Below are 139,173 nucleotides of genomic sequence, written 5' to 3' on the forward strand. Positions count from 1 at the left end.
CTGAAAGTTGTTCATGCCTCATAAACAGCAGTACCTAATGTCTCATTGCTCACAGTAGTGATTATATACTGTTACACCATTGACCATTATCACCAACCATGGAACTGACTCAACATGTCAATACAGACACTCTCATTGCAAGATGTTCAAGATGATGCCATGTAATCTTTGCAAAAAATGATCTAAATTTGTACGTGAAATCTAGGCTGCTTGTTATATAATGCGGCACAGATATGCCTTAAACATCCAACTGAATCACACTAAATGTAACATGGTACGGCATCTGCTTATCTAATGAAGGGTTGAGTCATACATCTATTTAAATCTAATACATTTCAATTAGAGTCCAGAGTGAGTGCTGGTTGATCAAGACAAGTTAGCGCAGAGTGTTTTGGCAAGCTCTCCATCAGTTTGAAGTTGCTGTCTAGTCAGTCAGACTGCGGCGTGCTAAGTAGGTCACATTATCCATGAGAAAAAAGAGAGTGTACAGGGCAGGCAAAGAGAAGGAAAACATGGTGGGATGGATGGACAAATGGACAAACACACAGATAAATGGCTCCACTGAAACGCATGCAGGGTTGAGTTTCCTAATTCTGGATCATGTTGAAGATTATGCATACAAGAAAGTTTCAAAAAGCATGTCATTAGGATCAACAATTAAACTTCAAAAGCTCCATTTAAAGAATTTTCAATGTATAGTTCATAAACGTTTCATTGTAAATGTCCATAGGGAGCAAACGCTCTAAGCTTATTCTTTGCTACTTTGTACCCTACTTCAGGATTCACAACTTAATTTGTTCCTTTTATTTGCAACATGGTATCGTCTGGCCATCAGGAGTACCAGGAGACGTCCCGGTGGGCCAGTCGCCCCGTGGGCTGCTTGAGCATCCCATTATACAAAAACAAGAGCCAGAGAGATGCGTCATTGGCCTACTTTGAACCACCGTGCACCCGCTCCCCCGCCAATCCCAGTAGTCAGAAAGTGGTGGTATTAGTGGCTGGTGTGTCTGTATGTGCGTCGATGGGGTGGGGGCGGTGGAGTACCTGTGGGCCGGTCTGGGTAAAAAAAAAAGTCCTGGGCCAATTGTCAATATGGAGTACATGAACATCACTGAAATTCATTGCATTCCACTCTCGGATGAAATACAACAGGAAGAGAAATAATTTTATCAGAAAACGAGAGCGCGTGCCAATAACCAAAAGAAAGGTAGGAAGAAAGACATTGCCAAACAAATGATGGCATTTAGAGAGTACTCCAGGGATGGGAGGTTAAGCGAGGAGGAGGAAACATGGGGAGAAGATGGAGGAGGAATTACACGAGTAGCCTGATAATCAGCCTAATATGCCCTATTGTTTCAAATGCTTGACTAAGTTTGACGTGGCATCGTGTGTTTTGGGAAGATCATCGTGACTCATTTTCAGTCAACTCTGGCAATGTTACATCGGGCAAGTTTACAGAGAGGAGGACTGTTTGTTAAGAGATATAGAACTCACTGGTTCAGCTGTGATAACACACAACAAGGCATCACTTCACCACAGTGGCCTTTGTTTTCTTGTATGAGAAGAGAAAATAACTGGCTTAATGAGGCTGTCAAAGGGAATTATCATAGCTATGACAAAGACACTTGCCAAAGGAAAAATAAGGCTGTTTAATTAACGAGACGAGGGTGCAAAAGGAAACTATGGGGACTTTTTCTTTAATGTAGTCAGTTTGTTATCCTTTTTACATGATCAGCTGGATGGCTAATATTTGAAAGGCAGCAGCTGAAGTTAGCATAACACATTGAGTGGGCTCCTGGTCACAGGTACTGTTTTCTTACAAGACCAAGGATAGACAATAGAGAAAAGGGATCAATTTGGCCAGGAGCGGGGTTGTAACAGTGTTCAATTAGCTAATACATCTTGCTAATAAATGTCAGCATGTGAGCACAATCAGGATGTCTTTAGATATCGTCTCATAATGTACAAACCATGGATCTATTGAGGAAAACTGGCTTATGCCAGTTGACTGGGGTGAAATAATCGACTGATCTGGCTCTTCCAGACATTTCACGTGTTATTGGACGTAATTAACACACTTCTGAACATACAAAGAGTCCGTTCAGGGTGACATGATGCTCAGAAAAGTTCATTTGTTGCTTAAGAGCCACTTCTTTTGTAATAATCATGTGCGTCACATGATCTTGCATTAATGAGCCTCTGTGCCTCTGTGCCAAACATGCCTCACAGCCCAGAGCTGTTCCTGGGGGCTTGGCGAAACTGGCCTTGCGAACTAAATAGAATGAACTTGTGGTGATTTTCAATTTGTATTTGAATGCCTCCCCATTTCACACTTGTTGCTGTGGACATTTCATTGCTCACAGTAGCTCAGTGTCTAAATAAGAACCTGCACTTTCTCCAACAGTTGACATGAATCTGTGCCAAGCAGCACTTTGTTTTGTGGTTGGATCTGTTCTCCTGGAGACAATGGTCAGAGGAATGCTTTTGACTACAGTAGTACTCCTTTGCAAATATTAATCAAACCTGGAAATGACTAAACTTCCTGTTGTACAAACTACAGAGAGTCTGACAGGGCTAAAATATCTGTTGTTATAAACATGCCATATTTCATTTAGTGTAGCCTCTACTGAAACTTTAGCCTGGACTGCTGATGTGAGTGACCTTCCAGAGCCTCATGGGTGATGCTGCTATCAGTGTTCCCATCGCTTTATCCCCAGTTGCCCAAACATGGTCAGTCCCTTCGACGGTCGCTTTAACCAGACAACAAATCTCTCCTGGTTGCCTGCAGGCTGTTGTGTTGGCTGTGTGTGTGTGTGGGTGTGTGGGAGGATGTCTGCGAGCTCATTTGGTGTCACAATTGGATGTTCAGAAGAGGATATTTTCCTTCATATTCGGATGAATTTATTCCCATTTTGTCAACGTGTTCTAAAAAGCATGAGTAATTTCATAGCTTGCCTTCGCCAACTCAGAGCTGCAGTATTCTGCTTTCAACAACAAAATGAACACACACACACACACACACACACACACACACACACACACACACACACACACACACACACACACATCTTTCTCAGCCAAACTCAACTCTTTCCCTTTTTTCTTTTCTTGACTCCTCTCCTCCACTTGTCCTCGTTTCTCCCTCTTCAGTCCTTTCTTCCCTTCTTTTCCTCCCTTTGTCACTTCTCTCCCCTTCTCACTTCTCGGGCTGTGATCTTCAGTGTGCTGCATCACTGGTGAAGCCACGTGCTCTCTGTTTATCATCAGGAAGGGGAGGGAGATAGAGAAAGAGACTTAGAGAGAGGACGACTGCATCTCTCTCTCTCTCTCTCTCTCTCTCTCTCTCTCTCTCTCTCTCTCTCTCTCTCTCTCTCATTTCGCCTGGTGCATCCACAGACACAAACACTCGGCGACGTACACTACTCCAGTCCTTAGTAGCCTGAGGGACGGACACAGGGACACAGAGACCAAAAACAACAGCTAAACCAGACTGTACCAACCGGAGACGCTCTGAACTACACCACAGGTACAGTAAAGCTTTATCTGTCGGGAGCATGATTTTTAACAGTTTCTGTCGGAGAATGTGTGTGAAACGGTCACCCTGAAGTGCTGTTTTTGTGCTAAAATTAAGGCGAAAACAATTTGTGAAGCTGACAGGAGCAGAATGTTTTCACTTTGTCCTTAATCTGTCCGCGAAAGTAAGATTTAAGCCCCCATATGCTGCAGGAGGAGGAGGTGGATGTTAAAATGAGGACAGGATTTTTGGCACAATGTGTGTGAATACTGCTGCTGAGGCTTTGTACTCTATACTTTACTTCCCCCGCCCCTTCACACACACACACACACACACACACACACACACACACACACACACCTCCCATCTCCAGCTTCTGCATTGGCGTGAATATCACGTCGACAGGTTGAATTTATTGACCCTGCATGAAACAAAATGCGCCCTTTACACAACAGTGGTGCCTATCAATGCAACTAGAAATATTAGTATGTGTTTGATCTGAGATTCGATGTCTTTACATTCTATTATACTTGTATTTGCAGTGAAATAATAAAGTTGTGTTGAAGTTGCTGCTTCAAGAAAAAGTCTTTGCACTTTCGGTAAACGCCGCAAATCTCAGTCATTAATTGCAGAGAGGAGCGAGCAGTGTGTGCTAAAGACAGTAATGTTTGGTTTGCAGCAGACTGAGGTGAGTGAATGCTGAGTCTACAGTAGGCGGAGGTCATAAAAGTTGATTGAATTTGGTGCAGACAAGTGTTAGGGGTGCCCCAAATCTCTCTGCATTGGCTGAATGCTGCTGGCAACAACTGGAAGACTGAGGCTGGAATGCATGATGGCTTGGTTCGCTGCTTTTTCAGACAAGGCCCGATGAGGCACTTAGATGTTTTAAAGTGCCTGCATTCTGTCTGGTTATAACTTAATTGTAACTGATATTAATAAAGCTCAAAATTTTATTTTCAGAGGGTTGGTTTGGGTCAGATCATAACTAGACTGTCTGCAGAAAGATGAACCGATTTTTTGTATTCCATTCAAAACCTTTGTAATTGCGACAATGTCAACAATGTCAATGTCCCATTTTTGTTTGGTCCTCTTACATAATTTCACCGTAGGATTCAGAAGTCCGCTCCCCTTACAGCTTACGTGCAGGGAGGGTTTTCATTGTGTTTTAAAGCTGGAAAACTTGTTGGCTTTTTTCATTACCGTACTGCTCCTTCACTACATGGAACAACCACTGAAGCCGAGCCCGTCTTCCCTTTGGGAGTGGGCCTGTTTCTCAGCTCAGGGTTTATAAATAGATTTACAAAGAGCAATAGACTCCTGCTTTTGTTCCAACATGAGCTACACGGAGCCACACAGCAACGCTAGCCTTATCACCCACCTTGTCACTGCTCCAGTTAATCCATACTGGGAGAAAGGAGCTGTTTACCAAAATCTTCAAGGAAGAATATGTGGAAAACAAAATTTAGTCCAACTGAAATCAAAATTAATTATTTATATGGTGTGCTCATTTTAAAGGACCAGTATGTAGGATTTAGGGGATCTATTGGCAGAATATTAAATATAATATTCATAGGTATGTTTTCACCCACTGTATAATCACCTGAAAATGAAAATCACTGTTTTTATTACCTTAGAATGAGCGTCTTCTTCTTTTCGTGAGTTTTGCTGCCACCTTAGTTTCCACTATTAGGGAGGGTGAGGCGAGAGGTATTCAGTTTGCAACCTACATCCTCACCACTAGATGGCACTGAAACCTACACACTAGTCCTTTAATGTGTGTAAATATTTGGTCACATTGGTTTAAGTCTCACCTTTTTTCCACCGGTTACAGCTCCAGTGATGCTGTTAGCTGTTGCTTACTTCCATCTGCAATTTGTGCACTTCCTCTGACTTCCTATGTTACTTGCTTCCTGTCTTGATTTGAATCACCGGTTAACAAACAGAGTGCTGTCAGTTTGGACAGTCTGGACATTTGCCATAACTGGATCCATGATAGAGAAACAGCTGAAGCTAGCTAGACCCCCCTAGAAACCCAGCAAGTGACTCAGCAGGCGCTGGAATAGCAATGACTGCAAATAACTACCAAATAGCACAAAAACTAATATCTGGTAGGACTGACGGCTAAATTTATTTATGCAGGCTAGCTAGCTCGATAGCAAGTTGTCACTGTCTGAGTGGAACAACAACAACACGACTGGTTTTCCTAAATGTTGAAAGTTGTTGAAGGACAGACAGTTTAAGTCATCAACAGTTGTTAACAAACACTATCTGGGCTATCTTGTTGAGAAGGAGAAGGAGGGAAAAATGTTATGGACGGTAGGATGTACGATTATGACATGTTCTGGTCAGTACAGGTGCCTCCTGACCACACCAACTCTGAGGATACAAGTCAACTGCAGTGTGCTGCCAAATCAGTCTACATTTCCTCACAGTGAGGAGAATTCATCTGTCCTTTAGAGGAAAAGAGTATTTATTATGATTTGTACAGTTGCTGATCTATACTCATGAGTCTTTGATTTTTGTTTTGGTTCTTTCGGTTCTGGAGTGACTCCTCTTCCTCCTTGAAGTCTCCAAACCCCACTCTCAGCCCTCACCCCACCACCCCCTCACCCCCCTCCCTCCCACTGACATTTTCAACAGCTAAACAATGACTGGCACGGCCAGTGGACCACTGGAAAAGCAGTGTTGTTATAACCATGTTTTGCATGCTGATATACTTCCTCTTCGTTAGATGTTTCTGTTGGATTTGTGCTCTACTTAGCGTTTGTTGAAATGGGACAACAGCACTATTTATATAAATTACAGTCTGTGTCGTTGCTTTCTCATTTCTTTCTGGCCACTATTAGAGGCTGATAAAAGTCAGTTAATGCAGATTTTAAGACCTCAAACTGGATTTTCCAAGGGCAGCAAAAGTTACTTATCTTTTTTATTGATTATAAGAACTAGAAGAGCGTCACTTACTCAATCATAAAAGAATCTTTTCCTACTAATTGTTAACCTTTCCATTTCTCTCCCTTGTCTTTCATGGCCACTTCCACAGAATCCAATTGATACCTTCTGCTTGCTCTGTGTAGTTTTATTGCATGAAGTCTCCTCTTAAATTCTGTGAATCTTATTACTGCCTTTGCACCTGCAATGCACCAACACCAGTACAGTAGATCTTGTCTCTTGTATTTTTATACCTGCTGCTAGATGGGGCCTGGATTGTTTTGGAACTTCCCTCCCAAGGCTGGCTGCACGGTTCCACAGAGCCTCCTGCAGACCATGTACGTAGGATCGTGAAGCCACTGTATACCTACATAACGTACCATACCGTGCCACACAGGCCTCTCCTTTATCCAGCCTGTGTGGATTTCCTTATGGCATTTCCGTCCATCCGTTCCATTTTGTCAATCAGTCAGTCCAGTGTTTCACACATTCATTCCGCAATAATGGGCAAAAGCCCACAAATCCAATGACAATCCATCATCTAGTTAAACGTGCAATTAAACAAACATGCATAGGACAGCAACAGAATGAGTAGTCCATCTGTCATCTCACAAATATCTATTTAGAAAACATTTGTAAATCACAACAGATACTGGAACAGATACTGGGAGTTAGGCTGGGAGCAAATCCAGAACGTGAAACTGAAAATTCCCTCAACAACATTTGGCGGCAACCAATTCCAGAAAGACACGCTGTGTCAGTGAGACTAGTCCAGCTCTAGCCTTTTGCTCATTCTTCAGACCCCTGAATGTTTTTGCACACATCAGTACCCAGCGCCACACATAATATCTTAAATCAGTTTTGCCAAACATCTTGAACTCATTTACTCAGTTCAGACTTTAAATTCAGTGTATACCGGTAAAAAATAATCGGAAACACTTGTGCTAATACCACTGTTCCAAATTCCAAGTTATAACATGCTTATTCCTTTCAAAAGTAAAAGCTTTCAACCACTAACTAACGCTCTCAGTGGTTACATTAAGAACCAGTTCCAGTCAGTCACAATTCTTTCATGCTATTAGATAACACAACTTCACCAGCTATATTATGTAAAATGCAAATTTCACACAATCACATAATATATTGGCTTGTTTAATAACTTATTAAGGCGGGACAGTTGAACCTCGAACCTTGAAAAAAGGTCTACTCACTCGCTTTTTCCTTTCAAACACGACCACGTTATCACATTATCTAAGTCCCATACATCTCCATGACCACTGAGTGAACTTCATCCACTGATGAAGACTGTGAAATGCTGTTGAAAGCTTGGAAAAAAGCAAGTAAGTGGACCTTCAAAATCTTCCCATCATAAAAGCGCTCTTGTGACCTTACATAATGTCTACCAATATGTCATTATGGAAGTATGCACAGGAATACGTTACACATGCCACAGAGAACACCCTTTAGCCAACAGCTAAATGCTAAATTATCTTCGGAATTAAATGTGGAGTTCAACCATGCTGTTTTTTTTTAATTAGTTTGAGAGCTAAGACGTTGGAAATTAGCTCGCTATGTGTAGTTACATTTCATATGTAGATGCTAGCTTGAGGTCAGAGGTCATTTTTTTCATTTTCTAGGTTCAAAAAGAGGGCTGAACTGATTCGGTTTCTTGTATGGAATTCATTAAATAGATGATAACATTCAAGCATCCCACATTGGTCTTTTGGAGAAATTTACCTTGTAGCGACCCCATCTGACCCGAAGCCCAGGTGACAATTCAATGTCCAGTTGGTAGCAAGTTTTCTGATCCATTTCTCATCAGCAAAAACACTTTATATGGCTTAGTTGGATGAATTTACATAAATCTCACCCTCATTGGTTTATATTAGTAGTCAAAAAGAAATGGAGCATACCAGCATGTTCTGTCATCACACATATGCACGCACATTATTTTTTCTCAATGTGTTCAATCTATTATTGTCGTTCACCCACTTTCAAATGCCAGCCCAGGTGCTTGCTGTCCTGTGTGGTTGTCTGAGTCAGTCCGGAAGGAACTGCATGTTCCACACATCTCTGCATGTGTATTATTACATTTTTGCAATGGAGCTTTGGTGTTTACACAATATAGTTCATCTTAGCTTAGCAACTGCTATAAAGACTAGCATATCAGTGGTATTGATGATTATGTTGAGACATCTTCCTGTATCCAAAAGCTAGTGACGTTCAGCATATTCATCATGTCAAAAAAGACTTTTTACATTTTGTGTTATGTGATCACTGCAGAAAAAAACATCATGCTCAGAATGTGCCCAGTGCAGATGTCATGATGTGTTAGTCAAGAGGATCCATTCATTCAGTGAATGCTGCTGCTGACATATTGGTTATTGAATGTCTGCACTGTGCCACCTATGGTCACTAATGGAGGGGATCTATAAAAATGGAGGATGGCACACCAGGGGCAGCAGCTTCATTTAATGTGGAAACATGGGTTTTGTGTTTTGCCCTCAAGACGAGTTGTTATTCATTGGAAAACTGAATGCGCCTTGCTGTCAACAAAAATGCAGAAAGAGGTTTGAAATGTTGCTGGATAGAGATTGGTACTGAAATATAATATGATGTTACTTGTTTTGTTATTTGTACAGAATAAAAATAGTAGCCTGCCATGTCAGGATCACAATCCATCAAGCTAAAAATAATATGTGGTGTGTTTCCATATCACCTCCTCAAATACCCCTCGGCTTTGTCTGAGTGTCTGTGAGCCAGCAACAACCAGAGGAAAACTGAATATGATGTGAGCCATAGCTGATAGATCTACCAGTCAAATGAAGGTAGCGCATTCATATAGATTGGGTTTTAGGTGTGGAGGATTTGAGATATCTGCCTCTTCCCCAACACAGTGGGGGTTAAGACTTACATTTAGGACATCAGGGTCAGCAATTTGTCTTCCCAGAAAGAGTGTCCCCGTTTCTCTGGATAATCCACAGACCATATTTTTTAGGTCTGCAATTTATCCAAAAGTAACAGTGACACAGTTTCTCCAAACATATGTGGTTGATTGATTTTTTTTTTAAATTGTCATTCCTCTACTGTGTTGGTTGGAGGCAGACATCTGAGAGATGACTATCTTAAAGCTGGCACTTTTTCAAAAAAATAAAAATAAAAATCTATTTTGCGTTAGCATGTCGTGTCATACCCCCATCTCTTCCACACCTTGTTTCTTCTCTCTCTCTACACTGTGACTATCAAATAATGACAAGAACGCAAAAAAATACAAAAAGGGACAACGGTTCTAGGCACATAGAATCTAAATCATCTCCTAAGGTTAGATACCACTGTAGAGTTAAGTAAAAAAAAAAACAAAAAAAAAAAACAGAATGGCTCTCTGTAATTTCAGTTGAAATACAGGGCAATCACTGCTGTTGAGGTTCGGGGTTATGGCCTGTTTTCGGTGGACACTGTAATAAAACCATGTGTCTCTGAAGGAAGTGATTGCAGTTTGCTCAGCAAACCATTCATCCCCTCTGTGTGCTCCACTGAGCTTTGCTCCTTGACATCTGGTTCTCCGTTTGGTTCAGGAAGGAGTCCGGTAAACACTCCCCTCTTCCCTCAATGTACTGCTGGTAGCCACACTGTCTGCCCGTCTGCGCTGCTGGCATCCGCTCTGCGGCCCTGTGAGCGGACCATAGAAACGCAATCACTAGAGTGGACATTTGGTTGCATTTTTCAGTGTGGCTGCCTGGACGATCCAACTGTGCCATTCAGCTTGAGCCAAATAAATCCAAGTCATGGTGTGTGGATGTTGGTGAGCACTGTAGTGAACTAAGACGTAAGCTTTGGCTGTGGCTGCTGACTTTAGCATGATGATAGATGACAGGTTAATTTCTCAATACCTCAGCAGGCAACAGTGATGCATGTTCATAAAAAAATGGGCTAACCACTGAGAGGTGGATTTGACCTTTTCAGCTTGAAGCTCATGCTTTTAGAACCATTAGGTGAGTTAAAAAGGCAGAGCTGTAACTCAGCGAATGTCATCAATCACTGATGATATACTGACAGAAGCTGAGTTCCAATGTATTGTATAACTAATGTACACTCCAAAAGTGTATGGACACCACAACATTGCTCCCATGTGTGACTGCTGAATATTTCATTCTAATACAATTGGCACTGCCACTTCAACACCCTCGACTCTTCTGGGAAATCTTTTCACCAGATTTTGAAACCTGGCTGCAGAGGTTAGTTCCCATTCAACCACACAAGCATTAGTGAGGTCCAGCACTGATGTTGGCAGTAAGGTCGCAGTTCATCCACAAGGTGTTGAATATAGATGAGGTCAGGGATCTGATCATGCCAGTATAGGTCTCCAAAAACATACCAGGACACAAATTTTCTTATGGACCTGGTTGGAAGCATGTTATTTTCTAAAATACTGCATTTAGGTTTCCCTTAATTGGAACCAAACAGCCTCAGAACATTATTCCTCCTTCACCAGCAACGTTTGGCGGCACTGTGCATTCAGGCAGGTAATGTTCTCCTGGAGTCCACCAAACTAGATGTATCCATCTGTGTTTTCCAGATACTGAAGCTTGATGCATCACCCCAGACAACACATTTCCATTGTCCCAGTCTGATGTGCAGTCTATAAAATTTCCAGTGACTGTTTACATTCTGAAAAAAGGGATGTATGGTAACAAACATGGACATTAACATGTTGTGAGACAATCCAATAAGTGATTTAAGTTTTGGAAAAAAAAAAAAAAAAAAAAAAAAGGATACCAAACAACCTTTTCCTTAGACAGTAGAACTATGCCACATTACTAAAGAGAAAATATATATCAAAGCAACAAAGGGTCAATTAATGTGTTAACTCCAAAAAGTGTGGCTGTAACTGTCCTACAAAAGAAACCCACTGGAACCATAACTTAAGTAAATCTGTTCATTTGTAGGCAATTCTTTTCATTGCATATGCTTCATTAACTATTTATCTATTCTTCTGCTGTGGGGGAGTCAGGAAGCAGCCACTGCCAAGTGATTTTTTTTTTTTTTTTTTCCAAGCAGATATCAGAACAACAAATAGACATTATTTGAAATGCCTTGAATAAAAGTCACCTTTCCCTAAAATAAAAGTGCTAAACTGGAAAGCTGTTTTCATATTAAATATACCCTCCAGTGTATTGCGCATGTCTGGCTGGAAATGTCTTATTGCTGGACTTTCCCCAAAATATATTCCAGTGAATCCTGCCTCCCACATTGACTGCAGCACTTTGAACCCTCTAAAGCATGCTCTCTGCTGCTGGATAATAAAAAAATCTGATCAGATACTTCCATCCAAATTCTCTGTATGTTTGTGAGTCAGTGCACTTCAATTGAAAGTCACAGTAACACTATCAAAATGACCCTTATTGTCACATACTCTGTGTTTTTGTCATGAACATCTTATACAATCTGGATGTAGCACGTAAAACTTTATAAACTTTATATCTATATCTAGTCAACAGCTTGGTCAAAATAGGAATTGTAGAGACCGATAAATCCCTTTCAAAGTTTGTAAATCTTTTAATTGTTCTTCATCGATTATTATCTCATTTTTCAAACTATGATCCAGTTGATTAGGCATTAAATTGGGATCATAGGCACACCATTTAATTTTTAGGTTTTAATGCAGTTTATAATCCAGATATGAAGCTGAAATTTTATCGCATGTAGTTTTTAATTTTTTCTAAATCCTTATTACCTAATAGTGCCTGAATGAGAGGGAGAGAGTGAGAATTCAGTATCTTTCCACCTGGCATGGTAATCTTGGCTGCACAGATTCATCAGTGGTCTAATCCGAGTCCAGTAGAAGTAATCTTTCAAATGTGGTACAGCCAGACTTTCTTGTTGTAATGTTTTACAACTCCAAAAGAAGGCTTTTTCACCTCCCAAATGAACCTGGAATTAATTTTAGCCCACTCAGGCAATTGTTTTGTAGAGATTTCTGTGGCTGAAACAGAAAATGTGGTATTGGTAGATTGTTCATTTTCATAGATTCAGTTCTTTGGGTGAGACTCATGAAATGCTCGCAGTTCCATCTCTGTATATCTGATTTTATTTTGGGGTAAACTTCCTTGGGTCTCAGCACACCTAAATATTTCAGTGTTGTCCGGTCCCATTTCAGCTGAAAGATATCTTTTTGTGGGGGAATATAGTTTAATGTCAAAATCAGACTTTTTCGAACATTTATTTTTCTAACATTTATGCTGCACGTTTACCAAAAATGTCTAAAAGCTTCAACAGTTCAGAAATTCAATTGGAAGGGTCATTTAAATATATCAAAATATCGTCTGCATACAGTGCAATCTTGTGTTGTTCCCCATGGTTTTAATGGTGTCAGTCTGTCTTATCTGCTTGGCCTTGGTCTTGTGCCTCGTTCAAATTTAATAGTGTCCAGCAAGTACCCATTTATTTTTTTCCGGGCAGCTAGATTATTGTACATTGTACTAATTATGTTAATAAACTCTTTGTGGAACTCATGTCTCTCTAAAACCTTGTACAAAAACCTCAAACTCATGGAATTGAAGGCCTTCTCCATATCCAGACAGGCCAATTTGCCTCGTTCAAATTTAATAGTGTCCAGCAAGTACCCATTTATTTTTTTCCGGACAGCTAGATTATTGTACATTGTACTAATTATGTTAATAAACTCTTTGTGGAACTCACGTCTCTCTAAAACCTTGTACAAAAACCTCAAACTCATGGAATTGAAGGCCTTCTCCATATCCAGACAGGCCAATTTGCCTCGTTCAAATTTAATAGTGTCCAGCAAGTACCCATTTATTTTTTTCCGGGCAGCTAGATTATTGTACATTGTACCAATTATGTTAATAAACTCTTTGCGGAACTCACGTCTCTCTAAAACCTTGCACAAAAACCTCAAACTCATGGAATTGAAGGCCTTCTCCGTATCCAGACAGGCCAATGAGGCTTGTAATTCATTTTCTCAGATATGTCTCAATATGTGCAGGAGAATGTCTGATACTATCATGGGTTTGTCTCTGTGGGACAAAACCTGTCTGGTCAGTGTGGATAAGACGGGGAAAGAACTTTTCAACTTTCTCAGCAAGTCCCACAGTCCAATCTGTCTTTCTCCTCCCTGGGGATAACAGAGACAGCAGCTTCTCTTCATGATGGTGGGATTTTCGCATCTTTTACAGCTGAGTTAAATGTCTGGAGAAAACTTGGTGCCTACTCAGACTGGAAGGTCTACCATTGTCTACCAAGGAAGAGAAACTATCCAGGCCAGGACACTTATTTGCTTTTAGCCTAGAGATTGCACTGTCCTACACTTCCTCTGTTATTTCAGCTATTAATTTCTATTTTGGTCTTCCAACAATACAGGTAAATTGAGGTATTCTAAGAACTCTTTGTTCATCTGAGCCCTGATGTTTTTTAACTGAGCAGTTGTTGCTCCTAGATTTCCCACTTTACAATTAGATGGAGGGTGAGGCTGCTGAGGCAATAGAAGAGGTTGCCACATACTTTTGAAGATGAGAGCTGTGTCCAAAATCACTCCCTGTTAGGAATTTAAAAGTATTATATGAGAGTATAAATATAAGTATAATGTATATGAAAATTCCCAGAATGTAACCGAAAGCAGTGTTCAAAGTATGAACACTACTTCTTGCTAAACATTCCACAATGTAATGTTTCACATTTGATGTGTAAATCATAGTTACTATGCATCCGTCAGTGATACACGAAATGAGTCTGACAGTGTCTGAAATGTCACCTTGCTGCTCATTGTACACTACTAAGTTACTACTAAAAACTGGGAAAGAGAGAGACTTTTCTCCAAGAACTTTAGTTAACAAGGTGAATTTATATGTAAAACAAGGGTTCCGTCCTGCTTGATCTGCCTCCAGGTGTCTTCAGTTGCTGACTCGATAAAGAAATGAGAACAGATAGAAAACAACTAGATGAGCAGATTTGCCAGGGAGCTGTCTGCAAGGCTTTACTATTAAACACTGACATGTTTTGGTTTGGTAGGAATAACTTTTTTCCTTTTCCTGAGGTAAAAAATGGTGGAAATGACCACCTGAGTACCACTGGCCTCTTGACTGTTAATATATACATGCAAACCCAGATACGAGTGGCCTTCACTTTAATCACTGCTCTCACCTCAGGCAGTGGCAGCTCCTCATCCAACCAACACACTCCTTCAAAGCTGGGAACATATTTTAGATTATACATCACAGCAGGATTTAGTTGTGTTGGCATGCAGGTTAGAGTTACCGCTGGTGCTTATAAATCCAAAACTTGTTTTTACATTTTCACTCTCAGATTAACATAAAACCATCAGATACATAGTTAAAATTAATATCACAATATTCTTCCAATATCAGAATATATCACACAAAACAACTCATCTACGTTATGTTCAGTGCAATGAACTGTAATATTTGCTGTAGTCGCTGTTACAAACCTGGCTCAGGATTTGCAACAAATGTGACTCTATGCACAAATGAAAGGTGAAAATGATATTTATTAAACTAAGCATAACAGCTCCTAAAGAAGTATGGGAGTGTTATTCATCAGTGGTGTGAAGCAAGTGAGTGAAGTGTAGGTGGTAGAATTACAGGAAAACAACCAAAAGCAGACTAATCTGCAGTGAAAGCCATGAGGAAGGTGTCCTGGCTCCTCAGGAACAAAAGACATGAAACTCCAAGGATAGCAGGCTGTTTGTATCCTTTGGCCACTCCCTCTCCAGGTGCAGCCAGCCAGCTCAGACAGACCTGTCATTGCAGATAGACACCTGGAACGAGTTAAAGAGCAGCCATCACATCGGTCTGGTATGACCAGTGGCTTACAGTGACTAAAGCTGGCTAATGTTGAACAACTTTAGGTAGATTTTACTGAGTCAGTTCACTGAGTGGATGGCTCTTCTTAGCTTCACCATGAAACCACAGTGTCAGTATCAAAAGTTACACAGGTTCACTTTCAAACAAAAAGTTCATTTGTGGTTTCACCTGCATTGAGAACGAGCCAAACAGCACATTACAGACTTTCTCCATGTTGTCATGACCAATTCAGGATAATTTAGATCTTACTGGTACAGTATACCTGATAATCAGCTTCCATATAATAATTGCATGGAAATCTGTACGACAGCCCAGCAATGACTACCCTTAGGAAGCTTGGCTGGTTTGAAGTGTGTGAAAGTCCACAGTGGAGTCGGTCATTACTTGCTTTGGTAATAGCTCTTATCTGCAGGAGAGGAATTTGAAAGGCTTGACTCATTTAATAGTGCCCTCCATATGGAGTGAATGGACAGATAATTTGCAATTATTAACTGGAAAAAAGGCCTTGAAAATAGATTTTCACTCAGGGTCCCTATAAGATGTCGCCTAATGATTAGGTAATAATACAGGTGCAGCATTAAGGCTGTTAATGTGCTTTAGCAGGAATACAGTTTTAACAAACAGATTAGCAGTTAATCATGGGTCCCAGGGCAGCTGCCCACTTTCAACAGCTCTTGAATTGCTACTAAATTGTGTTGAGATGTTTCCTAAGTGCTGTCTACAAGACCAAGCATGAACTGTGAACCTCAGTACAGAACATTAGAATCTTTGTCTCTTTGCTATCAAATGTTTTGCCAGCTTATAGTTAGTCCTTCAGGTTTCACAATTTATATTCAGTCAGAGAGAAGCAGCATCTGACAGCCTTGTCTCTTATTATGGGATTTAAAATCGCTCCCAAATTGAATTCCAGGAAGCATTAAAGGGCTCTTAAATTTGTCCTTTAGAAACCTGCCAATACTCCAAGAAAATGAGTGCATAAGAGTGGAGATAATGGAGGCTCAGTGCTCTGTCCTCTGCACACATCTTACCTGCTGGAGGCTAACACGAGTCTTGCCTCTGCTCAGCGGCTGCTGTAGAAAGTCCAACTCTCAGCAGGAACTCAGACCCTTAAGGGGGCGCTGCCCTCTCACAGCTCTGAGAGCTGAGGCAAAAATAGAGCTGTGAGCACACCGCTGTGTGACCGGACACTCCCTGAGCCCGCTTTACTTTCTCTTGTTTGACCGAATCAGCTGGCTGTCTGTTATGAGCACTGTGTATAAATGCACACCCTTCAATCCAAAAACAAGGCTGCTTTTCTTACTGCCGGTAAAGCTTTTTGGATGCTGTGTGTAACAGTTTTTAGAGACACAAAGCTTTCATCTGACAGCGCTGATGAGGAGGCTTTTTATGCCAGAAGAAAAAGTGCTGCTGAAGGTTTCAGTCTGGAGCTGATAGCTGATATTTAATATTTAATCCTCCACTCAGACATTGATATCTCTGCTCTGGGTAGCTTCTCCGCCACAGAAGACTCCTCGAGACATTCAGCAGCTATAAATAATTAAAAGTTTCATTTCAAATGGGAGAGAGCTGCGCTCCTAACTGTGATTTAAAGACACTTATCAGCAGTGTCATGATTACAGCACGTCTTTTTTGCTTCAAGGTGTGGAAGAACATGCATGTCAGCGAATGTATCTATTCATTTTAAAGGTGTGTGCACACAGACCAGCATGCTGGATGATGGTGATGGGAGGAATGATGTGTCAATGCCAGAGCATGTCAGTCAGGTGTGTGTGTGTGTGTGTGTGTGTGTGTGTGTGTGTGTGTGTGTGTGTATATATATATATATATATATATATATATATATATATATATATAGAGAGAGAGAGAGAGAGAGAGAGAGAGAGAGGTGCCAATATTCTCTCTGTTATATTTCTTTCAGTGTGCACATTTTTTGTACATAGTAATAGTGAGCAGCCTCTAATAGCAATGATATGATACACACCTGTATAATTATAATAGGCTGTCACTCGTCAACTGGTAGCCAAACAGCCATGTCAATCTGTAACAAATGCTGTAAAGTATCTCAAACAGTATCTCCACAAATGTGCTGATAATTGTAAGGGAAATTCTTCTTGTTACTTGTTGAGAGTTGCTAATTCTTTGAAGAATTACAGACTTGGTGTGATGAATCCGGTCTCTTTAATACATGCAGCACACACACACACACACACACACACACACACACACACACACACACACACACACACACACACACGTACCTTAACCTTCCCCCTCTATCCAGTGTCCCTCACTGAATGTCCTTTGATCCTCTTTCTCCCCTCAGTGACAAAGGGCCATAAAGAGTTTTACAATTCATAGACTGATTCCCAGGATTAGTAAGTCATCTAATTCCTACACGATCAGAATTGTTTTCTACTTACTTTATTTTTTAATTGAAACCACAGCCGTGCCAGCAGCACTGTGAAGCTGTACTCAGGCAAAGAGCTTCCAGACTATTCTCATCCCCAGGGCGACATTTTGTCAAACCCCTCAGCATCTCATACAAACGCACAGGGTACCCTTTAGGTATCCCTCTCTGTTTGACACACAGTGGCCTTTTCATTGTAAACCCCTCCCGGTAAGATAGATGCTCCTTGTCTGTACAAACTTTGGTGCCAATCCATCCAGTAGCTGTTGAGATATTTCACTGAATAAGTGAAACTTTTGACCCTCTCACCAAAGTCACTAAAATTCATCCTGTGGGCGCCATGGATGGCTGTGCATCATGATAATCCACCCAATAGTTCGCTCGTGTAAGCACATATTGTATGCTATTAATATAGAAAGTGCTTCTTCACTCAACTACTGTTAAGTATGTGCATATGTTATCTTGCAAAAAAGCTGTAAGCTGTTGAAGTGAAATTTTAAAGCTGCAGTTTATTTTTTGGCTGAAGTAAAGATCAATCTGTGTTTGTGTCCTTGCTGCTTGTCCTTTACGAGTCACTCCGCGAGAAGCAGGCAGGTAGTGGTGTGTGATCTCAGTGAAGGGGAGGAGGAGTGAGAGTGACACAGAGAGAGAGGATCCACATCCTTCAGAGTGCGGTTATCCTCTTTGAAGTGTGGCAGCCATATGTCTCATTAATACACTTGAGCAGAGTCAACCTTGCAGCCTGACAGAGCCGGAGGAGAGAGGAGAGGTGTTTGAATTGTTGGCCGAGCGGCTTTTCTGGTATGCCGAACTGAAAAAATAAAAGAAGTTCAATTCGATGTGACACTTCACCAGAGTTGAGTTCCACACCAGAGTTTCAGCTTCAGTGCTTTTATTAAGGTGTTTTATTCTGGCGGACAAACCACTCAGAACATGTCACGTCAGTGAAATTCTCTCTCCTAACCCTGTCCTTTTTTCTGTCAGGTTTCTTTTCTTCGTCTTATTTGTCCCCCCTGCTGTCCTGCTACCTCTCTTTCTGTCTGCCGCTGTCCCAGTTTCCAGCTATCGATGCGGTGATTGTACATTAGATCAGATGCTTCCCCTTCACACGGCGGGGCGATTGATTTCTTGTGTGACAGGAAGCTTCTGTCTGAGCCTCTTTACTGTCTCTGCATCCTCCAGGGACAGCGCTCCACTGTCACTGGAAGACTGCAGCTGAGCACCGGCTCCAAACCTTCCATCACCCAAATGTTTGTACTTTACAAATGTGTCACTTATTTATAGAGACATACAGTGTACATCGTGTAGATACTGGGGCTTCTAGCCTGACTTGTGGGTGTGTAAAAAACTGAATGCTGATAATTATTAATTAGAATTATTATGCTATGCTGTAGCTCCACTGGGGGTTTTAGCCTATTTTAGCTCATTGTTTTGGTTCCTTTGTTTTGGCTCTCATCAGCTTCATCAGCAGCAGGCAAAGTTTTATAAACCTGGACTACCATAGAAGGAGAGTGAATACTGGACATACCACTGTTGGACAATGAAAAGCAGGACTCCAAATGAAAGCTAACTTCGCTCTGTGTTTGCTGGATGTGTAAACAGGCCACTGTTTGCTGACACATTAGCTATGTGACACATTAGCTATGTGGTCATATATCCATGTTGTGTTTCCAACTTTCTGCTGCTCCTCAAGTGAGATCCATTACTGCAGCTATAAAAATTCCCCGAACATCTTTTAGCTGAATTGTAAATGACTTTGCGAAAGAATTTATTTACAGTTGTATTACAGCAGAAATGAAAACATGAACACCAGATCTTTGGAAGTGTTTCGTCATTTCTACATGAGTTTTTCTATTGTTGTAATCCACAAATACAATAACTTTATTCCCTTGACCTACGGCTATATTTTTATTCACCATGGTCCTTTTGAAATTCATTCCTTAATACTTATTAAAGTCCCTCTTTTTACATTTATACACCAGTATTGTATAATGATTTGCTGCTATATTTAGCTTTGCGTTACTGTGAATAAGTGAAATTTTAATTTGTTTATAATGTGAGGTTGTTTATGTGATGTTATGGCAGCTTGAGGAGCCAGCTTGGTGATGCTTTGTCTGAAGGGTGTTGTTCACTCTTATTCTTATGCAAACATAGCGAATAACTATTTCTGGTGCGCGGTGAGATTTAAACATCTGCTTTGATAATGGCTTGGAACACAGGGTGAGGTGGGTATCACTGCATCTGTCACCGTGCTGATCAATGTAAAGCTCTGTATGTGTGTGTACCTTCAGTCTGTCCTGCCTTTGTGTGAACAGCACAGAATCACAGTAATAATCAAAGACAATTCACATGGAGTCACATAACCCTTTGTGAACTGGAGGAGGAGGATGAGAAAGACAAAGAGAAAAGGTTACTACAGTGCGACTGTGAGAGGTGTAATTTGGCAAGATGTGCTTGTGAATGGAGAACAAAAGAGGACATTGTGTAATTTCAAGCAGGAGAGGAGATGGCAATAATAGCACTTTTATGAGTAAATACAATGACAGTGCAAATATAGTGCTCTTATGGTGGTGTTTATGCTGCTTTGTGAATAACCCAGAGTGAAGAACAAAGAAACAAACGTGACAATATGAAAGAGGTGAAAGCGCACATGTAAACAAAGAAGATTAAACATGGAAGTTGGTCTCATAAGATGGTGGGAAAATTATGTGTCATGTTTAAAAAAAAAAAAAAAAAAAAAGCAGCGAGAAGGTGAGCCAGACCCAGTGTGACGAGACGAGGTTGTCATAGAAACGCTGTCTGGGCTTAAGAAAAAAAAAAAGAAGACGAAGGAGGGAGAGGAAGACGATGGATCCATTTTGTTCTCTTAAAAAAAAAAAAAAACTGCAGTAAAAGCAGACTGTTTTCTCCCTAAAGTAGAAAAAAAAAACACATGTTCTGAGAGAAAAAGCCTTTTTTTTGTTTTGGCAGTGTTCCTCCGTGAAAGCGAGGACACAGAAAGCAGGCCTGTAAATAACTTCTCACCCACTGACACTCGGGCTGCCTGACCACAGTTGGTTGAGGGATGAAGAGAGGCTTTGAAGTTAGGCCCTCCACTGCGGACTGTGATGACCACATACCTCGCTGTTCAACTCATTGGCTTTACAACGCTGTTCATCAAATACCGAACACGACAGAGCATGGAGGAGGTGAAATGAAACATAGAGAGGCCGTGATGTGGGTATGTTAAAGTGACATGAGCCACAAGAGCGGAAGAATCCAGTTGTATCAAAATAAAGTCTGTGAAAGTAGAAAAAATACAAGACTGTGGACGGTTCTGGAAATATGTAAACTATCTATATGATAATGTGAAGAATATATATAATGAATGATAGCTGCAGGCCGACAGAAAGCTATACAGACACAATGAACATTGTGAAATCTTGTCAAATGTTTTTTCTGCATGTAAAAACACAACAACCTGAATTTGTGTAAACAAATCTAAAAGTTCAAAGCTCCACTAGAGGCTGCAGTGTTCATTTGGAGCATACCTCGGCCTTGAAGCTAAAACATGGCATGGCTTTCAGCGTGCTCACAGCCTCAACTTGGCCGTGTGGGTTGAAAGTTTAAAGGGATCTTTCCTTTGTGAGTGCCCTCTAGCCTGAGGGGAACATTCACCTGTAGCCTGAGGACTGGACTCTGTAACGTGGATGTGAAGCAATGTCCTCAAACAAAGCTAATGGTGGTATCATCTGTCTTTTCTGCCAGCCAGTACACTCTTTTCTAGATGTAAACAGTTCAGATTTTATTTTGGTAGTGGATGGTCTATGGCAAACTTTTAAAATTGTTAAAAACTAACTACTAAACTAATCAAACAATTAGCACTTACCAGTAACAAGATAAAAATGTACAGTTTGTCCTCAAGGTGGTGCTAGAGAGAAGCTGAGAAGTCTGTGTAGTCTGTCCATTTTATGGGGACCATGACTACAGCAAATTCTGTACAAATCTGGCCAGTTTCCATTATATCTTATTGGGCATGAAAGATTTTGCCAAGTGGAAATTTTTACTTGATAGAGGTGCAAGACAAAAGGTCACAGATTCCCCCAAATTATATGGAATCATCCTCGTGGGATCATAAAGTCTCTCCAATTTAATGACACACTCACATCTTCATACACCATTAACACACACTGTAGATACACTAACAGCAGACACACAATCACATAGGATTTCTAAACTACGTGTATGAACATCTCTTATCAAGAACACGCTGTAAGCATTAAATCAGAGGAGGACAACACCAGTATCTTTCCACCGGCAGCAGTGGCGTCATGAGGCCAAATATAGCCGGTGTAATGCAATGATAATTGATTTCACAAGCAGCTGTCTTACATAAGCATGTCAGAGCGAATAGAGATGGTGAGAAAGTGAGGGATAAGATGGGCTGGAATGAGGAAATAGAAAAGAGAGATGGAGGGATGAAATGGAGTGAAATAGAAAGTGAGAGTGAAAGAACTGAAGTGACAGAGAGGGGGTTAAGGGGAATTAAGCTTTGGACCCAAAAGCAGGACTCTGACAGGGAGAGCTTGCAAAGCTTCAATCTAGTTTCGCTGAAATGATGATGAGAGGGGGATGTAGAGTGCTGATCCACAGTTCATGGTGGAGCAGGGCAGATGGAGAGCTGGGTTGTCGGCTGGAGGACAGACTGGCAGGACGCCGGGCGAGGCAGGCATGGATGAAGGAAGGACATGAACCACATTTGGCAGACTACACGGTGAAGAGTGGTGTGTAGAGACAGGGTGTATATATTATACTGATTGGTGGATGGTGGCAGGTGTGCAGGTTGATTGGCAGCAGGAGGCAGTGAGAGTCACACCCAGACACACTCACACACCGAGACCAAACATGAAACACAAGGAAGGGGTAAACAGCAGGAGCAGAAGGAATGAGAGGCACAGCCAGACCATGACAGAGGGCTAGAAAAGAGACATATGCTGGAATGGCAATGAGAAAAAGAAGAAGTCAAACGATGGTGAAAAGAATCGATGAGACGGAGATGGAGGGTGTAGAGAAACAAGATTTTTGAAAAACTGGCAAATAGTGCTGACAAAATTGAAAAAGAGGTAGACAGAGAGAGCTATACAGAGATTCAACAACAACAAATGCCAAGGCAAGAGCCGCAAACATAATGCCTGAGTAGAAATAATACATTTAATATCTGAGCAACACCAAGTGGGTATTCGGTGCTTTTCTGTATAATTTGTAAAGTTAGTAATGTGTTAACTCTTAATCCTGGGATAGGCGGTACTTTTTCTGGTGTCACTTGGCAGGAAGTCCAAAATAAACTTTATTTAATTGGTAATTCAAGTGATCTGAGAGAAAACTACACGTCTGCACCACTTCTGGGCTCTGGTTTCAGGCTTTTGAAAATCTAGTTCCTGAGGGGAGACTTTGCTGACCACAGGTCATTTCAGAGAGAGGATGTTCCTGTTGGCTGGCTCTACAAATGCAGATGTGTGTACAGGTCCCTTCAGATGCTGAAAGCCTGAGTCTTCGGTGGAAAATCCTGCAGAAAACCCTGCAACTTCTGATAAATGTCTAATACCTCCTTTAGCTACAAGAGCGTATAGTACAACACACGTGCATGAACCACATGCAGCTTCGAGCTCGTTATATTCAATGCCGTGGCGCTTGCATCAACAAGCAGCAAAGAGGCATGATGAGAAACAGCGGAGAATAAGTTCTGAAGGGGGGCAGTGGTGTGTGCGTGGTGCGCTAGCCTCTCATCCCGCTGTTAGACGGCATTGCAGCTGCCTTTGGAAGCTGAAGCTCTCTGTCCTGGGGCCTTGAAATGTTGAAGGGGTGTCTTTGATAAGAGTTGTGGCGAGAGGGACTCGGGTCCTGGCGGGGCTCACGCAAAGGAGAGCGGGCCCTACAAGACAACAAATAAAGCTGAAGAGTGAATATTGGACCTACCTTCATCAGGTGATCAGAAGCATTACACCAAATGAATGCTAACATTGCTCTGTTTCAGCTGCATGGATTACTTTTGGTACTATGTGCGTGTCTATATAATACATGTTGTTTCGGTGGACTTGATGTCTGCTTTTTGTAGAAAGTTTTGTGCTGGAGGATCCATAAACACACAAGATTCAGGGGAGAAAATGTTTTTCAAAGTAATGCAAATTGTGGGACAATCCAGTACGATGTACACAGATGGTCCGGAAGGCAAAATTATAAAGCAATGGAAGCAGTTATGTAAGAAATCCAAGGAGGGGAGAAACAAGGATTTATCGAGGTGAAATAAGGATAAAGACGTAATCCTTTAGAATTGTTTTTACAGCGCAGCGCTTACTGCTGTACTGTCTTCGATCTGAAGAACGTGGGTGGTATTGTGTTCATTTTCTTTGGATTATCTGTCGCTGAAGTTTGTGTCTGTAGGTGGAGCTCTTTTCTTCATCTCTTCAGCCAGTTTGGAGGAAATCGCTGGTGTTAATCATTCCTTTCAATGGCATTCACTAAACTATGTATGAGCTGAAGCCACCGGGGATGAGGGGGGACTTCTCAAAATCCTATTTTCCTATCTTTTCCCCTTGCTTTCATAATTTCAAGCAAAAATATAGCATATAACACATTTAATTCCAGGTGGAAGCGCAGCATGCTGTCATAAGCTCTTTCATAAATTGACAGTTTTGCATCCCGGTTGGTTTACCGATATGATTTAACAAGGTGAAAGATCTTAGTCACAGCACGTTTGGATCTTAAGTTATAAGTGACTAAGTCAGAACTAAGCTACTGGACTGCTGCGAGCTTAGCTGGGGCTGTTTTTAGCCTGATGGCTGGGCTAGCTGGTCACTTTTATTGAAGATTTTAAGCTTTTAGCTCTTTTTTGGATTTCAGTACCAATTTTATTGCTGGGTGGCTTTTCCTCTCACCATCCCTGGACCTCCTCACCTTGTCAACAAACAAAATCTTTAGACATGTGAGTGGAGTCCATCAGGGTCTATCTGTCTGAAATCAAGGACCTATTGTTTCTAAAAGTTCATGAGGATTTCCAGTGGTAGGCTAATTCTGATTAGAAAGATTGACAAGTGTAGCTACCTTGGGAGTTTCTTAGCGAACAGCCCAATTAGGTTAATTTGTAAACTTCTGAAAGGACACAGTGGCCCAGACTTCACTCTTGCTAAGCTATTTATTTTAGACCAACAAATTGGGAAAGTAAAAGGAAGATTGCTTGTAAGAGAAGAGCCTCCAGATATCAGGTGTCTAGTACAGCAGCTGTAAAAGCCATTACCTACAGTGTGATGCCCATCAGAAATACAGAATAGTAAGAAATGTGACTAATATAAAAATTATTATATTTGTGAAGATAAAGGCTCAGTCAAGTGGTGATAAACAAGGAAAGTGATGACAGAGGAAAACAGCAGACAGGCAGCCACAGAGTGAGGCAGCAGCAGCAGCAGGAGGAGGAGAGGTGGTGTTGTTTGCTCTCTTTTCTCATATTAATACTCCTCATGGCTTCTTTCCAGTGCCCTCAAAAAGGTCACACTCACCCATTTAATAAACTGGCCACAGTTGGAGGGAGAAAGCGAGGGAGGGGTACAGGGGAAGGAGGAAAAGAGGACGGAGGGAAAGAGAAACAAAATCATTAAGTCTATTCTGAGGTTTGAATAGCACGAATGTGTCTTTAAGGCTGACACATTAACTGCTGACGGCATGTCTGTGATGTTTTTAACCGTGTCAGTTCTGATGTGAAGAAAAAAGAAAAACCCAAGCAGTCAATCATCCTTTCAGAGCTGTCCTCCTGCAGGAGAGCACTGCCTCTGAAACAACACGGACAACATGTATGAAGCTAAAACCGTTCGTTGAGCAGCAAATAACACCTACACCAGCACGGCATGTCATGTACTGGTTGGTGATCTGGATGAGATGTCACATTACAGTGTGCAATGTGCAATGTTGGTTTACAGCCTGACTGACTGTTCCGCTTTTTTGCACCATTGGACTTCAAGGTTGCCAGATCTCAGCATGTTACCATGTTATCATACCAAAACTGATGATTGTCAAACTACAAACAACACAAAGACCATCTGAGTGAGAATAATTCCTACTAATCCTTTGAAGAACAGGTTTGTGAGACTCGACTTGACTTGAGATACTTGACGGCAAAAAGCTGAGGAATATGAATATGGAAAAAAAATGCGATATAATGCACAGTTGTGGAGTTTTGGAGCTCTGCCAAACAGTTGTGAGTAATTAATAACATGACCATGATGCATATGTCTCCATAACTTAATGCGCACTTTCAGCTGCAGCTGCTGGCAACAGTATAAAATGAACAACAACTCTAAATTCAGATGAGAGAAATTAGTACCTCAGTAGTTTCCCCTCATCTCAACATATTCCCTGTATTCCTCCCTGCAGCTGTCTGATGCACAAATCACTTATTTATGTGTTAGTTTCTGCTTCTAGTTATTTTTCTTTTGTGAAATATTTAAGACTATTATTATAATATTATCGTTTGTCTGTTGCACGGGCAGGATCTCCTGTCAGACATTGGTGACCAGTGGAAGGAGGAGGGGATTTGGGGGTAGCGTTTACGCTCCAAAAAGAGAGTAAGAACGCAACCCTGACACTCCATAACGAAGCTCTCACATACAGAGGCACTCTCGAGAGGAGCCTCTCAGCCAGCTGGCTTTGGGAGTCTTCACAAACACAAGCAGAGCCCCCAGACAGAAACCATGTTAGACTAAACCAATTTCAAAGAAAACAAAAGGAAAACTAAAACTGGAATGCTGTTTGGCCCAAAACGGAGAATCTTTAGTGGCAGATTACCTGACCGCCATGACCGATCCTCGACCATGTACTGACCCAGTGAGTGCAGCCTCGCCGTGGAGAGAGGCCGCCGCAGGCAGACCTGCCTCTCCAGAGAATAAGACCGCGCACCGACTGCACACAGCAGGAGGCAGAAACTGCACAGAGACATCAGAGGCAAATACTACTCACAGATTACAATCACCAAATCCCTCCGTATCTGCGGGGCGAAATACTGCAACGTATAAACACAGCAGCAAGACTCGTGAGATGTTGTGACCAGAAAAGGGCATCCAATGGAATTCAGGAGGCCTTTGAGAGGGGAAAAAAAAAAAAAAAATCATTCGATGATGAAGAGTGCTTCTGCCTTGGCTGTGTGGAGCCCCAAACAGCCGCCCCAAAGAAAAATGGGTGAAGTGCATCCAGTACAACAAAGGGCACATGAGGCTTTTACTTCAGGGCTCACAGTTTCTTTGTGGTAGAACTGTGACTGGAGCAGAGTCTAAAGCATTTATCCTCTTGCAGGATTGTTCACACCTTGGGAGTCATTGAGGTCACATGCGAGTTGTAGACCCACCTGGCCATCATTTGAGTCATTAGGGTCACATGAGTCATGGTGTCAATGGGTATTAAGCCACCTGGGGAGGGATCACAGGAGAGAACTCTCTAAATAAATCAGACTTTTACTGCACAAATGAGTATGGAAATCCTCTACTTTTATATATGTTCGTAAAGTAAAAACCCTGACCTCACAGCTCTTTCTGATTTTTTAGGACCTTTACATTAAACAGCAATTTTCCAGTCTTATCCTAACAACTGTAACTATGTGTGATGGCACGTGAAGCTGTGGATTTCTCTGCATGCCTGCAGGAAGTGAAGTGCACAGTCAGAGTGAAATCAGTGTCCAAAGACGTTGGAAGGTAGTGTTTTTTTTTTTTTCACCTTTACAAAACCAAAAACACTAGCGTTCTTCAAAGCCTGATGAGCATATCATTAGCTTACTGCATCATTTGATGAGGTTAGATGTGGCATTACAAAACGCCCTGTTAACGACCAGTGCAGTTTGGAGATGTTTACGCTCCAGCAGGCCCAGCCATACTCACTCATTTACCTGAATAGCATTACTTTTGCCAAAGTCATCAGTTCATCTTCATTCTCAAAGGCTTTTCTCATTGTTTGAAAATATAATAGTATAAGTCGAACCTTTGTGTTGTTTGTCCAGGTATGTTTTTCTGCTGTATGGCATCCAAACAGGCTTATATTAAAATTATATCATAGCATACTTATACTACAATGCTAACACTAACCAGCTCTCCGCAGTTCAAGAACAACTGCAAGGACCCCTGCTTTCAAAATGACAAAAGAATTTGGAGTGGCGAATCTGTTTTGTTTTCACTGTAAACTTCGTATGTGCTGAATGAGAATGGAAAGCTTGAGAGGTGCAGCAACAGTACCAACGTCGGGCTGGTCTTAGCGAAGGGTTAACAGGGGGCACTTCAGAGGAAATAACCATCATTTGCAATGATCTGTTGTGAAATGATTCTTATCTGAACACACTTTCCCATTATCCATCGCTCCGACTTCACAGACTGACTTCCCCTGATGCAGGATCAATCGAAACTAAATTCGAAATGTCTGTGTGTGCGTTAGTGTGTGTGTGCGTGTGTAGTGATGTTTGTGTTGTGTGCTTGGATGTTCCAGCATTGGTGGCCGGCTCATCATCATCCAGCAGTGTTATTGTACTGACACAGTCTGACCCCACTATTTGTCTGCGTTGATGCAGCGAATAACTGTGTGTTATGGCGGTGTGTGTGTGTGTGTGTGTGTGTGTGTGTGTGTGTGTGTGTGTGTGTGTGTGTGTGAGAGAGTGTGATCTCAAACAAAAAAGGCCAGTTTAATTAGACCTTACTTCAGCCTCACTCCTCTTGTTATCTTTGGGGCAGCACTCTGTACACCTCCAAGCTCCACTTTTTCCAGAGCGATGTCGGTCAGTAAGCATCTATGTCAACTTCAATTTCGAGTTTTTGACCTCCATTAGCGCTACAGACCTATGTATTTATGGGTCCCCATTTTGTTTGTCTCATGCACTTGCACAAGGACTCACAATCACGCGAGTGACTGCTTTGGCATTATTCCAGTGATCCACAGGTGACGGTAAGAACAACAGCAATGCATCAGCAAAGGCAGAAAGAAGAAGCCTGCACGCTAGCATGTAATCAGGGATATAAACAAGGCAGGTTTCAAAATGCTCAAATATGATGTTTGTAAATGTTTTTCTGAGGAGGGAAATACATTCAACATGTTTATTAGACACACTTTCCAATCTTTTCCAACAGTAGAGATTTAGAACCTCTAATACTGAAAAGGATTTACGTCTATCTTGAATCTAAAGCATCACTGCTTCTGTGTCATGTTTTATAGTAACTTTTCATTAAATTTCACACTTTTAAAGACACACTTGAATGCATACTGGGGCTCCGTATTATTATAATTCTTATAATCTTCAGCCAATTAGTTTTCCAATAAATGGAAAGCGAGACTAATTCTCATCTTGATTCCATTTCCTTCGTTTCGAATCAGTTTCTCATCTCTCAGATGCTCAGATTAGATGCTTCAGTCCGACATTCAATCAGCGATCTGAATCCTCCCACAATTTCACAATGTGGACTTGTGAAATTGCTCCATGTAGGACTTTTTCATTCCATGTAACTGAATCTGAACTGCCATCATCATGTAAGACACTCGTAGCAATGCAAATGCAGATGAATTTAGTTTTCAGGTCAAACACAAACACCACTGCATGACGAAATAATAGTGTAACCTTAGACGTGTGTTTGTGTGTTTTTGTGCTTGTTGCCATGGTGATTGCAGGTTGCTGTCCAGGATGGCGGGGATGAAGGAGCAGCAGTTCACGGAGGAGAAGCCCCTGCTGCCAGAGCAGCGAGGAGTGGACTCAGACATGGTCAGTCCACCTGCTTTATGTACCGCATGTGTCCTCTGTGCCGTTAACCGTCCTCTGAGTGTTCCCAGGCTGATCAGCGTGTGCAGGATGAAAGACTCTGAAACTCTTGGTGCATTAAGACAGAGATGTTTGTGCTCATTAGCTGTGATGGCTTATAATTAGACAGTGTGCTTGTTTACCAGCGGAGGAGGAAATTAATGAACTCCATCCAACCGTGACTCTTTGATAACACTATGAAAAGATGAAAGCTTGTTTAAGCTGAGAGAGAGTGGTGGAGGACAAAGAGGGAAAACAGAGCAGGGAAGAGGCAGTGGGTGGTTACATAAAGGCCACTTATTCCAGTCCACTTATCCATAAGCAACAGGTTGGGGCTGAATTCAGGGCTGTTGAATGTTTGAGAGCCACTTGTTGCAGGAATGTTGGAAATGGAGACATGCCAGATCCAGCTGACAGAAAAGCAACTTGGAGAGGCCTGTTTTGATTTCTCAAACAACCATTTCTTAGTGAGGTGAAGTGGTTATAATTCTTACATTTCTTCGTGAATGGAGGATAACAAGGTAGATAAAGGGCGCTTGATTAAAGATTGATGAACAAAGATCCGAGGGGCCAATTACGAGACGCATTTCATTACTGTGGGAAGCAAACAGGAAGCCAAATCATTACTGCCCAGGATAGCACGAAACAACATATTGAGCGAACCATAAATAAGAGTAAGTAAACGTAAGTAAACATGTTAGCTATGACTCATTTGGCCAGTGTGTCAGGAATGACACTGTGCATCCAGGAGATTCAGTGGGTCATGTTTCTTTTTTATCCTTTTTTGACTCACTAGCTTATTAGAAGTAGCCTCAATGCTGCACATCAATATTAATGACTAATTCTGCTATCGATCAGCTCATCTAACAAAAGGTCATTATGTCTGCTCATTATGACTCGGTGCTTGTAAATTATCGAGGCCATCGACTGCTGCGATCGATCCAGTGAAATGTTTGCGTGACTCAACGGGACGCTTGTTTCATTGTTGTGTTGAATGCAACATCAGCTGCGAAATGCTTGCGGTTTTGTCTCCTCTCTTCTCTCCCAGCTCATTTAAAGTCTGTAGCTCTGGTTTTGTGCAAGTGTGTGTCAGTGACCTTTGAGAGCAGTTGCTGAGTGATTACCTTCTGGCACAAAATGCTGGTAAAACTCTGGCCTGACTCGCTGGAAGTCATGTTGGAATAATGCTGCATCCAGCGCAGACGGGTGTGACAGAGAGAGCCCGACGGTTGATAACAGTTTGGAAGTATTAGTTTGTTGAAACTGATTTGAAGCTTCAAGATGTCAGGAGTTAAAGTGGATTTTTCTCCAGATCAGCTTTGCCATGCTCAAATATTCCAGTCAATAGTAATAATCACATGGTAATCATTCATTTTGGTCATTTCGTTTTAAAAAATATGCAGCATTCCTGGCACAGTTTCAGGTACTTCTGTAAAAAAAGGAAAATATTAAGAGAATTTAAAGGCATTATAAGTATTCCAAGTATAGCACGAAGGAGCAACGTTCTTCCAAGCGTGCCACAGTTCTGTCTGCATCCGGCATGAACAGAAGGATGCACATACCCTGCAGCTGCTCGTGGTGATGCACCAACAAATGTGCCAGAGGACACTGAGGTCTTGTCCTGTATTTACTCGAGTAATTTGGGTGTTAAGCATCCTGATTTAACATTCTGCAATTAAAAACTAACACATAGTTGGTATTTTATACAACCTGGTATCACACCAAAGTGTGTAATAGACCCACCAGTCTTGGAAAGCTGCAGTTTGGTTTGGTTTAGGCAACAAAAAAACGCTGGTTTGGTTTAAAATAACCACTTCCTTAAAGCAATAAACACTGGCTGTTTGTTTGACACAGGAATGAAACCCTGGTCTTTTGTGTCGAAGTCATGCATGTAACCACCACGATACCCTGACCTGCACCCCTGCATAGACTGTTGCACTTTGCTCTGGTCATTATCGCCCTCTGCTGGTACTGCACCATCATACATGTGTACTTTTGATGCATAGGCAAGGCAAAACATCCCACTGACATGCAATCCTGCAGTGACCAATTATGACCAATATTTATGTTTATTGTTAGGTTGTGAGCTTTAGTGGCACTAATGATGGGAGCAAAGGAGAAGTCAGATGACATAGGACTAAAAACAAGAAAGTCCACACACTAGATGAGTCAGAGTCTGACCTAAACCTAAGCAAACTGTAACCCTTTCAGTACGTTAAACGCACACTGTCTAAAGGCCGGTGTGCCTATTGATGGTAGGCGATGCCGATGGTAAAGGTCAGATATGCCATTTTGGGAGTCATTGGTAATCGATCTGTTGTTTAAGTCAGAGGACATGTTGAAATGAAGCAAGGTGAGGCCAGAAGTATCACTGAGCACATTCTGAGACTTCCATAAAATTACATCAGAAAATGAATCATGAATGATGTGCGTCACATTTTTATGTTTACTGTATGTTGCTGCTCTCTCTTCCCGACACAGCAGGATAAAGGAGAGGAGGCATCGGGGGGGTTACCGCGCCCCGCCAGCCCCGCGCCCCCTAACAACCCCCCTCCCCCCAGCCGCCCCACTCACCGCTGGCATGTCATCGCACGGCACTGGCTCCGCCAGACCCGCCGTCGGGCCAGCGGGGTCCTCCCGGTAACTACCAGAACCACCAGAACAAGCAGAAATATCTGAGTGCCAGTACAATGAATCAAACACACACAGCCGACATGGAGCACAGCTGTGGGCAGCTGATCAGAAAGCCAGAAATCCGAACACAGTAGAGAATGAAATCATGAAGGAAAAATCACAAGAAACTGATTCATCAGTTTGTAAAATCACATCAAAATGCATTCAGTTCTGTCATTTCCTCGAAGCTCTACAGAGGACTGAACCAACATGTAACTGATGGTTACCAATACCAGACAACACCCAGTGTCTGCACAGCTTTAGAGCAGTAAAACTACTGGAAAAACATGCCATTACATTAATATCACAGCTGTGATTTGCAACAGTGGAAGTAGTAGTTAAGAAAAATTAATACTTAAGTAAAAATAACAATACACTGTAGAAAATACTTACATTGAAAATCGTATTATCAGTAAAGTATACCTATGTACCCCTTATGCAACATGATGATATTATTCTTAATGATTATGACTTACTGGTTAACGTTAAAGCAACATTTTATTGCTCATCATATTAAAGCTGCTAATTAACTTTTTAAACTGCTCAACCTATAACAATGCATACATGTACTGTATATAAAATGATTACATGTACTCTTTTTTGTAAAATCTTCATCTACATAATAAGCACAGTTGTACATCTTCTACCTCCTTTGGTAAGCTTTGTATTATTTCATAGCAGCCTTTGACATGATGCACACACGCTGCATTCAGTCACTTTCCTGGAAAACAACTTTTTCCCCCCACTGGACATCTCCATTTATAGCATCTCTGGTCTCAGACTTAATCAAGTCAGTCCACTGATCCTCCTGATAAATTAAATTTAGTGCCAGAGTAATTGTGCTTTTTTCAACAGAAAGATCCTTTTGAAAAGCCTTAAATCTGGGCCAAAATCTACATTCACAAAACACAGAGACTCTGGGATTGGCACATTACAGCAGCAGCAAATACAATGCTGCTAGGTCCAACACATCTCCGCAGCACCCTATCTCTGTGCAGCCTTACATAACACACAGCCCGTAGGATCACCTGGGCAGACTCTTGGCAGGAGGAGGACTCACACCATCTGTAAACATTTTTTCCACTCGTCCACTGGTCAATGAACAATGTCTCTCAGACACCTCCACCAAAACAAAATGGGATGCATTTTTCCAAAACGACACAAGCCAAACATTTCATGTAGATGTCATGACCTACGGTACACGCTCCAGGTCCTCAGTGCTCTCCCCTCTGACTGAGCTCAGCGCTGCACATCCTTCCCATGCACTATCAGGGGGTGGGAGGTATAAGAAAGAGAAGAGTGACACCTGCTGGTCCGACCACCGTACTGTCATCACTAACATGTTCCCTCTGAAAACAATGATCCATTTGCATGAAATTCACAGGGACTGAAGTTGCCCTTTCAGTTGAGATGAGAAATCAGTTGAATGGATTTCTTCCAGCTCACATCCTCAGGTGATGATAGCACATTGGAAAGGTCAATACTACTCTCAGGCAGCTTCAGGTCCTGTTGTTTTTAGCCTTTCTCTCTCTTTAGGTGTGTCCCTGTTCTGACTTTGTTCACTCAATGGAGTGCCAGTCCTGTCCTTTCTTTTCCAGTTTTCACTGCTAATAACAGAAAATGTGACTTTCTTTCTTTCTTGCCCCCTCCCTTAATCCACCACTATTCCTTTTGACTTTGTATACCGTGTGTACATTATCCATCTTTAATCCTGTCATATTTTCTTTCAGAAATATCTCCAAAAACTCCCACATGAACTCACAAACTAAGAGCTTACTTGTGCATGTTTAACAAGGAAGCAGTGTGGAAACCATCTGACAGTTCTGACTAACCTGTGTAATCATGTGCACGTCCTTGATTTTTCTGTCCAGATTTCCAGATGTTCCTGCTCTGCCCTAAGCTTTGCAAAGGCAGCAGAGCAGGAATGAGCTCTTAAATGACATGTGCTGAAATAACACAGGTTAAGGTCAGTGAACTTCAACTGTTGTGCTGAAAACTGATAAAAACTATGACAGAAATTCATTAAATGTTGCTCTTGAGCATCATTTTCCAGCACATCAGTGCACGTTTAGTTATGGATAAGAAACCTGTTTTCTGTCAGCGCATCTCCTCTTTAAATGCAGAAACCAGATTCCTTAAAAAGTGAGCGCTGCATGATAAAATAAATCTTCTCCGCAACTTGTATCCAAAAACATTTTGCCTCACATCCAGTGTGCTCAAATAGTGGAAAGCTTCGACTGGCGCTGGCACAGCTGTCACTTCCACTGAAGCCAGCCTGTCATCAATCAGTGTCTCTGAATTTTTAATTCTATTTTGGCAATCAAGGAGTGAGACAGACTGGCGGGGATTCTGTCCACGCTGCTGTGTCCAGATGCTAAAAATGTTATTTTTATGCCCTGACTGTGTGCCCCGACTCATCTTTGTTTACGGCTGTAGATGGCTGCTGAGGTGGCTTTCTGTGGAGAGAATCTGGTTGCTGTGCTCTCTCTCTCATCCTCTATTAAAAAACACCATCTTCCCTCACTTTTTACTGCTGATTTGTACTCAGTCTCCCACATGCACTTAAGTAAATTATCTTTACTGTCTCTCTAGACTGAGGTATGCTGGATTAACAGATGTAGCTGGCACTCCAGAATGCTTTCAAAGGGGCACTGAATATTAGTTTACTAGTCATAGGGAGTACTGCCCGGCCTTTGAGAACAGCTGTGTCATGTCTAGTGTGGCTCTGGAGGATGACAAAATAAGGGTTAGCTTATCTTGGGCTTGGAAATTATGAAAGACACAGGTGTCTACCAGCATTAAAAGAGAGACACTATCTGCTACTACGTTATGAGAAACATAGCATCCGGTGTTTTTGGAGCTAAAAGTCAGACAATCCTGACCTCTGTTGCATCGATTTTCACAATTCTTTTAAAAATATGCCTCTTGTGAATATCCCACTCTAATGCAATCACTACTAAATAGACTGGAGTGCTCCTTCAAATGAGTTCAAATGCATCCAGTACAATGTCTTGAGCAAAAGCAATTAATGGTAAATTTAATATTTAACATACATTTCTGTGTGTGTGAAGAGACAGCTGAACATGATATACTGTACTTGCTGAGGTGCTTCTGGGAAACTGTGTTTCTGTGTCTGTGGTTTGGACCTACAGTGCACAGCCTGTGCTCCTCTTCTGCTATTGTGGCCTACAGGCGCAACAGTGGATGCACCTTTTACTGTGTGATGAATATGTGTGCGTGTGTGACTTCACGATACTTATGTCCCTCCGATTTTAACTTCTGTCTGTCTGTCCTCTATCTCTGCTTGTCTCTGTCTGCAGGAGAGCTGCGAACAGCTGATGCCGGCAGGGGATTGGAAGGTACGAACTGTGTGTGTGCAGCTGTTATGTTGATCCTGAGCCTGCCTGTCTCTCTCCTCATACCTTTTGTTGCCGGCGTGACTCGTCTTTTCTGTTCTTGCTGTCTATCGTCCGTCTCTCTTTGTTTGTCATCTCTTTATGCCTGCTCACTTGGGTAAACAGTGGTCTTTGTCTGAGTCAACAGAGAATAGAAAAAGAGGAAGGTGGAAGATCGATGTCTATAATTTCACAAGGCTAAATATAACAAGGATAATAATAAATACTTAAGATTATCCAGCAAAAAGACAATGGCCTGAATGATGGAGCCATTAGTGCAACAAAAAGGCCCTGAGTTTGAAGCTATTATCCAGTTGAGGTCTTTGTGTGTGGAGTGTGTATGTTGAACAGGTGACTCTAACATGCCCGTAGGAGTGATTGATGATGATAGACTGGCGACCTGTCCAGGGTGTACCTGCCTGTCACCCAGGAAGTGCCAGCGTGCGACCCCACACAGGATAAGTCAAGATAATGAGCAGATGGATGGAAAATGACAGCTTGTCTGATTAATAGTAGTGACTCAGTGATTAGCCCACTTGGCTGAGATTTACAGCTTCATTTGTTCATTTGTACCATTTGGAACCAGTTTTCCCACATGTGGAGTGTCACGGTGTGCCACATTTCAGCTTTGAAAGCTAAAATAACCTCTGTCCCAAAACAAAGCAACACATTGTACTGCAGTGACAGTGCTGAGATGTTTCACATTAGCTTCATTAGCATCATCTTCCCTTTGTTTTTAAATTGCCATGTTGTGTCAAAAAGACCACCACATACTGTGTCCATGGTCATGACGCTCAGTACTTTGCTTACTTTGTGCTAGCTCGCCGTTCCACTAAGACACTCATATGCAATGCACCTGTAATTTATTACAGCTGTGCTTGCTATGCAAAGTCAAATTATCTGGTGTAACAAAGGTCTATGTGACGCCTTTGCTGCTCTCTTTTGGATCTGTAAGTGGACTATTTTTTACTGATGTAACAACCTAAGATAAATATCATCACAGTTAGCGTATTTATACTTTCTTCCCTGGTTCAGTACTGTAACTAACCCTAACCCTGGGACCCTGTGTTATGTTCTAAAGACATGATGAGCAACACGGTTTAGATTTCAGTTTTGTTGTATGAGAAATCAGACTGTAGCTCTGGTGATTGCAAACAATACATTTGGGTCTATTTGAAGTTTTTGGGGCATTTAAATTGTTGGTCTACTTCTAGCTTACTTACAGCAAAATAATTCAGTGTTTTTAATGACAGTTGTCTTTATGAACCTGTGATAGCGCTGAGAGGTCAATAAACAGTGAATAATGGTTTAATTAGATGCGTAAGATGAAAGGTGTCTGCTTTCCGTTTTTTAACCGCAGTTTTATGTTTTTATGAATACTTTACTAATCTGATTAATTAATACAATTAAAATTAAATAGTGAGTAGTGTTGCACCATGAGCACGCATTAATTGGATCTTTTACTCCAGCTTATAAACTTTACAGTTCTCAAACTCATCAGTTTGAGAAGTCCTCTGTTTTTTTATTTGTTCTTTTTTATTGAGCTTCACACAAGAAACAAGTCTGCCGTCTTATTTTTGTCAGACGTGTGCTAATTATCAGACACGAGTCATGGGACCTTTCTCATGAAACACCTCTGTTTAACACTTTATCCTGACATTTCAAGTTCCCAGAAAACAACAGCATGTGAAGAGCAGTGTTATCTCTGCTCGCTGGCTGCCTGTGAGATAAAGGACGCTGCCTCCATCTCATAGAATTAATTCTTCAAGTAATCAATACCTTTTTAAAGGCATCCATGTGGGTTTCGCTAAACTGCAAAACTGCAAGTTGTTGCAATATATCGTATATATGTATACACTGTCCTCCTTTCTGTTTTTTGCTATTCTCCCCCTCAGAGTGCTCAGACAACTTCAGTCATGTCATCATTTATAATACCTTTACAGAGAAATCCAGGAAATTTGTACTTGATTTTCTTGAAACAATTATGATTTTTGAGCACTCAATCAAATCGTTTTCATACCACAGATGGTTATATGAAGATGACTGCTACATTTAAGATGTGGTAATTACTGCAATTATTGCAATAAATTGTTTAATTATGCTCCTCATTAAAGTAATGGAGGCACATAATGGCAGCTGATGCGTCTGCTTTTGCAGACACAGCTTTTGCAACGTGCTCACATGCCTCACTCTCAGAAACATTGAACAATGTCAACACACTTGTGCATGTTGGTTAGTAACTATATTTACATGTAAATATCCAGTTCATACCTGAAGGATGTCTAAACAGTAAAGAGGAAGTCACTGTTCCCAACTGCTGTTCTCCAAGAAGTAGCTATGACACAAAGCTCAGTCATTTCTATATTTCTTGTTGTGCAAAAATTAATGTGTGATATGTTAATTAGTGAGCTGTAAAGGTGCTGCTCAATGTATGTATGTTTGAATTTTAGATGGTCAAACTGTCTGTTTCCCCTCTGCTTTCAGTCTTTATGCTATGCTATGCTATGCTAAGCTAAGATAATTTCCTGCTGGCTCCAGCTCCATATTTTGTGTACAGACATAGTGGTACTGAATACTTTCTAACTCTTTGCAAAAAAGTGCATAATTAAATTAAAATTTAAAGAGGGTAATATAGTTTATGGAAATTTGCTTAAGGACCAATTTTTACATAAAAAAGTCTGGTGTGGAGTTGTGTCTCTGTTTCTGCAGCATCGATTTTGATGCTTGAAAAAACAAAAACAATTGTTCATCGGTGGAGCTCTCCTGTAAGTGATGATGGGGCAGCAGACACATAAAAGTTAACAATGGTTTTACAGCTTAGAAACACAAGCAGACCTATTACATAGAAATAAAGCATTTATAAGAATCAGAGTGAATTTTGGTACAATTTGAGTTTTAATCACAGGATACCAGCAGCACAGGTAGATAATACTGAATCTTATCTGTATTTAAACAAAGCTCATGCCAGTATGAGCTCATACACTATAAGAGAATCAACAATACAAGACAATGATCTGAAGAGGAGGGTGTGAATGTGTGTGCGTGTGTATGTGTGTGTGTGCGCGTGTGTGTGTCTGTTATGTGTTATTGCACTGCATATGTAATAGTTAATGAGACAGAAAATAGCTGCATTTCTGGAGAAAGTAAAAACTGTAGACATAAATGCCTATAATTCAATCTTAAAAGTTCTGCAAATGTAATGAGATTAAATTCATGTTGTCATTCTCACTTCCACCTACTCTGTTTTCTTAAATCTGGGTGTAAATATTTTTTCTGATATCAGATATTCAAAATCCCTCCTGCCCATCACTGGCCGTCAAACGCCTGCTGGCAGAGATTGTATGTTCAAAGTAGATGGAGTGATGCAGAGTCAGCAGGGAGAGAGAGTTAATCTCTGCTGTGGAGGAAAAGGGGACAAAGTCAGAGGGAGAGAGAGAGAGAGAGAGAGAGAGAGAGAGAGAGAGAGAGAGAGAGAGAGAAAGCAAAGAGTGGCGTTTCAAGTTGAGTCAGCATGCTGAGTGTTCTGTCAACAGGAAAGGGGGGATAGATGAAGAGAGAAAAGAGGGGATAGATGGAGAGAAAAGGGGGAGAGATGGGGTTGAAGAGGCAGGACAAAGAGCTGGGAGACTGGCGTGTGTGTGTGTGTGTGTGTGTGTGTGTGTGTGTGTGTGTGTGTGTTGCAGTCAGCATGATGTTGAAACTGTGACACCATTGCAGTCATGTGAATACGCACGTACACTTCTCAGCCTTCAGCAACCATCAATATTGTATTTCAGTTCAAGTGGAGACATTCGTCTAAATGTTAAAGGGTGAAAGCATTAGTGTGCAACAAAGATGACTTTTATTTTGCTTCCAGACCATTTTGATCTGAGTTGAGGGTTTAGCAGTACTTTCCTCCTCAGCTGCTTTATCTTGGAATTGTGGAATAAAAGCATACAACACTGTTTTATTCTACCAAAATAAACTAGTTTTTATTCAATGGACTTTTACCTTAACTTGAAAAATCATCTTCACCATTATATTGTTAATAATATTCTTAATTTAAACAATACTTGCCAAAACCCTGGCTGTGCTTCACAGAAGGCAGCGAATTAAAATCAAGTGGAAAATCAAATCAAATAATAAATCCAATGACATATAAAAATAACAGCTTCCTCGGACCAATGTGGCAGCCACACTGACGCATCACTCCGTGAGCAGCAGCGGACAATGTGGCTTAAACTTCTAATATCTGCGGCAGAGCAGGAGGAGGTGCATGTTTGGCTGTTAGCTCACAAAACTTTCTTTGCATCTAAAAAATAGCATGATTATGCTCTAATTTATTCTGCGCTATATAATTATTTCTGTGTTCCTTCTGACCTGACAAAGAAAGTGAGGGAGGTGTGGGTGGAGGCAAAGTGTAACCTACAACTGTAAAACTCATTAGAGCTAACCGTACTGAACTATACAACTCTAACGCCCGCCTTTGAGCAGTTTTTTTAAGGATTTGATTTAAAATCCCTCTTGTAACGTTTTCTTTTTACCTTTATCTAACAAGATAAAAACCCGAGATTAAACAATAACAGTGTCAATGAGAGGAAGAGAATCTGTTGAGTAGCTGAAAGGAAATGGAGGAAAACGCGACTCACAGTTCACTGTGAAATCTTCAAAGAAGCCATGACTGTCTCTAACTGAGCAATACGCCAATGCTAAAGAAACCCAACCCAGATAGTAATGAGCTACCAACTGTAGGCTGATGTCTAACCTTCTATTCATCAGAAAAATACTGGAAAATATAGTTTCAGTGCAAATGAACTTAACAGAAATAACATTCGGGGAGACTTTAGAAAAAAACCACATTGAAACTGCTCTGATTTAAATCATCAGCGACCTCAGATGATAATCAGATGAAAATAAGGCCTCAATTTTCATTAGAGAGCACAATGTATGTTTCCATAGTTATACAGAGGATACACAGCTGTGCATCTGTGCTGAGCCAAATGATGCTGCTATAAGCTATAGGCTCCATTACTGACTGTCTTTTGGCAATAAATAAATGGATGAGCAATGATTTCTTCAATTTAAACGAGTGAAAAAGGAAACTTTCTACTCGACCCTAAAAAAAGAGAAATACTGTTTAATAATCTGGGGAAAAGAACTCCCTGTATTAAATCTGAGGTTTGAAGTCTTGGTGCGTTGTGGATTCAGATCTAAGCATCAAGTCTCACATCAACAAGGTGACGAAAACTTCATTTTTTCACCTCAGCTCATTGAAAACTCTGTAGTTCAGCTGTTAACCAGAACCAAGAGCAGAGAGCACATTAGTCCAGTTTCAGCTGCTCTGCACTGACTTCCTGTAACATTCAGGATTGATTTGAAGGTCTTCCTCCTCGTAAACAAAGCTCTTAATGGACAAGGACAAAGCTACATTTGCAACTCAGTTATTCACTATTTTTCTTCAAGGACACTGTGATCATCTGCTGCTGGTCTCCTGGAGGTTTCCAGCAACAGCCAAAAGAAAACTGGGGACACAACCTTTGTCCATTACGCCCCAAAACTCCAAAACTAGGCACATTAGACTTGAAGTGTCTGTGACTTTCCTCATACAGGCCTGAAACGTTTGTGCTTTGTCTTGCGCTTCTTTTAAGTTCTTAGATTTTGCTTCTTTTTATGCATTCTTTGATGCCCTGTTTCTTACTAATTTTATTTCATCATCCACTGGTTTAATTTTCCATCTTATGTTATATTGTAGTTTATTTTCTTCCTGATTTTATCTTATTTTTACTATTATTATCAAGTGGGTTTTATTCTCCATCTTATTTTCCATTCATTTTCTACCTCCGTTTTTATGCTCATGCTGTTCTTTTAAGTGAATTGAAGCTCTTCGAGTTGCAAAACAAGACAAAGAAAAAGAAAATCAGGGGATGGATTTGAACACAAAATGCTGCTGTGTTGAGTGCAGGTGTGGCTGGGTCTTAAACATGTGTGATGTGGTCATGCCTCTTCGCTCTGGTTGGAAGACCTGAGTCCTGAAGAGTCTGAAGCTGCTCAGTAGATTTTAGACAAGTGAAGAGGCTGTCATAATGAAGCTGTGATTACTCTACTGTGATTCTGTGTCACTTCTGACTTACATGTTATATTCAGGCTAACTGCAGATTTACAGGTCCCCTATTTTTTATGAATAGATTCTAATTCATGAATGGCAGCTGTATTGTTTTTGCCAAAAGGCTGGCACATAACGAGGTCTGCAGGGAAGCAGAAACAGATCAAACCTGGAGCAGTGGTGCTGATGAGAGATTGCCTTCAGACTAAAGACTGACAAGGCAGCTGACCAATCCTGTGCAGGGGAGGAAACACTCTGAGCAAATCATCTCCAGCCAGCCCCACACCCTGTCTCGGGTGCCTATAGAGTGAGGAGAGGGGGAGGGAGGGAACTCTCCCTGCAGCTCCAAGCTTAAGAGTCAGGGTGGGAGTTGTGCAGAGCAGACAAAGACACTGCAGCAGCCTGCAGCATCTACCACCCAAAATCTCCATCCTACAGCGAGTGCTCACCAGCACCTAGTCCTTTAAAACAGGAGAGGTCTGGCTGCTCGTCTGCCCGTCTGGACAATCCTCTTCCTCCTCTTCTTCCACGGCTAAGAGTACAGCTACTGTGGAGCCATGCCTGAGTGCTGGGATGGGGTGAGTGACAATGAGGAGTGTGTGATGGAAGGATGTACACTGCACCTGAGTGTGTGTGTGTGATTTAATCATACAGTGTGCGTGAGTCAGTGTATTTATATCAGGTGTCACCTGCATCAGAATGAATTCCTTGGTCTTTCTAGATTGTCTGATGTTGGTTTGTGAGCTGCTTGTGTTTGTCAAATTTGTTGTATTTGCAAAAAAAAGTCTTATTATTCTGAACCAATTTTGCTGGCAGTCAACAAAGTGCAGCTGTGTTATAATGGATATACAGAATATGTCATTATATTCTGCGCTCAGGAGGAGAAAGTGCAGCGTCACTGTCAAACGATGGGTCATTCTTTGACTCTGGCCCACTGACACACTTAAGCTCGCCAATAAAGCAGTGTGCCGAAGCGCACACCACTGCGGCTGAACACACAAGTGTGTGTGTGCGTGTGTGCGTGTGTGTGTGTGCGTGGCTGTGTAGAGGACATGTTAATCCTTCTGCAGTATCATCCATTTTGGCAACCTTGAAACAGACTAGAAGAAGAGCGGACAAAGTGAAAGGAATGACAGTTTGATTCAGGCATTATATTGTGCTTTTAATTTTTCGTATCCATGTTGCACTGTGGCATTTCTGAGATTTTTTTTTTTGAGCTTCAGGTCATGATTAAATCAAATTGATCCCACTCATCATGTTGCGATGGAGCATCATTCATCTTATTTTGAAAGCTGGATCTTCCGCCTCAGACATATAGTGTTCTTTACTGTGTTTTCCTCCTGGACGTCTGAAGGTCATCAGGAGCTCGTGTGTTTGTTGCCGCCACTGAAAACAGACTGTGAACAAAGCCCCTCGTGCTGTAACTGCCTCCAATTAGAATGCTGATTGCAGATAACACTGATGTTGACGCTGAAATAATAGAGAGATAATCTGCCTGGATTAACTCTTAACTGCTGGCTGCATGGCTATCTGCTGCGGGGGGATTATGCAGAATTTTAGCAGTGAGTTGGCTGCATCTGAACGCGCTGTTTGTTTCTGCACTGTGAGTCACTGGGAGTCACTGACAGTGAAGGAGTATTATATTACAAATATCAGACGGCTGCTCGAAGATGCTGCAGATTGACAGTGGCAGGTTGACGGAGGGTTTCACTCAGTTGTGTCTGAATAGTTTCAGGTGTGAAAACGTGCTGAGAGGAGGACAGTCATGATGGCACGTCCTTAGGTAGCAGATCTCAGTTTGTTTGGTATAAACAGGAGCATCATCAGTAAAGGCTTCACTGCAGTTTACTGCCTGAACCAGGCATAATAATCCCACACCACTGCTGTGTGTGTGTGCGTGTGCGCGCGCGCGCCTACATTGCGCAGCTCATGGTAACACATATCTCCTTCCTCCATTTTGAGTTTGGCTCGCTCTTTCCAGCGGACGCTGACAAAATGTGGGTCATAACTAGAGAAGTTGTTTGTTTGGAAATGTTTGGATCAGGCATCAGAGATTTCTCCTCTCGTTTATGCCAAGTAATTGAAAAATGATTGAAAAAGCAGGGGGGAAAACAGAGCACTTGAAATAGACAATGCTTTAACCACAATACTGTGAATCTTTTTTATTTTTATTTTATGTTTTCATAATTAAAAGCAAAATCCTGAATTTACAATTTAAATTATTGTCTGGTATGTTCTCAAGTCGAATACCAAAGACTACAAAAAGTGCTGAAGTTGGAGTCACATGAATATTCAAACATTTTGGGCCGTCCCTGAATACATACGGGTAAACCCCCTACCCAGCTACAACCACTCATTAGTCAAATGAGTCATTATGGGATATAAGAAGAGTAGATCTCACATACCTCATTTGACCTTCTATTCAAATTCTGTCCCATCTTTTGTTCGCGTATTCCCGGTTTCAAATGTTTCCTCCCACATTTCGAACATATACTCATATACAATACCCAAACTGTTGTCGGGGTCTTCAAGTTGGAGTTTTCTGTCAGATGCCATTTTACATGTTCATCCCATCTTTGTGTTGCTGAAGATGTCTCAATTAAATGTATTAAAGTCATGGGTGACCAAATTTAGTTCTTTACAAATGTTGATGAGGTCCATATTTGCTCATTTTAAAAACCCAAATCCAAATTAGAGGGCACATATTCCAGTTTTGTGAACATCTGAGTGGCTCTGGACATTTTAGTTTCATATGTTCATTATTTATTCAGATTTGTTTTTGAGTCATAAATGGAAGCGACTTCAGATCTACTTTCAGTAATGGATTCTGCTCCACTCCAACCCACGAGGAGAGTGTATCTTGTTATAAAATATATGCTCCTCAGGACTCTTGATAAGTAATACATTACTGCATAATTCAAACCTCCCTTTTAAAGTTTTTAATTCTTGCTTTCTCTTGTTGCAGTAGAAATGTATGTTTCGTCAATCCATGTCTAATAATTTGCTGTCAGGATTCATTGTGGTCTCCTCTCACACTAATTGAAGACCTTCTTGCTATCTCACAGAGCTCCTGCACCTTTTTCACACAGCTGTGAGAGCTGTAACACTCATTAATGAGGAACAGTCTGGCGTAGATTGGCTATTATTGGTAAAGGAGCATTCGACTGAAGTTCAAGCATCTTGCGTGATGAGTCTCTTGTGTTTAAGATGCGTCGTGTCTCAGTGTGAAACACGTGAGATTATGGATCATCCTTACAGCTGTTTACCCAGCGAGGATTCAGGTGCAAATGTTCTTAACAAAGCAAATGACCATGTGTGAGCCGCCAGGTGAGTGACAGTGCGTTTGTGTGTGTCACAGGAACATGATATTGAGACCCCTTACGGGATGCTGCATGTGGTGATCCGAGGGGCCCCCAAAGGAAACAAGCCTGCTATCCTCACCTACCACGATGTGGGACTGAATCGTAAGTATCCACCAAAAATGTGTGTGTGTCTTGACAGATCTTCCAGGCTTGTCGGTAAGGTGTTTCTGCACTAATCTGAGGTGATAATTGGCCTCAATGCCAGATCACTCCTTCCCGCCTGCACTCACACACATATGCATTTATTATCATCTGCAGCATGGGGTCCATGTCACCGGTGTCACGACTCAACTCGGTCTCTTGTCAAAGCGTGTAATAAAGCTGCTGGTCCACCTTGTCAGTGTTTTGCAGAGGGATGAAAAGAACATCATTCAGCGATCAAGTTAGCAGCAATAAAGTCCAGTTAGATTTTCAAAATAAAATTTGCTAAGAAACAGTTCAGGTGACATTTGCAGTTTGGTTAGGTTTAGGCTCCAAACCTGTTTAGGAAAAGATCATGGTTTGGGTTAAAATAACTTCATTTACCACTAACAACTGGGTTGGGTAAACTTACTAGTCTCTCGTGTGAAAGTTCTGCGTTTGACCCATCCACCCAGACCTCCTCCCTACTTTATCTCCATCATCATCACCTCCTGCTGGTACACACATGTACTGTTCTCGCCCCCGGGTGAGGCAAAACATCTGATTCTCTCTCGTGAATCGATTTCTTAGTGCTCTGTTGTGATACTGGGCTGCAAAGCATGAAATAAGTCATATGTTACTAAGTCATTTATTAAAGTTTATTTATTAATGGTTTATTGTACCTGAAGCATTAAAATGTATCTTATGAAAACACATGATTAAATGTCTCTTCATAACAGTAGGTAAAGGTACACGGCAATCTTCCCAAGCTCTATGTTGAAGTCTAAAAGCTGAGTGTTGACCATCATGATGCTCATGTCATTCCACAAAGTCACAGCATGCCCTTTATGCCAGCATTAGATGCAGGCTAAGTGGTCAATAATCTAATAAAGGGAGGGATAATGACTCGTGTATAGGAGAGGAAGGACGGATATATCGAGAAAGGAGACAAAAACAATGAGGGAGGGGTTGTCTTCAAGTGTAATGGGTGGCGACAAAAATGGAAAAGAGGAAGAGATGAGGAGGCAAATGAAAGGGTGAGCGTGAAATGTGGGTCAGAAAAACATCCCTATCCTGCGGAGGGAGGTGGGGCGGGGCCAGCAGTGCTGCGGCGCAGCCTTGATGGGTGGAGGTGGGATAGGGATGGTGGGGGTTTGGAGGATAGCGTGTCATGGACCGAAGCTGATCCACGGCTCTGCTGACTGCAGATATCTGCCTTTTGTTGTCTGTCCCTCTGCCTCTTAATGGTCTGTTCCTTTTTATCATCATCATTTTTATTAAGTTGATTTTACATCTCATTTAGAAAAACCAAAAGATGAAATGAACAACATGAAGCAAGCCACTTCAGACAATGGGGACTTAAAAAAATACATGAATAAAGAATAAATAAAGCAGACAATCACATACAGCAGTACATAAGGTAGAATATAATGACGAGACTATGATGATGCGACTAAAGAATACAATAGACCAGGATGTTACTGCTGGAGCAGAACCACACGGCTATTAGCATTCACAGTCAGTCACTAAATCACTGGACTGTGGCGCACAATCATACAGGATGGAGGGGACAGTGAGGGATGAAAGGAGTCGCACTGGAAAAAAGAAAAAGAAAATTGGTAGGGAGTTTACAATGACTCCCAATCAGCAGATGGCACAGCGACCTGCCAGGCTTTGATTAAAACCACAGAAATAGAGAGAACCAGAGAGCAGGAGGGAGCGGGAAAAAATAGAAAGTGTGAGATCAAGGAACCGGAAACAAAGGAGAGGGATGACAGAAGCACAGGCTTAAACAGAGAGAGAAAAAGAAACTGAAGAGGGAGAAAGTAGGTCATGGAGTCAGGAGTGCAGACTGCGAGCGCTGGCCAATGATTCAGCGTGGACCCGAGCGGAGAAACTTCTCACCTCTGTCCTCGCATATTTTTTAAGCACATAAAAAGCTTACAAATCGAGCTCCAGCGTGGCAAAGATTAATCCGTCGCCTTCCCTGCCTCCCGTTCTTTTCGTCTCCAACCCAGTTGTCATGCTAATTGGTCCGTTTAATTAACATGCTCATCCAGAGCCTGAGGAGGAAACAAGGCTACATGGTTGACACACATGTGCTGAAAGTAGGCCAACCGCAGAACCAGAGGGAGGAGGGCAAACGGAGAGCTGACATCTATTATACATGCAGTTATTTCAGAATGCAGCGTGCAGCGTTTTCAACGGCCTTGATGAAATTCATTTTAATGATGCTGCTGTAATGACTCATGCCATTTATGGCAAAAAAACAAAACAAAACATTGTTATACAAGCTGTGCTGTTCTGTATCTACAGTATGTTCTATCAGCTAACATTAATCAACCAGCATTAATGTATTTATCAAAAGAAAAAGATTGATCTGTTTGCCAGCAGATCCAGAGATAAACTCGCATTCAGATGAAAGTAGAAACAAACTAGAACATTTTCAGAGCCCTCCAACAGATAAAAACAACATAGAAATATTAAAAAAAAATGAGTACAATCTGTATAAAAATGATTAAAACAAACAGGCTGCCACAGTGTACTAGAGACAATGTGATGCAGCAGAGCAAACCTATGGCTGTTTTTACATTGCACATTAAAATAAATCAAATCAATGTGTATCCATAATCCTGCTGTTAAAATGATCGAGTTTATTAATTCAGAAGGTCTACCAGTTAAAAGAGCCCACACTTCCAAACCCTTTATAACCAACTGCATCATCACTTGGCGGCAAAACTCATTTTGCCAACCTCGCGCTACAAAGATGGAGTCAGCGTAGCAGATGAAAACCCCGCTCTGCCCTGCCTATGTGACGCGTCACATGTGTGACCCTGTGGTTAGTGTTTAGGTCATTTACAACAGCAAGCTTCTTTAGATATATCACCTGGACAACATGGCAGCAGAGAGTAGATAAAACAGTCATATAAATATGATGCTACAACAGTCTTATTTAGTACAATAACGCAGGACCTGAGAGGTAAGGACGGCAGAGCTTGATGATTTTAATTTTACATTTTTTTTAGATTCATCAGGAAACATGTTTTAAAGGTGGTGACCAAAAAAAAATAAAAATAAATAAAACAGCCTCTGGAGTCACTGAACATTATGATCTACTTAGATAATGATTTGAAACAGGAGTAAATATTCTTTAGAGTGGCTTTAAAGATTAAAAAAAAGTACATATAAATCTTCCTGTATGAGGAATTTATTGAGTAATTCATGTGTCAGTTCTCCTTTAGTGATAGAGGTGAATGAGGGTTGTATGACATGTCAGACTTGGAGGGAGTCTTTGCCTCCTCCTTCTGGCTCAGGATCAGTTGTACAGATGGCCGCCGTCAAGGTCCCCTCTGACAGCGATGCATATTTAATGTGATCACATTCCTCTGCTCTCATCCCTTCATCCTCTCCTTGCCCCGCCCTTTGCTTTCATCCCACCTCCCCCTCCCGTTTTCTTCCACCCTATCTCTCCATCCTCTCACCCCACGTTACCTCCGCTTACTTCCTCTCCTCCCTCGCTCTCTTCCAGATAAGCTGTGCTTCAACACTTTCTTCAATAATGAGGACATGCAGGAGATCACCAAGCACTTTGTGGTTTGCCACGTCGACGCCCCGGGACAGCAGATTGGAGCGTCACAGCTGCCACAGGGGTACAAAAAAACCCCAATACAGCACAAATGCGCACACACATTTATGCACATGGCTTGAAAACAACCACTAATGAGTGAATAATGGCTTTTTATTTAAGATGAGATTATTACGTGGTGGTCAGGGGGTTTGGTTACCGATGATAGTGATGATTAAAGTAATCATGAATGATTTGAATCATAAGGGAAAATCTGCATTAACTGTACTGATCACACACACAGCATGTGAAGTCATGATGAGCAGAAGTCGTGTCCTTTCCCTCCACAGGTACCAGTACCCTACCATGGACCAGTTGGCCGGGATGCTGCCCACCGTGGTGCAGCACTTTGGGTTGGTGCTGTTTGCTTTTATATCACACGTACTCCACATTTATTCACAGAGCTGACACAGCCAATGTTTTAATAAGAGCCATCTGCAGAGATATCATGTCCTCTTTTCGCTCTGCAAGCTGGCAAAAGCAGTGTATTTTTTTGTTGCTGCAAAAACAAAAATCTATTACATCTGTTCCCTTTGTGCTACGTGCAAAATTCGCAGCGTTTCTGCTCCATTTTTCTGTTCACACCAACGTGTTTAGATATTTTTCAAGTACATCCAAAATGATCACGTGGCTACAGTTTCAGTTCAGTTTATAAATAAAGCTTAAATGTGAACACTTCTCATGTAAATTTTCAGAATGCACCTTTTTCTCAACGCGATGCAGCTTTATGGATGGCCAAGCTCTTTGATTCCCGAGCAGTTTGCAGAGCAGAAAATATCGAACGGAGACGTTTCCTGCCAACACGATGTAATTTTAGCCTGGACGTTCAGTACCAGCCACAGCTGAGATGTACAAGACTTTTTGCTCTGAACAAGGATAAATTTCAGTTTGTGCTGCCAACAATGCCATCGTGTAACATCATATAGCCACACCAGACTGTCACAACACTTCCTGTTTCAATGAAGCCTCCTCACATATGAAACATTTACAACAGTATGTCTTTATCTGTCATTAAAACTTTGCCTCTAATGGACCAATAATCTTCTTAGATTTAAGAGCATCGTTGGGATCGGAGTTGGAGCTGGAGCTTACATTCTGGCCAAGTTTGCTGTAAGTCACACCCTGATTCTCCATCTCCTGATTAGCTGTTTAGATTGAGTTTTGCAGAATGAAACATACATATATTCAGAGTTTATGTGTTTTACACATGCTTCTCTGTCCTCTGCTCTCAGCTGATCTTCCCTGACATGGTGGAGGGTTTGGTTCTGCTTAACATCGACCCCAATGGCAAAGGCTGGATTGACTGGGCTGCCACCAAGGTACCTGTTTAGTACTGCATGATAGTGTTTTGGGTGTGTTTACACACACTTCCTAATCCAGACCTGCTTTTTATTTTCTTACAATAATAGTCTCTCTGTCTTTCTCTCAGTTGTCAGGTCTGACAAGTGCTCTGCCAGATACTGTGCTGCCGCATCTTTTCAGCCAGGTAAGCTCCTGATTCAGGAATAAATGAAATCAAGTTTTCTTCATTTTATGGTCCTTTATGGAACTATGATAATAGGAAAAACAAGGCGAGAAAAATGATAAATCAGAAATGATATTTACCTCCATTGCCCCCTGAGCATGAAACCAGCATGAAAAATACTGTTTTACAGCTGATTCATTCGTGTATATTTGCAAAGGTTCTGACCCAGTTTGTGTGTTTGTGTTTGTCTGCAGGAGGAGCTGATGAACAACACAGAGCTAGTGCAGAGCTACCGGCAACAAATCAACAACACCATCAACCAGTTCAACCTGCAGCTTTTCTGGAACATGTACAACAGGTGGAGAAATGCAATTTCCTGCCCTCACGGACACACAAATACATGCACACACGCACACACGCACGCACGCACACACACACACACACACTACACATAAACACATAAATGCACAAACACATTATCGTAACATTCATGATGTCTCGTCTCTTTCAGTCGGAGGGATCTGGAGATGAATCGCAGTGGGACGGTGATCAACGCCAAGACCCTGAAGTGAGTCTGCAGACTCTCTCACTCTTTCATGTAATTGTAGGCAATTATACATATATATGGATGCACTGTTATTAAATCTGTAAATGAATAATAGATTAAATAGGTCAACAATTAGAGTAAACTTAGTTATCAAGAAGAAAATACCAATTATTTTCTAGTTCCAGCTTCTTAAATGTGAAATTTGCTGCTTGTCATTACTGTAAATACTGTTTAATATTTGGTGTTTTTTACACGGTTGGTGGAACAAAACAAACAATTTCAACTTTCCCTGTTTGGTTGGATTCTACACAAGTTAATTTAATTAATTAAAATAATAATTAGCAGAATCATACCAATACTGACAATCATCAAACCTCATACTCAAAATATAAGCACAATTCTGATTCAAGTTAATATGAAGTCACCTCCAGCTAAGACATACTGTAAATGTCCCTGCAGGTGTCCTGCGATGCTGGTGGTGGGAGACAACGCCCCCGCTGAGGAGGGAGTGGTGAGTCCATCATCTCTCTTCCTTCTCTTTATCCCCCCTTTATCTCATCATGCAGTACCTCTGTTTCTTTCTTCTTTAGCTTGCTGCTTGACCTTTTCCACCCAGATAATTCCTCCTTCAGAATAGTTCTGAATCAAAGTTAGTCTATATAAAGGTCTAAACAGCCCTGCGCTCACCCGCTGAGTGTTCTTGCCTTGTTCAGTGTTTTGTACTTGGCATGTAAATCCAGTCTGTGGCTGTTTGTCCTCATTTAGTAAAACAGAAACAGGTCAGCCAGCACAGACCTGGTTTACCCTCTCTGCACCCCCAGGGCCTCTGTGTGTGTGTTTGGTCTCTCTCTGTCTGTCCATCTGTGTGTGCAATGAATGTCTTTGATACGATAGGTGTGTGTGCGTGTGTGCGTGTGTGTCCGTTCTCCAGGGGCCAGATGGCCTCGCTCTGTCTCTCGGGTTTTCTAGTTTGAAGTGGCCCAGATATTTATGCTTCTGCACCAGTTAATCTGCCGCATGTTGAAATTTAAATCAAATCGCTCCTCTGTCAGATGGAGGAAGGGGCAGATGAGCGCGGGAGGAGGGTGAGCAGGGATAATGTTATAAAACATCTTGGAAAGAGAGAAGCGTGGAGAGATGGAAAGTGACTGAGAAGTGGAACGGAAGCAATGTGAGGAAGCAAGAGATGCAAACAAAGGTTGTTTTATTGGATGTGACAGATGGAGGTCATGTTAATATTTTATATCCGCTGATATGACCGGCCGAGGCTGCTGTGTTTGCCCCCTCTTACATGAAACATTCCTCTCGACATAGAGAGCAGAGCAGCAGAGAAAATTGAATCCATTGAGAGATGCATACATTTCAGTTTCACATTTGCATATCCTGCAACTCACTTGCAACTGTTTTGTCGTGAGTGTGCAAATCTGTGTGTGATTTGTAATTATTAGCTGACAATGTATGTGCAGAAAAGCTTTGAGGAAAATATTTTGTCAGGAGATTAGAGATTAAACGCTGCAGAGAGCAAAACCATGTTCCGTGTGTGTATGACACTCGCGATGTGTTTCTCTGTGTGGTCTGCGTGTTTGCGCGTGTCCACAAGTGTGTGTGTGCACACACTGCGGCTGTGCTCTCAGCCTTGTGGAGTGACTCATCGCTGCAGCACACTGCAGCATCTGGGTCACTCACATACAGTCTCCATGTATAAAGTGCAAACGGTGCATCAGTCCTGACCAACTGTAATGCTCCATAAAGTTAACATGTTTTTAGTTGCTGCAGCTTTTTTGGAGCTCATCCACTTCAACCTGCTGTTTTTGTCCTAAAGGTCGAGTGCAACTCCAAACTGGACCCAACCAACACCACCTTCCTGAAGGTAACTGTTTGTCCTTATCTGTCTAATGATGGAGTAGGCAGTCATTTGTTGCTCAAGCACAGCCTTAATTTAGACACACTTTATACACGTTCAAAATAATCATCAAAACAAACAAAATGTCTTTGCTTTTGTAACTCATTGATCGATTGGAAGCAGCAGGTGCACTGACTGCAAAATAGCAATTTTGTTTTCATTTAGCATTTAACTCAACCAAATAATAGTGGAAGAACAGCAAGACAATAAAATAAAATGTAATGATATGTATATATCACATACACACACACACACACACACACACACACGCACATATACATATATATACATGTGTTTGTGTGTGTATATATGTATATACATATATGTATATATACACACGTATATTTACATATATATGTATGTATGTATGTATGTATGTGTGTGGTTGTGTGTGTGTGTGTCTGTATATATACAGACACACACGTGTATATACGTATATGTATGTATATATACGTGTGTATATATACACACATACCTATACGTGTGTGTGTGTGTGTGTGTGTGTGTGTGTGTGTGTGTATATATATACACGTGTGTATATATACGTATATATACATATACGTATATATACACGTGTGTATATATACATATACGTATATATACACACACACACACGTATAGGTATGTGTGTATATATACACACGTATATATACATACATATACGTATATATAGTATGCACTTGCGATAAAAGGAACTAATTTATAAAACACGATTTGTAAAAATACATATTCATACAATGACAATAAATGTCAATAAAAGACTCAAAAGAGAATTAACAGTAACAGAAGTAACAGTAAAAATGATACATTCAGCAAAAGAAAAATAATCTTGAATTCGGTAATGCAGAAGTAACATATTGCATCCAGATTAGTGACTGTTGATGACAAGACTAATTTCCAAAGTGAGACAAAAAAAAAAAAAAAACTGTTTAATTTTGGGACATTTTACCTTGAAAACAGAGAGAAGATCAACATGCAAGAAAGGTCTCCAGGCAGATCCAGACTGGACGCGATTATGATCATTATGAAATTTACCCCATATGTGATGCAATGACAAAAAAAACCAAAACAAACAAGCATGAGTTATCATTGCCAGCAGAACACAGGAAAGCAAAGAGGGTGTAAATTTGCTCTAGTTCCTCTCGCTGTGAGCTATTAGCGGTTTGGTTGACTGCTGCTCTCTCCTCTCATGGTAGATGGCTGACTCTGGTGGACTTCCTCAGCTCACGCAGGTAACAGCCTTCCAGCCTACCTAACAGGCTGCCATACAATCAAATGAAATGACCACAAATGCATCATCCATATTTAACCATATTTTTAGCTCCATTATCACTGGAATTAAAACCCTGACGTGTTGTTTTCCAGCCTGGCAAGCTGACCGAAGCCTTCAAGTATTTCCTGCAGGGAATGGGCTACAGTAAGTATCCATGAGAAAAAAAGACTTAGTCAGTGAGCGAGAGTGTGATTCTTCATTTATGTTTATGTCTTTGTCCTTGTAGTCAATTCTTATAGAAGCTATTTCAGCAGTAATGTTGCAGTAATGTCTCAGCGTGTTGTGATGTCATGTATTTCACACAGAGGGACATGAGTTGTGTTAATCTTGCCCTCTGTCTCCCTTGCCCCGTTCTCTCAGTTGCTTATGTGAAGGATCGGAGGTTGAGTGGAGGGCCAGGTACTTCAACCTCCCTGTTCACCTCTGACCTCTTATGGCTGCCCTGTTTGATGACATTGGCATTTTGAAATTCATTTTTATTTAATTTGGTTGTGAATACAATATTTTTGGGCTGTTACGGAATTACTTTTACGTTTGCTGTCATTTCTGATGTTTTTCTTTATTATCCCAAGGACATTAAACCCCATCATCGTTTTATCAAAAACAATTTTTCCAGCCACGGAAAAATATACTGCCCTCACTTCCCCTTCCCCAATTCCTTTATCATTGCATCTCCAATACTGCTCTGTGCATGGCCTTGAGTGAGTTTTGAGCAAAGCCTTTCGGACTAAGTTTGTAACAAATGACCAACAGTAGAAAAGTAATAGTTTAGGCTTTAAAGGAGAATGGGTAACAGAAAACTAAATGTACAGTAGTTCCTGTAATCAAATGAGAACTGAATTGTATTGAAACTCAACAAACTGCTGAATGAACACAAGATAAAAATTAAAATTGTCCTCAGGGTTATGCAGATTCTGGGCTAAACTGCTGAGGCTGAACAACACAAGCACATTATACTCTATGAGGCAATAAAAGGTGTAGCCTACCTTTGAGACTCAAAATGATCTTTTAAGGCTCTGGGCTTCAGTGTTTTCCTGGGTTTTATTAGTGTCAGGGTGGAAACACTAAAACCCATCACAAAAACAGACAAATTAAAATAATTCAGGGTTATCAGCTCTTTAAAGCTGCACTAATCAAAATTTGTATGTGATAAACAGTGGATCAAATCACTGTGTGGGAGGTGAAAGGGATCATTTGTTGTGATGTAGCCTCTTGTACTTCATTGTTTTGATTTTCTGGCCCATAAACTCCACTTTCTTCATCCTTATTTCTAGTATCAGAAAAAGCTCTGATGAACCGAGCATAAACAGAGCTAAAAGAAAAGTTGTGCTGCCCCCAAGTGGCCAAAAAATCCATTAATGCAGCTTTAAGGCAGGGTAACCCTTTCAACTGAAGAAAAAAAAAAAAAAAAAAAAAATTATGGATTCATTACTGCTTTAAACTTACAGTACCTATCACCAAAGACAATAAACCATGTTGTTCCATGCATCCTCGTGATTTTTCTTTTGAATTTGGTTCATCTCAGTCTAACACATAGAGTTTGACAGATAATTCTTGACCCTGGAAACAAAAGTTGTCAAAACAATCTCTTCTCAAGGCCCTCTTACTCATACAATTAATTAGTTGATTAATATTTAATAAATAATGAATACAAGTTATACATGCGTAGAAGAATTGAGCTTTACATCGCACAAACTGAGCCCAGAGTTCCTCCTGTGCATGGTGCTGACATGTCTCTGTGTAGATATGCAGACACATTAACAGCTTTAATAAACAAATGGAACCATTCATGGCTGGTGGTTAAGCCACTCAGATGCCTTTTCACACCAGCTATAAAGAGATATTCTTCAGTTTGCCACATTAGCATGTACTCCCCACATCTCCCTAACATCACTCATCACACAGGTTTTTTCTTTTACAAAATTTAATCCCAAATCTTCCACCTTTTCCCTTCCTCCCAGTGCCATCTGCCAGTATGACCCGCCTGGCTCGCTCCAGGACGGCCTCGCTGACCAGTGCCAGCTCCATGGACGGGTCCCGCTCTCGGGCCTGCACCCATTCCGACAGCACCGAGGGAGTCGGCACGGTCACCCACACCATGGAGGTGTCCTGCTGAGGACCCAGTCAGCCAGCCATAGAAAGAGGGAGGGAGGGGGTAGAGGGATGGAAAGAGAGTGACAGGAGGGGTGACAGTAAAGAGGAGATGGGGGGAAACGACAGGAAGGAAAGCTCATGAACAAGGTGGAGACAGCTCTCTTTGCCTTCATCTATTTCCTCCAGCTCCCTTTGTCTGCCATCTTCTTCCCTCCTCCACTGTAAGATACCATATGCATTGCTACTAAAACCCCAAACCACACCTGACACCCAGCACTTACAGGCAACTGTTTTTGTTCTCTAAGTGTCATTCTTGTGTTTGCTAAGTGTCCCCTCATTCTTTGCCTGCACCCTTTTTAATCCCCCCCCCCCCCACTAAAAAAAGAAGAAGAAGGTAACCCTGTCTGTCAACAATCCACACAGCAATATGTGATAATGAGCTGCTGTTAATAATGTGATATGAAAATCCGTCAGAGATGGTAAAAGTGCAGGACGCAGCAAGGGAAACCTTTCAAGAGTGACATCGTGAAAAAGTGTGATGCATCAGTGTTTTGAAGCAGTTACTCTTTTGTTGCGCGGACAAAATGTGAGTATCTCTCTCTGTGTTATTTGTAAGGGATGGTTTTCTTTCTTTCTATGAGTGACAGGTGAACATCAGACGGGGTGTGTCCAGAATTTGACAGACAGCAGAACACAGCCTATTGTAGCCGAGTGTACCTGTAGTGCTTAGAGAGGATTCGTTAGCTTTGTTTAGTCTAAGAGCATAGCTAGAGTTCACCACACTGATTTAAAGCTGCACTTGGTAAGATTTCCTGTCAAACTACACTTCAGATGTAAAAGAATGATGTCATCAGCGTACATGCACAGGTGGGCCCGTTGTTTATGGATGGACCTACATTATAATCATCATACAGCTTTCTAAAAATCCAGCTTTGTAATGAAAGATGAGTCTGTGTGAAGGAAAGTCACAGATCTTTACAAATGTAGTATCTGAGACACCATCTGAGGTTGGAATCTATGAACTATTATTACATCCAGAACGGAAATTAAACCCAGGCGCCAGTTGTAAGCGCGCTGAACCTTGCCACTACACCACCAGGGAGCTTGGCTGACATGAAATGTGCAACTTCATTAATTTTATTGCTTTTCCCATAATAATCAGTACATGATATGGCCAAAGCATAATGTTTGAATAATCTTAATTTTGAGCTAGACGACAATCTGTAATTTGTTAACCGCTGGAGTCCATCTATTGTTCAGCATCAAATGAGCATAAAAGGACTGATATGCTGTAAATACAGAATCCAGTGTAGCAGATGTAGCAGTAAAGTCTCAATGAATTCCCAGACTTCAATCACTCACCTATAATCACTTTGTGTGAAATTGTCAGTATCTTAGAAAGTGATGGAAAATGCACAAAGATGAGCTGAATAATTTCATGGATGATGGTCTTAAGCACGTAAACTGTGGAATAGAGTGATGCCTAGCAAGGGAAAATTATTTAATATTTTTTTTGTTTAAGTTGCAAAACAGGAGTGCCATATAGATTATCCTATTCTACAATTTAATTACGTGTTATGTTTGTTATGTCACTTCTCTGCCCAGGAAGATGTTATGCATTATGCATGTCCATATGGATTAGGCCAGTCATGACCAGTGTACTGATGTCACATTATTGATCACTGACGTTCAAATTTTCCTTTATTAATGGCATTTTTTGGGCCAAATTAGTGCAATGCTGCTGAGTGCAACTTTAAGCTGTGTGTCATCTTGCATTTCCAAGACAATCCACTACATGAATGTAGGCTAGAATAAGTATCCATGTATATGCATGTGATTGTGAAAGTAATTTTAGGACATTCTAGTATCTGAGTAGTATCTAGTATTATGGCATTCGTCATTAGCACCTCACATGTAATTAGTTGAATAGAGCCATGGATGCAACCGCCATCATCAGTCTCTAACTCCAGTGCATAGACGTGGTTCTGGCCATAATCGGCTCTTTGTGGTCTCTAACATGACAATCACACTCTGACCCAAACCAAACCAGACCAGGGGGACCGAGGCAGGACCAGGCTGACCCAACAAACTCTTTCTGGGTCACCACCAAAGAACTCGCAGCAGCCTTCCCTTACAGCGCCCAGCCCCTCTCTGTGGATATACCAAAGCTACTCTCTCTTTCTCTCTCCCCCTCTCCCTCACACACACACACGCACACACACATACGTGTCCACAACGACACAAGCATTTCCATGCACACACACATTTACCCCCGTCTTCTAAAAAGAAAGCTGTGTGGGCTGTGCTTTGTAAGGGAACTAAGCCAAAGAAAAGACATTAATACACAAAACTCACACACAATATGAAATTCATTGCAATGTGGTCAGTGTGTGTTTTGATGTGCTGTGTAACCATAATCTCACCAATATAGTACATGTATATAAGTATAGTTTTAGACTAGTGAAGCTGTGTGGTGTTATCTGCTATAATACTGGACCACCTTGTCAATGGTGATCAGAGATGAGGTCCCCTGCTTTTTGGCTTAGTAATGTACAGTACTCATGTACCATAGTCACCTTCTCCTCTTTCCAGTTTTACAAAAAAACCCTTTGGTCCCCTGTCAGAAGGGGCGTAGCTTCCAATCACTGAGGTGTGCGCTTCCCTGAGGCGGCCTGTAAGGGGCGGGGCTTTTTTGGAGCCATTTGGGCGCCAAGCTCGGAATGTAGGGCAACCCCCAGCCACCTTAAAAAATAAACCCTTCCCTCTAAAAAAAATCACAAGGTGCCCCGAATCTCACAGGCAAACCCAGTCGCACCCTAAAGGGCTATCAGCTGAAGTCACTTTTTAAAAATGTCGGTAGTGTTACTCGTGTTTCTGAGCTCCAGGGGACTCAGGAGAACAGCCAATGGACAGAGAAAAAGCTTCATGCAAATAAGAAGAGAGGAGATGGTTACCAAAACATAGAGAGAGATTCTGATGAATGTTAAAGGAAAACGAATGTGTTTTTGTTGAAGCTGGAGAGATTATTGTCGAGTTGTTCGAAGTATCCAGTAAAGTTGTAGTTTGCGAAAAACCCTGACATGTAGGAAGAGGAGATTATGAGAAGGTATTGGACAGTCAGATCAAACACCTCAGTCACTCCTCTCAGAACCTTGTGGATGAATTTCACAAACAGTAAAGTCTGCATGTAGCGTACACGATCATCTTTCAGTGTTTTCTCTCCTCACTAAACTATTTTCTGCCATCTACACTTTGGTTTCCTCCTACACGCCTTCTACCCAAACTGCCTGGGGGGCTCCTGAATGTATTTTGTCCTTTTTGAAGTGCTGTACAGTATTGTCAACCTACGCCTCCTAGAAACCTCTCCCTATGGTTTGCACTTCTATCCCTGATCCACATCTTTGACCTTAACCCTGTACATGAAAACCCAGCTCCTTCCTGCTCCTCTTCAAGGTCTATAAATAGTGAAGTTCAGTAGCGATATATGAAAGTCTGCAGTAAGATGGTACTGCATCAGTTTGTATAGACCTTGGTCCTCCTTGCAATTGTAGATACTTTTTATTTATAGAGCAGGTTACCCAAACTGAACACTCTAACACTACTGTATTGTGAAGAAAACTTCAACATATTTCTGTTCCTCTTCCCTTGGAGTTTCTCTTTTTTATAGGCAACAATAGGATGTAACCTCATCTTGGTATAATGATATTGGTTCATGTGTACTACTATTCTTCTTCTTCTTCTTACTGCCATTATGATTAAATTGTATTGAGCAATAAGTTCTTTTTTTTTCTTGTTTGGATTGTTTCATATTGTGGGAGTCTTCCCTATGAGCTTGTTTCTGTTCACAACATTAGAAGGACTCTTACCTGCTTTGTTGTCATTCAGATGTGTAATGTAAAGTTTAAATATATTACATATAAATACATATACAAAGTAAGCTGTCTCTGTCCATGTACTGATCAAGTAACAAGTAAGAAATAAAGACTTTATGTCAGAATTTGAGGAGTCAGGTGATCATTTTCAATCATGTTTTCAGTGTGATGAGCAGCTCTTGCCTCTGCTGTGACATATTTTCTTCATGTATTTCTGAGATTCCTATTATTTAATGTACACCACCTCTGGCGAATAGATTTTAATGAGACATTCATGATAACTGTTACACCCATGAGTGAACTTCAAACAGTTTAGAATATTTTTCATTAATTTTAATATTGTAAACATGCTAGATATATAGATAAATAGCTACAGTGAGAACTGGGGTTTTATTTGAAACAGGCTTATATATTGTTAGAAGCCTTTTCTCCAGTCTAACGAGTGGTCGTATCAGTCTTATGCTGCTGTAACGTGAATTTCCTCCATGGTGGGATAAATAAAGTCTATCTTATCTTATATTATGAGTATGTTTTATCATGTTTCAGCAGAAAGGCATGCAGTATTCTGATCTTCTTCTGTTTTGTAAATGCAAACTCAACACTTTTCCTTCTTAATGCTTGACTGTTTATTTAGGGTCTAAGCATTGACATTCACATCTATTGATTTTGTTCTCCTTATTCTTTCTTTGTTGTTATTTTTCTCACTGAAATTATTCACATACAACATAGAACCAAAAATCACCAAAATAGGCGAGTGGATTGCAAATTCCATTCACTACTCAGGCACATAAAATGACACTCACTGACTTCAAGGTAAAAAATGTCAAATTTCAAATTTTTCAATTTTGAAACCATAGTATGACCTGACTCTTGTGCTAATGGATCAAGCAGAATGCAAATTACATAATATCATGCTGAATTAACCACGTAAACTGTACATGTACAGCACGGGAAATTTGGCAAAATTTGACAGAAAATATTGTCAGCATTGTCCCTTCATGAAAACAAAACCTTGTAGGAAACCATGTAGGAGTCACAGTAGGCGTGCAGCATCTGGTCCACAGGGCTGTAGTTCAGAGCATAAATGTTGGGAGACATCTTGTTGATGGAGATGCCGAGGTTGAACTTTTCTACGCCTGTCGTGGTGTCGAACGAATAGAAGATCTCCTCAGTGACTTTGTTGACATACCGGGTTGCGTAGAGCACGCCGCACGCCATGAAGGTGTTGGTCACTCCCTGTTTGTAGACCGAGGTGCGCCAGGTTTGGCCGAGCGTCAGCGGTTCCTCCACCTTGGACAGCACCAGGTTGCCAAAGTCCTGGGTGGTGGTATAGATCACCCAGACACCTGACTCATCTGTCGCCAGGTCCAGGTCGGTGAACAAGTAGCATTCATCAAGGTGGCAGAAGTTACCCTTTGAGTTAAACCTGAAAATAAAAAAAATACAGAATTTTCTATGAGTCATTACATTATCAGATTCAGAATCAGAATTACTTTATTGATCCCCGAGGGAAAATTATTTTTGTTGCAGGTGCTCCTTACAAGAAGAAAGAAGAAGAGAAAAGAAAGAAAATATAAATAATAAAAAATTATATATATGTGTGTGTGTGTGTGTGTGTGTGTGTGTGTGTGTGTGTGTGTGTGTGTGTGTAGATATACTGTATATAATAAAAATGTATATACTGAGAACTTATGCTTTCTACATGCATATAATAATATAAAACTGCAGACTTCAACATTGAATAGGAACAATTAATTCAGGCATCAGCAACACCCGTTCAAATAATGAAGCAGCAAACCTGGTGCCTTTGGGCAGCTGTAAGGTGGTGACAGCTTTGGAGCTGAGGTCGAATCGACAGACAGCGTCTCTATTGTAACAGTTGTAGTACAAGGCGTCTCCATACAGCACCACGTTTGGACCCTGGACGGTGTTGGTGGTTGGGTTAGAGGAGTGGATCAGAACATTACCTGAAAGATGAGGAAGAAGCAAGAGCAGGGGGAGCAAATGCAATGGCAAGTAAGTATTGTTATCATTTGTGTTCAGTAATGCGATCAATATAATATAGCGATCAATAATGCTATATTCTTTAAACGATAAGTCGGATAATCAGCTTTATTTGTCTTATGGTCAGCAAATCCAAATTTAGATTCATCTTTGGAGTTTTTGTTACAAAAGTGCGTCACATGAGGGGCAAAAGTTTGTCTCAGGAGAGTGATCAATGTCCCACAGCTGTAGTTTAGCACATATGTGTACAGATGACTTCATTATATAACAACAACCTACAGCTAAACCACCCCGACACGCTTTGATTATCACATGTACGTGGACATGTCCAAAGGTGTTTTTATAAACAATTCGTATATTACAGTTAAATCTTTACGTTTACCTTCTGTATAGTTAGCCTGCTTTGTTGTCTTTGCTTTTAACTGTATCTCTATTTTTACCTATCCTCTTCAAAATTGATCATGGAACATTGTGTAAGTACATTGACAGCAATGAAAAACAGCTGTATGTGGCCACGAGACCTGATTTTGAACAGGTAAAAAACTAGAACACAAGAGTTCTTTACCTGGTGTGCTCACACCAACAATGAGAGAGCTCAGGCTGGAGTAGAGGCGGACGTAGTTGGAGAATTTGTTACTGGAGGTCAAAAATACAATCCAATACCAGCTCTTCTTCCCTGCGCCTGGTTTAGGATCCCGACCCCAGGCTCCATACTTGTAGGATCCAGGGTACTCTCCTGCTGTGTACACCCTTGGCCCAGAAATGTTCTGAAATTGGCCGTGGGGACAGTTACCTTGAGGGAAAATATCAGATCAAAGTGAGAGAAAGAAACTGAGCAAATGCAGAGAAACAAATTAGCTGGTTGTGTGAGATGTCCACTGGTTGATAATTACTTTCTGATGACTGGCAGAGAGAGATTCCCACAGCTCATTTATAACCTACATTAGCTCTTAGTGAGGAGACCTGAGAGAGACACCAGATGAAGTGTTTTAAAAGCACAAAGAAAAATGGAGTAAAGAGGGGACGTGATAGTATAAACTGGTACGTATTCTTTCTTACATTTGACCTTCATCTTTCTGGTGCCACTTCAAAAACAAAGACTTCAAGTTTTGTGTGTTTTAGACTTTGCATTCTTTCTGTTTTTGCAGTGTGTTCGTGTGTTTGTTTTGTATTGGGCAGCATATTTGTCTTTTTCAACAGGTTTCCATTATTTTATGTTTTTCAGTCTGTGCTGTTTCTGGCGCTGCAGCACATCTCTCCTAACAGGAATGCTTTGGGTTGTTGCAGAGCATTTGCCCTCATTGGCCACCGTACGAATGAGACCAGGAAGCCCAGTCAGTTACTGTTGGCTGACAATGCAAATTTGCAAAATTTATCTGGAGTTTGTTATATGGAAAAAAAGAAATGGCATACCATGTGGAGGCTCAGTGGGTTGGGTGGTGGGTTGATGTCCATTCCTGCAGTGGTCCAGGTCCCTCCTCAGGCGCCGGTTGTCGTTTTGTCTCTTCACCACCTGCATGGTGTCATACGTCTCCAGCTCCTGCATCTCTGCTGTCAGGTCAACCAGCTGTCAAACAGCACATAAGAATGCACTTGAATATCAGCTGAATGCAAAAAAAAAGAAAAATGAATTGGTGTCTTATGCTTCCACATGATATGACAGTGTCTGCATTGCTGGGAACAGATCTGTATCCATATGTGCTAGAAATGTTAATGATTTATCTGCTAAGGAGCAGCCCATGTGACCAGAAAGTGTGGGACACTGTGGCTTGAGTGTTAGGATCATGTATCATTTCAGATGTGCTCCACTATTATGAAGGTATTGATGTTATTCTCTGTTGACTGGTTGATTAATATTGCAGGTTCCAAGTGTTTTCCAACCGTTTTCATGAAATGTCACATTAATGACAGAACATCCAAGTTACAAGCATGCAAGATTCAAATATTCCCCCTAAAGCTGGAGGCCACTTCTCTCCACACAAAGGAAATATTAATCAGTGCAGTCCCTCAAAAGAGCACCAGCAATCATGTTTCCTCTCAATCCACACATCCTGCATTTTTCTGTCTCTTTTGCTTTTTCTGGCTTTTCTGGCTTCCTGTTTTTCTGTGCTCCTCCCATTCTTGCCAGCCATTCATTTTGGGCATTGTTTTTTTTTGTTTTGTTTTTTTTACTGCTCCAGAAAGGAACTATACAGGAAGCTAAGAGGAAAGACCGCAAAGATGCCTAAAAGCCACAAATACCACCAGGCATTGCATGCCACTTGTCATATAAATAACCTATTATTTTGTAATGTGTGTGTGTATGTGTGCTGAGACTTTCCTGGGAAAGTGCTGAACCAGCTGCTTCATGAAAGCTACAGCAGTTCTCATCTGGCCGTCAACCCACTGACCCCCACTGATTTGACTTAGTTAATTACCTCTCATTCACATCTGATTTGTTTTTGACAACATTTATTCTTGTTAAATTCATTTAATTTACACATTCATTCATTCATTCGTGGGTGACTTGGCAAGGCACTGAGCACATACAATGACAAGATTTAAACAAATAAAAAGGTTAACAGAGTTGAAACTGATGTGACCAAGGTTTTGTAGTTCTAATGATGTGGGGTGTAAGTATTAGAGGTTGTCAGGGAGCCAGAGATTTCTCGAGATTGTGTGTGTAGGTTTGAGTTCGTATGCAAGTGTAGAGCAGTAACAGAGCAGTACGACGGTGGGTGGGGTGAAGGCACACGCTCTACCAATTGGTGTCTAGGCCTCTGAAGCAAACAAGCATAACAGAGCCTCCTATTTCCTTTTCTTTGCATATCTTTTCTCCAATAAATAAATAATGTTATACTTGATATTTGCAATTTCATTTTTGCTAAAAGATTCAAAAATCATTCCAGATTTTACACACAAATCCTATCTTCCTGAAAGATGTCTGTGATGAGCTGCTGGTGCTTGTCACTCAATGTGAATTTACCTCTTTAGTGGTGTTGGTGGTTAGCCGCTGGTATCCCAGCATGGTGATGTTGAGCCTGTTGATGAGCTGCTTGATCTCCAGCAGTTCATTCTCTACCACCAGCAGGCTGAGAACTGAGGAGAGCTGTCCGTCATCCTCCCTCTCCAGCACTGACACGTCTTGCTGCAGCTGGGGTAGACGTTTCTCCAAACCCAGCAGCAGATTCTCCAGCTCCACAGTCTGCAGAGAGAGCAGGTAGACAGGGTGCTCACACATCACTCAGAGTGAAAGCATACATACAGGAGTCTGGCTTTTCTCTTTCTTATTCTTATTCTTATTCTCTGCGATCGACTGGCGACGGGTCCAGGGTGTACTGTACTCCGCCTCTCACGTGTTGGGATGGGACAGCTGGGATAGGCTTCAGCCCCCCCGCAACCCCAAAAGGGATGGGTGGTATAGAAGATTATAGAAGATGAATGAATTATTATTATTATTGTTATTATGGTAGTAGCATTACCGTTGTTGAGATTATGTCCTTACAATCTGGTGTAGAAAATATCCTGATGAGTTACCTTCTGTGGAGTGATGTTACCGTTGCATTTTGATGCATCGTCCTCCACTGTGCTGAGTCTGTCATGAGGGAAAGCCTTCTCTGAATGAGTCAGCTCACACACACACTTATCACGTGAAGGTGTCTGAAATCAAGAATATCAAACATGGCATATGAAAAATAATGCTACAAACCACATGTAAATAAGGAGCTGAAAGTCATTAAAACAGAATAACAATGATATTACCTGTTGAGTGAGAGTGAGAGTGAACAGAACACACAGAGGAACGATCACATGCAGCTTCATGGTGGATCAGAGAGCAGAGCTCAATGAAACAGTCCCTGAACACAGTTTGAATACGTCTGCAGCAGCAGCTTCTGACTTGCGAACACTCCTGCTAACCACTGCTTATGACTGTATGTGCGTGTGTGTTTGGTGAAGTGTGCAAGTGATGTGTCATCCTTCTTGTGATTGGGATTGCAGCAACACACGGAATGTTTTCACATGATGAAGGGCAGTACTGAAAGATCTACTCAACTTAAGTACAATGTAAAGATACAGTATTTGAACTAAATATGCCCCTTTGGACATAATGTGTGTTAAGCTCCAACTAGGGGTGGCCAAAACATTTGGGATTAGTGAATGTGGTGATGGTTTGCAATTTGAGATGAAAAATACATGGAGCTTGATTTAATTTCAGAGTGTGCAAAGGCCACCAAAACAAACAACACAAATCTAAATCGGTAGGTAACAAATATGACCTAAGGAAATCAAAGAGGACCTAACATCCGTAATTATAATAAATGTCATAATAAGCTATAAAAGCATTTGAAGTTATGCAAAATAAAAAGTTTTTTGAACTTTTGTTTATATGTAGTTTATAGTTGTTCAACTGATAACAATGCGCATCATGATGTGTGTAAAATCTTAATATGCATAATAACTATAAAGTAGAGTATACCTGTCAGAGAGAAGTGCTACAGGTATGAAATCTTAAATATAAAGTGGCATAAAATGAAATACACAGCTTTTTATTTGTGGAATCCCATTAACATTTATAAAGACCTTTTTTTCATTTAAAATTATATGAATTCATGGTCGAGCATAAAACACATTAGGTAGATCTGTGCTGTATTGTAGATGATGACAGAGCATTTAAAACAGGAATAAAACATATTATTACTGTTAATCTGAAAATCAAATTAATTTTTATTTATGCTGGTGGCAAAATATGTTTATGATATATACCAGTTCACATCGGAACCTGAGGTTGACAGTCTATGGAGGCTGGAGGTTGCTGGTCCTCCAGGCTGCAGTGATGTGTCTGGATAATGGGAAGGAAATCAAAATGTGGAAGGGTATGTTTCATCATCTGCACTGAAGATGTTGTTACAGGATTCAGGAATAGAAAGCAAGCACTTTGCATATTCACTGAGGAAGCTCCACACCCAAACGGACACAGCATTTTCACTGAAAGTTCAATTCTACGACTTTTGCTGCATCATGCACGCTACACTCTTTGAATGGTACCACCAGTGTTGGGAAAGTTCACTTTTTCCATGAACTAGTTCAAAGGTCAGTTCACAAATGTTAAAATGAACTAGTTCAGTTCATAGTTCACAATTCAAAATTTTTAACTAAGTTCACCGTTCCAAAAATGAACTAGTTCATAGTTGTTTTTTTCCATATGTTGCTGCGAGCTATTATTTTTCTAAATTATTGCCACAGCCCATATAGAACCACAGACAGCAATTATTTTATCAGTGTTAACACTGTAACTATGCGTCAGATTTCATCTTCATGTCCAATTTTGAATCCTTATCCAACCAGGGTTTTCCATTTAAAAGCCGGCGGGCAAAGTTTGCACAGAAATGTACCATTTTTCCCATCAGCACTGATCTTGTCATAAAATCTGTGGCGCAGCAGGTAGTGCTCGTGCCTCACAGCAAGAAGGTCGCCGGTTTGATCCCCAGGTCGGGCCTTTCTGTGTGAAGTTTGCATGTTCTTCCCGTGCATGCGTGGGTTCTGTCTGGGCACTCCGGCTTCCTCCCACAGACCAAAAACATGCTCATTAGATTAATTGGTGACTCTAAATTGTCCTTAGCTGTGAGTGTGAGCATGAATGGTTGTTTATCTATATATGTTGCCCTGGCGACCGGTTCAGGGTGTACCCCACCTTTCGCCCAATGACAGCTGGGATAGGCCCCAACCCCCTGTGTTTATGTTGATTCAGTGTCAGTTATTTTGTGAAAGGTGCTGTGCAAATTATTATTATTATTATTATTATTATTATTATTATTATTATTATTATTATTATTATTATTATTATTATTATCACTAAACTGTTCCTGTCTGTGTGGTTGTGTGAATTTGGTTGTTTTCCTCTCTGCCTGGTACACAGTGACACCCAGTTAGATTAACTATCTCCCTGATATTAAACAGCTAATAAATAAATAAATAAATAATATATATATATCAAGTGTGTAGGATATCTTTACTTTTACATAACATAATTGCCAGAATGAGGTACAGGGGAACTAGCAATCTCCTGATTGAACCATAACTGTTGTGCAACTCAACATATTTACATTTTCAGACTTTCGTGTCCACGTAAGCAGTTTTAAAGTTCTGTAGTGCCTCACTGGTGATGAGAGGCAAGTCAGTAAAATGTGTGTTCATTGTGACTGGGTTCATAAAGAAAAGGGAAGAGAAGGTGTGGTGATTTCAGGAGTAACAGATTCTGTCCTCATCAGTCCAGTATTCATTTCTCCAGCTCTAAACATGCTGCTGCTGCTGCTGCTGCTGCTCCTGCTGCTGCTGTCACCAGTGAGTTACACTTGATTTCTTACTTTTAGAAACTAAGGACAACAGTGGAAGATAAAGCATTTGACGACATTAGACTGAGTTTTTTCTTTTTTGCTTCTTTTTGTTGCAGTGTCTTTACTATCCATGTAAATCTCCTACATACAACAGAATCGTTACTCAAGTAGAAGTTCAATTATTGGCATAAAAATTTGCCCAATTAAAGTGAAAATGACCGTTTCACAAACCTACTCAAATAAAAGTATAATAGAACTTGGTCAATAATCTACTCGAAGTGCAAGTTACTCTGTGCTTTGATATGGTTTAGTGTGTGCAGTAGGTCCAAGTCAAGTTTCAAGCGTCTGTAAAGACTTAAGTCCCAAGTTTCTTTTTGGAATACTAATACCGTCGTGCATCAAATTACAAACATGCAACATGGTCGCTTCTAAGAAATGTACTTTGTTTTGCATGTTGATTATCTCTAATTTCCTATTTCTATTTAATACAATTATTTTTCCTGTTTTTCTTTTTTATCTTCAGAAATGTATTGATAAGACCACTTTAAAATATCTTACTTGCGACCTGTCATGGATGCCTGTATCTGTTGTTATCTTGATATGGACATGTAGCCAACCAAACCACTTTGATTTGAAGAGTGCTGCATATGATCTGCCTTCTCCAACAGCAATGGCACCCAGTACAATGATTACTCCAAAAGCATTTTTAAACATAATCTTGACAACATAAAGAATTATTGTGGCAATACCACAGGGACAGCCCATTGTTGAATGAAGCAGGATAAAGCCAATATACAGAGAGAGACCTGTGCGTCATGTGAACCCTAATAGGACTGTTCTATCCACCGTATTTGCTCTCTCCTTATGTTACTCAAACATTATTGTTTCCTTCTTCTGCATAGAGCAAATAGGCTTTTAATAGGTCATTAAAGGAAACTGAGTGTTTCTGCTGCTTTACAACACAACAACCAAAGGCGTATTGAACAGTGTCCGAATTTGAGTTAAATTAGTTGAACAACCAAGATTTAAATTGAAAAAGTTTTTGCATGATTTTCACAATTTTTGCATTTGCCAAGCTCACTTCTTTGGCACAAGCACATGTCTCCTTGTACTGCAAAATGCATAGTAGATAACAGAGAGTTGTGGCAAAGGTGTAAATGGAAAATGAAGAAAAGTTAAAAGAGGATTAATGGCCCAAACAGTACTCAAAAAGACCCTTTTCAAAAGGAGTGTAAAAGTATGTTGCATTGAATGAGTTAGTCCCCACATTTATTTAATACACATGTGACTGCAGGGTGATGGCCAGGCTCAGCGTGTCTCAGGCCAGAGGAGGGACGACTCATGTGTGTGTCCGGTGGACGCCAACCTGTGGTCGTTCCCTGCTGTGAAGTATGAGACCGTGCTGCAGCAGGTTGAGTCCTGTGGAGGATCTTTGAAGACTCTACAGGAACAGGTGAGAACCAAAGTCAATCAGCATGATTTTACAGTGGTGGGTGGGGTACTTACTTCAGTCTGGGTCCAGTCCAATTGCAACTTTGACTTGATGGATTACTGTATATGGATCCAGAGGTACTGAGCCATACTTCACTGATTAAAGTGTTTATTCTGATGTACATTTTGACTGGATTCAACAATTGTGATTCTTATCATTATTATTATTGGCCGTACATGCTCTTTGTAATACTTGCTGGCTAGTACATTTCCTGGTGTGGGATCAATAAAGCCCTACTTTCATGTCTTGTGACTGTGTGAAGATACAGTTCTGAATGAAAATGAGAATATTTCAGTTAATATGAAGTTGATCCTGGAACCTTGAAAAAACATTCAGTGATCATGAAACAGACAGAGTTTCTGTCTGTATGTCATTGCAGGTGAAGTTGGCCAGCCAGCGTCTCCCTGGTCTCCAGGTTGTGGTTGAAAACATAACAGCCCGGCTGGAGCCTCACCAGTACCTGCACAACCAGGGCCTGTACACGGCCTTGTCTCTGCGCGTGCTGGGTGAGGAGCTCAGCCAGCTGGAGACAGATGTTGGTGCCATCCACAGCCAACTTAACAATGCCCAAACACAGAAACTCTCCAAAGAGGTACAGCAGAACATGAAGTCACTAAAATGATCCCTGAAGTTGTTGAGCAACAGCCTACACGAGTAACATGAAGTCAAACTTTACTAAACACTGTGTCTGTGGGTTATAGCTTATAAACAGACAAAGAAATGAAGTAAGAGGACCTAACCTGTCCGTAAACAATGTTTTACATTTGCATGTGTTAGGTGGACAAATTGCGTACAGATGTGGACAAGATGCAAGTGTCAGACATAATTAACATGAAGAGCGTCAAAGAGAGACTACGCTACCTGAAGAACAGTGTTGAGTCCTGCAAGTCAATCCCCAAAGATTTCAGAGGTAAGTGTGTGTGTGTGTGTGTGTGTGTGTGTGTGTGTGTGTGTGTGTGTGTGTGTAATAAGTAATTTGCCTGTTTGTCAATTAAACAACTGAGCAGTCAAATTGTTGTTGAACCATTAAACAGTTATATGGAGATAACGATCTTTAAAAAAGTAACCTCAGGTTTTAAACTCTATTCTTTACATACTGATTGTAAATGTAAGTAAGTTTGTTTGAACGGATGCATCTTGTTGTCACTGACCCTGCCACTGCTTGAAACAGCATTTCTCAAACTATAGGTTCAGTTTTTCTACCTTTTTTTTTTTTTTTTGGTCTTATGCAGACTGATTGAATTCCTGCAGGCAGTACCCAGGCTAGAATCAAACACCAATAAGCACTAAAGCAGTGAAAACATTTCCCAACCTCCAAACAGAGTGTAATAATTTAGACTGTCCTGTACATCATCTGATATTCAGGCCCTTCTCATCTCTCTGTTTCCAGGCCAGGCCAGGCACTGCCTCAAAGGTCTGATGACCAACATTAGCGATCCTGTCATGACTAAGGTCAGTCCCTATGGTAAAAGCTACATCTCTGGTTCGTGGGGCAAACAGGCAAAGATGGACAGTGAGGGGCAGAAGAACAGCTACTGGGTTCAGCCTTTGTTCAGCAGCAACATCTGGGGCAACTCCCTGTATGTATTCCAATCCTACGAAGACTTCATGGCCTCTGTCAACCAAAGGACCTTTACCATCACTCCATCCTATACTGATACCAACAGCATTGAGGGTCCCAGTGCTGTTCTATATGGTGAAGCACTGTACTATCACTGTTACCGCTCTGCAGACATCTGCCGCTTCGACCTGAAAAGCAACACTATTAAACGGGTGACACTTCCTGGCATCGGTGTGGGTTTCAACAACAAATTCCCATATTGTTATTATGACTGCCGTGCTTATAGTGATGTGGATGTGGAGGTAGATGAGATGGGACTATGGGCCCTCTATGCCACTGTTGGCAACCATGGTAATCTAGTGGTGAGCCAGCTAGTTTGGGACAGCGAGGCTGAGACACTCAATGTCACACAAACGTGGGAGACGAGGTTGTTCAAGAAGGCGGTGAGCAATGCTTTCATGGTGTGCGGTGTGATGTATGCCACTCGTTACGTAGACGAATACCGCGAGGAGGTGTTCTACGCCTTCAACACAGCAACAGGCAGAGAGGACAATTCACTAGCACTGCCACTGGAGAAGGTGGCTAAAGGAGTGGCCAGTCTGAGCTATAATCCCACCAACAAGCAAATCTATATGTACAATGATGGATATCTACTGGCATACCAAGCCCACTTCTGATCCCAAGCTGTTCTAATTGGCTAATAAATGCAAATTCAATTCAATGTCCATGTTAGCCATGTTCACTAAACGCTGAGGTCAGGGACTCAATGTTGTTATGGTATGTAGGGCTTATCTCATAATGTATGTTGTAGCAAAGTGTAAACACACTCATGTCTTATACTTTTTTCCATACTATGGCTTTGATTTGAGCAAATGCCAAATGGTCGCCATTGGGCGATCTCTTCCTTTTACTCTTTAACTAGCAGTGACTTCCTGACACAGGCCTGAAACTCTTGTGTTTTGCCTCACTGCTCACTCAATGCTATGCTGTTCTTCCTTTAAACTGTTGTATTTTCACTCTGTGTACTTCACTTATAACTTTATTCATTCTTATTATTGTGGGTTTTATTTTCCACCTCCTGCAATGCATTCTCTTTATTCTATTTTCATCCTTAAATTACTCTTATTTTCAATATTATTTGTCAGGTGGGTTTTACTGTTTAAGTGTGATAAATACAGATTTCAAAACAGATATATGAGTGTTCACCCACATTAAACCAACAAAATCCCTGAGTCTTGCAGCCAAGAGAGCTTTTTGCTTCCTTTTCTCACTACAAAAAGCAAAAATACAGGAATGGTTTTCATAAAGTATGTTTATTTAGCAAATTTTGACGCTTGCAGCTAAGATGTGGAGAAGTTTCCCTTCATTTGCGAATGAATTGCTGGACTTCAAGAAAATAAAATTTGCAATAAAGCTTTTGTGACAGTGTTCCTGATAGTATTGTTGGTCAGGTGTGGACAAAATTTATACAGCCTCTTTGCATCTCCAACATGAAAAACAGTAATACAGTTACGTAGTTACATTAAAGCAGTCAGTTAACCTTTTTCTTTTCTTTTTTTTTGTTGTTCAGTGTTAAGCTAATGTGAATGAAACTCGAACTCACCCCTTCACTTGTCTGATTTTGAATGGAAACATCTCCAGGAAGGCCTGAGTTTCGTAAAAAGTAGCTTAAAACCAGTTGACAGAGCAGCGAAGTAAAAGTGATTGAATTTAGTGCAGAAAAACTGAAGAAAGAAGAAGATAAACTAAAAACAGTGGAGTACAGAGTATGACATGACTCTGTTCTTGTGCTAATGGATCGAGCAGAATGCAAATTACATAATATCATGCTGAATTAACCACGTAAACTGTACATGTACAGCACGGGAAATTTGACAAAATTTTACAGAAAATATTGTCAGCATTGTCCCTTCATGAAAACAAAACCTTGTAGGAAACCATGTAGGAGTCACAGTAGGCGTGCAGCATCTGGTCCACAGGGCTGTAGTTCAGAGCATAAATGTTGGGAGACATCTTGTTGATGAAGATGCCGAGGTTGAACTTTTCTACGCCTGTCGTGGTGTCGAACGAATAGAAGATCTCCTCAGTGACTTTGTTGACATACCGGGTTGCGTAGAGCACGCCACACACCATAAAGGTGTTGGTCACTCCCTGTTTGTAGACCGAGGTGCGCCAGGTTTGGCCGAGCGCCAGCGGTTCCTCCACCTTGGACAGCACCATGTTGCCAAAGTCCTGGGTGGTGGTATAGATCACCCAGACACCTGACTCATCTGTCGCCAGGTCCAGGTCGGTGAACACGTAGCATTTGTCGAGGTGGCAGAAGTTACCCTTTGAGTTAAACCTGACAAGAAAAAAAATACAGAACATTTGGAGAGGAATGCATGTGTATGTGAATTTTCTATGAGCCATTACATCATGCTTTCATTCATAGTTCTACATGCATATAATCTTTTACACATGTTGATCATTTGTTTTTTATATAGTTGTTTTTGTGTTTTTAGAAAAGGGCAGATTTCAACATTGAATAGGAACAATTACTTCAGGCATCAGCAACACCCATTCAAATAATGAAGCAGCAAACCTGGTGCCTTTGGGCAGCTGTAAGGTGGTGACAGCTTTGGAGCTGAGGTTGAATCGACAGACAGCGTCTTGGTTGTAACAGTTGTAGTACAAGGCGTCTCCATACAGCACCACGTTTGGACCCTGGATGGTGTTGGTGGTTGGGTTAGAGGAGTCGATCTCGACATTACCTGAAAGATAAGGAAGTAAGATAAGATAAGATAAGATAAGATAAGATAAGATAAGATAAGATAAGATAAGATAAGATAAGATAAGATAAGATTTTATTGATCCCACACTGGGGAAATTTAGTCATTACAGCCAGCAGGTTACAAAATGTCATGGACTCTGGTGGAGCTTCTTAGCCCCACCCTCCTGCTCACACCCCTCTGCTCATCCTCCACTCAGCCCTGCCAGCTTTTCCCACCAGTGCTCTGCCCACACCCTTCTGCACTCCCCCTGCATTGACTGTCAGCCAATCCGTGACCAGCCTGCTCTGCCACCACACACCTGTTTCCCATCTGCTCATTTGCTCCTCAGTATTTATACCAGTCAGTGTCTCTTTGTTCTCTGTCAGATTGTTGTTAGTGCCTATGCCTGCCTCGTATCCCGCCTGTTCTTCTGCTCTGCCTTTTTGGATTTTTGACCTGTGCCTGTTACTTGACTTGTGTTTTTGCCTGCCTACTCTGTGCCTCTGCCTGATCAATTTGCTTTCCGGTTTTGACTCTCGCAACAAACAGTATTTTGCCCTGCTTAATGGATCCAGTAAACTTGCTGTTTCTGCCATATATCTGTGTCTGACTGGTGTTTCTGCGTTTGAATTCTTTCTTACCTTTGACACAAAAAGCAGGCACAGTAGCATAAGAGTTCAAAAAATAAAAATATTAAAGTTTACAAGATGCAGAATAGAAAAAACAACTATGCATTATGTACATTTTTACAAAGTAGAAAAAAGTAGAGTTAAAAAGTAAAAGGTTATAGTGGCTCTGCAGTGGTGACCGGGCATTTTGAGCAAGAAAAAGAGGAAGGAAGAGGAGGGAGATGAAAAATGAAGTGGAGCAAGGAGGAATTAACGGCATTAACATGTTTATTCTGCATCACCCAGGGCTTGAACTCACAGCCTCAGACGCCAAAGTAAAGAAAATCAGTGTTGACCTGCCAGCCAATTGAAAAACAATAGATGGCTTCATACTACGACCTCAACAGGGCTGCGTGTAAAGACTGATTTCAAAAAAGTGCCAAAAATTCAGTTATCAAGACAAAATTCTAAAAATCTGAGCATCTCAACAACAATTTAATGTTTTTTTTGAATGAAAAGAACCGAACCAACAATAAACTGATCCCATTAAGAATTGACAGAAACTATTGAAAACAACTTTGCATTTCATTCCTAAAACTATTGAAAACAACACTGCATTTCGTTGTGTTTCGTGTTGCACTCTGACAATGACAATAAAGTTGAATCTAATCTAATCCAATCCAATCCACTAGTAACACATTTCTTCATCAGCATGAACAGAGTGTAGTACATTTTAGTTCAATCCCACAGACACCATGCTGCTGCCTTCAATACTGACTAGAGCAAATGTGGATTAATCCACAGCTGAAAATAGTCCACAACAAATGCACCACTTACCTGTATAGCTTTAATACATGCTGCTGAGCTGAAAGGTTGTACATTTCTAACATTAACACTAAAAAATAAGACAAGAGTTCTTTACCTGGTGTGCTCACACCAACAATGAGAGAGCTCAGGCTGGAGTAGAGGCGGACATAGTTGGAGAATTTGTTGCTGGAGGTCAGCACTACCATCCAATACCAGCTCTCCTTCCCTGCCTCTGGTTTAGGATCCCGACCCCAGGCTCCATACTTGTAAGATCCAGGGTACTCTCCTGCTGTGTACACCCTTGGCCCGGAAATGTTCCGAAAATGGCTGTGGGGACAGTTACCTTGAGGGAAAATATCAGATCAAAGTGAGAGAAAGAAACAGAGCAAATGCAGAGAAACAAATTAGCTGGTTGTGTGAGATGTCCACTGGTTGATAATTACTTTATATATTACTTTACTTTATAATTACAGAAATTGTGGAAATGTAGAGAAACGAAATAAGAACAGCTGCCTGTGTGAGATGTCCTCTGGTTGATAATTATTTTCTAATGATTGGTGCTGAGAGTTTCCCACAGTTCATTCATACCTTACATTAGTCACTTCTCATTTTACTCAGGTAAAATATCCAGCAATGCATTATAAACACCAATGAGATCAGGAAACCCAATCAGTTAATATCGGTTAGTTGGAATTTGTAGAAATTAATCTCAAGTGAGCAATGTCAAAAAAAAAAAAAAAGCTATTGCTATATACTCAGATCGTTTTGACAATGATTCTCTCACTGAGAGTCAAAGAGAAGTTAAGAAAATTCCCACACACTCTGGTGTGTGGTGTCGTATTGGGACATACCATGTGGAGGCAGAGTGGGTTGGGTGGAGGGATGAAGTCCAGTCCTGCACAGGTCCAGGTCCCTCTTCAGATTCTGGTTTTCTTGTTGTCTCTTCACCACCTGCATGGTGTCATACGTCTCCAGCTCCTGCATCTCTGCTCTCAGGTCATCCAGCTGACAAAGCAGCAGAACAGACATCCCAATAGTTAGTTGTTTCAGACATTCTCGTATCAATTCAAACCTCACCACCAAACTCAAAACAACCAATACATTTGAAAATAAAAATCATTTTGGTGTGATCTTTCTGATGCTACAAGCATTGATGTCTCCCACTGTCACTCATTTTTTCCCCACTTGAGGGCAGAGCTTCAGATATCCATTGTCTATACCCGACTATCCCTTCTCGGGTTGCGGGGGGGCCGGAGCCTATCCCAGCTGTCAATGGGCGAGAGGCGGGGTACACCCTGAACCGGTCGCCAGCCGATTGCAGGGCAACATATACAGACAAACAACAATTCACGCTCACACTCAGACCTACAGACAATTTTAGAGTCACCAATTAACCTAATGAGCATGTTTTTGGTCTGTGGGAGGAAGCCGGAGTGCCCGAAGAGAACCCACGTATGCACGGAAAGAACATGCAAACTTCACACAGAAAGGTCCTGCCAGAACCGGGGATCGAACCGGTGACCTTCTTGCTGTGAGGCACGCGCACTACCTGCTGCTACTCCACCGTGCTGTCAAATGCAACACTGAAATGTTATTGCATTTTAAAGTTGATACGGAGAATATGTTAGCAAACAGTTGTCTGTTTACACATCCATCAGGCATATAGCGACATTATCATTCATTTGGAGTCCTGTGTCTGAGCTCCTGATGACTGTAAATCAATATTAAATTGGATTATAATATTACAATTTTCACTGTTACACTTGCTTTTCACTTCAGACGTGTTCTTCAGAGTCTCACATTAAACTTTAGGCTAATATTCTACACTCTAACTCTTGTGCCATGTCTAGTCTAACTGGGATCTAACTTGGCTGCTGATTTTGGTTACAACACAATGACAACAGCACAGGTGGATTGTTCCAACACTGGAGCAGAGGACATGAATTCCTTTGAGAGCCAGAAATGGTCATCCTTGCACACAAATGCTGCCTTCCTGAAAGATGTCTGTGATGAGCTGCTGGTGCTTGTCACTGTGAATTTACCTCTTTAGTGGTGTTGGTGGTTAGCCGCTGGTGTCCCAGCATGGTGATGTTGAGCCTGGTGATGAGCTGCTTGATCTCCAGCAGTTCATTCTCTACCACCAGCAGGCTGAGAACTGAGGAGAGCTGTCCGTCATCCTCCCTCTCCAGCACTGACACGTCTTGCTGCAGCTGGGGCAGACGTTTCTCCAAACCCAGCAGCAGATTCTCCAGCTCCACAGTCTGCAGAGAGAGCAGGTAGACAGGGTGCTCACACATCACTCAGAGTGAAAGCATACATACAGGAGTCTGGCTTTTCTCTTTGTTTTTATCATTAGTAGTAGTAGCATTACAGTTGTTGAGGTTATGTCCTTACAATCTGGTGTAGAAAATATCCTGATGAGTTACCTTCTGTGGAGTGATGTTACCGTTGCATTTTGATGCATCGTCCTCCACTGTGCTGAGTCTGTCATGAGGGAAAGCCTTCTCTGAATGACTCAGCTCACACACACACTTATCACGTGAAGGTGTCTGAAATCAAGAATATCAAACATGGCATATGAAAAATAATGCTACAAACCACATGTAAATAAGGAGCTGAAAGTCATTAAAACAGAATAACAATGACTATATTCTCAGTGTTTTTTTTTTTACCTGTTGAGTGAAAGTGAGAGTGAACAGAACACACAGAGGAACGATCACATGCAGCTTCATGGTGGATCAGAGAGCAGAGCTCAATGAAACAGTCCCTGAACACAGTTTGAATATGTCTCTTCTGACTTGTGGACACTCCCTCTAACCACTGCTTATGACTGTATGTGCATGTGTGTTTGGTGAGTGTGCGTGCGTGCGTGTGTGTGTGTGTGTGTTTGTGGGTCCGATGTGGCATATTTTCACCAGGATGGGATCACTTCCTCTTTGGTGGTTGGGATTGCAGCAACACAAGGAATTTTTGATATTTTTGAAGGTGTTTACGTGCTCTCCCCCATCCAGAGGAATGGCGAAATGGAAAACTACCTTCTTTACCAAATCCCAAGCTGCCACAGGTTAGTCAATATGATGATGGTCGTGCTTTTTTACAATTTCAGACAAAAAATACATGAAGCTTTATTCAACTTCAGAGTGGGCAAAGGCCAACAAAACAAACAACACAAATCTAACTCGCAAGGTAACAAATATAACCTAAACGAATCAAAGAGACCACATTACAGTAACTATTCAATTCAATAGTCCTCTATTTGTTCCATGAGGGGAAATTCCAATTTACAGCAGCATCAATAAAGCAGGTAGAGTAGTCAAGCAAGTTCATGCAAATTAAAAACAACAATTATAAAACTTGTTCCGAGAACTTATTGTCTGCCTTCAAATTTAAATGGCTTCTTAAAGGCATGAAATACTTAGGGATTGAACTGAATCCAGAGATAGGAGAAATCATGTCTACTAACATGGAAAAATTATTAAACAAAATTCAAATTAATTTGGACAATTGGAGTAAACTACATTTGACAATATGGGGAAAGGTGAACACAATAAAAATGGTTATTGTTCCGCAAATTAAATATTTATATATTTATATTTATTTATATATAATATTCGGAATGATACCTCTATGCATTCCACAAGAACTATTACAAATATATAGCTAGATGATAAATTATTTTCTTTGGGATGGAAGAAGACCTAGAATTCATATACACACTATAGCAGCCAAAGAAGGAAGGGGGCCTATCCTTGCCAAACATACAGTGTTATTAAGATATAGGCAAAAAGACTTGTGTTGTACAGTGGATGAAAATGTATGGAGGGGATTCTTTCCAACACTGAGGAGTACATTAGAGAAGCTAGAGGCAAATGTATTCAGTACAAAATAATTCACAGATATTATTATACACCAACCAGACTCAATGAAATGGGTCTAATTAAAGATGACCTTTGTTGGAAATGTAGAAAAGAACGCGGTACAGTACATACATGCATGCACTATGGGAATGTCCCAGGGTCTTTACTCTGTGGGAAAATGATCTGAATTATATTGGTAAATGGTTAGGATGTGAACTTCCCATATCATCGAGATTATGTCTTCTTGGAGACAAAACCATGGTGCCGCTTTTAAATAAATCACAATTTGGAATAAAACGGGCCTAGTGACTTGCACTGGGATGATTCTAAGGTGTTGGAAAGAACCTCAAACTCCTACATTGAATTCATGGAAGCTCCAAATGATGGAAACAGCTGCATGTGAGAAGATGTTGGCAAGACTGAATCGGAGAAATGACATGATCAATGAGCAGTGGAATGATTTTAGCCAATATATGTCTGGAGGAAACAACCTGACCAGGCAAAGAGACTGATGATGCAATGTACTACATGAGTAGTATTTCGAAATACTACTCAGGACTATGACTCATAATCGCCCTCTTTTAAGTTAATATGTGTCAATGTCTGTATAACCTGCCGGTATTGGTTTTATTTTGTTATTATTGTTCTGTGTTGTTTGCTTTTCTTTTTTTTTTCTTTGATAATATGTTAAAATCCAACAAAAATTCAAATATAAAAAACAAAAGAAAACAAAACAACAATTATATACAGAAGAGTGGGATAAAAAGAAACATCATCCTAAAAAAAATTGTAAATACTATTTACAGACTGTTATGTACAATAACAGGTTGTATTGCACAGATTATTGCACTTGTAGCCAGGTGGTCCAAATGGCTGTAGTCATCAGACTTACTCTTCTAGTGGTTGGGGGGTCATTTCTGCAGTTTGGTGCTCTTTGGCGCTGCCTAGTGGTGTGGCTGACTAAGAGAAATACAAGTGCACTTGACGGTTAATTTTCAATTTGGTGATGGACACGAGCCGAGTAAGGAGCACTGAGCAGAGCCGCGTTAGTTGAGACTCGTGGCTGGAAAGTTTTGACAAGTTGAGCTTGAATAGAGTAGTGTTAGAGTTACATATTTACTCTCATCTCTTTATAAGCTACATACACATGGTCACACAACCAACATGCCCTCCAGTAAGTATAAGCTGCACACACATAGCCACACAGGCAATATGACCTTTAGTAACCTCAGAAAACACAGAAAGCTAACTTAACATACAGTATCTCGTGTCAGGTAACACATAATTTACATTTGGGGGGGGTCTAGCTATCTTCTCTTTCAGGGCGCTGTCTCCTATGGATTGGATGGGTCATGTACCAAGAGGCTGGTACCAGCCTGTGGTCCAAGGAGGGAGCACGATGGCTGACGATAAACCACAATGATCACCACTCTGTATAATCGTAAGTCAGGCATTCTCATTCTGGCGGGTGGTTGCAGCTAATTGCTTGCAAACTGCGATTTCCCAAAAGACTGAGATCCATGTACATGTTCTCTGTTTTATCAGTGTGTTAATAAATATCCTTAACTGAAGACAGAATATCTCCTGATCTCTTTCTGCAAAAACGACCACGCTCACAGTAGGAAACTAGTGAGGCCACAACCGAAGAGGTTTTGACCGCGGCGTTATACGACCGCCACGGAGCTGCCAACCACCCCAACGGCGTGTATCGAATATCCTGGTGAGGTAGCTGCTAGCTAAAACTGTGAATTAGTACATGTTGCTGATAGCTTTGAAATGTGATAACTTTGAAATTTGTGACTTAATTGCGTTAAAAAAACAGTCGGGATAAACTCATAGCCTGATGGTATTAACAGATGTAAGCTTATGTGTATGTGAAATGTTTGAATATTGTGTAGTAGAGAAATGCTGAGATAACGGTTAGTTGATTTAGCTAACTTAGGCAGACACGGTCATGTTTTATATTGTTGCTGCACTGTATCATCATCACTGCATCATTGCTGCCCCATCTTCATTCTTCATCTCCCTTTTTTTGGTTGGGTCCCAACAATTTAAACTTTGTGATTTAAGTACACTGTGTTTGAACGTAATTGCTTAAGCCAAATTTTGTTGCAAATTTGGAATAATTGATTTGGAGTGAAATTTGTCCAGTTGTGGCTGTAATTTTTGTGCATGCCCGAACGGTCTACAAAGTTAAATGTTATCCAGTTTTGGTGTGAGTTATTAAGGGGAGGACTAGAGTGATTTCATTTCCTTACTGCTCCATGGTGTGCCTGTCTCCTCTTAGAGCCTAGTCCTCAGATATACCTGCAGGGTTGGTGAAACACACACCAGGTGGGTTACACACTGATTACTTAGAGCAGTTTTTGATATATAGTTTGACAGCTGCAGGAAGGAATGTCCTACGATACCGCTCCTTCACACACTTTGGATGTAGCATCCTGTCACTGATGGAGCTCCTCGGTGCAGTGAGTGTGTGTTGGAGGGGGTGGGACTCATTGACTGTCATGGAGGACAGCTTGGCTGTCATCCCCCTCTCCCCCACCTCCTCCACCAGTTCCAGAGAGCATCCCAGGACAGAACTGGCCTTCCTAATGAGTTTGTCCAGCCTCTTCCTGTCAACTGTTGTGATGCTGCTCCTCCAGCAGACTACACCATAGAAAATGACAGAGGCCACAACAAAGTCGTAGAAGGTCTTCAGGAGTGCCCCACGCACCCCCAAAGACCTCAGCCTCCTGAGCAGATGAACAGCACACACGGTCTCTGTGTTTCTAAGTCAACATTAATAAAAATGCAATGTTAGACCTTAAAAATAAAGCTGGCTGATAAACATTTCAGATGAGGTTGCAGTTTGGTTAGGTTAGCCATCAAACTACTTGGTTAGGTTTAGGAAAAGATCATGGTTTGTGTTGAAATAAATATTTTAGTTACGCAAGTTAAGTTACATGCATAAGTTAAATTATGTCATGTGCATGGCATGTGCATTAAGTTAAGCCTGTTACGTATCTGTGATGTTACATGCGCAACACAACGTATGCAACATACATTAAGTAAGCTTTATGTTCCTAAGTTAAAATGACTCAAGGTGTGGCGTCCTCACTGATGAAAAATAGAAATTTTAAAAAATTGCTTCCATTAAGTGTTGCATAAATTGCACTCAAGGTAAGACAATTGTATTTCCATAATACATTTAACAGAGAGTGTAAATTCAACGTGTTAAATTCACTGACAAAGCAGAGGGACATGATGCTACCTTCTGTAATGTCCACAATGCAGATCATTTGGTCTGGCAATAACTCTGCACTGCTAAATCTAGTCTAAAAAAAAAAAAAAAATACTAATCACATTTTTTTTTTTTGTAATAGCTAAAGTTTGAATCTGAGTCTTACCCTGTCATCATCCTAGTGATTATTTAGCAGATTAACCAAGCAACCCCCACTCCCTAAAAAACAAAACAAAACAAAAACAAACAAAATGTTCAGAAAGAAATAACTTTTACTTTAGTCTGTGTCGATTAAAATAAAGGATACATGATGTTGAATCAATGATATAATGGAGAAAAAACCCTTCAAACCCTTTATGAATTTATGGTTAACAAGTAGCACTGCATGCTGTGTGGTACATGATGACAGAGCACTTGCAATATGAAAGCTGTGACTAATACAGTACCTGCCTTATTTGACTTTGTGGGTTTGCAGAGATGCATATACACTGTCTGTACTGGAGATGTGGTTACTGGATTGAGGAACAGAAAGTGACCACTTTGCACCGAGCATATATCCACTTAAACGACACTTAAACAGATTGCAGCATTAAAATTTAAGGTTTAATTCTGTGGTTTTTGTTGCACATACAATGTGCTGATTCACATTTTTGTGCATGCTATGCTCTTTTAAAAATATAAAGTATCAATATTATGTTTGCATTTTTTACACAGGGTTTGAAATTATAAAGTTAAGTCAGTGTAAACATTATAGCCAAAATATCAGTATAGATACCCAAAATATGAATAAAGATGGCCAAAATATAGATTGCCTGAATTTAAATATTTAAATATATTTGTCTAGATGAATATATGTAAAGTATTAATTTTTTACGGTATTGTTATCAGTTTTTTATTGAACTTGGACTAGGCAAAGGCTTCATGCTGTGGTCCCATTGTGTTTCCAGCTAATATATGCATGGTATTGATTAAGTTCATTCACTTTCGTGATCCTCTGACCGTCCTTGTGGTGCCATTATCAAAATTTTCATTTTCAAGATGTATGGGCCTGCAGCATCAGAGTCTGATGGAAAGGGGAATGAAGATCAAGATGTGACATTTACAGATGTTGTCCCGCCACTGACCCAGAAGGACAGTTTTCTTTCCCTCTTCACTTGAGATGTGCATCACACACACTAAATCTGATTTCAAGTAATGATGTTGGCAAACAAAACAGTCTGAAGAAGTACCGCTGCAAAGTTTTCTGCTTTTTGGACCAAGACCAGCCATTCCACCATGGCCTCTGGGCTCATTGAATAAGAAATGTGTATAACAAATCTGTGGAGATCTGCAGTCTCGCTTCTCCCTTTTTGTGCTCCTGTGTTTTTCCCCTCCTTTTGCCTCCTGTCTGTCTTTCCCCTGTCTGTCATGTAAGAGTCTGTCTCACTGCAGGGCATGGCCAACAGGTTGGACCCAGCCTTCTCTCCTCCTGAGCACAGCTGCACTCAATCAACCAATCAAGACTCACATGCCTACACATTATATAAACATCAGGGTTTCAGCCCGTATTCATCGAATTGTCTGCTTGCTGCGAGGTAACGACCAAACAAGTTCCCTCATCCCTTGCATAATCCCTCAACATTCATTAAATTGTTCAACTTTCATCTGGTATTTTGGGTCCTGTCACCTCTGCTAATACCTTTTTTTTTTTTATTTGTAATGCCCTTTTCATCACAGATCTCAAAGTGCTACAGATTAAAAACAGACGGGAAGCCAGTGGAGTGAGTGGAGAATGGGGGTAATGTGCTCATGTTTCTGCACTCTCATCAGGCTCCTGGAAGTGTTACAGTGATGGTAGAAGGAGGTCTTGCAGAGGTGATTTATATGAGCTTCAAAGGTAGGGTTGGGCATGGCTTGGATTTTAACGATTCTGATTCTCAATTTCGATTCCTGTTCTAAACAATTCTCGATTCCGATTCTTTGAGGTGCAGGTCAACAGGTCACAGGAGATTTTTTTCATTTGAAAAAGTCTCTACACAGGCCATTTTTATTTATTCACATTGCCAGTTGACTTGATACATTGATATATTCAATTACAAGGGAGGGTCCTAACCATAACTGTAAAACTGAAACTTGCTGAAATAACACTACAAGTTGGCAGCAGTCTAAAAAGCAAAGAGCTGCAGCCCAGGTGGATGTTGAGATATGAAACAAAATAAAACAAACTCAAACCCTGGAGCAGTCATATGACAAATTATATCAAAAACAGTTCTTGTTGAGGAAGTAAGAGTGACCGTTCCGCACAGATTGTGTTTCCTGCAGTGGAGAACACACGTTCACTAGGCGTTGAGGAGTCCTGGACGTATAAATATGAGAAGGCCAGACATGACAATAAAGGATAAGTTTGTTTCTGGGTCCAGAATCAGGCAGCAGGGTCAGACGATGTGGTGGTTGGTGGCGTTTCCCGGTACATCATTTGCAATAAATACATGCAAACACTTTAGCACATGTCCATATGTTGTGATGTTTTTAAATGAAACAAGCTGTGCCAAAGACAAATCTGTCAATAAAGTTAAACCTGAACTGTTACTGTAAGGTTAGGTCAGGGGTAGATAACAAGTAGCAACCAGCTAACTTAGTTAGCTTAACGTTATTCTTATTTGCTTACCTAAATGTGGGCGATTCGACATCTGAAAGGGGATGCAGCCTTTTCACTACATAAACTGTTACTTTTCTGTGGCATGCTGGTTGAAGAAACGTCTCTGCTGGCTGGGGTCGCTGGCTCATTAACATAGCAGCAGCAGGCTCAGACTGGCTAACGTGAGCGTCACTCTGCGAGCGTTCAACAACTATGAACAGATTTGACACAGTTTTAGCAATTGGTGGTCTATAAGTTTAGCTAGTCTGTTAAGATTAAGACAACCATAATTTTCATGTACCTGATTCCGTTTGCTGGCTGATGGTTGACTGTCCGAAGTGGAGGAAGCAGCGGGAGCAGGAGAGCGACGCCATGAGTTAAACACCGTACACTCGTTAATTATTATACCATGCATTATTATACCATGCAGGTGAATGCAGGTGAAGGTGTTTTGTCATGTTTGTTATGCATCCTCCTTTGGCAGTAATGAGTTTTTCACAGATGTTGCACTGTGCCAATCATCCATCCATCCATTATCTATACCGCCTATCCCTTTCGGGGTTGCGGGGGGCTGGAGCCTATCCCAGCTACAATGGGCGAGAGGCGGGGTACACCCTGAACCGGTCGCCAGCCAATTGCAGGGCCACATGCAAGGACAAACAAACATTCACACTCACACTCACACCTACGGACAATTTAGAGTCATCAATTAACCTAATGAGCATGTTTTTGGTCTGTGGGAGGAAGCCGGAGTACCCGGAGAGAACCCACGCATGCACGGGAAGAACATGCAAACTTCACACAGAAAGGCCCCGCCTGACCCGGGGTTCGAACCGGCAACCTTCTTGCTGTGAGGCACGCGCACTACCTGCTACGCCACCGTGCAGCCCCTGTGCCAATCAGTCCTTTTTAAAATTAAATTGAAGCCAGGCTTTCGAGCAGTGTTTTTTGTGGTCCATGTTCAGACGAGTGATGTTCTTACTAGTGGAGCGGGAGCACACGGGGTGGAGTAATAAAAAAATTAGTGTGGGCATTTAGGAACCGAAAAAAAAAAGGAAAAAAAGAATCAAAATTCAAACATCTACTTGATGGTTCCGGAACCGGACGGTCGGTACCCAACCCTATTCAAAGGTGAATTGGGAGTCCATTTTTACACCAAGATTTGTGACTGTTGATGAAAGGGGGATGTTGGATCCAGAAAAGGTGATGCTGGTTATGGATCAAGATTTGGTCTGGTGAGGGGTGCCAACCAGAATGGCTTCGGTTTTGGAACTGTTGAGTTGGAGGAAGTTGTGCTCCATCCATACCTTTATCTCCTCCAGACAGGTGGTGAGTTTTGGGGATGACTGTGAAGGCAGGCTTGCAGCTGTGGCATTTACATAGAGCTGTGTGTCATCGGCATAGCAGTGGAATGAAATTTTGTGAAGGCTGATCATTTGTCCAAGGGGAGTGAGGTAGAGGATGAAGAGGATGAGGCCAAGTACCGACCCCTGGGGGATACCGCAAGTGATTGTGTGGATTTGATTTGGAGTGGCCCAGGGAGATGTATTCTGTCCATTTTTTGAGGTATGATTTGAACCAGCTGAGGGCAGTATCATTGAGTCCAGTGGTGAGGTGGAGAGGTATATAAAACACAACAGGTATATAAAACATAACAAAAACTCATCAAGATGACATCAAGATGGATGGTCGGACAGAAAATGAAGTATCGCTTCGGGTATCAGTTCCTTAAGGAGTACTGCACAATCATGAAACCACTCACTGTGGACTTGGCTTCCTATTAAACCACTTCCCATATGATTCTGATTAGCCAACACACGCAGTGCTGTGATATGGAAATATGATGCTTTAGTGAAAGATACATATGAGCACAGGCCTGCATCATCCTGCATATATGCAGTCAGCACTTGTTTTAGATTAAGTCACGTTAGTCGTGTTTCCATCAGGTGTTTTAATGCACATTCTGGAGTAGTGTATTCAAAAATTGCCATGGAAACTGCAAAATTTGAAAAACGTCCTCAATTTTGCAAAAAAAAAAATGTACAAAAAATTCTATGCCGTTTCTGCTACAAAACCAAAAGAAGAAGAACAAGAACTCCTTCTACTGTTGTCGTCTTCCTGATCTTCGCATAATGGTCTTCATCTCCATAATTTTCGTGGCTGGACAGCATGAAACATGGCCACTACTAGCTGACTTGAAAGAACATATACAGCTTGCTCAAACGAAACAAATTCCTGCAGACCTCTCTCCATTTTTCTCTCAGGTGGCTAAGGCAACTCATGCTGTCTCTGGTTTTCAAAGTTGATGTTCTTCTACTCTGTTGATTATAGCCATCTGATGGAACTAAGCTTTGGGTGGCCTAATTTATTCGCTCTGAACCAGTTTATTCAAACGTGCCAAAATTGCTTTTGTCTTTCCTTTATATGGCTAGTGACTTGTCTATAACTATCCTACAGTCCTAGTTAACCTGTACAGTCCATAGCCAACCTTATCCATTCTTCCTATATTGCAGGTTATCGCAATGTGATTTGCGTCAGAGGGGGAAAAACTTCCTTTTAAACAGCAGAAACCAGAAACCTCCAGAAGAACCAGGCTCTGAGTGAGTGGCCCTCTGCCTCAACTGGTTGGGTTTGGCTGGATTCTGTGTTTTAAAAAAGATTATATACTTTTATCATTGATCACAGATGTTCAAACCTGATTGTATATGAACCACTCACTATGTTATATTCAAACCCATTCTCTCACCTCAGAACCTCTTCCTTCTGGCCAGTGCAGTGTCTGCAATATAATCCCTTTTCATTGTGTGGGTCTTACAGGAGTCATTACACATTGCTCTGGTTTTGAACTGGTTCGATAAAACCACACAAACAGAAATCTAGGATATATCATGTCCTTCTTGCTGGATATATTTTAATGTCTTTAAATTGTGTGGTGTGTTGTGGATGTAGCACAGGTGTCCCAGTGCTGGGAATAGTTGAAATAAGTACCCAGGGCCCAAACATTGGGTCCTCAACAGGCCTTGATTGAAAAGTTTGTTTTGTCTGTAATTTTTAATGTTTACTTTATTAGCCTATATTAAATTGGTATATGTGACTAAATATACTGTTCCCCAAGTTATTTGTATCTAAAACTGTTAAGATTCCAAAGAATCAGAACGGTTGCTGGACCAGGGGTGTGGACAAACAGCAGGAGACCAGGAGCCGTTAACAAATACCAACAGTTTATTACCAAACAAGAAAATTACAAGAACACAAAATCAGCCCAATAAAACAAAAGATCACTGTGGCGAGCGGGTAGGAAACAATAACCAAAGACTAAGGAATAACAACTAAACTCTGACTGTCGCTACCAAAACCCTCGGAATAACAATAACACAAAATCAGCCCTAAGAAACAAAAAAATCACTACACCATGGCGAGCGGGTAGGAACAAATAACCATAAACTAAGAAATAATAGCGAAGACAAAATTAGAACCAGAATACTAAACTAACGATACCAGGATATACAAGGCAACAAGAAGCTAGGCTAAGCAGTCTCACAATAAGCACAAAACAACATGTCTGGCGCGCTGCTCTTCAGTGTTGTGTGTTCAAAGCATTCAAATCTGGATTGTTGGAGAGGACAGTTTGTGAGAAGCTGGTTTGAAACCCATCTGAAAGAGTTGTCGGAACAATACGTATGTAAGCTCAAGAAGAAGAAGAAGACATCCTTTATTCATCACAATCAACACAACATGCAGAGTTAAGAGGGGAAACTGCTCACACCATGCAAATGTGAAATTCTTTCTCCACTTTTAACCCATCCTTGGTCAGTCCTTCCTCTGCAGCAGACCAGGAGCGGTGGGCTGCCAGGGGACCAGTTCCTTTGTCATCACCATCAGTCATTTAGTGGGGGTATTTTTTTTTGGAGGATACCCCAGGTGAGCACGGGGAGAACATGCAAACTCCACACAGAAAGGCCCTTTGTCCTCCAGCAGCGGGCACCAAAGGCATGGTGGAGGACACGCCACCAGCACCCACAGTGGGAATTGAACCGGGACCTTCTAGCTGTGTTCATCTGAAGTGCAGGTTTATTAACAAATAGCTGGTTCAGGATTATTTTAGCCTAATAACAACATTTCAGTCTGCATCTGTTGCGTCACATTTGAAGAACACGGTCCAGTAAGAGTAGCTGCTGTCCTGGTGACAATTAAGGAAATCAACAGATAATCTTGTCCACCTACCAATTACATCTGCTGATATCATGAATCAAAGTGCAAACTCCTGTACACCACTGGTTGATGGATGTCATTGTGCCCAACACATTATATTGATGGAAAAAAGAAAGATTTTTGTCTGTATTAGATCAATACGAAATACTCCAGCAGTAAGTAAGACAGTGTGCAGGATTTTTTTTTTAACTTATAACGTGAAGCACCTATCACACATGCAGGAGTGTAGACATTTTTCAGTTTTCTACTTATATAATAATATCCATTAACGCAATGTAGTGTTTTGATAATGTGTAAAACAGGAGGAAAAACTTCAGGGGATATTGCAAAGGGGAAATAATAACCATTGCATGTAAGGGGGACATGCGGGAAACTCCTGGTTGGATTATAACTGTTGTGAAACTCCAAAGTTTCTTATTTTCAGAGTTTCACTTCCACGTGAGTTGTGAAGTAAAGTCTTTGAAGTGACTCATTGGTGATGAGAAGCAAGTCAGTAAAATGTGTTTGTTGTGACTGAGTTTATAAAAGAAAAGAGAAGAGGAGGTGTGGTGATTTCAGCATTAACAGATTCTGTCCTCATCAGTCCAGGATTCATTTCTCCAGCTCTAAACATGCTGCTGCTGCTGCTCCTGCTGATGCTGTCACCAGTGAGTTACACTTCATATCCAACTTTTAGAAACCATGGACAACAGTGGAAGATAATAGCATTTGATGACGTTTTTGTTTCTTTCTATTTTGATTCTTTTTGTTGCAGTCTCTTTATTATCCATGTAAATCTCCTGTACACAACAGAAGTGTTTTTTACACATGTGGCTGCAGGGTGATGGCCAGGCTCAGCGTGTCTCAGGCCAAAGGAGGAACGGCTCATGTGTGTGTCCAGTGGACTCCAACCTGTGGTCGTTCCCTGCTGTGAAGTATGAGACCGTGCTGCAGCAGGTTGAGTCCTGTGGAGGATCTTTGAAGACTCTGCAGAACAGGTGAGAACCAAAGTCAACCAGCATGATTTTACAGTGCTGGGTGGGGTACTTTCTTCAGTCTGGGTCCAGTCCAACTGCAACTTTGACTTGATGGATTACTGTATATGGATCCAGAGGTACTGAGCCATACTTCACTGATTAGAAGCATTTATTCTGATGTACATTTTGACTTGATTCTACAAGTGTGTTTTTTATGACCACTATTGGCATGAATTGCATGTCTTGACTGTGTGAAGATGCAGTTCCCAAAGAAAATGAGAAAATTTCAGAAAATATTAACTTCATCCTGGAACCTTGAAAACACAGTTTCTGTCTGTATGTCATTGCAGGTGAAGTTGGCCAGCCAGACAAGCAAACAAGATCCTCACATATTGACATCGTGTTGATCGTCATGTAACGTACTGACATCATGTCAGTCCTCACATAATATACTGACATCATGTGGATCCTCACATAATGTTTTGACAACACATTGGGTCAAAACGAATTCAACAAAAAATTATGTCGAATGGAAAAAAAATCTGGGAAAATATACATCAAAACTTTAAATGCGGTAAGAAAACCATTTACAGCTCAGCGGGTTTTTTTTTTTTTTTTTTTAAGTAATGGCGACTAATCCATTTCTGGCTAACTGAAAAGCAGATAATTTAGCGTTCTTTCAAGATCGGCATGTATGTGTTTTGACCTAGTTTGGTTGCCCTACATAGCTCCAAAGATGGCTGACCTGTCTGTGCGCTGACTGCGCTGTTGCGGCTCACATTGTATCATTTTAGGCATGTCATTACATGTCTAACTACAATCGGCTCACAACTAGATGCAATGCATTCTGAACTCTCTCTGTCTCTCTCTCTCTCTCTCTCCCCCTCACTCACTCACTCACTCGCACACACAAACAAAATTGCGCCTTCTGTCGGCCCCTCCCACTTCTTCCTTCGCACTGAGCAACGTCGCTAATTTGCGCCGTCATCAGGATTAACATTTTATGGGGACAGTGGAAGTGAGGTAAGGCTCTTTTCTACTTTTAGCATGCTTTACTTTATGTTAGAATGTTTAACGGTGATGTAGAACTTGTAGTAGTTAAGTTTGGTTGTGACTATAACCTCAGAGGCAGAGGGAAAACACGACGTCATTGTGTGTAGTTGCAGCTAACTGCTAACATTAATTTGAGGTAATAAATGTTAGCTAAAAGCTAAAAATGCATATAATTGAAGATTACTTGCATGTAAACTACTGGAAAAGTTAAGTTCCGCCGCCTCTTCATGTCAATGAAAACTTGAGAGCCCTGAAACAGCGTCAGTCCATATAAAACGGCTACTTTCATGGTAGGCAGTCAGTGAGCACCTGAGCATTTTCAATGTACTTGAGTTGAGCTCTGTATTTCCTTACAGAATACTGAAGAAACCGTGTGATGTTCTGATGTCAGTAAATGAAGGCAGTGTGAAGGCAAAGTAAGTGGCCTTTATCCTGTCAAACAACTACACACACACACACACACACACACACACACACACACACACACACACACACACACACCTCCAATACTAATTTTGAGTCTGATGTGCAATGTTGCCATGAAGTTGTCTAAAATCAATTCATTTCATTGTGTTTGTCCAATGGAATTACAGTTGGCTTTGATTTATGAAAAAAAAAAAAATGCATTTGAGCTATTAAAGTAACTGCTGCAGGACTAACATTTTGAAAGACTAGCATTGTGATCAAATAATTAAATATCAGTACTATGGCGAATGCAGTGTGTATAGCATTGTAATTCATATGGCAGCCAGGGCTTGTAACTGGAGGGTCACCTGTTCGAATCCCAGGACTGACAGCTGAAGGACTGCCCCTGAGGCACCTGACTCCCACTGCTCCCTGGGCGCAGTAATGTGTGCTGCCCACTGCTCCTGCACTTCGTGTGTGTGTTCACTAACACTGGTGTGTAAAAAGGATGGGTTAAATGCAGAGGTTAAATTCACTACTCACTGTTTCAGTTGTGTTTGTGTGATTAATTCTAATTTCATTTTCATTTCATTCATTTAATATGCGTAATTGTAATCCAATGCACATGTATGTATTACATTTTTAGATTATGGATGGTTTTATATCAATGGTGGAATCTAGCAGCAAGCAACTCTAAATTCTGTTTTACATTTCTTGAATCTAGAGTTACAACACAAACCATTGACAGCCCAATGGTTTTTAAACAAAAGATTGCAGCTTCACATAATTGGTAAAACCATAGTATTCACTGTTATTTGTGTCATTTGCAGGCCTGATGGTGAACACAGCCATCCTTCTCCTAACGTCAGTCTTCACGGAGAATGCTTCGCAGTCGTTTAGGATTAATGAGGTTAGTTTTGAGTAAAAAAGAATAACCTGAATAACATTTTTCAGATGAAGCAGGGACCTCCCACTACATATTGTATAAAATTGTGTTGCAGATTTAACTTTTTCAAAGATTTCATAGACTTGTTTGACAGCATTATCATGAGCTTGTAGATCTGCTATGTCCGGTTAATGTTCCCCTTAGAATAGGGATTCTAGGGTTCAAGTGGTTCATGAAAAAAAAAAAAAAAAGGTTTCTTCCCACACATTTGACGTTACCTCTGAGGACCCCCTGTTGAAGACCTGACCTACAGTATTTATACATTATTTTACATGTGTGATGTTTGATAAAATAAGTTCTATAAGCTGTGGTGTGTTTCAATTACATGTAATAGGGTGTGCAGAGAATTTCATTGGACATTGTTTCTTTATTGTGGTGCCGTACAACAATAAAAGCTAGTAACAGAATAGGACAGTATTCCATCCATCCATCCATTGTCTATACCCAACCATCCCTTTCGGGGTTGCGTGGGGGGAGCAGTGACGACAAGCCCCTGAATCACGTCAAAATAGAAAAGAGTTAAAATTTGATTTTATGTTTATGTTTTTAAATTGTTTTAAAATGTTTGTAAGAAATCAAATAAAATGAGCAATAACTCATGTTCATGTTTGACACCCCAAATGTGATATATTTAAAAGTGTAATGAATTAATTATTAGCCAAAGAACCATTCTTGGCTGAAGAACCATTATAAAATGGTTTTTTATTGAACCAATCGGATCCACCAAGAACTGTTTTCAAAAAGGCATAGACCTTGACATGGTCCAGAAACGGTTCTGTGATGGTTCTTTGAGGCATCTTTAATGGTTCTTTATCGAACCATTGGAATAAATGGTTCTTTAAAGAACCTTAGTGTAAAGGGTTCTTTCTGGAACCAAATATGGTTCTTCTATGGAATCACTCTGAAGAACCATTTTCGGTTCCGGGGGACACTTCCTGGCATTGGTGTGGGTTTCAACAACAAGTTCCCTTATTGTTATTATGACTGCCGTGCTTATAGTGATGTGGACGTGGAGGCAGATGAGATGGGACTATGGGCCCTCTATGCCACTATTGGCAACCATGGTAATCTAGTGCTGAGCTGGCTAGTTTGGACAGCGAGGCTGAGACACTCAATGCCTTAATTCGAGCAAAATGCCAAATGGTCGCCATTGGGCGATCTCTTCCTTTTACCCTTGAACTAGCAGTGACTTCCTGACACAGGCCTGAAACTCTTGTGTTTTGCCTCACTGCTCACTCAATGCTATGCTTTTCTTCCTTTAAACTGTTGTATTTTCACTCTGTGTACTCCACTTATAACTTTATTCATTCTTATTATTGTGGGTTTTATTTTCCACCTCCTGCAATGCATTCTCTTTATTCTATTTTCATCCTTAAATTACTCTTATTTTCAATATTATTTGTCAAGTGGGTTTTACTGTTTAAGTGTGATAAATACAGATTTCAAAACAGATATATGAGTGTTCATCCACATTAAACCAACAAAATCCCTGAGTCTTGCAGCCAAGAGAGCTTTTTGCTTCCTTTTCTCACTACAAAAAGCAAAAATACAGGAATGGTTTTCATAAAGTGTGTTTATTAAGCAAATTTTGACGCTTTCAGCTAAGATGTGGAGAAGTTTCCCTTCATTTGCGAATGAATTGCTGGACTTCAAGAAAATAAAATTTGCAATAAAGCTTTTGTGACAGTGTTCCTGATAGTATTGTTGGTCAGGTGTGGACAAAATGTATACAGCCTCTTTGCATCTCCAACATGAAAAACAGTAATACAGTTGCGTAGTTACATTAAAGCAGTCAGTCACTAACTAATTCAAGTAGCTTAACCTTTTTTCCTTTCTTTTTTTGTTCAGTGTTAAGCTAATGTGAATGAAACTCGAACTCACCCCTTCACTTGTCTGATTTTGAATTGAAACATCTCCAGGAAGGCCTGAGTTTCGTAAAAAGTAGCTTAAAACCAGTTGACAGAGCAGCGAAGTAAAAGCGATTGAATTTAGTGCAGAAAAACAGAAGAAAGAAGAAGATAAACTAAAAACAGTGGAGTACAGAGTATGACATGACTCTTCTTGTGCTAACGGATTGAGCATAATGCAAATTACATAATATCATGCTGAATTAACCACATAAACTGTACATGTACAGCATGGGAAATTTGACAAAATTTTACAGAAAATATTGTCAGCATTGTCCCTTCATGAAAACAAAACCTTGTAGGAAACCATGTAGGAGTCACAGTAGGCGTGCAGCATCTGGTCCACAGGGCTGTAGTTCAGAGCATAAATGTTGGGAGACATCTTGTTGATGAAGATGCCGAGGTTGAACTTTTCTACGCCTGTCGTGGTGTCGAACGAATAGAAGATCTCCTCAGTGACTTTGTCGACATACCGGGTTGCGTAGAGCACGCCACACACCATAAAGGTGTTGGTCACTCCCCGTTTGTAGACCGAGGTGCGCCAGGTTTGGCCGAGCGCCAGCGGTTCCTCCACCTTGGACAGCACCATGTTGCCAAAGTCCTGGGTGGTGGTATAGATCACCCAGACACCTGACTCATCTGTCGCCAGGTCCAGGTCAGTGAACACATAGCATTCTTCAAGGTGGCAGAAGTTACCCTTTGAGTTAAACCTGACAAGAAAAAAAATACAGAACATTTGGAGAGGAATGCATGTGTATGTGAATTTTCTATGAGTCATTACATCATGCTTTCATTCATAGTTCTACATGCATATAATCTTTTACACATGTTGATCATTTGTTTTTTATATTGTTGTCTTTGTGTTTTTAGAAAAGGGCAGATTTCAACATTGAATAGGAACAACTACTTCAGGCATCAGCAACACCCATTCAAATAATGAAGCAGCAAACCTGGTGCCTTTGGGCAGCTGTAAGGTGGTGACAGCTTTGGAGCTGAGGTTGAATCGACAGACAGCGTCTTGGTTGTAACAGTTGTAGTACAAGGCGTCTCCATACAGCACCACGTTTGGACCCTGGATGGTGTTGGTGGTTGGGTTAGAGGAGTGGATCAGAACATTACCTGAAAGGCAAGTAAGATGTACATGTACATTTTTACAGATTAGAAAAAAGTAGAGTTAAAAAGTAAAAGGTTATAGCGGCTCTGCAGTGGTGACCGGGCATTTTGAGGAAGAAAAGGAAGAGAAGAGAGATGAAAAATGAAGTGGAGAAAGGAGGAATTAACGGCATTAACATGTTTATTCTGTATCACCCAGGGCTTGAACTCACAGCCTCAGACGCCAAAGTAATGAAAATCAGTGTTGACCGTGTGTTATTTCCGTAATTAGTTTACATTACATTACATTTACACTGCAGATTTATTTGGTGAAAATTTTCATAGTTGTTTGCAATAAAACCTTCTGATGTGAGGGACTTGTGTGAATAAGTCCTGCCAGCTCAAAGCATCTGGAAATGTCCGCACATTGGGCCTTCATTTTGGTGAAAGTTGCAAAGTCAAAGCATGCATAACTGACTTGTTCTGAATTTTTTGGCATAGGAAGGCAGATTTCCTGATAATAATAACAATAATAACATTTGCAAATATGAGCTAGTCTGGCAGCTCGGCCCCTAAAAAAAACAAAGAAATAGAAGAACAAGAGGAAGCAAAGGTGGGGAGGAGCAAACGCAATCCTAAATAAGAAATGTCATTATTTGCTAATTAAAGACAGCAAGTATTTAGGGGTGGCTTACTTTCTCAAAGGATAAATCTGGTGAAGTCCAATATTTTTCTTATTGACAGAAAAACCCATGAAAAGAACCAAACCAACAATAAACTGATCCCATTAAGAACTGACTCAGTTCCTAAAACTATTGAAAACAACTTTGCATTTCATTCCTAAAAATATTGAAAACAACACTGCATTTCGTTGTGTTTCGTGTTGCACTCTGACAATGACAATAAAGTTGAATCTAATCTAATCCAATCCAATCCACTAGTAACACATTTCTTCATCAGCATGAACAGAGTGTAGTACATTTTAGTTCAATCCCACAGACACCATACTGCTGCCTTCAATACTGACTAGAGCAAATGTGGATTAATCCACAGCTGAAAATAGTCCACAACAAATGCACCACTTACCTGTATAGCTTTAATACATGCTGCTGAGCTGAAAGGTTGTACATTTATAACATTAACACTAAAAAATAAGACAAGAGTTCTTTACCTGGTGTGCTCACACCAACAATGAGAGAGCTCAGGCTGGAGTAGAGGCGGACATAGTTGGAGAATTTGTTGCTGGAGGTCAAAAATACAATCCAATACCAGCTCTCCTTCCCTGCCTCTGGTTTAGGATCCCGACCCCAGGCTCCATAGTTGTAAGATCCAGGGTACTCTCCTGCTGTGTACACCCTTGGCCCGGAAATGTTCCGAAAATGGCTGTGGGGACAGTTACCTTGAGGGAAAATATCAGATCAAAGTGAGAGAAAGAAATTGTGGAAATGTAGAGAAACGAAATAAGAACAGCTGCCTGTGTGAGATGTCCTCTGGTTGATAATTATTTTCTAATGATTGGTGCTGAGAGTTTCCCACAGTTCATTTATACCCTACAATAGTCACATCTGATTTTACTCAGGTAAAATATCCAGCAATGCATTACAAACACCAATGAGATCAGGAAACCCAATCAGTTAATATCGGTTAGTTGGAATTTGTAGAAATTAATCTCAAGTGAGCAATGCCAAAAAAAAAAAAAAAAGCTATTGCTATATACTCAGATCGTTTTGGTAATGATTCTCTCACTGAGAGTCAAAGAGAAGTTAAGAAAATTCCCACACACTCTGGCGTGTGGTGTCGTATTGGGACATACCATGTGGAGGCAGAGTGGGTTGGGTGGAGGGATGAAGTCCAGTCCTGCACAGGTCCAGGTCCCTCCTCAGATTCTGGTTGTCTTGTTGTCTCTTCACCACCTGCATGGTGTCGTACGTCTCCAGCTCCTGCATCTCTGCTCTCAGGTCATCCAGCTGACAAAGCAGCAGAACAGACATCCCAATAGTTAGTTGTTCAGACATTCCCGTATCAATTCAAACCTCACCACCAAACTCAAAACAACCAATACATTTGAAAATAAAAATCATTTTGGTGTGATCTTTCTGATGCTACAAGCATTGATGTCTCCCACTGTCACTCATTTTTTCCCCACTTGACGGCAGAGCTTCAAATGCAACACTGACATGTTATTGCATTTTAAAGTTGATATGGAGAATATGTTAGCAAACAGTTGCCTGTTTACACATCCATCAGGCATATACTGTAGCGACATTATCATTCATTTGGAGTCCTGTGTCTGAGCTCCTGATGACTGTAAATCAATATTAAATTGGATTATAATATTACAATTTTCACTGTTACTCTTCTTCAGAGTCTCACATTAAACTTTAGGCTAATATTCTACACTCTAACTCTTGTGCCATGTCTAGTCTAACTGGGATCTAACTTGGCTGCTGATTTTGGTTACAACACAATGACAACAGCACAGGTGGATTGTTCCAACACTGGAGCAGAGGACATGAATTCCTTTGAGAGCCAGAAATGGTCATCCTTGCACACAAATGCTGCCTTCCTGAAAGATGTCTGTGATGAGCTGCTGGTGCTTGTCACTGTGAATTTACCTCTTTAGTGGTGTTGGTGGTTAGCCGCTGGTGTCCCAGCATGGTGATGTTGAGCCTGGTGATGAGCTGCTTGATCTCCAGCAGTTCATTCTCTACCACCAGCAGGCTGAGAACTGAGGAAAGCTGTCCGTCATCCTCCCTCTCCAGCACTGACACGTCTTGCTGCAGCTGGGGCAGACGTTTCTCCAAACCCAGCAGCAGACTCTCCAGCTCCACAGTCTGCAGAGAGAGCAGGTAGACGGGGTGCTCACACATCACTCAGAGTGAAAGCATACATACAGGAGTCTGGCTTTTCTCTTTGTTTTTATCATTAGTAGTAGTAGCATTACCGTTGTTGAGATTATGTCCTTACAATCTGGTGTAGAAAATATCCTGATGAGTTACCTTCTGTGGAGTGATGTTACCGTTGCATTTTGATGCATCGTCCTCCACTGTGCTGAGTCTGCCATGAGGGAAAGCCTTCTCTGAATGAGTCAGCTCACACACACACTTATCACGTGAAGGTGTCTGAAATCAGGAATATCAAACATGGCATATGAAAAATAATGCTACAAACCACATGTAAATAAGGAGCTGAAAGTCATTAAAACAGAATAACAATGATATTACCTGTTGAGTGAGAGTGAGAGTGAACAGAACACACAGAGGAACGATCACATGCAGCTTCATGGTGGATCAGAGAGCAGAGCTCAATGAAACAGTCCCTGAACACAGTTTGAATATGTCTCTTCTGACTTGTGGACACTCCCTCTAACCACTGCTTATGACTGTCTGTGCATGTGTGTTTGGTGTGTGTGTGTGTGTGTGTGTGTGTGTGTGTGTGTGTGTGTGTGTGTGTGTGTGTGTGTGTGTGTGTGTGTGTCAGATGTGGCATATTTTCACCAGGATGTGATCACTTCCTCTTTGGTGGTTGGGATTGCAGCAACACAAGGAATTTTTGATATGATAAAGAAGAACATTGCATACATACTGACAGATGTTACTGAAGTAAAACTGAAAGATGTGTACGTGCTCTCACCCATCTAGAGGAAAAAACTAGAGGGAAAAACTACCTTCTTTCCCAAATCTCAAGCTGCCACAGGTTAGTCAATATGATGATGGTCGTGCTTTTTTGCAATTTCAGACAAAAAATACATGAAGCTTAATTCAACTTCAGAGTGGGCAATGGCCAACAAAACAAACAACACCAATCTAACTCGCAAGGTAACAAATATAACCTAAAGAAATCAAAGAGACCACATTACAGTAACTAACGTCCTTGACTAAAATAAAGAGGAGTAAAAAACCTGGTAACACACCAAACAGACATGCCAGTCCACTGTGCCAGTGTCCTATTTTCCTCGCTTAGGCCTGAACAGCACACACTGTTTCTGCAGTTAAGTCAACATTAATAAAAATGCAGTGTTTGACCTTAAAAATAAAGCTGGCTGATAAACATTTCAGATGAGGTTGCAGTTTGGTTAGGTTAGCCATCAAACTACTTGGTTAGGTTTAGGAAAAGATCATGGTTTGTGTTGAAATAAATATTTTAGTTACGCAAGTTAAGTTACATGCATAAGTTAAATTATGTCATGTGCATGGCATGTGCATTAAGTTAAGCCTGTTACGTATCTGTGATGTTACATGCGCAACACAACGTATGCAACATACGTTAAGTAAGCTTTATGTTCCTTAGTTAAAATGACTCAAGGTGTGGCGTCCTCACTGACACAACAATGAAAAATAGAAATAAAAAAAATTGCTTACATTAAGTGTTGCATAAGTTGCACTCAAGGTAAGACAATTGTATTTCCATAATACATTTAACAGAGAGTGTAAATTCAACGTATTAAATTCACTGACAAAGCAGAGGGACATGATGCTACCTTCTGTAATGTCCACAATGCAGATCATTTGGTCTGGCAATAACTCTGCACTGCTAAATCTAGTCTCAAAAAAAATAAATAAATAAAAATACTAATCACGTTCTTTTTGTTGTAATAGCTAAAGTTTGAATCTGAGTCTTACCCTGTCATCATCCTAGTGATTATTTAGCAGATTAACCAAGCAACCCCCAAGTAAACAAAAAAATGTTCAGAAAGAAATAACTTTTACTTTAGTCTGTGTCAATTAAAATAAAGGATACATGATGTTGAATCAATGATATAATGGAGAAAAAACCCTTCAGAACTTTTTTGATGATGTGATGAGGTCATGAGGAGGTGATGGAAAGGGAAGCTGTGACTAATACAGTACCTGCCTTTTTTGACTTTGTGGGTTTGCAGAGATGCATATACAATGTCTGTGCTGGAGATGTGGTTACTGGATTCAGGAACAGAAAGTGACCACTTTGCACTGAGCGCACAAAATATCCACTGACAAATTTGACACTTAAACAGATTGCAGCATTTAAATTTAAGGTTTAATTCTGTGGTTTTTGTTGCACATGCAATGTGCTGATTCACATTTTTGTGCATGCAATTCTCTTTTAAAGATATAAAGTATAAATATTATGTTTGCATTTCTTACACAGGGTTTGAAATTATAAATACAGTTAAGTCGTTGTTATAGCCAAAATATCAGTATAGATACCCAAAATATGAACATAGATGGCCAAAAAATACATGCCTATAGATGCTTAGATGCCTCCTGTGAGGAGGGAGACCTTGTACTCAATCCTGGTGGAGACGGAAAGCCAGTGGAGTGAGTGGAGAATGTGCTCATGTTTCCACACTCTCATCAGGATCCTAGCTGCAGAGTTTTGGATATACTGAAGCCTCTGGAGACTCTTGCTCAGGATCCCAATGAGAAGTGTGTTACAGTAGTCCAGTCTGGAGGAGACAAAGGCATGAACCAGCTTTTCAGCATCTGAGAGGGAAAGAATGGGGTGGAGTTTGGAAATGTTACGGAGATGGTAGAAGGAGGTCTTGCAGGGGTGATTTATATGAGCTTCAAAGGTGAGTTGGGAGTCCATTTTTACACCAAGATTTGTGACTGTTGATGAAAGGGGGATGTTGGATCCAGAAAAGGTGATGCTGGTTATGGATCAAGATTTGGTCTGGTGAGGGGTGCCAACCAGAATGGCTTCAGTATTGGAACTGTTGAGTTGGAGGAAGTTGTGCTCCATCCATACCTTTATCTCCTCCAGACAGGTGGTGAGTTTTGATGGGGATGACTGTGAAGGTGGGCTTGCAGCTATGGCATTTACATAGAGCTGTGTGTCATCGGCATAGCAGTGGAATGAAATTTTGTGACGGCTGATCATTTGTCCAAGGGGAGTGAGGTAGAGGATGAAGAGGATGAGGTCAAGGACTGACCCCTGGGGGATAAGTGATTGTGTGGTTTTGATTTGGAGTAGTCCAGGGAGATGTATTCTGTCCGGTTTGTGAGATATGATTTGAACCAGTTGAGGGCAGTGTCATTGAATCCAGTGGTGAGGTGGAGAGGTATATAAAACACAGCAGGTATATAAAACATAACAAAAACTCATCAAGCTGACATCAAGATGGATGGTCGTTCCGTTTCCACAGAAGTATCAGTTCGGGTATCAGTTCCTTAAGGAGTACTGCACAATCATGAAACCACTCACTGTGGTCTTGGCTTCCTATTAAACCACTTCCCATATGATTCTGATTAGCCAACGCATGCAGTGCTGTGATATGGAAATATGGTGCCTTAGTGAAAGATACATATGAGCACAGGCCTGCATCATCCTGCATGTTTGCAGTCAGCACTTGTTTTAGATTAAGTCACGTTAGTTGTGTTTCCATCAGGTGTTTTAATGCACATTCTGAAATAGTGTATTCAAAAATTGTCATGGAAACTGCAAAATTTGAAAAACGTCCTCAATTTTGCAAAAAAAAAGTTTCGATGCTGATCAGCTGTTTCTGCTACAAAACCAAAAGAAGAAGAAGAAGAAACCCTTTCCACTGTTGTCGTCTTCCTGATCTTCCCGTAATGGTCTTCATCTACATAATTTTCGTGGCTGAACAGCATGAAACATGACCAATACTAGCTGACTTGAAAGAACATATACAGCTTGCGCAAATGAAACAAATGTTCTTCTACTCTGTTGATTATAGCCGTCTGATGGAATTAAGCTTTGGGTGGCCTAATTTATTCACTCTGAACCAGTTTATTCAAACGTGCCAAAATTGCTTTTGTCTTTCCTTTATATGGCTAGTGACTTGAGTCTATAGCTATCCTACAGTCCTAGTTAACCTGTACAGTCCATAGCCAACCTTATCCATTCTTCCTATATTGCAGGCTATCACAATGTGATTTGCGTCTGTGTTGGACAGCAAAGATGCTCTCCTTGTTGCTGTCACATTGCTGAAGTTTAAAGTGCTGTGCTGAGAGAAGGGGCAAGGAAAGAAGCCCTGAGGATACTGCTGACAAAAGAATGTAATGCTTTCCCTCACGACCACTGTTTACTTGTTGATTGGATGAGATGGGCAAGTCCATTGTAGAACGAAGGATTGTCTCTCTTAATTCTGTTATGTCCCTGGTCTCGGGGAGGACCAGGCATAACATGGTGTGTGTGCCCCCTGCCTTCCCACTCCCAAGAAAGATCAGCAGCACAGACTAAATCCAAAATGAAGGTAGCTTTAATTGAATGCAAAGCCAAACCATGCCCAAAAATAACAAACAGAACATCTCTTCGAGCCCTGAACTTCCCTAATCAAGAAAACTAACCAAGGCTCCTACCTCATAAACAAGAGAAAAAGAAAGGAATGAAACGAAAAGGGCTTGCTACCGCACCACTGAATCACACACAAATTTACAATTGCCAAGACTGCTGGTTCACTGTCTTTGGAGAGGGAAAGGAGAGAGGGGCCGATTGCTGTCAGCTGGAGTTTAAATAGCTTCTGCTTAATTGACTGTCCAATCTTCTGGTTTCAGTCAGGTTCAAACCCTCCAATCCCAGGACTCTACCTGCAACACACATTCACTGAGGGGGAGGAGAGAGAGAGAACTGAGATGAACAGATCACACACAGCACAAACCAGATGACCCTGGGTCATAACAATTTGCAACTTTTTGAAATCCATTCCATGCTTCATTCGGGGCCGGGTCGCGGGGGGAGCAGTCTGAGCAGGGACGCCCAAACTTCCCTCTCCCCGGACACTTCCCCCAGCTCCCAGGCCAGCCGAGTGACATAGTCACGCCAGCGTGTCCTGGGTCTTCCCCGGGGCCTCCTCCCGGTGGGACATGCCTGGAACACCTCCTAGAGAGAACACCTCCTAGAACACCTCCTATAGAGATGCCTGAGCCACCTTAGCTGACTCCTCTCGATGTGGAGGAGCAGCGACTCTACTCTGAGCTCCTCCCGGGTGACAGAGCTCCTCACCCAATCTCTAAGGGAGTGCCCTGCCACCCTGCGGAGGAAACTCATTTCAGCCGCCGAACTCACTCCGGCCCCTGGCTGCGCTTAGAAATTCTGTCCACACAAATTTTTGAAATCAGTGTGCTTAATTGCTTCTCATTGTGTGGGTCTTACAGGAGTCATTTCACATTGCTCTGGTTTCGATAAAACCACACAAACAGAAATCTAGGATATATCATATCCTTCTTGCTGGATAGATTTTGATGTCTTTAAATTGTGTGGTTTGTTGTGGATGTAGCACAGGTGTCCCAGTGCTGGGAATAGTTGAAATAAGTACCCAGGGCCCAAACATTGGGTCCTCAACAGGCCTGGATTGAAAAGTTTGTTTTGTCTGTAATTTTTAATGTTTACTTTATTAGCCTATATTAAATTGGTATATGTGACTAAATATACTGTTCCCCAAGTTATTTGTATCTAAAACAATATTAGAGTCTCTTAGGCCCTGCCACCTGAAGACCTGCAGATGGTTTAGTCCACTGCTGCAATAAGGTCATTCAGGATGAGCTCCAGCTTTCTAGATTCTAGTTCTAGCTGAAGCAGTTCCAGACAAACCGTTTCAGATGTACGTGGGTCTGTTTCTTTATTAGATCACATCTAATTGAGAGTGTAAAGTAATACGTACAATTGTCATGTATTAAAAATGCCAAAATACGCTGTCAAATAATTTGACAATAAACTATTATCAGGTATCAGATGCTGACGGAAAAGCGCCACTGACATCACATTCCATGAAGTTTTTCATCCAGATGTAACAGTCAGTGAATCTTTCTCCCATATCATTACTATTGATAAAATTCACGAATTCATGCTGAAGCTTGCCAGCAAACCCAAGTTATAGCTGGTTGCCAGGCTGTTAGAAAGGATAGGCTTACATTATTCAATGAAGGTAGCTTGCTAACGTTACGAAACACCGTGCTTGTGTATCGCTAAAATGGTTCAGCTCTGGAGGTCGATGATATTAGCTTTATCCATCCATTATTTTCTGGAATGCCAAAATTTCTCTCCATTTTTTTTTCTTTTTATGTTTTGCCAACCCTGTCAAATCTCACACTGTGAACGGACCTGAACCAGGTTTTTTCAGCAATGTTATTTGAATAACTTGGTAAACTTGGATCGTGACACAGGTTTCTGGTGTCTTTTTAAGGAGAAGTTGTGGTGTTGTGTGTTCAAATCATTCAAATCTGGATTGTTGGAGAGGACAGTTTGTGAGAGGCTGGTTTGAAACCCATCTGAAAGAGTTGTCGGAACAATAAGTATCTAAGCTCAAGAAGAAGAGGAAGAAGACATCCTTTATTCATCACAATCAACACAACATGCAGAGTTCCGGGGGGAAACTGCTTACGCCATGCAAATGTAAAATTCTTTTCTCCATCCTTGGTCAGTCCTTCCTCTGCAGCAGACCAGGAGTGGTGGGCTGCAAGGGGACCAGTTCCTTTGTTGTCACCATTGGTCAGGTGGTGATCTTCTTGCATGTTTTTACTGGGGGTATTTATTTTTTGGAGGATACCCCAGGTGAGCATGGGGAGAACATGCAAACTCCACACAGAAAAGCCCTTTTTCCTCGAGCAGCAGGCACCAAATCCATGGTGGAGGACACGCCACCAGCGCCCACAGCAGGAATCGAACCAGGATCTTCTAGCTGTGAGGCGACAGTGTTTCCACCGTTCCACCGTGCCACCAAACGTGCTGAAGTGCAGGTTTATTGACAAATAGCTGGTTCAGGATTATTTTAGCCTAATAACAGCATTTCAGTCTGCATTATTTGCGTCACATTTGAAGAACACGGTCCAGTAAGAGTAGCTGCTGTCCTGGTGACAATTAAGGAAATCAACAGATAATCTTGTCCACCTACCAATTACATCTGCTGATATCATGAATCAAAGTGCAAACTCCTGTACACCACTGGTTGATGGATGTCATTGTGCCCAACACATTATATTGATGGAAAAAAGAAAGATTTTTGTCTGTATTAGATCAATACGAAATACTCCAGCAGTAAGTAAGACAGTGTGCAGGATTTTTTTAACCTTTAACGTGAAGCACCTATCACACATGCAGGAGTGTAGACATTTTTCAGTTTTCTGCTTATATAATAATATCCATTAACGCAATGTAGTGTTTTGATAATGTGTAAAACAGGAGGAAAAACTTCAGGGGATATTGCAAAGGGGAAATAATAACCATTGCATGTACGGGGGGAAATGCGGGAAACTCCTGTTTGGACTATAACTGTTGTGAAACTCCAAAGTTTCTTATTTTCAGAGTTTCACTTCCACGTGAGTTGTGAAGTAAAGTCTTTGAAGTGACTCATTGGTGATGAGAAGCAAGTCAGTAAAATGTGTTTGTTGTGACTGAGTTTATAAAAGCAAAGAGAAGAGGAGGTGCGGTGATTTCAGCATTAACAGATTCTGTCCTCATCAGTCCAGGATTCATTTCTCCAGCTCTAAACATGCTGCTGCTGCTGCTCCTGCTGATGCTGTCACCAGTGAGTTACACTTCATATGCAACTTTTAGAAACCATGGACAACAGTGGAAGATAATAGCATTTGATGACGTTTTTGTTTCTTTCTATTTTGATTCTTTTTGTTGCAGTCTCTTTACTATCCATGTAAATCTCCTGTACACAACAGAAGTGTTTTTTACACATGTGACTGCAGGGTGATGGCCAGGCTCAGCGTGTCTCAGGCCAGAAGAGGGACGACTCATGTGTGTGTCCGGTGGACGCCAACCTGTGGTCGTTCCCTGCTGTGAAGTATGAGACCGTGCTGCAGCAGGTTGAGTCCTGTGGAGGATCTTTGAAGACTCTACAGGAACAGGTGAGAACCAAAGTCAACCAGCATGATTTTACAGTGGTGGGTGGGGTACTTACTTCAGTCTGGGTCCAGTCCAATTGCAACTTTGACTTGATGGATTACTGTATATGGATCCAGAGGTACTGAGTCATACTTCACTGGTTAGAAGTATTGAATCTGATGTACATTTTGACTGGATTCAACAATTGTGTTTTTTATGACCACTATTGGCATGAATTGCATGTCTTGTGATTGTGTGAAGATGCAGTTCCCAAAGAAAATGAGAAAATTTCAGAAAATATTAACTTCATCCTGGAACCTTGAAAACACATTCAGTGATCATGAAACAGGAGTTTCTGTCTGTATGTCATTGCAGGTGAAGTTGGCCAGCCAGCGTCTCCCTGGTCTCCAGGCTGTGGTTGAAAACATAACGGCCCGGCTGGAGCCTCACCAGTACCTGCACAACCAGGGCCTGTACACGGCCTTGTCTCTGCGCGTGCTGGGTGAGGAGCTCAGCCAGCTGGAGACAGATGTTGGTGCCATCCACAGCCAACTTAACAATGCCCAAACACAGAAACTCTCCAAAGAGGTACAGCAGAACATGAAGTCACTAAAATGATCCCTGAAGTTGTTGAGCAACAGCCTACACGAGTAACATGAAGTCAAACTTTTCCAAATACTGTGTCTGTGAACCCACTGACATAGTGTGAAGAAGTTAAATAAGAGGATCTAACCTGTCCGTAAACAATGTTTTAAATTTGCATGTGTTAGGTGGACAAATTGCGTACAGATGTGGACAAGATGCAAGTGTCAGACATAATTAACATTAAGAGCGTCAAAGAGAGACTACGCTACCTGAAGAACACTGCCGAGTCCTGCAAGTCAATCCCCAAAGATTTCAGAGGTAAGTGTGTGTGTGTGTGTGTGTGTGTGTGTGTGTGTGTGTGTGTGTGTGTGTGTGTGTGTGTGTGTGTGTTCTATGAAGAACCAAGTAATTTGCCTGTTTGTCAATTAAACAACTGAGCAGTCAAATTGTTGTTGAACCATTAAACAGTTATATGGAGATAACGATCTTTAAAAAAGTAACCTCAGGTTTTAAACTCTATTCTTTACATACTGATTGTAAATGTAAGTAAGTTTGTTTGAACGGATGCATCTTGTTGTCACTGACAATTTGAAACAACGGTTCTCAAACTATGGGTTCAGTTTTTCTACCTTTTTTTTTTTTTTTTGGTCTTATGCAGACTGATTGAATTCCTGCAGGCAGTACCCAGGCTAGAATCAAACACCAATAAGCACTAAAGCAGTGAAAACATTTCCCAACCTCCAAACAGAGTGTAATAATTTAGACTGTCCTGTACATCATCTGATATTCAGACTCTTCTCATCTCTCTGTTTCCAGGCATAGGCAGGTACTGCTTCAAGGGTCTGATGGCCAACATTAGCGATCCTGTCATGACTAAGGTCAGTCCCTATGGTAAAAGCTACATCTCTGGTTCGTGGGGCAAACAGGCAAAGATGGACAGTGAGGGGCAGAAGAACAGCTACTGGGTTCAGCCTATGCTCAGCAGCAACATCTACAGCAACTCCCTGCGTGTATACCAAACCTATGAAGACTTCATGGCCTCTGTCAACCACAGAGACTTTACCATCACTTCATCCTTTAGTGATACCAACACCATTGAGGGTCCCAGTGCTGTTCTATATGGTGAAGCACTGTACTATCACTGTTACCGCTCTGCAGACATCTGCCGCTTCGACCTGAAAAGCAACACTATTAAACGGGTGACACTTCCTGGCATCGGTGTGGGTTTCAACAACAAATTCCCGTATTGTTATTATGACTGCCGCGCTAATAGTGATGTGGATGTGGAGGTAGATGAGATGGGACTATGGGCCCTCTATGCCACTGTTGGCAACCATGGTAATCTAGTGGTGAGCCAGCTAGTTTGGGACAGCGAGGCTGAGACACTCAATGTCACACAAACGTGGGAGACGAGGTTGTTCAAGAAGGCGGTGAGCAATGCTTTCATGGTGTGCGGTGTGATGTATGCCACTCGTTACGTAGACGAATACCGCGAGGAGGTGTTCTACGCCTTCAACACAGCAACAGGCAGAGAGGACAATTCACTAGCACTGCCACTGGAGAAGGTGTCTAAAGGAGTGGCCAGTCTGAGCTACAATCCCACCAACAAGCACATCTATATGTACAATGATGGATATCTACTGGCATACCAAGCCCACTTCTGATCCCAAGCTGTTCTAATTGGCTGTTTATCACAATTTCCATCTTAGCTGTGATCAAAAAACACATAGAACAAGAAATAAACAGAGATAGGTCCAGCTGAAAGACTACTACATATCAATGTTAACAGTCACTCTATGTTGTTATGATTTGTGGGACATAATCACATGATGTATGTTTTAAGAAATGTTTGTAATGTCACAACACTGAGTGCATTTTATGGATAAATAAAGCTGAAAATCAATTATAACCAAGTGATTTAATAAAAACTGTAATAATAAACTGCTGTTATGTTTGCAGCTCGTTGAGGTTGTAAGAAGGCAATGGATCTATGAGCTACCTGCTAATGTCGTGCTCACAATGGTAACTTAAACATGCTGATGTTTAGAGGGAAATGTTTATTAAAGGTGTTCGATCAATCAATCCTAGGCATGCTGTGGCTCTGGAGGTAGAGCAGTCATCCACTTATCAGTAGTTGGATCCCCGGCCCCTGAAGTCTACATGTCAAAGTGTCTTTGGGCAAGATGCTGAACCCCAAATTGGTCCCAATGTTGTGCGACCTGTGTGTGAGTGTGCATGCGGCTGCTTATTGCTTGTGATGAGCAGATGGCACCTTGTCACCAGTATATGAATGTGTGTGTGAATGGGTGAATGCCAGCTTGTGCTGTAAAAGGGCTTTGAGTGGTCAGTAAGACTTGAAAAGTACTACACACATACAGCACATTTATTGGTTGTTCTTGGCCAATATTCCTTCTAAATGGTTTGATCTGAGGTCTCTAAAGGCCTATCAGATGACGCAAAACACGTGAGACAATTAGATAGGCGATGGCAGGACAATAAAAGCTGTACAAGCAGCACGAGCCTTCCTCTGTGCACCTTGCACAACTGAAGATAGTGACCAACGTTTCAGCACAGCAGAGAATATTTTAGATGAGAAGAGGAAGCTCTCTGCCAAAAATGTCAAGATGTTTGTATTTATAAAGAAACAAATATACCATTGATGCTTAACCAGCAAGCTTGAAGAGATTTTAATCATAGTGATCTCTCTCACCTCTCTCTGCTTCTCCTCCTTTCTACCCCTCCATTCGTCCCCAAAAGCTGCCTCGGCTTTCCACAACAAAAAACAGACTTTATCATTCACTTGTGATGCAACAGCCGTCGTGACAGTGCAGCTGTGGTTCTATTATTAGAGTGTCAGGGTGCTTTTCTTGACATCCTCATGTCTCCACATGGAGACACTCACACACAGCCCTAAAACACAATGACAGACATTACAGCATTGTCAACCAAAATATGCAATATTACTTAAAATGGCAGTTAATGCTGACTTTATGCAGTCCAGTCCAGTGCAGAGTATTATAAGGTTAATGTAAAACCTGCCAGTAAACATCTCTGTTCAACATTCAGTGAACATAAACAAAGAGAGAAGTGAAAGACATGATAAGTTGATAAGTGGTAAGTTTATGATTGTTATGATATCGTAAATTGTTATTAGAAGTTTATCATAGATGACTATGGTGTCTAAAACATCTTGAGATATCCAGTGAAGAATTGGTGGCTATCATGAGTCATGACATCATACAGTACGCTGTATCGAACTCATCTTGCTGTATTATATAATAGTACAGGTAAGTGTGCGTACAGCTTGGTCGATGAATTTATGTATTATATATTTCAGTCAGATAAGGATCATCAGTGACATTCCACTTGCTGATCATACAACAAGATAGTATGTTAATTGACTCAGTAGATAAACCCAGAGCAAATGACAGCAATGAACATTTTCACCACCAGAGTGCACTGCAAGGCTGAGACATTACAGCAAAGCTAGGACTTACCAGCAGTGGCATCAATGCTGTCTATCTATGCCTACACTCACACATGCATGCCGAGTCCTACTTTTCTTACACATAGTGCTGGTGCCACTGAGGTTGAAAGTTTCGTAGCACAGGCCTCAAAATTGTAGCTTGAGCATAAAATGTCTGTTACATCTCCGAGTAGTGCAGTTCATCACTTAAACAGGCATTTGACTGGCAAAGGACAGTAATGTTGCACACAGGGCCCCATCCAAACCTTAACAAGAAATCATATTAAGACAAAAGTTTTCTTTATTTGCCCGTTATAGTAAAGTTCAGGGACATAACACCTCTTGACATACAAAACGTCCATATATTAGGCTTCAAATGACCAGTCTCAGTAAATTATACAATCAGAATCAGAATCAGAAAAAGCTTTATTGCCAAGTACGATTTTACACATACGAGGAATTTGCTTTGGTGAGGTTGGTGCATGACACATCTATTAAAAAGAAGCTATTAAAAAAAGAGCAGCAGCAGTATGTAGGTAAAAATGAACATTAGTTCCTAACAAGGGTCTTTCTTGTATGTTAAATTTCAGATTTTTTTTTTTTTAACTATGCTTTTTTTTATTTGTTCTAATTTGAATGGGAGGTATTGAAACTGCCATGTAGTTTCCACATTGGACATAGAATAGTTAACAGCACACGTAATACCAACTTGTGTACCTATGTACTAAGCAGTTTGTAGCAGTACCAGCTGTAACCAGTAGGTGGTGTTGTGATCTCACACTGAAGCCAGACGGACAGACGTTTCCGCTGCTGTGGCCTGGTTTCCAGTTTCTGGCTGGCTGCCTCTCAGACACACCCAAAGCCCTGCTCACATAATGACAGACCTGCTGCCCTGCAGATTTAAAGAAGCCAAACAGCAGCCTGCTGGCTCATGACAAAACTGAATGGTCAACCCCTCGCTGTGTATGTGGTCAGGCTGATTTCATGTTTCTGTTGGGGGAAAATAGACTGGGGAGGCTCTGCATGTTCTGTAATAATATGCTGGGATAATGTAACAGTTTGGAAACCTTCAAAGTCGTATTTTTTATCTTCAAATCCTCTCTTCATGAGGCTACTCAGGCCTCTTCTGCAGATAAGTCACTGGAAAATGATACAAAACAAGGTCTAAAATGTATAATAGATGTAGAAATGCAATAGATGTAACATCTGAGCCCCTTTTATAGGTGATTTACAGCTGATGAAACCTAAGATAAATCAGTCACAGGAGATTCATTTTATGGTAATCCATCTCTCCAGAAGGATCTGAAACACACTTTCTTTTCTTCATATGATCTCTCTAGCAGCACTGCATGGCCGAATCAAGCCCACACTACCCGAAACCTGAGGACGAATCCAGACAAGTTTTTTGAAACCCTAACGTTTCCTGTAGCGCTACCATGAGGCTGACAATTGTGTTTTTTAGTGAAAAAATGTTTATTTGTGGATTGCCCTGGAATTTACTACCAACACTCATGTGCATAATCAGTTGTTCAGAGGTGAAGGTGCTTATACCTGCTGAAATTTGAACCATTGCTGATGTCAGTGTAACTGCAGCGCAGATGTAGTGAGCTGCACATTGCGAACAGCGCTAACACCACAGTCTCTCAGCCTTGTTCTTCTCATGGTCAGTGAGTTAGCTGCTCAGCCACAAAACCATTGTGACAGACATTGTGACCAGAATGTGGATAATGACAGACCTGCTGCCCTGATTTGTTGTTGCATGCTTTCAGTTCAGACAGATGATGATCAGTGTGTTCGCGGACAGTCCATGAAAAGTGCTGCCTTAACCTTGTTGCACTCTGTACCTCTGCCCGTCTGCAAATAACTTTGTCTAAGCACATTCTTCCATGCAACCCATCCAGTTTAGCATGTTTCAAGCTGGAATGATGCTCAAGGTTAGCCTCATTCATCACTGTGAGCATGTCTCCCAAACTTAGACACACTAGCTTGACTTGTACTTCAATAAAGTACAATATTCATTAGTGCATCTCTCTTGGAAAGAAATTGTCAGCAAAATCTAAGTAGATGGTACTCATCTACTTCGATTTTGCTGACAATCTGCATGATGCATTGATGTGATATCACACGAGTGTTCAGGGACCACTCTAAAGCACGTGTTAAATCTACTGTTTTCTGTTATTTTGTTCATTGCTGATGAAGATTAAGTGCCTTTTTGTATTCATGAATTGCCTCGCTGGCTTGATCAAACACTCTCGTGGGCCGTATACAACCTGCGGGCTGGAGGTCCCCCACCACTGGCCTAATGACAGACTCACTGGCCTGCAAGTGTGGCTGTAGACTGAACTGAAGAACCAAACCGAGACCAGACAGGAGTGAGCAAGACAGACTATATGACAAACACTACACCAACTCTACTGGAACTTCAACATGCTTCTTCTTTATAGTTTTCCCTTCCACAGTTGCAGTATGTTACCTTGCTAGAAACTGGAAGCTGCAGCATCTCCTCTCGTTTTAGACAGATAGACTGCAAATAGAGAGACAGACTGCTACCCAGTTGATCCAGGCCCAGCAAATAAGATGAGAGAGAGGTTGCTGTAGGAAATGAGACAAAAGACCAAGCCAGTGGGTTGTGATGCTTCACTGGCCATTTACAGGACATCCTCATATTTACCATATTGCCAGGAAGTCTCTAAGGCAGAATCATACCATGATGATAGCCTGACCGCTTCACCTTTGCCCGTCATCACAGCATCATTACCCATAAATATGTAATGGTCACATTAAAGAAATCTATCTGATACACACAGCCATTATCACTTGCTGCCAGTATCAAGTACGGATGATTACCAGTAATGACTGACATCAGCTGACCCTGCAGTGAGCTGCCCATCTTCCTTAAAGCTGCACCAGGCTGGGTTTCAGGTAAAAGTAAGCCAGGCTTATCAGCTTAAATCACAAGCTGCTGCAGGGGAGAGTGGCCTGTCCACACGCTGATAGATATTATTCTAATCTAAGTATGTTCGCTGCTTCGTAATCTTGCATACTGGAGCCTGTGTCTCCTGTTCTTTTCTTTCTTTTCATCTCTCATGTGTTTAGTTTCTTTTGGAATAAAGCATCACAGGCAGACTGGGTTCGTGAACATGAGCTATGTGCTGTTTACTGACACAGTCTGGCAGGACTTTGGGGTTTGTTTAAGCTGCCATTATGTAAGTTTTCCACAGTGAAGTTTTAAAAACTTTTTTCAAAATTTGAAGATAGACATAAAAATAGAAATGGGAACCTGCAAAACATTGCACAGTATGGATACTCTCACAGCAGTGTATGACCGTTTCTTTTTCCTGTTCAACCCTTTTGGATCAGAGCATCAAACCTCTCACTCCCTCATGCATGGGTCACATGCATAATGTTTGTTTTAAACAGTGTATAACCCCCCTACCATGGCTTATAATTACTATACTGTTTCTTTTGTATAATAATTAAAATTTCATATTTTATAGGTTACGTTGCAGCTTTAGAATCATAGAATCATCATTCAGAATCATTTGTCAAAAATCAGAGCAGCCACTGAGAGTCGCAAGTTTACTACTATTGTTCTGCACACCTGGCTGTGATTTAACACTAATTATAACCTTAATTCAGTCAAAGACACTATAAAAATCTTACACATTAGTTATGGTTGAACATGCTCCTCTGCTGGAGCTAGAGCTATGGATTCCAGCATGTACATTATATACAGTACATAATGCCTCAGGAGCATTAATCCACCCAAGCACCCCATCCACCCCTCCATCAGCCCCTCCTCCATCAGTATTAGTGCCACAGCTCTGTCTGTATTCTGTAACATACTGTCTGCATTACAGAGACTGTCTGATGTTCCTTGTGAAGGTTCCTGTTATATAGTCGTTAGCCAAAAAAAGCTCTAGTTCTAATATTAAAGTTTAATTATACAGAATGTGAAAAATAAGCCCAGGAAACTGCTGCCATGTTTTATTAGTATGTAATATACAGCTAAAAGGTAGATAAGGAACAGACAAGCAAGGCTGCTGGGGGTTAATAAGATTATAGTAGCGCAACACTGGATTAACATCACTGAATGGAGGATGACTTTGTGTGTGTGTGTGTGTGTGTGTGTGTGTGTGTGTGTGTGTGTGTGTGTGTGTGTGTGTGTGTGTGTGTGTGTGTGTGTGTGTGTGTGTGTGTCTGTCTGTATGTGTATGTGCGTGAAGGAGGGGGAGGTTGTGGGTGTGAAGACCAGTGGAACTTGGCAGGTGCATAAACACAGATTGTGTATTCAATCCACTGTTCAAATACACTCTCATTTATCATTTCTGCCTCCAGTGACATGTTTTCTTCACATTCTGTCTCAGTGCTTATTAGTACCTGTTCACACACACGGTTACGCACATGCCTTTCATACGCATGCACTTACATTCACTATGCATACAGCAGTCGGTAATGGCTCCTCCTTGCTCCTCAGCCTAAGAGGAGCTAAAGAAGGAGCATTTTTAAGGATAGTGAAGGGTGTCTTTGGAAACGTTTTTAAACCCTTGTTTTAATATATTATTAACATATATTAGACTGCTCATGGACAGTTAATGCTAAATTCAAACATGAAAGAAAGAGACTGTAGTCTGGATTTCTTGTATTGTCCACAAATCCAATGAAAAGACCCAAATTATCAATGAATTGATCCGACTATTGAACATTGTCTGTGTATCTAAACATCCCTCTGTGCCAACAGTGGAGTGTTGTCCAAAAACTAGTTAAAATACATCAATGAGTCACACTGTCACGCCAGGTTCCTTCATTACCACAAACACACACACTCAGTGTACTTTATTTTGACTCGGTCCCACATACACCACACTGCAGAGATATTTGATTGGGGTCAGGGCTAAGATTGGGTCCAGATTAGAATGAAACAGACTTCAACACAAATGGTAAAACAGCAAATAATCCTACTCCCCAAATGGCAGAGCAACACAGAGTTACTGGGATTGTAACTGTAATGGTAATTCTCAGATAAAAGATTTTATTCCCATAATACCAGACAGGTTGACGATCTTCATCGTCCTCTTTACGTAATGAAATGTGGCCGCCTTCTCTCAGATATCATGGTGTACAATGCTGAAGTACATGACAGTACATGAGATTGGTTGATACAGAACAATCCTCAGCCTAATTTTTAAACATCACTGAGCTCGTCTTTAAACTGTTTTCTGTAATTTAAGAGAGCGTCATCATCATTGGCTACTTGTGACCCAATTTAGACTTGCAAATCAGTGTGAGTCCCTGATTCCCAAATACCACACACACACAAAAAAATAGTAAATTTGACCTCTACTCACCAAACTCACCATGGATTGTTGGGTCAGGCGTTCCTTGTTTGTGTGCCAGGCTGCAGGCTCAGAGTCTACAAACTGCACAATACACAACTTCTTCAAATACGCACATCTCTTCTTTTCCTGCTGGTTTTCACTGGGTTTTAGCTTAATAAAAACTGAGGTCCTCTGGCTCTGTTAATGTTTAATTAACCAATAAGATATTTGTTCTACCCCCTGAGAGGCTCTGCCTTCAAGAAATATTTGTGTAGCTAAAATTTCCAGTCTGTCAGGAGCAGAGGAGAGCAGCACACACTGTGATGAAAATGAGTTTCCCCTTCACTGACTAAACAATGGTGGCCTGCAATTGCTGGGAATAAAATGCATCATCAAGATCTAATGTTTACTCTGCACCCTGAATCTTTATGCATAGCTATATATGGAATAAACTTGGTTGGAATTGCAATCAGGTCCAAGACTGGCAGGGCTCAGTTTGAGACTGTACTGCAAGCAGAAAATACACTCCATGACAGTCATCAGTAGCAGTAACTGTGGATGAAATGGAACGGAGACGTGGAAGTATGAGCCGTGCTGGGAACAGCTTACTGTAGGCCCATCCTACATCCAGGATGTAATCAAACCATACATCCCAGTCAATGCGCTTGTTAAGTCCCTCACTACCAGCAGACCCAGCTAACACTCAACAAAATCATGGTGGTTTGTTAATGGTGGAATGAGCTCACCATTGAGCTCCCCATCTGTTCAGACTGCACCTTGACCCATGAAGAAACTCTTTCTTTATCTTTTATTCTTCCAAAAGCTTGAAGTAATTCAACATATTTGATTGGACGAAAGTATCAGCTAAATAAATGTAATATGAAAAGTGAAAAAGATGAGGAATGAGCGAAGAAAGAGACAAAAATACTGAATGATCCCTGGTTTTATTCCATTTTTTCAAGTTCAGTATGTAGGTATGCGCAGACACCGGTACAGAACGTACTTCTTCCATGAAATAACAAGGTTTCTCACTCTGAATTTTAGAAAACCTTTCTCCATTTCTGCTTTTGTATAAACTGCCGGAGACTGAAGCATAAAAAGTATAAAGCTGCACATCTGTAACCATGTACTAACCACAGAGGATTTTGCAATTCCCCTCTACAGAACGTTTAGTGTCTTTCAGCTTTGTGTCCACAACTTCATTCTTTTGGTTCAGTGTCATGGCTCTCATCAACGATGCAAGCAAAGCAAGGAATTGGTAGAGACCAAAACAGAGCAAAAAGAAGGGTAAAAATTAGACTAAGATTTTACAGGCAGTCAGACACAAGACTTCAAATGAATGCTAATGTTGCTCTGTGTCTGCTGGATGTGTAAATAGGCAATTGTTCGCAACATGTTAGCTAGGTGATACTACGTCAAGGCTGTCTTTACAGCTCATCCCACAATATCCAAGTGGCCAGTAAAAATCCATGGACGCACATTTAATCTGGACACACCACTCAGTATTTGGACTAACTAGCTTAGTTGCAGTGTGGGTGGTGACTGACAAATTTCCCCTTAAGGGTCTGCTGTCACTGTACAAGTCTCAAATGGCCCACTGCTGGTATCATTCGGTATTGCAAAGTCACCTGAACTCTCATTGGCAATACAAGCAGTCCTTACTCAATACACTTGAGCTACCCGTATTCTCCAGAGGATCGTGTTTTGAGCTTTGGGACTCTGGGACTCTGTCAGTGAGAGAGAGTGTTGTTTCTTTGATAGACTACTTATTGTGCATGCTAGTTTTAACACTTGTTTTGTACTATTGCTGATGAAGAGTTTCTGTATTTTTTAACATTTTAATGGAAAAGCTAATTTGTTGAAGAAATTTAATTTCCTCGCTGTTTCTTCAAGAACTTTCTCCCCACTGTTAATAAAACACATTAATTCCACTGTAATGCCTCATTGGGTTAGAAAGACATCTTGCTTTTTGCTTTTCTTTTCTTTTTTTTTTTTAGATACAGATGTCAAATCCTCTCATCACTTTGGCGTATAGTAAGTTGGAGCATAATGACTCCTGTGCAACCTAAAAGTTAGTTTAGCAGTTTATCACTGAAAATTATGTCAAAATTCCCACATCATCACTGGCTCACAGAATTTTTTTCTGTGAGGAGGAATAAAAGGGAAAGGAGGGGAGGAGAGATGCTGGTGCAGACATCAGGCATCAGCAGGAGGTTGGCAGCGCCGTCCTCCTCTCTAATTTAGGAGAGTAAGAGAGTAATTACACACCAATTTTACCTCCACCTCCTCCCTTGACTACCAGGACTCCTCCCAGCCTCCTTCCTCTTCCTGTCTCTCTTCACCTCAAACCATCCCTGTCCTCCCTGCATTGCCTCCTTACCTACACTGCACCTCCCCCTGTCCTCCATAAGTTCTACCATTGTATGTCCACCCATGGTGGTTTAGTCAAGCAGCGAGACAGCCCCGATATAAATGACACATAAGCCTGGGAGTGACATCAAGACCTCTGTTCTCCATAGTGACCAGCTGTTACTCACCAGGAAAGTGTCAGCTAGCCAATAACATTCAAAGTGCTAGCCAGTCACAACAGCCAACCATACTAGGGGGGTCACTTTGCTGAGCAGGCTAACATAAAACTGGATGGTGACGCATAGCTTCCTCCATTTAGGACCAGTCAATCAATACCAGCTATGTTAAAGTGTCAGTGTTATGGCCCTCCTTAGTTGACACTGGCTGCAAAAGTTATTAGGAGTACCACCAAAATGAAGCTGACCAATAATCCTTGTATTGCTTTAAGAATATTTCACTCAGTTTTAACAATCTTAATGTTACTTAAAGGGGTTTCCAGACGGGAAAGGTGTATGTTAGGAGGTTACAGTTTAATGGGTTTCAGTGGGAACCAGACAGTGAATGTGGCTGCTTGTTTCAGGGATTGTGGATTTATAATTACACAGCCAGATGTTGCCACTGTACATTGTGGCTGCAAAGAAATTACAAGCAAATGAATTAAAAAATAGACCAAGATGTGTTTGAACCCACTTGTTAAATATATGATTGGCATGAAGAAGACACGAAACGCAGTGCTGTCACTGTTAAGGCAAAACCACAAAGGTGTTGGCCTCGATAGGGGAGGGAGATGCAGAGGGGAAAGGGGTGTGGGAGGGCAGCTGTGATGGGTGGAACCAGCTTTGTTGTTATATGTGGCCCTCTAATGACAAGGCGTCTTGGAGTTTGAAGATATAAATACTTTTAAAAATGCTGTTCCAAGCAAAACTTGGACGGAGTCCACTATGCCGGCTTAAAATGACAGGGTGGATGGAAAGGGACTGCGGCTGGGGACGGGTGTTTTTTTTGTGTGTGTGTGTGTGTAAGTTAATTCACACTGGGTGGACAGTTTTACTGTTTAGCTTGTTCTTTCTTCCACAATGGTCGACTGTGTCACAGATGTTTCTCATGTTGAACACCCATTAAACACACACGTCTCCCTCTGCTGTGTAATTGTGACGGATTTATATTTAAAATGTGTTGTCTTACATGTCTTGTAATGAGTTACTGTACTTTAAGACACTGAGTTTAGCCCATAATTCAGTATCCTGTTCCTGCTGACCAAATACTGACACAGATGTTTGCCATCTGTTGACACAAGGCCGGGGAGTCTCTGCAGTAAATGGATAAAATAACAGGAACCACATTTAAACAGAGGAGACCTTTTAAACCGACAAACACCTTCTGTGACCAAACCTGCTTCACCAAACAAAATGTTTTCCTATTTGTCAGCTAGTTTTTCTTTCCCACTGGGTTCATAGATTTCCATTCATTCTTGCCAGTAAGTTCAACCATTCGTTCGTACCCTCTCCCTTCGCTGTACTATGGTGTGTTTGGTTGGTGTTTACATTATGCTTCATATTTACTGAGAAAAACTGCTGTAACAGAAATATTTCTGTGCTCTGTGTGAAGACAGCTGTGTTACAGTAAAAGGTGTGTGTGTGTGTGTGTGTGTGTGTGTGTGTGTGTGTGTGTGTGTGTGTGTGTGTGTGTGTGTGTGTGTGTGTATTACTTGTGTGACCACATTTACCCCAGGTTTTTTTAGCAGTCTGTATTTGAATATGCTATCATGGCATGGCAGCAGACGTTCCTGTGTATTCCAGACTAACGCGAATGGAAAATGTCGCAGCAATGCTGTTTCATACTCCTTGTCTGTCTTACCACTATTATCACACTTTATAGATTCACAATAGTAACATTTCTAGCAACAGCTTTAACATTTTTACACTTCTACACACGTCTGGACCATTTTTATCTGTGTTGGTGGCATTCTCACACTCTAATGGTTTGGATGGATGAGGTGAGAGGAGTTATTTTGGGCATCCAGGGTTTGGGAACAACAGACAGTCGTAGGCGACTTCCTCAGTTTGAGTGGATATGAAACTGTCATCAAGAGGATAAGGAGAAATATCAGGTATAAGTAACTGACTTTCCACGTCAGGTTTCGTTCATCTCTATGAATTATTCCAGACAGACAGACAGACAGTTCGGAGCACTTTTACTTTGTCCGGTGCAAGCAGCTCCACAGCAGCAACAAGGCTGCCGACCCCAAAAATTCTCCTTCTGAATGAGGTTTTAGCTTCTTAGCTTCCTCCTCGCTCAAGACAGTACTTGCCCAAAACTGTTTCTGTCAGACTTCGATTTGAAAGCTGCTCGTTGGAAACCCAAACTCTCCAGAATAACTTTGTCCAAGCATATTTGTCTTTGCAACTCATCCAGTTTAGCATCTTTCAAGCTGTAATGGGTTGAGATTGACCATTTTCATCACTGCTTATCAGTCTTATTAGTCACGATGTGTCCTTCCTGATTTGTCATGCCCCTATCACATGGTCCTTGAAGCAATTACTAACATCAGCCTGTATATAACTGTGAGCCTTGACTACCAGTGGTTTAATCAACATGGATAACAAATTGCAGGCATTGCTGACCTTTCTGTCTATGCTACCAGCTGTTGTGCACTTAAATTCTACATTTTATTATGTTTCTACTGCTTATAAGCACAGGAAGCAAACATTGGCACCCACCTGCCCCACCCCTGGGCAGGTGGATGAACACCAAAACATGAATATCATGCATCATTGAGTATGACTCATTTTATAGATTGACCTAGCACACAGACGCTAACACACTGAGATTACAGCAAATTCACAGACAAAGTATCCACATAATCTTGCTGTGTCCATTTGCTATGTCCACAGTCAAAGCCTGACTCACAGTGATGGCGGAGAAAACACTGACATGCTTTTATTCAAATGAGGGGGCACAGTGAACGAAGTGAGGGGGCACTGCCCCCTCGTGGAGCCAATGCTGTGTTTAATTGTGGCGGTAATGTCGGCTTGTGATAAGAACATCTCCTCCCATGCTGATAGCATTTCCACCTGTGGTGGCGACGCTTCTTCCTGTGGTGTGACATTTTTACCCACAACAATGACCTTTCTTCCCAGTAAAGGGCAGTAATGCAGCATTAAATGAGTCCACTCTTAAATCACTCAGGAAGAGGAGAAAAATACCTGCCCTTTTCAGTGCTGATGCTTAATGGTTTACAATTAGCTGTGTCATCTGATGGTGTGAAGAAGGTGAACATGGCAGCCCATAATGGAGTTATGTTATTTCATGCCCCTGGTATCGCTCTATTTTGTTTTGTGAAACAGCTTCTGGCACTAAGGAAGGTCTTGGGATGAAAGTTGAAGCTGATATAATCTATATTTTTATATTAACATAGGATAAAATTATTATGTTTATATGATATATCCGGGAAGACTGTGACAGCATAAATAACTTCTTCTTTGGGTTTTGTGACAGAAACAGCTGATCAGTCATGTCATTTATGTTCACTTCATCAGAATTTATTAAAGGGATTTTTTTAAAGGCAACAACCACTTTAAGCATAAAAGCGTTTTTCATATTTTGCCATTCCCATCAGGATTTTTTGTGATATTTCAAAATACACATGAAAACACCCTGATGGAAAAATGGCTATTGTTTCATTCCTTGCATGTCTGCTGTTAATCCCTCCATTGTGTTTCTTGTTGGCCCCCTGTGTGTTTTCTTTCTGTGTGTTTGGCTGTAGCGCCTTGTTTCCCTCCAGCTGCCAATCTACCTGCACACCTGCAACCAATCCACTCATCAAGTCCAAGCCGTACATATAGCAACGCTCTTCACTCCAGTACATTCAAGATCGTCCAGTTTGCCAACGTGGCACAAAAGCTGAGGCCAATCTCTAACTCTAGTCTGTCTTTTTCTCCTGTTTGCTTGATGGCAGATTGACTCTGTTTCGTTACGACTCAGGTTCATTATCCTCCAGTGACCCCTGTCCGCCCGCCTCGCCCAGTGTGTCGCCAGTCCGCCTTCCAGCTCAGCTCCACCGTCAACTCTGGTTCAACTGACCAAACCCCATCTTACCGGCTTCTTAGTAAAACTGCCTTTTGCGCAAGCCTTTTGCCTGAGTCCTGCTTTTGGATCCCAAATGAACACAACCCCACAGGAATATGGATAGTAAAGCCTGATGTTAGACAGAGCCTTATGGTGTATTGAATATTTGTGTGTTAGGACACTAACATCATGCTGAGTGCCTCTGTGTGTGTGAGTGTGTTTGTGTGTGTGTGCATGTGTTTCCCAACCTGAAGCTAAGCTGTTACAGTGTGACAGCGCAGCTGGATCAGAGGACAGGACAGAACACAGAGGCTTTTCCCCTCCACAAAATGTAATCCCTGTGCTTCCTGTTGATGACAGGATGGAGAGCTTTGTCCCTCTGCTACTACAAATAGAAGACTTTGTTGTTTGCTTGACCACACATTTTGTGTGCGTATAACCTGACGCACACACAGAATAAGCTAAGTGTACCTGACGTATACAAATGCCTTCCAGCAGGTGCTCATTTCTCCAAATCTCAACACTTCCAACCACGTTACAGTAAAATGATTTCAATAAAGTACAAGTTCAGATATTCAACATGAACCTCTCCAAGGCAAACGCTCACAGAAATAAATCTCTCATGCATTGCGGCTTTTCAGACAAGAACCTTTCACACCTTTGTGGATGTCAACAAATATCACAAGTCACAGCTTTTGTATGCAAAGTGACACTACACCATAAGGAGAACCTTCAGTTTGATATATATCATTTTGTATTTCATATTTTCAATGACCACGGCTCAGTTTCTAAATAAACAGTGGCACTCGAAATGCAAAACATCAAAATCATGTGAGCACTAAGAGTGAAAAATATGTGTAGTGTGATAAAAGGCATTAAATTAAGTAACATGGAACTTATTGGTAGGGGGTGTATGAATGAACATGAGCAGTGAATTGCAAATACAGAAATGCTGCTGCAGTTGAATTCTAAAAAAAGAAATACCGTTTTACTTAATGTAGTGCAGTCAAAGCCTGTTATCGTAAAGCATGACTCCATGAAATATCTGTAGTTTCAAATCATGATGTTTTCATAAACCTAACCATGTATTTTTGGTGCCTAAACCTAACCAAACTCTGATCATTTCACTATGTTAACCACTCATTAGAGCAGCTTCTGGCAGATGTCTCATACGCACACTGAAGGGTACCTTGTGTGGTTGGATGAGATGCCAAGGGGCATGACTAAAACACTGGTATTTGACGACTGGGGAAAGAGAACTGGTTTGTAGTTTTGGTCAGAAAATATTACACCCCGTGATGTAAAATTTCTAGTAATCTGAGAAATGAGAAATAAATGAGACCAGAGATTTATAAGAGTCAGATTCCCCAAAGAAGCCACTGGTGATGCTGAAGGAAATCCATACTTATTCAACAAGAAACTCAATCCCACAAATGAGAACAATCCTTTCAAACATTGGGGGTTTCTTACAAAAAAAAAAAAAAGCAGTTGTTTGGTTTACTTAAAGTCTACACTGCTCTTGCAATAAGCAGACTGAGAATGGGGATAATGATTTGGCATACTGCTATCCGTTGAGAATGGCTTAACTCTCATGTTGCTCATCTTGTACAGTCTGAAATTAAAATTTGTAAATGCAGACGCTTATCCATCTGCCAAGGCACTGAATGACCATTCAAAAATAAGACAGTGTCCAACTCAATTCATCCTCTCTGCAGTCCAGCTTTTACCCTGTGGTGCACATTTCTGAATGTCTTAGCTAAGTTATGTTAAACACTCATTCATACAGCAGCTTCATTCATTCATTCATTTTACACACTAATACATAGAAGAACATAAGCCCTCTTTTACAAGAGGGCTATCAACATAATATCAACACAGTAATAGAAGAACTGAATGAACTGCTTAGCATCAAGAGGATATGTATTTTTAGTCATAGCTTTATACAATTATGTTTTCATTACCTGACTATCTAAGGCATTGACTGTGGTAAATGCCAAATTGTTGATGAGATGAAAAGTATAGGTGCTTTGTGGATGAATCAGTGTGTAAGATTAAGATCTTCTGTCCTTTAATGTGAATGTGTAGGACATGGCTGTAGGGTGATAAAGTACATTGTGTCATATTGTATCAAATCATATTGTATCTCACCACACAATACCATAGCCTAATTGTGTCTTCGCAAAGGTACTGTATGTATGCTATAGTATTGTATAGTATTATATGGCATCACATCACATCATTTAATATTATATTGAGTCATATTTTATTGTACTGTGTCATAGTATTGTATAGTATTGTACAGTGTGGTGTTGTGTGACAGTTTTTAATATTATATTGTATCATACAGTCCGGTACTCCACAGGTCAGGCTTAAAACATGCATCATTACACCTCTACTAAATACAAAGTACAGTCAGCATCTCAACTGTTGACCACACAGCCTTCTGTGCCAAAGGCTTTTCAAACCAGTTATGTGTGATGAGCTGAGGCGGATGGAAGAGTGAAAGCACTTGGGGACCACATCGGCTCCAAGCCTCTTTAATCTCATAATCTTTATAGAGTAGCTCTTGTTAGCTGGTTCTGGCCCTAGAGACAAACTCCATGCTGCCCCTGCTCCTCTGTTACTGCCTATTAGCATCACATCAACATGCATGGGCACAGGCTATTGATAGCAACACACATACACACACATTTACTCTTTACGCATGCAGATGCCAGAGGCTAATAAAATTAGACAAATACCAGCTAACAAACTCCAGTTACATAAGAGATCCAAAATGAAAAATGTTTGATTTAATTGAATCACTGAGGCAGCTTCAACCGTAACGCAGATAACATGTTTTCTGTTGTTTCTCTCTTGTCTCATTACTGCTAATCACTGGCTCTGCTTTCTAATAAGAAAGTAGTAAAACACCATCCCATCCCTCCATCCATTCACATCTGCCCATCCTATCATCCAATCACAGCCTGGGGTCAGTGCTGTATCATTCATCTCTCTGACGAGGACTTCCATCAGCCAGTAGCTGCAGGCTGCTCCACACATTACCACAGATGCATTATTCATTCATAACTAAGTTGCCTCTCAGTGAGGTGGAAAGCAAAGAGGAGAGTGAGCTCTGTTAGGAGAGGGTGTTCTGGTGATACAAACTGGCATATCCATCGCCGTTCTCTTTATTATTGTCCCTCTTGCTATTATTTCTATAGAACTGCATTTCAGTGTAGGATTTAGGAGAAAAATAATTGAAATTTAAAAAAAAGTCCTGTCTGACTTCCCATGCTTTAGAATATACTTTTTGCCATTTTGCTTCGGATCAGAAAATCCAACCAATAAAATGATTACATATTTTTTAACAATCTCTCCTCCTGTCAGCTGAACCTGTCTTTTCTTTTGTAACATTAAAGTCAGACTGAACATGGTGAGCCAGGAGGCTTTTCATTTCCTAGAAGCAGCAGCAGCAGCAGCAGCAGCAGCAGCAGCAGCAGCAGCAAATCTCTTGCAAAGTCATAGGGGTCAAAACTCAAATCCCAGTTGACAGTGGCAATTAAGTCTGATCATCATGGAGCCAACATATTAGAAGTGATGCATTTCACTATTTTTTCATTTCTATGCAAAGAAATCAAGAGCATGAGCACAGTCTTATGAAGGCAGGAAGATTACTCTCTTGCATGCTCAGGGCTGCAGTTTAATTCTTATCCCATCCTGCATTCACTCCACTGAGATGCTGACTCATAATTTACTTTCATTGTCTGGTGCTGTCAGTTAAGATACAGGTGATCTCCTCAGCTGGCCACTTCTATCCAATATGAGAGCGACACACTTCGTTGTTAGCATATCATTTTGCTGCAGTCATTTTAAATATGAGTCTCTCTCTATGCTAGTTCTTTCATGCTGCTGTTACACGTGCTGGCCTCACCGTGCAGGTCGTATGGCAAGTTTACGTCTCACTTTGCTGCTAATTCTCAGGCTGTCATCTGATGTCATGATGTAAGGAAGAAACAAGAAGTTGGTTCAGAGATTCTGGACTTGATAAAAGCTCAAGGCATTGCTCCGGGTCTGGAGCTCTCACAGCTTTAGACCTTGGGTAATGACATGGTTTGTGAAACACAAGCCCAGGACGAGCCTCCTCAAACCTCCAGACCCACACCAGCTCCTGACCGCATATGCAAAAAGAAAAGCCAAGCGTGAGAATGCATGTGCCAGTGCTGCTCATCCCAATCGACCAAATGCTGCCTTTAACCCATCTGATATGCCCTTACATTAATCCTACAGGCTCTGGCAAATTCTGTTCAGGCAATCAGTGCTCGTCTCTCATGTCTGGAGAACGCCCAAGCCTCATCTTCTTCTGCAGCTATGCTTACTGCCTTTCAAATCCTGCCAATTCATGTGCCAGCTCCCCAGCCATCCATTTCCACCACAAGAGCCCAAGTCATGCCACAGTATCAGCTGTCTGTGCTCCCATGCAAGGTAGGCTCTGTGTTCCTTATGAAGCAAACATGCCTTCTTGCTAAGTAAAGAGAAATTTGCTCGGTAAGGACATTACCAGTCCCATTCTCTGTTCTCCAGAGTGAAGGAGGAACAAAGTTGCCACTGTGGAGACTTTTACTGTAATTATCAAATCTGCTGACCCCAGATTGTTAGGAGACATGTCATTGGGTGAATCCATACTTGTTTTTGGTATTTATTGCAATATGATATGCCCTGTCTACCCAGAACACAGACAAGAACTGGACTCTTATCTGGTTCTGATTAGTGACCTTAACTTAAGGTATGGAAAAAACATATTTTACCAGTACCACAAAGGTTTGCAGCAAAACAGTCATACACATCTATCAGTCTAACTTCCACTTGAACTGGGCTGTCTTGGACACTGAACCTTTGGTCATGCTAGTAAGTGGATCGCAAGCTGCATGATGTACTTCTTGTGGCAATATGGGTCAATCAGCATCTCTCTCTGCCTGATGTTATCATTTTTTCCCCTTGAGCACAGGGCACTGCCAAAATTCTTAGATGACCCACCTCACCTTTCTGAGAGACAGAAAACCGGCAGCCGTCACCACAAGGTACACATCTTCAACAACTAGTCCACATGTAATAATTTAAGAAAAAGTGATGGTGCAAGGACCTATTGAAAATTCACCCTTCTTTTCCAATAAATATCCGTGATCTTGCATCAAAACTGTCTTCTTGACCTTTGCTCACCAGGCTTTCACAAGGATTTCGGGTAGGGTCATCCCTGGCCTCCTCATGTGTCAAATAATCATTACATTAACTTATAAAATACATTACTCTGTAATTTATTTACCTGGTCAGTCCACTTTTTGAATCACTTTGATTCAAACCAGTTTTGTGTTTTTAAGATCTACATACATTGACTTCACTTTACTCACTCTCCTGGTAATTCCCTTCAGTCACATGCCCAGGTTGCTGAGTAGAGTGTGTGTGTGTGTGTGTGTGTGTGTGTGTGTGTGTGTGTGTGTGTGTGTGTGTGTGTGTGTGTGTGTGTGTGTGTGTGTGTGTGTGTGTGTGTGTGTGTGTGTGTGTGTGTGTGTGCGTGTGTGGAGTGGAGGTTGTGTGTAAGAGGATCAGCAGCCTCATTAATGAAAGCAGCCAGCAGCCAGGCATTGACAGCTGGAGAGATAAGAGACATCAGGTAGACAGGCTTCACTTTGACAAACTCTGTAACAGCAGCTCAGCCTCCTCTGCGGACAAAAATAAATCCAAAGAAACTGCTCATTCTTGTATTAAGACATTTGTCTTGTTTTCAATATTTGGAAATTATTTCTAGATTTATTATGGTTATTATTATATTATTCAGTATTGTTTAAAATCCAATTTGTTGAATATAACTTTTAATTATTGCTGTAACAACTTTTTCCCACATGTATTATGTACTATCACCTGACCATTTTATCCAATCTCAGAACTTCATGGTTCTGACCATGTGTCTTGTAATGTAGCACTCAACAAGTAAGTGTGTCCTTTCAGTCTGCCTCCATCAAAGGAGACAGTCGACCCCATCCATAGACTGGAGGTGTCATATTCTGACATATCGAACTACCTTATTGAATCTCCAAGTATTGTATTTCTGACACCTGTCACTTATTCTGTTGTATAGACGTTTCATTTTACTGTTTTGGTAGTCTGTCCAATAGGATGTAACTGTTAACTAACTAACTAACTAACTAACTAACTAACTAACTAACTGCTAATTTGTGTGGACCAGAACCACTGTCTCTATTTTGACAGCCTTTTATGCTCATTTTACCTTTTTCTACAAACCAAGAGACATAGAAAACTCACTGAAATTAGCCCAACTTATCTACTTCCTGCTGATAATATGAAAATTCGCTCTGTTTTTGTACAAATATCCAATTTTTGACCATGTCCATTCAGAGTGGTAATATACCACGTCAGACTAATTTCAAATGATACGGTGCATCTTGCAGTTTTAGCAAAACAATATGGAACTGCATTGTCTGCATAAAGGTGGGTGTTCATTTCTATAATTTGTTATAGAGGATGTTATATTCTTAATGTAAACTTTGAACAAAACAGGACCCAATAGTGAACCTTGTGGAACCCCTAAAAACAGTGGTAAAGATACACACCAATCATTTTCCAAAAGTAAGTATAGCATGATCAACAGTATCAAATGCTTTTGTTCAATCTACAAAGGCTTTTTCAACAGCAGATACAGTACAGTATAAGTTGTAACCAAACTAAGAGCAGTGACAGTACTACAACCCTGATTCCAAAACAGCTGGAGCATCGTCAAAAACGTAAATAAAACAGTGAAATTTCACTAATCCTTTTGACATACACTCAATTGAAAAGTACAAAGACAATATATTTAATGTTTTACCTCATCACTTTCCTTGACTTCTGTAAATATATGCTTATTCTGAATTTGATGCCAGCAACACATTTGGGACAGGGGCAACAAGATGTCATGTTTATGTCTGAGTTGTCCAAAGTCAGCTAGCGGGCTGTTTGACCAGTACACCTCGTGAGAGCCCAGGTTTTGTCCCTTGCCTTGAATTTCATTGGTTATTCTCTGGAGAGCTAGAGGTCTGATATATCTTCAACCCAAAGCTTTGTGAAAGGTACATGTCTATCAATGACAGCAAGTAATGAATTTGTAAGATATTCCAATGTCAGTTCCACATCTGTTATTTCAGAGATGTGATTTTTATTACTGTCAAGGTCACTGAGAAAAGTTTTTTTTATTATTATTATTTTATTTCTTTTGATAACAATTCTACAACATTATCTTTCTCATGTAGCACTTCTAACACAGGCAAGAGCAAAGTGATCACTAAGGCCAAGTGAAAAACCTCCTGAAGCAGTCAATTTGTCCTCTCTAATACGCAGAATCCAATCTATCAGTGCTGACTTCAGATCCTTTAAATTAAGTCTGGTCAGCTCATCAATCAGCTGTGACAGACTGAGATTATCGCACATCTCAGACTATGTGAATCATTTGCCAACCCGTTCAGGTTAAAAAAGCCACCTAAAACCAGCATCTCTGAGTTACTGTTCTGAGCACGTTAATTATTAATTGACCTGGAGACAGCTTAGAGTCTGTATACACCCACAGCATTAATTGAGTCATTATGAGATAAGTTTACTTTCAGGGTAATAATTTAAAAAGAATGAGGTATAGTGACAGCATTTAAAGCAGTATCAGAAAAACATTACTTCACATATACAGCCACACCACCCCCTCTTCCAACTCTGTCCACTGTACGACTTCTAGATATGTCAGGAAACCTCTGAATCATGTAAACTCTGTTTAAGTAGAAGTTTCTTCAGAACCAGGATATTGGGGTCAGTCAGGTGATCTAATTTAAATTGATTCCACAGATTTCTGATGTTTAAATGCGTCTACCTCTTGCCATATCTAGATTTGAAAGCATGTGGATTAAATAAGACTTGGCCAGAGTTACAGGAGGGCTTGCTCATAAAGGGCAACCTAGAGCTTGGCAGACTGCCCAGCCATGGTCAGAGAGAAGGCTGGTCATGGTGCAGTCGATGGAATGGAGGATTGGGGTTGTTCCACAGCAGGGGGAAACTCCTATTCATCCAGGAGATCGATTGTGGGCTCCAGGGCTTGGGGCTTGCTTTCAAAACACTGAGCCGTGGAGGAATGACGGGAGTGCTTGTCTCTCAGCTTTCTGTCCTTTACCATAGTCCAACGCTCGGGTGGAACAAGCTTGAGACCTGGATTTTGCCCAATTCTCAAGCACAGGTCCTCTTTCACAGCTGGTGGGAGCATCAGATGGGCCAGACTCATCTACAGCAATAATGGACCGATCAGACCAGACATGGAGTAATGCAGGGATGCAGAGTGACATGCAGGAACTGTCACTGAGAATACAGAATACCTTTAGTCATTATTCATGTTTGCATTATTCTTGTTTTCAATATCTTTAGTCATTTTTTGACAAATCAAACACCGTTCTATAGCTGGTGCAGCAAAAGTCGATTGACTCTGTTAAATAAACATTAAAATAAGGGGAAGGAGAGACATTGACAAGAGGGAAAATGAGACAAAAGGATGCAGAGGAGTCAGTGTTGCCAGTAATGGGAGTGAATTGAGATAAACAACGCAGTAAGTGCGACGTGGGCTCAGGCAGCTTGCTGCATCAAACAGGGCAACCCAACCCTCAGCTATGGATACGAGATGAGATGAGACAATGAGAGAATGTGTGTGGAAGTGTGTTTTTGTGTATAATTAGCATGTCTTTGTGTTTGTGTCTGGCAGGAATGTCATGGAAGTGGAAATGAGCACAGACTGAAGGCCTGATGAAAATGAGTGGCAGAGCTTATCAGACAAGTTCCATATTAAAAGTGTAGCATAATTTGTTATTGGCTGTGACAATCTGCAGGATATGAGTTATCTATGTATGAAAGCACAGACTGATGCCATTCTATCACTACACTGTGGAATAAATTACAGATAGATTTGGGCTATGGTGGATCCCTGCTTGTGTTTTCTTACTGCAGGAGCCACAGTGAACAAGTGGCAGGAAGTTCATTCATGTCCTGAAACCTCTCACCAAATACCTGAAGAAGTTTTCAGACTCAGCAGCATATTCAGTTTTTTCCTCTTTCCAGTTTCACTTGCCACGGCTTTAATTTCACATTGAATGTTTTCACATTTGAAAGTGGAGAGCCGAGAAGCTGCTGGAGCTTGAGGTTCAGCTCTGAGAGCTTCTTGGTAACATCCACCATGAAGGCCAAATCACACAGACGCTAAGAACTAGTCTGTGTCAAACAGACACTTTGGAGCAGTTTTACTGTCTGGTGATCTTTCTGAATGAGGTTTCAGCTTCTTAGCTATTCACTCGCTTACCATAAAACTTGCCTGAATAACACTGTCTCTGTCAGAATGTGGTCTTGTGAAAGATTTGTCCTTGCAGCTCATCCATTTTAACGTGTTTGCAGCTGTAATGACCTGAGATTACCTTTTTTTCATCACTGTGGGCACATTCACAAAAAACTAACTTAGATGCACTGGCTTGACTTTTATTTCAACAAAATAAAATAATCATCTGTCCATTTTTCTGTGCGACAATCAGCATCTAATGGTCCTGATCAAATTGTCTCATAGACAATATATGGCCCAAAGGTCCACCCTTGGAGTGGAGTCTCTTAACAGGACAATATTGTAACAGCCTGGCAGTGGCAACAAGGGCACTGGCATGATCTCCCCTCCTCCTCTCTTGGTACCCAGCTCTGTCCATCATGCACACCTGTCTGCCATCAGCCCATCACCCCTCCCAGCCTGCTCACCTGTCTCTCATCACATAAGCTGCTTGCATCATTCTGAACAGTGTAACCATTGAAGTCAACACATCCTCATACCCAAAAGACTACATAGTTTGATTGCTGATCACTTGACGTATGTGCGCACAGTTTGCTTAGTTTTTAGGCACCAAAGCTACTTGCTTGTGTTTAGGAAAAGAGCAGATGGGTTAAAATAAACATGTGACTGTTTTTTTTTTTTTTTGTATATGTATAAGTTGATTTTTTATTTTCTATTTTGCATTTTCAATTGAATTCAATATACCTTTATTTGTATTGTGGAAATTCCAAAATTTTTATTCCCTTCTATGTGTCCTTTTATATTCCTGCTACTGTTGCTGCTGCTTGTAACACCCTAATGTAACCCTAGTGGGGGATTAATAAAGTGTGATATTATTTTAGTGCATGGCATGATGTGACTTAAAATAAGTCATCGTTTATTTTCAGTTTCACACGGGATATGACCTGGATGAATATCCTAATAAATGTGAATATGGATCCTAATAACCTACTTGCATACATCCATTTTTCTGGGGACGATGGGCTCCTCTTGTCCAATTGGTAAGTGTACATTTTACAAGGTGTATATTACGACATGACAAACTGGCTCACAAGGTGTTGAGTCATTTACTGTGTCGCCAAGCTCCTGTCCTCATATAGCCAGCACTGTTTCAATAAATGACACAACCTGACACAACATGACATTTCCAGCTGTTCTATTCTTTACTCTCTACTCTTTCCCTTTTTTTGGAGCAAAATCTTGAAATCCTCAGAATTCACAAATCCACAGCAGTCAATGAATTAAAAAGACACTCCTGCACCTCACTGCAGTGGGGAAATGTCGAGAGGGCTCATGGTTTGGGAGAGTAGTAATAAATGTTTCCAACAGTTCTCTCCAATACTTCAGGCATTTAATCAGCCCTCTGATTTATAGTGATGTACCTCATCACTGCTGCAGCCAGTATTGATGTTCATTTTTATTTCAGCCTCTGCAGCATTCAGTTATGTCAAAGACTTCGGGATGGAGGGATTTTTGCTCCTGTCTCTGGGCTGAGGAAAAGCTACACTCACACATGCATTCAATCACACACACACACACACACACACACACACACACACACACACACACACACACACACACACACACAATGAGCTACACTCCCTCGGCAAGTGAATTTGATTCCCTCATCTTGATTCTGCACTGAACTCCTGATCATCTATCAGGGAGTAACAGGGCTGTACTCTGTGGCTTGAATATGAGCCATTCAGCAAATATGTGTTTGCCAACTTTGTCAGCGTTCACACATACACACACACATATTGTGGACCACCACATCATCTTGGCAGGAGCAGGAATTACTGTCATGGTTAATGGGCTCACAGGACTAGAGGCTGCTTTTGGAGTACTTTATATAATTCATCGGAACGCCTGTTAGAGGAGTTCATCGTCATTCAGGCTCTATCTGTGTGTGTGTGTGTGTGTGTGTGTGTGTGTGTGTGTGTGTGTGTGTGTGTGTGTGTGTGTGCGTATGTGTGTGTGCGTGTATATGTGTGAGTGTATAGATGCTTCCTCAAAGGGTGTTTGCACTTGACAAACCATCAAAAAAGCATCTAAAAGCACTTCACAGTGCCTTCCGAGTCGGTACACCACACAAACAAAGCCACAAAATGCTGTTCTCAGCTCGCTGTCATGCTGGGTGCTGGATTAAAGAATTAACAAGAGGCTCTTGTTTGACTCCAGCCAGATGAATCCTTTTGATAGAAAGAACGTCCTGTTACATGATGACTGGACCTTTACTAGCCAGAGCTGATCAGGAGTGGACAGGTGGCTGATGTTGAGCTCTCACATCCCACCACGTACGCTGGTAAGTAGCATTCCCAGTCATCACGCAGCACAAAGACCGGCATTTACAACCCCCCACCCCCACAAACTACTCAAAACTCTCCACTACACACCAGGATGCTAAGCCACCCAGCACGCATAACTGCCATGTCATTCAGATTTTAACCTCATGAGAAGCAGGGTGGTAATTGTGTGTGTGTCTTGTTTTAGCTCTAGCTGGAACTGTGCTACACAACTTCATGTTTTGGCAGCTGCAAATGTTGCTGAACTAACTCAGAAATCCTGTTAAGGAAGACATTAAAACTGCATGCAGCATGCTCATCGTTTATGCTAAAAACAACAACAGGAGGGGATACACAAAAAGACTTGAGTACTTGAGTTCAGTTATTTTCTAAACTAGATACTACCAGCTTTACAGTGCTACACATTACACATACTGCATCACAGATGGATTTAAAAAACAATTTGCTATTGAAGCCTCATTAAAGCCTCGTTAAATGGGCAATTTCTGCTGCCTGTTTTATAATATCTGACAGTACACAAGAGAGAATGTGAAAAGCACAGGACCAGACAGAAAGAGTAAACACAACAGATGAAACAAATAAAATAATGTGACAGTGGCACAAATGTGTTAAAGGTAGGAAACAGAAATTATGACAGGAGTCGCTGCATGTTAATGGAACAACTGTTATGGCTGTGTGAACGTGTCAAAGCCTGTCATGTGTGATGATGTTGGTGTGTTTGAAGTATGAGGAACAGTCTGGTTGTAAAGGGAAGAAATTTCCAACAAGACTAAGAATCATGGGTGGCATGGTGGCGCAGCAGGTAGCGCGCATGCCTCACAGCAAGAAGGTTGCCGGTTCGATCCCCGGGTCGGGCGGGGCCTTTGTGTGTGGAGTTTGCATGTTCTTCCCGTGCATGCGTGGGTTCTCTCCGGGTACTCCGGCTTCCTCCCACAGACCAAAAACATGCTCATTAGGTTAATTGGCGACTCTAAATTGTCCTTCGGTGTGAGTGTGAGCGTGAATGGTTGTTTGTTTGTATATGTTGCCCTGCAATCAACTGGCGACCGATTCAGGGTGTACCCCGCCCTTTTGCCCGTTGACAGCTGGGATAGGTTCCAGCCCCCCCGCAACCCCGAAAAGGGATAGTCGGTATAGCAAATGTATGGATGGACTAAGAATCATATCCAGACACAGCCGTGCTTTTTAACCAAATGCTGACGTCAGCATGTTAACATGCTCATAATGACAATGTTAACATTTGCCAATTACCACTAAAGACAAAGTACAGCTTTGACTGACGGGACTGTCATTAGTTTTGTGGCTGCTAAGGTTTCTTAAATCATTTTCATTTCTGAATTCAGTAAAATGACTCAGGGTGCTGTTAAAAATGATGATGGGGCGATTTGTTTTCATAAACCCACTCCCTGTTGCTTTTAGAATTTATTTCAAGATTTCATGATGTTATTGATTACAACGCCGTTAGAGGTCTCACCACGAGTTATTTAACAGATCTATTGCTGTATGTCCCTTCCTGCACTATGAGGAATTGCTTGTTGTTCCAAGGTCCATATTGATACACAAAGGTGAAAGAGTCTTTGTAGTCAGGGCTCCTCGACTTTGGAGTGACCTGCCTGAGGGGATCAGGGCTGAAAACTCTGTCTCATTGTTAGAGTCGCTTTTCAAAAGCCACTTTTTTGAAATTGCTTTTCTGTGATTTTATTTGTCTTGTGACATTTTAGATTTATTTTAGTTCTTTATGGCTTTTAGTTCGTTTTATTCTTTTTGTGTTATAAGGCCAAGTGTAAATGTCATTCCTTTCCCAGGAGAGTTAAAAACTCATATGACAACTCCAGGGAGTGTCCTTTACACTTGGCCTCAGGGGACTCCAATGACTCCAACAACAGCCAGCTCTGACAAACCAGGTGCTATCAATGACCTTGATAACGTGCCCCCAGAGGTTACGTACCTGGGACTCCCTATCAGTCATGAAGACCTTTAGATGACAGGCAGAAAGTTTTCAAGTTTCTAAAACAGGGGTCCTCAACAAGAGGCCGAGGGCCAGAACTTTTCTAAGCAGACACTGTGGTGGCTGGACATTCTACCTGTGCTCCACCACAAAGTTTTATCTCTAGTGATTCAATGAGTGGAAAGGGGCATTAGCTCCACTTTAAGATGATGATAAAACTGGATTATTCCATGAAAAATGTGTCTGGTGCAGCAATGAAGCGAAAATGTATCAACCAAATATTATTCTGCCCAACTGTGTGTCTGCAGAGAATTTTCACAACTCAGAGAGAATTTGAGAATTCACAGGATTGTCATCTGTTTTGGAGGATTATCCCTGCAGCCATTCACTGAAGCCAGTTGCTGCTCACATACTGGATAGCAAATCACCTTAGATACTATCTGACCCACAGATCACGCAACCACCATGATGTAGGCTCCCACAATCCCTCGTGTCCCAAATTCATTGTTACAGCTCACTTCCTCTGCCTCTCCACCTTCTCTAATCTGCCTGATTCCAGTCTGCAGGGATCGGACTCCAGAGGCAACGCTTCAGGCTCACTCGAGGCTCTGTCGTCTCCTCTTGATCCATCCAACAAACCTCACTTTATTCTGCTGCTGGGTCAAACTAATGATGCAAGGACGCTCCATTCCGATTTTAGATCATTTAGGTTTGGAGGCTGCATGTAAATATGAGGTTTACTGCATAATCATTCAGATTTATTACTGATTTTTTTTTTTTTTTTTTTACAATATAATCACTCAAATGTATTTTATGAGACTGCTTTCATGAAGCAGGAACAAAATGTTGCCTCGTCTCTTGCGATGGGAGAGCAGCGATCGATATGTCAATCAAGCACATGGGCTAAAACCAACTTCAAGGCTGCGCCTCTGACCTGCCTGACAATTGGCAAATGATCTATTTTTTTTATTTTATTAGATTTTTGTTGCTCCAGTCAACAGTGTTTCTCAGCTGTGACAACACTCTACTCACAGCACACAGAGCATTTTGTCATTATATCTGACCATAAGCATTTCAATATGTCACAACATTGAGCTGCTGCATCTGAACTTGGAGGAAGGTGCTCACAAGGTGCACTTACATCCAGTGAGGGCACCTGTGGGAGCATCAGGTGAAGCCATGGGCAGTGAAGGCACTCCAGCTACCACACAGTGTGGGATGAAGCCTCGCAGTGCGTAGGAGGCTCACGCATCCATCGTTACTGCCACTGCAGGGGAAAACAACACAACCGAAAAACGTTTGGCTTTTTCCTTCCTCTCATCCGCATCTGCATTCTCCATCTCACTGCTTATTTTAAAAGAGCTTTATTGGCATGTCACACACAAGATGTCATCACCCGAGCAAAACAAGATTCAGCTCACAGTGATGGAAATGATGCTGAGGAGAATGAAAGACAAAAAGTGTATTTATCCCACAGGGTAAAAAGGCAGTTTTTATGGGAACGTTTCAGTGTTTTTCAGTATGATTACCAAATACTTATTTATGTTACTGCAAGTTGAATGATAAATGGGTATTTCAGCTATATTTCACCTCACCTAAGGAGAAAGTTTTGTCATTTTGATTTCATCGTTTAGTAATCCAGCAACATTAAACATCTCATGCATCCTGCAGGATATGCCTGAGTTTTATTTGTGGATTTTGGTTCATTTTGACTTTATGAAAACACACATCCTCTCACATTTCACATCACATCAACGGGGGTTAATGATTCATTCTTTGGGTGAAAGAGTTTTCTTCTGAAGAGTGAAGGCCTGACTTGACCACCTGAAGTGCGGGTGCTCCTCAACGATGTGTTCTTCAGAGATGGCCTCAATAGGCGTTCAGAAAACAGACCCCTGAAGTGAAGCTATGTCCGAAAACACAGGCCATTCAGGCTTTGTGCAAAAGCAGCAATTTAGAGGAATTCAGGAGGAATTTCATAGCAGGGCTTTTTGTTTTTGTTTTTTGTGACGAACTTGTTCAACCTGTTGAAAGTTTCAGATATCTTGGTAAATAGAAACACTCTAAGTAAAAATTCTGCTCAGGGCCCTCCGACTTAAGTCCAGAGTTGTAACTAAACCTTGACTAAGACATAAATGTGATCTTGTTTTAAAATGCGCCTGTGAGGAGTGCCATCACACCCCCTGATTGGACTGGTCCCTACAGTTCAGCACCACGTCACAGTCCTGGAAGCAGCTGGCAAGCAAGACACAGACAGACCAGGAGATACAGTACACGACAAACTAGCACATCAACTTGATGTTATTTGCTGACATAAACTTGTAGAGGAGCGAACACAAGTTCACTGATTGCTGTTTTTGTTCTCTTTTTTTGACCAGAGGGATAATCCCACTTCATCCTCACTTCATCAGAGTTTTAAAAATTGACACCCGCTTTGACTCCAGGGGGCCCTCATGTAATTAGTGGTGGCCTACTCACATAGCGAGCAACTTTTCTTCGTTTGCCAGTATTTTGTGGCCGTTTTTTTCTGCTTAGACTGACGGTCTGGTAGTCCAGTTTTGTTTGTTAGCTTATGTCATGCACTTTTTTTTGACCGGTTTGGGGGGAGTTCTGGGACCTATGTTGTTTTTTTTGTGGCTGCAGCACTCAGTTTAGTGGAAGCATAACTGTGCATTTATGTGTAAACATATACAAAGTCCTGTTAGCGAGATAGAACCAGCACTGTTTCGGCCACCTCTGCCAAACCCTGGAAGGACTTTTCCAAAAGTTCTGTTTTCTGCAACCTAAAACACAGTTTGCGTGTGGACAAAATGTAAAAGCTATGTTTTAAAATACATGCGGCCATTTCTCTGGCAGAGCAGCAGGCAGGGCTGAGTACGTGTAGAGGTCTTTATCATTGACATGAGGTGCAGCTGGTGTGGCTCTGCTCTGACTCCAGCACACCTGTCTCCACTCACACGCTCTCACTCTCATACACACACACACACACACACACACACACACACACACACACACACACACACACCATTGTTGCGGACAATCAGGCTGGAGGTTTTTTTTTTAGATATAATTTACATTACTGTGAGCCACATACAAATATGTGTTTTTCAAAGCACGATGAGAAACTGGCTCGTCGCCCTGCGTCGCACTGCTTCTTCGCAACTCAAAAAAGCTTTCAGCTTTTCAGAAATATGATACACAACATGTCATTTGACAAGGCTCGTTTCACAGCGATTTTTTCCCCCGTTTTTTTTTTTTTTTTAGGTGCCAGTTCTTCTGCATCCCTGATTTAACTGCCAAA

At 41.2% G+C, this 139,173-nt stretch overlaps 6 protein-coding genes across 16 annotated transcripts; 3 read left to right on the forward strand and 3 right to left on the reverse strand.

Moving 5' to 3' along the window:
- Positions 1–3,151: 3,151 nt before the first annotated feature.
- ndrg4 (NDRG family member 4) lies at positions 3,152–56,386 on the forward strand. Of its 10 annotated transcripts, XM_070971839.1 has the most exons (19): positions 3,375–3,526; positions 6,707–6,780; positions 29,351–29,441; positions 31,959–32,117; positions 35,471–35,509; positions 44,986–45,091; positions 48,639–48,759; positions 49,025–49,087; positions 49,784–49,844; positions 49,967–50,053; positions 50,164–50,220; positions 50,454–50,557; positions 50,711–50,767; positions 51,206–51,257; positions 52,569–52,616; positions 53,846–53,881; positions 54,015–54,066; positions 54,283–54,321; positions 55,884–56,386. In XM_070971839.1, exons 2-19 carry the CDS (start codon positions 6,707–6,709, stop codon positions 56,036–56,038), a joined length of 1,401 nt encoding a protein of 466 aa, XP_070827940.1. In that variant the 5' UTR covers positions 3,375–3,526; the 3' UTR covers positions 56,039–56,386. The 10 variants fall into 10 exon arrangements, with proteins under 10 accessions (XP_070827944.1, XP_070827943.1, XP_070827948.1 ...); XM_070971843.1 differs by lacking the exon at positions 31,959–32,117 and having other exon boundaries at positions 3,152–3,526; XM_070971840.1 differs by lacking the exon at positions 54,283–54,321.
- A 3,750-nt stretch (positions 56,387–60,136) lies between these two features.
- On the reverse strand, positions 60,137–65,799 carry LOC139337307 (olfactomedin-4-like). Its single transcript, XM_070971850.1, has 7 exons — positions 65,634–65,799; positions 65,409–65,531; positions 64,858–65,076; positions 63,306–63,459; positions 62,458–62,685; positions 61,687–61,855; positions 60,137–61,314 (listed from the first exon to the last, which is right to left on the reverse strand). The coding sequence occupies exons 1-7, from the start codon at positions 65,691–65,693 to the stop codon at positions 60,885–60,887; spliced, it is 1,383 nt and encodes a 460-aa protein (XP_070827951.1). The 5' UTR covers positions 65,694–65,799; the 3' UTR covers positions 60,137–60,884.
- A 2,255-nt stretch (positions 65,800–68,054) lies between these two features.
- Positions 68,055–72,007, forward strand: LOC139337412 (olfactomedin-like). The gene is made up of 5 exons (XM_070971962.1): positions 68,055–68,213; positions 69,501–69,659; positions 70,078–70,290; positions 70,476–70,608; positions 71,089–72,007. The coding sequence occupies exons 1-5, from the start codon at positions 68,055–68,057 to the stop codon at positions 71,934–71,936; spliced, it is 1,512 nt and encodes a 503-aa protein (XP_070828063.1). The 3' UTR covers positions 71,937–72,007.
- A 1,067-nt stretch (positions 72,008–73,074) lies between these two features.
- On the reverse strand, positions 73,075–78,156 carry LOC139337413 (olfactomedin-4-like). The gene is made up of 7 exons (XM_070971964.1): positions 78,097–78,156; positions 77,851–77,973; positions 77,467–77,685; positions 76,276–76,429; positions 75,540–75,767; positions 73,841–74,009; positions 73,075–73,600 (listed from the first exon to the last, which is right to left on the reverse strand). Exons 1-7 carry the CDS (start codon positions 78,154–78,156, stop codon positions 73,171–73,173), a joined length of 1,383 nt encoding a protein of 460 aa, XP_070828065.1. The 3' UTR covers positions 73,075–73,170.
- A 16,604-nt stretch (positions 78,157–94,760) lies between these two features.
- LOC139337872 (olfactomedin-4-like) lies at positions 94,761–99,009 on the reverse strand. The gene is made up of 7 exons (XM_070972681.1): positions 98,917–99,009; positions 98,692–98,814; positions 98,308–98,526; positions 97,506–97,659; positions 96,864–97,091; positions 95,551–95,719; positions 94,761–95,310 (listed from the first exon to the last, which is right to left on the reverse strand). The coding sequence occupies exons 1-7, from the start codon at positions 98,974–98,976 to the stop codon at positions 94,881–94,883; spliced, it is 1,383 nt and encodes a 460-aa protein (XP_070828782.1). The 5' UTR covers positions 98,977–99,009; the 3' UTR covers positions 94,761–94,880.
- Positions 99,010–105,981: 6,972 nt separating this feature from the next.
- Positions 105,982–108,975, forward strand: LOC139337800 (olfactomedin-like). Of its 2 annotated transcripts, none has more exons than XM_070972566.1 (5): positions 105,982–106,157; positions 106,330–106,488; positions 106,841–107,053; positions 107,236–107,368; positions 107,867–108,975. In XM_070972566.1, exons 1-5 carry the CDS (start codon positions 106,122–106,124, stop codon positions 108,712–108,714), a joined length of 1,389 nt encoding a protein of 462 aa, XP_070828667.1. In that variant the 5' UTR covers positions 105,982–106,121; the 3' UTR covers positions 108,715–108,975. The 2 variants fall into 2 exon arrangements, with proteins under 2 accessions (XP_070828667.1, XP_070828668.1); XM_070972567.1 differs by having other exon boundaries at positions 106,082–106,157; positions 107,236–107,374; positions 107,873–108,975.
- The last annotated feature ends 30,198 nt before the right edge of the window (positions 108,976–139,173 follow it).

Source organism: Chaetodon trifascialis, chromosome 10 (assembly GCF_039877785.1).
Source record: "Chaetodon trifascialis isolate fChaTrf1 chromosome 10, fChaTrf1.hap1, whole genome shotgun sequence".
NCBI lineage: Eukaryota > Metazoa > Chordata > Actinopteri > Chaetodontiformes > Chaetodontidae > Chaetodon > Chaetodon trifascialis.

Bases quoted from the DNA above. Each gene is read 5' to 3' on its own strand.
- ndrg4 (XM_070971839.1), top strand. From the start codon at position 6,707: ATGGGGCCTGGATTGTTTTGGAACTTCCCTCCCAAGGCTGGCTGCACG. The intron at 45,092-48,638 runs GTAAGTATCCAC...GCTCTCTTCCAG, and splicing joins CCACGATGTGGGACTGAATC to ATAAGCTGTGCTTCAACACT. The intron at 52,617-53,845 runs GTAACTGTTTGT...CTCTCATGGTAG, and splicing joins CCAACACCACCTTCCTGAAG to ATGGCTGACTCTGGTGGACT.
- LOC139337307 (XM_070971850.1), bottom strand. From the start codon at position 65,693: ATGAAGCTGCATGTGATCGTTCCTCTGTGTGTTCTGTTCACTCTCACT. The intron at 65,077-65,408 runs GTAACTCATCAG...CTCTCTCTGCAG, and splicing joins GTAACATCACTCCACAGAAG to ACTGTGGAGCTGGAGAATCT. The intron at 61,315-61,686 runs GTTTGCTGCTTC...TTTTATTTTCAG, and splicing joins CAGCTGCCCAAAGGCACCAG to GTTTAACTCAAAGGGTAACT.
- LOC139337412 (XM_070971962.1), top strand. From the start codon at position 68,055: ATGTGTGTTCATTGTGACTGGGTTCATAAAGAAAAGGGAAGAGAAGGT. The intron at 69,660-70,077 runs GTGAGAACCAAA...ATGTCATTGCAG, and splicing joins TGAAGACTCTACAGGAACAG to GTGAAGTTGGCCAGCCAGCG. The intron at 70,291-70,475 runs GTACAGCAGAAC...TGCATGTGTTAG, and splicing joins CACAGAAACTCTCCAAAGAG to GTGGACAAATTGCGTACAGA.
- LOC139337413 (XM_070971964.1), bottom strand. From the start codon at position 78,156: ATGAAGCTGCATGTGATCGTTCCTCTGTGTGTTCTGTTCACTCTCACT. The intron at 76,430-77,466 runs GTAAATTCACAG...CTGCTTTGTCAG, and splicing joins CCACCAACACCACTAAAGAG to CTGGATGACCTGAGAGCAGA. The intron at 74,010-75,539 runs GTAAAGAACTCT...CTTATCTTTCAG, and splicing joins TGTTGGTGTGAGCACACCAG to GTAATGTCGAGATCGACTCC.
- LOC139337872 (XM_070972681.1), bottom strand. From the start codon at position 98,976: ATGAAGCTGCATGTGATCGTTCCTCTGTGTGTTCTGTTCACTCTCACT. The intron at 97,092-97,505 runs GTATGTCCCAAT...TTTTCCCTCAAG, and splicing joins ACCCACTCTGCCTCCACATG to GTAACTGTCCCCACAGCCAT. The intron at 95,720-96,863 runs GTAAAGAACTCT...CTTGCCTTTCAG, and splicing joins TGTTGGTGTGAGCACACCAG to GTAATGTTCTGATCCACTCC.
- LOC139337800 (XM_070972566.1), top strand. From the start codon at position 106,122: ATGCTGCTGCTGCTGCTCCTGCTGATGCTGTCACCA. The intron at 106,158-106,329 runs GTGAGTTACACT...ATGTGACTGCAG, and splicing joins TCCTGCTGATGCTGTCACCA to GGTGATGGCCAGGCTCAGCG. The intron at 106,489-106,840 runs GTGAGAACCAAA...ATGTCATTGCAG, and splicing joins TGAAGACTCTACAGGAACAG to GTGAAGTTGGCCAGCCAGCG.